Here is a 144,179-nt window from a genome sequence, read left to right on the forward strand (position 1 = left end):
ACGCAGTGTCCAATCAGCGCTCAGACGCAGTGTCCAATCAGCGCTCAGACGCAGTGTCCAATCAGCGCTCAGACGCAGTGTCCAATCAGCGCTCAGACGCAGTGTCCAATCAGCGCTCAGACGCAGTGTCCAATCAGCGCTCAGACGCAGTGTCCAATCAGCTCTCAGCGTTCAGAAACATGATGCTCAGACTTTCACAAATGGATCATTCCTGTTGTAGCCGATCCTGTTCCCATCCATTTTCCATGATCTTATCAACAATAATCCATTTGCCCCTTACCATGGGAAAGTCCAGCTCCTCACCAACACCTCTTGTTCATGCTCTGTAAATTATCAGACTGTTTAACCAACATCCAGAACTGGATGAGCAGAAATTTCTTCCAACTCAATATTGGGAAGATTAAGCCATTGACCCGGGTCTTGCAGTTGGTATGAACTGGAGGCAGACATCACCAACTGTGGGTAAAACTATGTTGGTACTTTTTGAATTGGCTGCAGTGGGAATCTGTTGTCTCCGTTGCAGCTTTGTTCCATGAGGGAATGGACTGCAGAAACGGAGTGATGTTCGCACAGTTACAGCCAGTAGAACCAGCTTCCTCCGGTATCCTGAGGTAAAGATACATCCCCCTGAAATCTGCCTTCAGTTTAGTGACAGCAAAGTGTTTCCTTAGCGAGGGAGATTGAATATAAAAGTAGGGAGGTCTTGCTGCGGCTGTATAGGGCATTGGTGAGGCCGCAGCTGGAGTAGTGTGCGGTTTTGGGCGCCGTACTTACGCAAGGATATTTTGGCCTTGGAGGGAGTGCAGAGGAGGTTTACTAGGCTGATACCGGAGTTGAGGGGGTTGAGCTATGAGGAGAGGCTGAATAAACTAGGCTTGTACTCGTTAGAGTTTAGAAGAATGAGGGGAGATCTCATTGAGACGTATAAGATGATGAATGGGATGGATAGGATAGAGGTGGAGAGACTCTTCCCGCTCAGAAAGGACAGTAGGACTAGGGGGCACAGCCTCAAGATAAAGGGGAGGCGGTTTAGAACGGAGTTGAGGAGGAACTTCTTCACTCAAAGGGTGGTGAATCTCTGGAATTCTCTGCCTGTTGAAGTGGTGGAGGCTGCCTCGCTAAATATTTTTAAGACGCGGGTTGATGGGTTTTTGATAAGCGAGGGGATTAAGGGCTATGGGGAGAGGGCGGGAAAGTGGAACTGAGCAGCGACAGATCAGCCATGATCTTATTGAATGGCGGGGCAGGCTCGAAGGGCTAGATGGCCTACTCCTGCTCCTATTTCTTATGTTCTTATGTTCATTTTCTGTGTTTATAATTGCAGCGCCCCTCCCCCGACTCTCCCCTCCCCCCCACCGACTCTCTGCCACCCCCGGCTCTCCCCAGCCCTTCCAGCCATACCTCACACCTTCAGCACACCATCCAATCCCTGTATCTCCCTCTGTCACAATCCCACCCACAATAATCTTGGCTCCACCTCCTTGCTCCCAGCATTCCTTATTCCTCTCCCCCAACCTCCCATTACCTTCAGCTCCACTCTCTGTCTCCCATCTCCCCCACCTTCCCCGCACCGCCCCCGCTCTTCCCCAGCTCCTCCAGATCTGCTCTGACATCAGTGAGTGTTCGTGTCTTGGATCTACAAGAGTTTACAGTAAACAGGTCAATCATACGCTGTGTGGGTCCATTTGATTTTAGGTTGGTCCACAGGTTCACACAGTTTAATGCAGCCTCTCTCTGATGTTCATGACCCTTTTGGCAGTTTTGTATCATTGAGCCTTCAGCTACCCAGCTTCATTAGAGAATGAGAGAACAATTTAAGTGAAAATATTGAAATTCTAAACGCTGAAGGTTGGAAGTGAAACAGGAACTGGTGAACTGGTAATAAGAAATTTCACTGAACAAATTCAAGTAAAAGATTTGAAGAGTTTACATTCAAAGCAATGCCACAGGTAACTAGACAGTAACATCGCAAAATGGAAAATCTAGGCTTTAGTTATCAAAGAACTGATAAAAAGCCAAGTATTGACAATGAAAGAAAAGGTGATTAAATCAATAGTTCCTCAGTAATTTCACAGTGGTTGTCAATTTGTTTGACAAAGTTAATAGTTTTTATTTGAGGAGTAACTGGTAAGTTAGATAAAGAAATCCAGTAGATCCGGTATAGTTAGATTTTCAGAAGGGATTCGATATGGGGGCCACAGAAATGCTAATACACAAGACAAGAGGGTCATTGGATTGGAGATAATCCATTCACACGGATAGAGGATTGATTAATAGACAGGAAACAGGCTGCCAGTTGGACTCATTAATATACAAAGACATCTGTATTCTCTGGGTTTAGTGCTGGCTGTGTGGTTCCCCTGCACCCAGCCACCCTCACTAACAGCTCCTCTCTGCCTGACCACGGAACCTGGCATCATGAATAACGGTGCCGTTGAAAGCCTAACCCTAATGCCCTCACCTCTGATACCCCTCTCCACCTCCCACAACTCCCATCTCATGATGCCCATCTTGTCATCATGCCCCTGTGACCAGGGTCTTTCTGGGAGTTGGGTTTCTGGTGGTTTCAGTGCCACCCAGCACCAACTGTGCCCTGCCTCTGGTAGCAATGATGACTGTCTCTGATTGGCTGGCAGCTCTCAGTGGGTGGGACTTCTGTGTCATGGGCCTCCATTATGAGGAGGTCCAATGGCGGCTAATTAACTGTCTGAAGGATATTTGATTGTGATGGGCCTTTCCCATTGAACTGGTGGCAGGTTCAGCCTGACAAACTGGCCCAAGTTTCTAAGGCTCAAAAAGAGAAATCAAATAGAATCGTTCTGCACTGAGGGAGGCCATTTGGTCCATTGTGCCTCTGCCAGCTCTTTGTAAGTGATATTAGTGAGAGAAAAACAGTTTCAAGTACGCTGTTTTCATCTGGTAACATGGAACAAAATATTATCTATGGCATTCCCTGTTGTCTGGATTTATTTCTAACACAAACAAATTCATTCATTGACGATGGAACAAGGAGTCTCACAATAAAGAGCACAGCAACTAATCTTTCACAAAATACAATGTTTGACACAAGCCATCTTGGAAACACATTGATATTTCTTTTAACTAATATATCTTCACTTTAAAGTGATTGATATGAATATTTCAGGCTGTGGATATAGAATAATGTATAACCTAGATGAACAAATTTAAAACCATTTCTCCATTTAATTTAGACTCTGTTGAAGTCTAGAAGAAGACCAGAATATCATCAAACTGCACTCAGTATCTAATCATTGTATTATTGTAACCGAGTGTCCTCACTGCTCAACTCTTCAACTATTTTTGCAACAAGTTGATTTACTTTTGTTAAAAACAGTAAGCCAGGATAAAATGAATACTTTCAGCATTTTTCCGGCATCTGCAGTATTTTGCTTTTCGAGTGCTGAAGGCGCTATATAAATTTAATGATGATGATTCTGGCTGGGGTGTGAGCTGAAGTCCAGGCATGGCCATTTCCACAATATAAAGGCCAGCAGTCAGCTGCTGGTTTTGTACTTACGGATAATGATGTCTCTGTTTTCCAGCTTGCAGCTGTAACTGTGCAATCTTTTCACTTGTGTTTTGAGGAGAGCGAATCTCCGGTGCAGCCGAACCGCCTGATTTTCCCGTTCCTGGAATAAGCCGACCGCAAATTTGATCAAATCTCCCAGTTCCAGCAAGAGCGACCCCAGGGCAGCATTCAGATTGTCCCCACTCCCCGGGGAGAGGCCAGTCCGCCTCACCCTCACTGCGGGGAAACTGCGCCTCGGGAACGGCATCTTATTCAGCACCATTCAGCTGCCAATGATTGAATTGAGGTGACAGGGACTGCAGCTTCCTCCAGTCTGGGGTAGGGTTTAATCCTCTCTGCTCATCCACAGCTCTGAGACTGAAGCTCTCAATCCTCCAATTCTCAGAGTAAAATCTGCCGGCAAAGTCCTCAGGGATCCTCGCTCCCATCTGGATAATGAGGCAGCGGGAATTCTTATATAAAAAACACACCTGCAGCGAGTGTGCTGGGATCGAACTGGCAAATCCTTCAAACTGCCCCTGATATAATGTGAAACAAGGTTAGATTATCCGGCTGAAAAATCAGTGTATTTCCACACACTGAGAAAAACAGATTGTAAAATAATGTGTGGTTAACATAAAAATGTCTAAAAACTCCAGTCTAAGGAGATGCTGGATAGACTGGGATTTTTTCACTGAAGCGTAGGAGGCTGAGGGGTGATCTTATAGAGGTCTATAAAATACTGAGGGGCACAGATCAGCTAGATAGTCAATATCTTTTCCCCAAAGGTAGGGGAGTCTAAAACCAGAGGGCATAGGTTTAAGGTGAGAGGGGAGAGATACAAAAGTGTCCAGAGGGGCATTTTTTCACACAGAGGGCGGAGAGTGTCTGGAACGAGCTGCCAGAGGTAGTAATAGAGGCAGGTACAATTTTGTTTTTTAAAAAGTGTTTAGTCAGTTACATGGGTAAGATAGGTATAGAGGGATATGAGCCAAACACAGACAAATGGGACTAGCTTACTGGTTTATAAAAAAAAGGGCAGCACAGACAAGTTGGGCCAAAGGACCTGTTTCCATGTAGTAAACCTCTATGACCCAATGTTTCAGGAAAGTCCCCAAGGTAAGGACTTCAAGGTAGAGAGGCACGGTAGCACAGTGGTTAGCACTGCTGCTTCACAGCTCCAGGGTCCCGGGTTCGATTCCCGACTCCAGTCACTGTCTGTGTGGAGTTTGCACGTTCTCCTCATGTCTGCATGGGTTTCCTCCAGGTGCTCTGGTTTCCTCCCACAGTCCAAACATGTACAGGTTAGGTTAATTGGCCATGCTAAGAAATTGCCCCTTAGTGTCCAGAGATGTGTAGGTTAGTGGGGGTAGGGCCTGGGTGGGATTGTGGTCGGTGCAGACTCGATGGGCCGAAGGGCCTCTTTCTGCACTGTAGGGTTCTATGATTTATTTATTTGTGGGACATGGGCATCGCTGGCTGGCCAGTATTTATTGCCCATCCCTAGTTGTTCTTGAGAAGGTGGTGGTGAGCTGCCTTCTTGAATTGCTGAAGTCCACGTGTCATGGGTTGACCCACAAGCCGTTAGGGAGAGAATTCCAGGATTTTGGCCCAGTGACTGCAAAGGAACGGCGATATATTTCCAAGTCAGGATGGTGAGTGACTTGGAGGGGAATTTGCAAGTGGTGGTGATCCCCATGCACCTGTTGCCCTTGTCCTTCTAGGTGGAAGTGGCCATGGACTTGGAAGGTGCCGTCTAAGGATATTTGGTGAATGGCTACAATGCATCTTGTAAATAAACACACTGCTGCCACTGAGCATCAGGGGTGGAAGGAGCAAATGTTTGTAGGTAGAATGACAATCAAGAGGGCTGCATTGTCCTGGATGGTGTCAAGCTTCTTGAGTGTTGGATAATTTGGGGGAATCTGACTGAGGAGTGGGAACAACTCCCACAGGCAAGTGTTAAATCTCTTGATTCCATTTTTGATGTTGTAAAGTTAAATGTTTTTACTGCAGTGATTGCTCAGAGGAATCTGGACTGTGAAGGTAATTGATCAATTACCTTGGCCATCAATGTGCAAATTTTGAGACACATTCGTTTTCTATTCCCAAAAAGTGCTTTATATATTCAAAATATAGAAATCAGAACTTGGCAACACAATGTACAGAGCACTTTAACTTTGAAATAGAAATCAACTCGTTGCTTTTCAGCAACCTCCTCCAGAACTGCTGTCAATGGAAGGCTATCTGCTGGAGTTGTTCTTTCAGTTTCAAAAGGCCCCATTGTGTGGGGGGTTGTTTTGACAGCTGAGCTCATTATGAATACTTGGCTGAGATTCAAAAGCTGTGAAAGCACTTAGCTCAGTAGGTGGTGTGTACAGTTTGATTGACCATTTTGAAAGGTTATTAAAGGATTACCTGCCTTTTTTATGGTTTCTGAAGAGGAATGTTTGTTTTCAAAACTCTTGACCACTTGAGTGATTTAACTTTTTTTCAATGGATCTAAAGTTTTTGTTTGGCTGAGTTTGAGTGACAGTCATATTAAATTGTGAGGGGTTTATCTTTGTCAAACAATTCCCATTGCTATTACATGGTTTCTGAGGTCTGTTCACAATGAATACTGGGTGAGTGATGATGGAAGTGTGCTGATACTGTGCCTTTAAGAAATGTATTCAAGTCATGCTTCTGTGCAGGATTTGTTTAACAATCAGTTCTGCACCACTTAGTCTGTTACCATCAGCCTCTGTTGTTACTGCAGCAGCATAATTGGTCCTAATTGCTGGACTGTTTGCTTTAATCTGGACTCATGCTGTTCTGTTATTTTAGTATTTTCTCTTGTGGCCTTGTGGAGATGGGCTTGATTAGTTGGAATGGCAGTGAAATCATGTGACTGTGTGGAGCTAAGCTTACACAGAAATCAAGTTCAGTTTGTTGCTTGGGACCTTTAGAGAGAGGTCATTTTCTGTGTGTCTCCTTTTCTCTCTGGATTTCGAGACTGGGACCTCCAGGGAATGAGTCTCTTTCTTTGGGTTTCAGCTTGTTGGCAGTGGGTCTTTCTCTGGAGGCTGCTGTATGACAGTCAGAGATAGATGTCTCTCTTTCTGTATCTGTCCAGAAGGGTTTAAAGGCTGAAAATGTGGCATCCACATGATCCTATCCATTTTGTACTGATCTTGGATACGGATTTATGTCCGAGGATCCTGCTAATGTTGGAACTATAAAGATGGATAGCTGTTATACTTTGTAATATTTAAGTGTTTTAATGGGTAAATGTTACATTAATTCTTTTTGTTACTTTCTAACTGCGTTCTTATATAAAGTTTGTTTTAATAAAAGCTCCTTAGTGGATCAATTGAATCACACCTGAGATGAAACATCTTATGCTCATTCTAATTATTTTCTAAGGAGTTGACAAAGATAATTGATGAGGGAAGGGTTGTGGATGTAGTTTATAAGGACTTCAGTAAGGCATTTGATAAGATCCCACATGGCAGACTATTACAAAAACTAAAATCAATGGGATCAGGGTGGGCTGGCTAGATGGATACAAAACTGGCTTGGTTATGGAATAGTAAGAAGTCTGACAACACCAGGTTTAAGTCCAACCAATTTATTTGATAGTAAACTCACAAGCTTTCGGTGTTTGCCCCTTTGTCAGGTGAATGGAGAGTTCTGGCCTCAGACAGAGCATATAACAGCACAGACAGTTTACAGATTACTGATTAGAATGCGAGTCTTACAACTAACTTGTTATTCAAGTCTTAAAGATACAGGCATTGTGAGTGGAGAGAGTATTAGGTTAAAGAGATGTGTATTGTCTCCAGACAGCACAGTAAGTGAGGTTTTGCAAACCCAGGCAAGTCACGGGGGTTACAGATAGTGCGACATGAACCCAAGATCCCTGTTGAGACCGTCCTCATGTGTGCGGAACTTGGCTATCAGTCTCTGCTCAGTGACTCTGCGCTGTCGTGTGTCGTGAAGGCCGCCTTGGAGAATGCTTACCTGAAGGTCAGAGGCTGAATGCCCGTGACCAGTGAAGTGTTCGCCAACAGGAAGGGAACAGTCTTGCCTGGTGATTGTCGAGCGATGTTCATTCATCCGTTGTCGTAGCTTCTGCATGGCCTCCCCAACGTACCATGCTTCGGGACATCCTTTCCTGCAACGTATCAGGTAGACAATGTTGGCTGAGTTGCAAGAGTATTTACCGTGTACCTGGTGGATGGTGTTCTGGGTTTGCAAAACCTCACTTCCTGTCCTGTCTGGAGACAATACACATCTCTTTAACCTAATGCTGTCTCCACTCACGTTGTCTACATCTTTAAGACTTGAACAGCAGGTTAGGTGTAAAGATTCGCATTCTAATCAGTAATCTGTAAACTGTCTGTGCTTTATATGCTCTGTCTGAGGCCAGAACTCTCCATTCACCTGAAGAAGGGACTAACCCGAAAGCTTGTGAGTTTACTATCAAATAAATCGGCTGGACTTTAACCTAGTATCGTGAGACTTCTTACTGTGTTTACCCCAGTCCAACGCAGGCATCTCCACATATTGGATATGGAAGACAGAGTATCGGTGGAAGGGTGTTTTTCAGAATGGAGATATGTAGCCAGTGGTGTCCTGCTGGGATCAGTGCTGGGACCTCTGTTGTTTGTAGTATATATAAATGATCTGGAAGGAAATGTAGGTGGTCTGATTAGTAAGTTTGTGGGTGATATGAAGATTAGTAGAGTTGCTGATAGCACCGGGGATTGCCAAAGGATACAACAGGATATCGATTGCTTGGAGACTTGGGCACAGAAATGGCAGATGGAGTTTAATCTGAACAAATGTGAGGTGATGTATTTTGGAGGATCAAATTTAGGTGTGAATTATACTGTAAATGGCAGAACCCTTAGGAACATTAATATACAGAGGACTTTGAGCAGTTCCCTAAAAGTGGCAACACAGGAGGCCAAGGTGATTAAGAAGGCATACGGCATGCTTGCCTTCATCAGCCGGGACACTGAGTACTGGAGTTGGGAATTCATGTTACAGCTATATAAAACCTTGATTGGGCCATATTTGGAATATTGCGTGCAGTTCTGGTCGCCACACTACCAGAAGGATGTAGAAGCTTTGGAGAAAGTGCAAAGATGGTTCAGCAGGATTTTGCCTGGTCTCGAGGGTGTCGGATATGAGGAGAGGTTGAATAAACTAGGATTGTTTTTACTGAAAGACAGAGGCTGAGGGGAGACCTGATAGAGTCTACAAAATATGAGAGGTACAGCCAGGATGGATAGTCAGAGGCTTTTTCCAAGGGTGGAAATGTCAATTAGAAGGGGGCACAGGCTCAAGCTGAGAGGGACACATTTGCAACATTTAAGAGGCGTCTGGATGGGTACATGGATAGGGAGGGAATAGAGGGATACATGGTAGAGGGGTACATGGATAGGGAGGGAATAGAGGGATACGGACAGAGTCCAGTTCACCTGATAGAAGTCTGCCAAATTATGAGGGGCATGGACAGAGTGGACAATCAGAAGCTTTATCCCAGAGTGGAAGAGTCAGTTACCAGGGGGCACAGGTTTAAGGTGCGAGGGGCAAGGTTTAAAGGAGATGTCCGAGGCAGATTTTTCACACAGAGGGTAGTGGGTGCCTGGAACTCATTGCTGGGGGAGATAGTGGAAGCGTATACAGTAGTGACTTTTAAGGGGCGTCTTGACAAGTACATGAATAGGGTGGGAATAGAGGGATATGGTCCCTGGAAGGGTAGGGGGTTTTAATTCAGTCAGGCAACATGGTCGGTGCAGCTTGGAGGGCTGAGGGGCCTGTTTCTGTGCTGGAATGTTCTTTGTTCTTTGAGTCAGGACAGAACGCTGTACTTTTCTTTGTTTATGGTTCTCTTTGTGTTTTAATGCCAAAATCCAAAACAAATTGGGGTCCAGACTAACTTCATAAATACCTTGAAATTTCTGATCTGGTCCCTAACAAAAGATACATGGGGGCGGTCGGCATGAGAGGGCAAGGTGGTATAGGAAGATGGAGGCGGCATGGGAGATATAAGGAGGCGTGTGAGGAAGGGGGATTAGGCTGAAGATGCAGAAGAACAATGTGATTAATTTGATTTGATTTATTATTGTTACATGGATTAGCATACACAGAGAAGTATTGTTGTGCACGATACAGACAAAGCATACCATTCATAGAGAAGGAAAGGAGAGAATGCAGAATGTAGTGTTACAGTCACAAATAGGGTGTAGAGAAAGATCAACTTAATGTAAGGTAGGTCCATGTGAAGATCTGATGGTAGCAGGGAAAAAGCTGTTTTTGAGTCAGTTGGTACGGGTCTCAGACTTGAAGATGGAAGAGAGAATATCTGGGGTGTGTGGGGTCCTTAATTACGCTGGCTGCTTTGCTGAGGCAGCAGGAAGTGTAGACAGAGTCAATGGATGGGAGGCTGGTTTGTGTGATGGATTGAGCTACATTCATAACCCTTTGTAGTTTCTTGTGGTCTTGGGCAGAGCAGGAGCCCAGACCAAGCTGTGATACAACCAGAGGGAATGCTTCCTATGGTGCATCTGTAAAAGTTAGTGAGAGTTGTAGCTGATGTGCCAAATTTCCTCAAGTATCTAAGAAGGTAGAGGCGTTGGTGAGACTTCCTTAACTATAGTGTCAGCCTGGAGAGACCAGGACAGGTTTTAGTGATCTGGACACCTAAAAACTTGAAGCTCTCGACCCTTTCTACTTCATCCCTCTTGATGTAAACAGGGACATGTTCTCCTCTACACTTCCTGAAGTCGATGACAATCTCCTTCGTTTTGTTGACATTGAGGGAGAGATTATTGTTGCCGCACCAGTTCACCAGATTCTCTATCTCTTTCCTATACTCCATCTCATCATTGTTTGAGATCTGACCCACCAATGATGGTGTCATCAGCAAACTTGAAAATTGAGTTGGAGGGGAATGTGGCCACACAGTCCCAGGTGTATAAGGAGTATAGTAGGGGGCTGAGAACACAGCCTTGTGGGGCACTGGTGTTGAGGATGATCGTGGAGGAGGTGTTGTTGCCAATCCTTACTGATTGTGGTCTGTGGGTTAGGAATTCAGGATCCAGTCACAGAGGGAGGAGCTAAGCCCAAGGCCACACAGTATGCTGATGAGTTTTGTAGATATAATGGTGTTGAAGACTGAGCTGTGGTGGATAAATAAGCGTCTGATAATGATGTCTTTGTTATCTAGGTGTGGCAGGTTTGAGTGGGTAGCTAAGTTGATGTCCCTGAGAAATGAGGTGGGTTTTCTATCCAGCCCACCTCATCGTTGGCATTGCTTTGACACTGCCTCTGGCCTGTGTACAGACAGACCTGTGTGTCTATCGAAAGCCTTCCGAAAATCCACCACCTCCACTGGTTCCCCCTTATCTATTCTGCTCGTTACATCCTCAAAAACTCCAACCAGTTTGTCAAAACCACTTCCCATTCATAAATCCATGTTGACTCTGCCCAATCTCACCATTATTTTTTAAAAGCCCCATTATCACATCAGGGAAATTATAATGCGGAATAAAGACAAATAGCACAAGAATTGAACATGTACTTTGGTTCTGTCTGCACGAAAGAGGGTAAATAACACCCCAGAAATGTTAATGAACCAATGGTCTAGTGAGAGGGTAGAATTGAAGAAATTCAGTATTAGGAAGGAAATGGTGCTGGGGAAATTATTGAAATTTAAGCTAAATAATCCCCAGGGCCTGATAATCTACATCCCAGAGAACTGAATGGCCCTGGAAATATTGGGTGCTTTGGTGGTCATCTTCCAAAATTCTATAGACTCTAGAACAGTTCTTACAGATTGGAGGGCAGTGAATGTAACCCCCCTACTTAAAAAAGAGCAAGAGAAAGTGGGAGTATTATTGACCATTTAGCCTGCAGTCAGTGCTGAGGAAAATGCTTGATTTAATAACAGAACATTTGTAAAGCACTAACAGGATTTTGGGTTTATGAAAGAAAAATCATGCTTAACAAATCTACTGGATACCTGGTGCGAACCTGCAATGGTCACAGACCAGCAATGGTAGTTTGTGGTTGATGTAATGCGGTGCCTTTACTAGGGAGCTTTTATAGCCACAGGAGGACAGTCGATGGTACCCTTTACCTTTGGGGATCTAGAAATCTCAGTGCCCTGGTCTGCTTGATTTCTATCAATGTTGACGCAATTATGAACTTTGACAAAATGGGCACCTGTGAAAGTATTCCTGCATGGGCGTGGGAGAGATCCCACAGAGATCCCCAGTGGAACCTTGGAAGGTCAGTGCAGCCAATATTTTCAAAACCACCATAATGGCAGCCTTCCCATTCTCCGTGGTACTAATTCCTGGAAAAAATGGAAATGTGAGATAGCAGATCACTGGAGATGCAGGGCAGCCAGCGACACTGTCTCTCGTTCATCTGCAGGTTATGCTTGTGTGGATTGTGCATCCTGGATCCTGACATCAATGTGAGTCTGATGCTCTGTGTCTGAAGGAGACCCTGTTGGCCCTTCGTCTTGAGGGATATGCTCTTCCCATTGGCAAGTTAAGCACATCTTTGCAACCTTCTCTTTCTTCTCACCTGCCTGCAAGTGAATGCAGGGGATGATCAGTCCAACTCCATTTTCCTGGTGGTCTCAGTGAGACACAGACAAGAATCAGCGTTAGTCTCCAAAGGTCTTCTTTCTGTCAGTGACTCATCAGTGATTGCGGGTTCAAGGGTTTTGTTCCCATGTCGGAAATACTAGCCCCTGAAATAGAAACATAGAAACATAGAAGATAGGAACAGGTGGAGGCCATTCGGCCCTTCGAGCCTGTTCTGCCATTCATTACAATCATGGCTAATCATCCAACTCAATAGCTTAGTCTTGCTTTTTCCCCATAATCTCTGGTCCCATTCGCCCAAAGTGCTATATCCAGCCGTCTCTTGAATACATTCAATGTTTTGGCATCAACTACTTCCTGTGGTAATGGCAAGATGCTAAAAATCTGAAATAAAAACAGAAAATGCTGGAAAACCTCAGCAGGTCTGGCAGCACCTGTGGAGAGAAAAAACAGTAAATGTTTCAATTCGGTCTAACTCAGAGCTGAAGAACCGCTTTTCACTTCCGAAGAAGAGTCCACAGAAGCTGCCAAACATTTTTCATTGGTCTTCACTATAGAGAATACGAGCAACATCCCAGAAATCCTGGGAAATAGGAGGGAGGAACTCGGGAAAATTTCAATCACCGGGGAAGTTGGACTGAGTAAATTGATGGAGGTACAGCTGACAAATGCCAAAGTCCAGATTGATTTCACCCTAGAATCTGAAAAAGAAATGGCTTGTGAGATAGTTGATGCGTTGGTTTTAATTTTCCAAAACTCCCAAGATTTGGGAATGTTCCATGCGATTGGAGAACAGTGAATGTAACTCCATTATTCAAAAAGGGAAGAAACCAGAAAGCAGGAAACAGTGGGCCAATTAGCCTAGTATCTATCTGAAGGAAAAGTTAGAAGCTCATTTTAAAGATATTGTTGCAAAGCATTTAGATAAATTCAAGGTGATCAGGAACATGGTTTAGTGAAAGAAAAATTAGCTGGAATTCTCTGACTGTTCACACCAGCGGGGTTCTCCAGTCCCGCCAGTGGGGTTTTCCAGTCCCACCAGCGGTGCACCCTTCCCATCATTTCTTGGGGTTAGGGTTAGGGTGGGGGTGACAACAATTGGGAAATCTCATTGAGCGGAACTAGATAATTCCACGGGCAGCGAACAACACACCGTCTCCTGCCACTGAGAACATGGGAGAGAATCTCACTCATCATGTTTAACCAATTTAATGGAAATCTTTGAAGAAGTAAGAGGTGCTGTAAATAAAGGGGAACAGGTAGATCCAGAAGGCATTTGTTGAGGTGCCTCATCACAGCTTATTGTGGAAAATGGGGGCAACATATTAGAATGGACAAAAGATTGATTAGCCAACAGGAAACAGGGATTAGGCAATAACTGGGCATTGGAAGCAGTTGAGAGAAGATTTACACGATTAATATCAAAGCAAAATACTCTTGATAAGAGGTGGATGCAGGAAGACCTCTGGGGGGTGGGGATTTCCTGCCTGGGACTATAGGTCATGCAGGGGGGTGGGGAGTTCCTGCCTGGAGCTGTAGATCATACATGGTAGTGCTGTTTTCATGGCAGGAGATAGTTAGGACAATCTGGGGGGAGACTCGGTGGTGGGGTGGTGGGGGGTGGGTAGTTGAATGGGTGGGGGAGTACAATAAGTGGGAATGGTCAGGATTAGGGGAAATCTCCTAACAGTTCAGGGGAGTGGGTGGGAGTCACATGGGGGAGGGGTGCGGTGTATAGTGTGGTGGCCTGTATAATAAACTAGCCAGAAATTAGAAGAGGTTTTAAATCTGGGTTACTGTTACTGTAAGACAGTTGAAACCATCTGAAGTTTACGATTTAAATTGCAAACCTTCCCTGGGAATTTCCATGGGGTCTCAGCATGTCCTCGCTGTACCTCTCACTAATGCCCTGGAAATGGGAAGTTATTGGCCAATCATTCAGCTATTCATTCGGTCAAATATTCTATCTGAAACTTTGCACGGAAATTATTTTGAGTTGTGATCTAATGAAAGTTCCAGGATGTGAAGTATCAGGTAGCAGCTGGCAATGGAAACTAATCTGTCTCTGAGGCCGACTTTATTCCCTATTGGCTGTTCTGAGGAAGAGTCAATACTTATTTTTACATTTGCTCAATCCTAAACAAAGTGTGAATGTGGCTGAGACAAGATGGTAAGATCTGGATTTTATTCTTTTCTATAAATGTGTAATAACATGGGATTAAATTCAACTTAAAGTTTAAATTCATCCTTTTCTTATTTACAGTGAATACTTTGCATTATTTTAATAATGAAAGAGTTGACGAAGAATGGTAAATAGCAAAGCAAGCTGCCAGAGTTCAAGACGACTACCTCCCCTTGTACTGTCTATAAACCTGCCAGATTTCAGCAAATTCCCCAAACTACAGCATGATTACAGAATGATAGCAGTTTTACTGCAGTCCCCAAATCAGAACAAATCCACGTTTGAGATTTTGTATTTCTTTTTGTCATATTTAAACAGCATTTGCTTTTGTTAAAAAACTGTAGCTAGATATGTAAGAAATTGAAAAACTTATTCAGTGATAAAGTACTGAATGGTAATCAGTAAAAATGCTACTTAATACGAGTAATAGTTTTATTTTAACCAAAATAGTTTCAGTGTTTGTTTTGGTGCGATCACAATGCTGATTTATTGAAGGAAAAAGAAACTCTCTACAATAAAATCCTACAATCTCGCCCTGCCAATTCCAGCGCTCACATGGACCCGAACCCTAACACCTGATAGGTACCAGTTTGCACACTTCCTCCTGATAGGCCCAGGGGGTCTCATAATCACAAACACCCACCCCTTAAAAGGACCACATCCCTAACCACCCACCCCACTTCAATTATTTTACTAAAATAACAAAACTTTTATGTACTGATATATACATCCAAAATAAAATTCACTAGTGATCAAAGCAGGGCCCCAGGCATCGACCCATCAGTAAGCTGGACGGTGTAAGCCCTATGGTAGCATGGTGGGGGTGTGGTGGGGGGTGTGGGGGTGTGGTGGGGGTAGGGGTAGGGGTGCGGCGTGTGAAAGGGTGCAGGGTTGCTTCCGCAGTGTAAGAAACTGGTCTTTAGTTCTTTGAGAGAGTGATAAGAAAAACTGACCAGGGCAGGGCAGTGGGTGTTGTATACATGGATTTTAGTAAAGCCTTCAATAAGGTTCCCCATGGCAGGCTGATACAGAAGGTGAAATCATATGGGATCCAAAATGAGCTGATAAAATGGATACAAAATTGGTTTGGGCATAGAAAGCAGTGGAAGGGAACTTTTCTAACTGGAGATCTGTAACAAGCCTGTTCCACAAGGATCAGTGCTGGGACCTCTGTTGTTTAACATAGAAACATAAGAACATAAGAAATAGGAGCAGGAGTAAGCCATCTAGCCCTTCGAGCCTGCCCCGCCATTCAATAAGATCATGGCTGATCTGTCGTGTCTCAGTTCCACTTTCCCGCCCTCTCCCCATAACCCTTAATCCCCTCGCTTATCAAAAACCCATCAACCCGTGTCTTAAAAATATTTAGCGAGGCAGCCTCCACCACTTCAACGGGCAGAGAATTCCACAGATTCACCACCCTTTGAGTGAAGAAGTTCCTCCTCAACTCCGTTCTAAACTCTCTCTCCCCACCACCACCACCCACCCCCCCCCCCCACCCCCCACTTATCTTGAGGCTGTGCCCTCTAGTCCTGCTGTCCTTTCTGAGCGGGAAGAATCTCTCTACCTCTACCCTATCCATCCCCTTCATTATCTTATACGTCTCTATAAGATCCCCCCTCATCCTTCTAAACTCCAACAAGTACAGACCCAGTCTATTTAGTCTCTCTTCATAGTCCAACCCCCTCATCTCTGTTATCAGCCTCGCGAACATAAAAGATAGGAACAGAAGGAGGCCATTTGCCCTTTGAACCTGCTCCACAGTGCGCAGGGCGGTACGGGGAGGGTGCGCAGGGCGGTACGGGGAGAGTGCGCAGGGCAGTACGGGGAGGGTGCGCAGGGCGGTACGGGGAGGGTGCGCAGGGCGGTACGGGGAGAGTGCGCAGGGCAGTACGGGGAGGGTGCGCAGGGCGGTACGGGGAGGGTGCGCAGGGCGGTACGGGGACGGTGCGCAGGGCGGTACGGGGACGGTGCGCAGGGCGGTACGGGGACAGTGCGCAGGGCGGTACGGGGAGAGTGCGCAGGGCGGTACGGAGAGAGTGCGCAGGGCGGTACGGGGACGGTGCGCAGGGCGGTACGGGGACGGTGCGCAGGGCGGTACGGGGAGAGTGCGCAGGGCGGTACGGGGACGGTGCGCAGGGCGGTACGGGGACGGTGCGCAGGGCGGTACGGGGACGGTGCGCAGGGCGGTACGGGGGCGGTGCGCAGGGCGGTACGGGGACGGTGCGCAGGGCGGTACGGGGGCGGTGCGCAGGGCGGTACGGGGGCGGTGCGCAGGGCGGTACGGGGACGGTGCGCAGGGCGGTACGGGGGCGGTGCGCAGGGCGGTACGGGGACGGTGCGCAGGGCGGTACGGGGGCGGTGCGCAGGGCGGTACGGGGAGAGTGCGCAGGGCGGTACGGGGAGAGTGCGCAGGGCGGTACGGGGACGGTGCGCAGGGCGGTACGGGGACGGTGCGCAGGGCGGTACGGGGAGGGTGCGCAGGGCGGTACGGGGGCGGTGCGCAGGGCGGTACGGGGACGGTGCTCAGGGCGGTACGGGGAGGGTGCGCAGGGCGGTACGGGGACGGTGCTCAGGGCGGTACGGGGAGGGTGCGCAGGGCGGTACGGGGGCGGTGCGCAGGGCGGTACGGGGAGGGTGCGCAGGGCGGTACGGGGAGAGTGCGCAGGGCGGTACGGGGACGGTGCGCAGGGCGGTACGGGGAGAGTGCGCAGGGCGGTACGGGGAGAGTGCGCAGGGCGGTACGGGGGCGGTGCGCAGGGCGGTACGGGGACGGTGCGCAGGGCGGTACGGGGACGGTGCGCAGGGCGGTACGGGGAGAGTGCGCAGGGCGGTACGGGGGCGGTGCGCAGGGCGGTACGGGGACGGTGCTCAGGGCGGTACGGGGAGAGTGCGCAGGGCGGTACGGGGGCGGTGCGCAGGGCGGTACGGGGACGGTGCGCAGGGCGGTACGGGGAGAGTGCGCAGGGCGGTACGGGGGCGGTGCGCAGGGCGGTACGGGGGCGGTGCGCAGGGCGGTACGGGGACGGTGCGCAGGGCGGTACGGGGACGGTGCGCAGGGCGGTACGGGGACGGTGCGCAGGGCGGTACGGGGGCGGTGCGCAGGGCGGTACGGGGAGGGTGCGCAGGGCGGTACGGGGACGGTGCGCAGGGCGGTACGGGGACGGTGCGCAGGGCGGTACGGGGAGGGTGCGCAGGGCGGTACGGGGAGGGTGCGCAGGGCGGTACGGGGACGGTGCGCAGGGCGGTACGGGCACGGTGCGCAGGGCGGTGGGACGGTGCGCAGGGCGGTCACGGGGAGGAAGGGTTGGGCCCCCCCCCCCCGCAGGGGGGCCCGGTACGGGGGACGGTGCGCAGGGCGGTACGGGGACGGTGCGCAGGGCGGTACGGGGACGGTGCGCAGGGCGGTACGGGGGACGGTGCGCAGGGCGGTACGGGGGCGGTGCGCAGGGCGGTACGGGGAGGGTGCGCAGGGCGGTACGGGGGCGTGCGCAGGGCGGTACGGGGAGGGTGCGCAGGGCGGTACGGGGGCGGTGCGCAGGGCGGTACGGGGAGGGTGCGCAGGGCGGTACGGGGGCGGTGCGCAGGGCGGTACGGGGACGGTGCGCAGGGCGGTACGGGGAGGGTGCGCAGGGCGGTACGGGGGCGGTGCGCAGGGCGGTACGGGGAGGGTGCGCAGGGCGGTACGGGGACGGTGCGCAGGGCGGTACGGGGAGGGTGCGCAGGGCGGTACGGGGGCGGTGCGCAGGGCGGTACGGGGAGGGTGCGCAGGGCGGTACGGGGGCGGTGCGCAGGGCGGTACGGGGAGAGTGGCTCAGGGCGGTACGGGGAGAGTGCGCAGGGCGGTACGGGGAGAGTGCGCAGGGCGGTACGGGGACGGTGGCTCAGGGCGGTACGGGGAGGGTGCGCAGGGCGGTACGGGGGCGGTGCGCAGGGCGGTACGGGGAGAGTGCGCAGGGCGGTACGGGGACGGTGCGCAGGGCGGTACGGGGACGGTGCGCAGGGCGGTACGGGGACGGTGCGCAGGGCGGTACGGGGGGCGGTGCGCAGGGCGGTACGGGGAGAGTGCGCAGGGCGGTACGGGGACGGTGCTCAGGGCGGTACGGGGACGGTGCGCAGGGCGGTACGGGGGAGAGTGCGCAGGGCGGTACGGGGACGGTGCGCAGGGCGGTACGGGGAGAGTGCGCAGGGCGGTACGGGGGCGGTGCGCAGGGCGGTACGGGGAGAGTGCGCAGGGCGGTACGGGGACGGTGCGCAGGGCGGTACGGGGAGAGTGCGCAGGGCGGTACGGGGACGAGTGCGCAGGGCGGTACGGGGGCGGTGCGCAGGGCGGTACGGGGAGAGTGCGCAGGGCGGTACGGGGAGAGTGCGCAGGGCGGTACGGGGACGGTGCTCAGGGCGGTACGGGGAGGGTGCGCAGGGCGGTACGGGGGCGGTGCGCAGGGCGGTACGGGGAGAGTGCGCAGGGCGGTACGGGGACGGTGCGCAGGGCGGTACGGGGACGGTGCGCAGGGCGGTACGGGGACGGTGCGCAGGGCGGTACGGGGGCGGTGCGCAGGGCGGTACGGGGAGAGTGCGCAGGGCGGTACGGGGACGGTGCGCAGGGCGGTACGGGGACGGTGCGCAGGGCGGTACGGGGAGAGTGCGCAGGGCGGTACGGGGAGAGTGCGCAGGGCGGTACGGGGACGGTGCGCAGGGCGGTACGGGGACGGTGCGCAGGGCGGTACGGGGACGGTGCGCAGGGCGGTACGGGGACGGTGCGCAGGGCGGTACGGGGAGAGTGCGCAGGGCGGTACGGGGAGAGTGCGCAGGGCGGTACGGGGGCGGTGCGCAGGGCGGTACGGGGACGGTGCGCAGGGCGGTACGGGGACGGTGCGCAGGGCGGTACGGGGGCGGTGCGCAGGGCGGTACGGGGAGAGTGCGCAGGGCGGTACGGGGAGAGTGCGCAGGGCGGTACGGGGACGGTGCGCAGGGCGGTACGGGGACGGTGCGCAGGGCGGTACGGGGACGGTGCGCAGGGCGGTACGGGGAGAGTGCGCAGGGCGGTACGGGGAGAGTGCGCAGGGCGGTACGGGGGCGGTGCGCAGGGCGGTACGGGGACGGTGCGCAGGGCGGTACGGGGACGGTGCGCAGGGCGGTACGGGGAGAGTGCGCAGGGCGGTACGGGGAGAGTGCGCAGGGCGGTACGGGGACGGTGCGCAGGGCGGTACGGGGAGAGTGCGCAGGGCGGTACGGGGAGAGTGCGCAGGGCGGTACGGGGAGAGTGCGCAGGGCGGTACGGGGACGGTGCGCAGGGCGGTACGGGGAGAGTGCGCAGGGCGGTACGGGGAGAGTGCGCAGGGCGGTACGGGGACGGTGCGCAGGGCGGTACGGGGAGAGTGCGCAGGGCGGTACGGGGACGGTGCGCAGGGCGGTACGGGGAGAGTGCGCAGGGCGGTACGGGGACGGTGCGCAGGGCGGTACGGGGACGGTGCGCAGGGCGGTACGGGGACGGTGCGCAGGGCGGTACGGGGACAGTGCGCAGGGCGGTACGGGGAGAGTGAGGTTATGAAACTCTTCAGCTGTGGAAGGAGTGTCATTGTCAGAAATGAACCCTGGGAATGCTGTAAAGTTCACACATTTACTACAGTCTGCCTACAGTATACAGTATAGAGTATACAGTATATAGTACACAGTGTATACAGTATGCAGTATACAGTGTACAGTATATAGTGTACAGTGTGTAGTATACAGTATATAGTGTACAGTATATAGTGTACAGTATATAGTAAACAATATACAGTGTATAGTATATAGTATGAACTTGCAGCGTGGATCAGTACCTGGGACTTTGATGTTGTGGCCATTTCAGAGACATGGATAGAGCAGGGTCAGGAATGGTTGTTGCAGGTCCCAGGGTTCAAATGCTTTAGTCGGAGTAGAGGAGGAGGTAGAAGCGGGGGAGGGGTAGTATTATTGGTCAAGGACTGTATCACAGTGTCAGAGAGGAAGTTTGATGAGGACTTGTCAGTTGAGGTAGTATGGGCGGAGATTAGAAATAGGAGAGGAGAGGTCACCCTGTTGGGAGTCTTTTATAGACCTCCTAAAAGTTCTAGAGAGGTTGAGGAAAGGATTGCGGAGACGATCCTGGTTAGGAGTGAAAGTAATAGGGGGGACTTTAACTTTACTAATATTGATTGGAATTGCTATAGCTCTAGCTCATTAGAGGGGTCAGTTTTTGTACAAAGCGTGCAGGAAGGTTTTTTGAGTCAGTATGTAGATAGGCCAACTAGAGGTGAGGCTATATTGGATTTGGTGCTGGGAAATGAGCCAGACCAGGTGCTAGACTTGGAGGTTGGTGTGCATTTTGGTGATAGTGACCACAATTCGGTTACGTTCACCTTAGTGATGGAAAGGGATAGGCATGAACCTCGGGCCAGTAGTTTTAGCTGGGGGAAGGGTAATTATGAGGCTATTAGGAGAGAATTAGGAAGCATAGGTTGGGCTAGGAGATTACAGGGGCTGGGAACGTCCGAAATGTGGAGTTTTTTCAAGGAGCAGCTACTGCGAGTCCGTGATAGGTATGTCCCTGTCAGGCAAGGAGGAATTGGTCGAGCTAGGGAACCGTGGTGCACTAAAAAAGTTGATTCGCTGGTTAAAAAGAAAAAGGAGGCTTATGTCAGGATGAGACTTGAGGGCTCAGGTAGTGCACTGGAAAGCTTTAGATTGGCTAGGAGGGAGTTAAAGAGTGAGTTAAGAAGGGCTAAAAGAGGACATGAGAAGACTTTGGCTGATAGGATTAAGGAGAATCCTTAGGCATTCTATAGATATGTTAAGAACAGAAGATTGGTTAGGGCAAGATTAGTGCCAATTAGAGACAGCAGTGGGAAGTTATGTGTGGAACCGGAAGAGATTGGAGAGGCATTGAACCAATATTTATCTTCGGTATTCACGCAGGGAGACATAAATGTAGCTGTGGAGAACACTGGGTTACAGGGTTGTAAACTGGACAGTATTGCAGTTGATAAGGAGGATGTGCTAGATATTCTTGAGGGTTTGAAAATAGATAAGTCCCCTGGGCCGGACGGGATTTACCCTAGGATTCTCTGGGAGGTAAGAGAGGTGATTGCAGAGCCTCTGGCTCTGATCTTCAGGTCGTCGTTGGTCACAGGTATAGTGCCAGAAGATTGGAGGATAGCGAATGTTGTCCCATTGTTTAAGAAGGGGAACAGAGACTTCCCCAGGAATTATAGACCGGTGAGTCTTACTTCTGTTGTGGGCAAGGTTTTAGAAAAAATTATTAGGGATAGGATTTATAGTTATTTAGAGAGTAATGAATTGATTGGAGATAGTCAGCATGGTTTTGTGGAGGGTAGGTCGTGCCTTACTAACCTTATTGAGTTTTTTGAGAAAGTGACCAAAGAGGTGGATGGGGGTAAGGCAGTTGACGTGGTATATATGGATTTTAGTAAGGCATTTGATAAGGTTCACCATGGAAGGCTTCTGCAGAAAATGCAGATGTATGGGATTGAGGGTGAGAGGAAGTTTGATGAGGACTTGTCTGTTGAGGTAGTATAGGCGGAGATTAGAAATAGGAGAGGAGAGGTCACCCTGTTGGGAGTCTTTTATAGACCTCCTAAAAGTTCTAGAGAGGTTGAGGAAAGGATTGCGGAGACGATCCTGGTTAGGAGTGAAAGTAATAGGGTAATTGTTATGGGGGACTTTAATTTTACTAATATTGATTGGAATTGCTATAGCTCTAGCTCGTTAGAGGGGTCAGTTTTTGTACAAAGCGTGCAGGAAGGTTTTTTGAGTCAGTATGTAGATAGGCCAACTAGAGGTGAGGCTATATTGGATTTGGTGCTGGGAAATGAGCCAGACCAGGTGTTAGACTTGGAAGTTGGTGTGCATTTTGGTGATAGTGACCACAATTCGGTTACGTTCACCTTAGTGATGGAAAGGGATAGGCATGAACCTCGGGCCAGTGGTTTTAGCTGGGGGAAGGGTAATTATGAGGCTATTAGGAGAGAATTAGGAAGCATAGGTTGGACTAGGAGATTACAGGGACTGGGAACGTCCGAAATGTGGAGTTTTTTCAAGGAGCAGCTACTGCGAGTCCGTGATAGGTATGTCCCTGTCAGGCAAGGAGGATTTGGTAGGGCTAGGGAACCGTGGTGCACTAAAAAAGTTGATTCGTTGGTTAAAAAGAAAAAGGAGGCTTATGTTCGGATGAGGCTTGAGGGCTCAGGTAGTGCACTAGAAAGCTTTAGATTGGCTAGGAGGGAGTTGAAGAGTGAGTTAAGAAGGGCTAAAAGAGGACATGAGAAGGCTTTGGCTGATAGGGTTAAGGAGAATCCTAAGGCGTTCTATAGGTATGTCAAGAACAGAAGGTTGGTTGGGGCAAGATTAGGGCCAGTTACAGACAGTAGAGGGAAATTGTGTGCGGAACCGGAAGAGATTGGAGAGGCATTGAACCAATATTTCTCTTCGGTGTTCACGCAGGGGGACATGAATATAGCTGAGGAGGACACTGGGTTGCAGGGGTGTAAAATAGACAGTATTGCAGTTGATAAGGGGGATGTGCTGGATATTCTAGCGGGTTTGAAAATAGATAAGTCCCCTGGTCCGGATGGGATTTACCCTAGGATTCTCTGGGAGGCAAGAGAGGTGATTGCAGAGCCTCTGGCTCTGATCTTCAGGTCATCGTTGGTCTCTGGTATAGTACCGGAAGATTGGAGGATAGCGAATGTTGTCCCATTGTTTAAGAAGGGGAACAGAGACTTCCCCGGGAATTATAGACCGGTGAGTCTTACTTCTGTTGTGGGCAAGGTTTTAGAAAAAATTATTAGGGATAGGATTTATAGTTATTTGGAGAGTAATGAATTGATTGGAGATAGTCAGCATGGTTTTGTAGCGGGTAGGTCGTGCCTTACTAACCTTATTGAGTTTTTTGAGAAAGTGACCAAAGAGGTGGATGGGGGTAAGGCAGTTGACGTGGTATATATGGATTTTAGTAAGGCGTTTGATAAGGTTCACCATGGTAGGCTTCTGCAGAAAATGCAGATGTATGGGATTGAGGGTAGTCTAGGAAATTGGATCAGGAATTGGCTAGCAGATTGGAGACAGAGGGTGGTGGTTGATGGTAAGTATTCCGTTTAAGAGATCCGTGGATAGGTTTATGGACGAAAAGGGATTGGTTTAGGTTAGTGGGTCATTGTTTTTTTTTAACTAGTCGGCGCAACATCGTGGGCCGAAGGGCCTGTTCTGCGCTGTAATGTTCTATGTTCTATTTAGTTAATTGGATCAGGAATAGGAGACAGAGGGTGGTGGTTGATGGTAAATATTCGTCATGGAGTTCGGTTACGAGTGGTGTGCCTCGGATCTGTTTTGGGGCCACTGCTGTTTGTAATTTTTATAAACGATCTGGATGAGGGTATAGTTGGGTGGATTAGTAAATTTGCTGATGACACCAAAGTCGGAGGAGTGGTAGATAGTGAAGAGGGGTGTCATAGTTTACAGAGAGACTTGGACAAGCTGCAGAGCTGGGCCGAGAGGTGGCAGATGGAGTTTAATGCGGAAAAGTGTGAGGTAATTCACTTTGGCAGGAATAACAGATGTGTTGAGTATAGGGCTAACGGGAGGACTCTGAATAGTGTGGATGAACAGAGGGATCTAGGTGTATGTGTACATAGATCCCTGAAAGTTGGGAATCAAGTAGATAGGGTTGTTAGGAAGGCATACGGTGTCTTGGCGTTTATTGGTAGGGGGATTGAATTTAGGAGCCACAGCGTCATGTTGCAACTGTACAAAACTCTGGTGCGGCCGCACTTGGAGTATTGTATGCAGTTCTGGTCCCCACATTATAGGAAGGATGTGGAGGCATTGGAGAGGGAGGAGGTTTACCAGGATGTTGCCTCGTATGGAGGGGAGGTCCTATGAGGAGAGACTGAGGGATTTGAGGTTGTTTTCGTTAGAAAGAAGGCGGCTACGAGGGGACCTTATTGAAACATATAAGATGATTAGAGGTTTAGATAGGGTGGACAGTGATAGCCTTTTACCTCTGATGGAGAAAGCTAGCACGAGGGGGCATGGCTTTAAATTAAGGGGTGGTAGTTATAGGATGGATGTCAGGGGTAGGTTCTTTACCCAGAGGGTGGTGAGGGATTGGAATGCCCTGCCTGCTGCAGTTGTAAATGCACCTAGTTTGGGGGCGTTTAAGAGATCCGTGGATAGGTTTATGGACGAAAAGGGATTGGTTTAGGTTAGAGGGTCATTGTTTTTTAACTGGTCGGCGCAACATCGTGGGCCAAAGGGCCTGTTCTGCGCTGTAATGTTCTATGTTCTATAGTATACAGTATACAGTGTATAGTATACAGTGTATAGTATATAGTATACAGTATACAGTATACAGTGTATAGTATATAGTATACAGTATACAGTGTATAGTATATAGTATACAGTATACAGTGTATAGTATACAGTATACAGTGTATAGTATATAGTATACAGTATACAGTGTATAGTATACAGTATACAGTGTATAGTATATAGTATACAGTATATAACCTGTCTACAGTATACAGCGTGGATCACCATCTACTCATATCAATTATACCATCCCCATGAAAGGGCCAATGAGATCAATGCAGAGCCTTATCCCAGGGTGACCAGGTCACTCCCAGGATGACCACACCAGTCCCAGACTGACCGGGCCAGTCCCAGGGGTGTAGGTTTCTTGCAGGGGGGTGGGTGTGCTGAGTTTGCGGGGGGGGTTTATGGACGAAAAGGGATTGGTTTAGGTTAGTGGGTCATTGTTGTTTTTTTTTAACTGGTCGGCGCAACATCGTGGGCCGAAGGGCCTGTTCTGCGCTGTAATGTTCTAAGTTCTCTATGTTCTATGTAATGGTGACAAATTTCCCCGAGTCTTCCTCCAGCTCAGAGTATTAATAACATGACTTCAGTCCAATTTTGTGTACCTAAAACTTCCTGCCAGTTTAATGTAAAAGTTTTCTATCCTTGGCAATCGGTGAATCATGTTAACAGCGAGAGAGGAGGAGGGAAGGGGAGGCTGATAGCTCTACCCAGCCACTCACTGCCAGACCTCCTCCCCCACAAGGGCACTGGGAAAACCCTTCACCTCCCATTGAATTTTAACAGCCGAGCATTGATGGCAGAACTGGGGGTTTGTCACAAGAGTGGAGACACATTATCTATTCTCCAGTCTGTGTGAAGTGGTCAGTGATTATCTCATCAAATAATTAACATGGTTATTGTACATAGACACAACTATTTGTATTGATCTCGCTCTTTCCAAAGCTTTGAACCAGTCAGGAGTGAGGAGGGGGGGGGAATAACACTGGACCCAGGGTCGGACTGAGGGGGGGGGGGGAATAACACTGGACCCAGGGCTGGACTGAGGGGGGGGGGAGTAATGCTGGACCCAGGACTGGACTGAGGGGGGGGGGAATAACACTGGACCCAGGGCTGGACTGAGGGGGGGGGGAATAACACTGGACCCAGGGCTGGACTGAGGGGGGGGGGAATAACACTGGACCCAGGGTCGGACTGAGGTGGGGGGGGAATAACACTGGACCCAGGGCTGGACTGAGGGGGGGGGGAATAACACTGGACCCAGGGCTGGACTGAGGGGGGGGGGAATAACACTGGACCCAGGGCTGGACTGAGGGGGGGGGAATAACACTGGACCCAGGGTCGGACTGAGGGGGGGGGGGAATAACACTGGACCCAGGGCTGGACTGAGGGGGGGGGGAATAACACTGGACCTAGGGCTGGACTGAGGGGGGGGGGAATAACACTGGACCCAGGGCTGGACTGAGGGGGGGGGGGGAGTAACGCTGGACCCAGGGCTGGACTGAGGGGGGGGGGAGTAACGCTGGACCCAGGGCTGGACTGAGGCGGGGGGGAGTAACGCTGGACCCAGGGCTGGACTGAGGGGGGGGGGGAATAACACTGGACCCAGGGCTGGACTGAGGGGGGGGGGGAATAACACTGGACCCAGGGTCGGACTGAGGGGGGGGGGGAATAACACTGGACCCAGGGTCGGACTGAGGGGGGGGGGGCAGTAACGCTGGACCCAGGGTCGGACTGAGGGGGGGGGGGAATAACACTGGACCCAGGGTCGGACTGAGGGGGGGGGGGAATAACACTGGACCCAGGGTCGGACTGAGGGGGGGGTGGAATAACACTGGACCCAGGGTCGGACTGAGGGGGGGGGAATAACACTGGACCCAGGGTCGGACTGAGGGGGGGGGGGAATAACACTGGACCCAGGGTCGGACTGAGGGGGGGGGGGAATAACACTGGACCCAGGGTCGGACTGAGGGGGGGGGGGAATAACACTGGACCCAGGGTCGGACTGAGGGGGGGGGAATAACACTGGACCCAGGGTCGGACTGAGGGGGGGGGGGAATAACACTGGACCCAGGGCTGGACTGAGGGGGGGGGGGAATAACACTGGACCCAGGGTCGGACTGAGGGGGGGGGGGCAGTAACGCTGGACCCAGGGCTGGACTGAGGGGGGGGGGAGTAACGCTGGACCCAGGGCTGGACGGGTGCTTCCTCCCCCTCGCCACTCACTCAACTACCTCCCTCTGCACCAAACTATTTTATCTATTTGGGTAGCAGTGATTGCAGCCAGTCTGTAATCTCCACAATCCCTCACCATGTCGCCTGTTTTTAGCACTGGGACTATCGGCACAGTCCAGTCGGTGAATGTTCATTATCCCCTCCGTCTTTCAATTGCCTCAACTCCACCTCAACCTTTAGATGCAGGGTGTGGGGGACAGGCTGGACTCTGAAAAATATTAGCATCGACCCAGAGTTTACATAAACTTTACCCTTTACTCCCTGCGTGCACCCCAACCCCACGCCAAGAAGGTCTTCTTGCTCCGATATAAGAGTCCTTGGAAACCCCTCTCTGTGATGAGGATTTGCAGCCAATTTAACTTCCATCGTCCTGAGGTTTGGATCATCACAGTCGCAGCTTTAAACTTTCCCCTCCCACATCAGCTGGTGAATTCACTGCTATCTGTTACCGCCTGTCTGTCCCATTTACATTTGAGATGTTGTCTGTACAATCAGCCAAAGGTTAAACTGTCCAATCCAAATTAGTTGGCATTTTCCTTTACAAAGATGTGACATTCCAAAGAATTGTCAGCTTATTTCCTCAAAATGAACGTTCTATTTTTAGCATATTCCCATGGCAACGGTCGACAATGTTTTTATTTTTACCCTGCTATTTACACAGTTGTTATGTTCTCATATTTCAGTAACTATGTAATTGGTTGTAAAGAGCTTTGGGAAGTTCAGCAATCACTTCACACAGAAACTGGAGAGCAGCGAATGTGGCTGCACTATTTAAGAAATGTTTAGAGAGAAACCAGGGAACTAGAGACCAGTGAGTCTCAGGTCAGTGGCAGGAAAATAATTGGAGAAATTCTGAAGGAGAGAATCTATCTCCACTTGGAGAGGCAAAGCTTGATCAAGGATAGTCAGCATGGCTTCATCACAGAGGGGTCATTCAATTTGATTGGATTTTTCGAGGTGGTGACCGGATGTGTAGACGAGGGGAGTACAGTTGATGTAGTTTATGTGGATTTCAGCAAAGCCTTTGACAAGATCTCACATGGGAGATTTGTAAAAAAGGTAAAAACACAGGATAACTTGGTAAGTTGGATCCAAAACTGGCTTAGTGTTAGGAGACAGAGAGCGGTAGTAGATGGCTATTTGAATGACTGGACTCCAGTCTCCAGTGGTGTACCACAGGGATCAGTGCTACTTCCCTGATTGTTTGTGATACAGGCTTTTAGACTAGACGGGATTGAGGTACATAAGGAGGAGGTGTTGGCAATTCTTGAGAGTGTGAAAATAGATAAGTCCCCTGGGCTGGATGGGATTTACCCTAGGATTATCTGGGAGGCTACGGAGGAGATTGCAGAGCCTTTGGCTTTGATCTTCATGTCGTCATTGGCTACAGGTATAATGCCGGAAGACTGGAGGATAGCAAAGGTTGTCCCCTTGTTCAAGAGGGGGAGTAGAGACTGTCCTGGGAATTATAGACCAGTGAGCCTTACTTCTGTTGTGGGCAAAGTTTTGGAAAGAATTATAAGGGATAGGATTTCTAATCATCTAGAGAGAAATAAATTGATTAGGGATAGTCAACATGGTTTTGTGAAGGGTAGGTCGTGCCTCACAAACCTTGTCGAGTTTTTTGAAAAGGTGACCAAAGAGGTGGATAAGGGTAAGGCAGTTGACGTGGTGTATATGGATTTTAGCAAAGCGTTTGATAAGGTTCCCCATGGTAGGCTATTGCAGAAAATGCAGATGCATGGGATTGAGGGTGATTTAGCAGTTTGGATCAGGAATTGGCTAGCTGATAGAAGACAGAGGGTGGTGGTTGATGGGAAATGTTCATCCTGGAGTTCAGTTACAAGTGGTGTATCGCAGGGATCTGTTTTGGGGCCACTGCTGTTTGTCATTTTTATAAATGACTATATATATTTTATAAATGACAATTTTTATAACTCCCTGAAAGTTGGCACCCAGGTTGATAAGGTTGTTAAGGCGTACGGTGCGTTAGCTTTTATTGGTAGAGGGATTGAATTTCGGAGCCATGAGGTCATGTTACAACTGTACAAAACTCTGGTGCGGCCGCACTTGGAGTATTGCGTACAGTTCTGGTCACCGCATTATAAGAAAGAGGAGGCATTGGAAAGGGTGCAGAGGAGGTTTACCAGGATGTTGCCTGGTATGGTGGGAAGGGCTTATGAGGAAAGGCTGCAACTGTACAGGGTACTGGTGAGACCGCAGCTGGAGTACTGTGTGCAGTTTTGGTCGCTGCACTTGCGCAAGGATATTTTGGCCTTGGAGGGAGTGCAGAGGAGGTTCACTAGGCTGATACCAGAGATGAGGGGGTTGGACTATGAAGAGAGACTGAATAGACTGGGTCTGTACTCATTGGAGTTTAGAAGGATGAGGGGGGATCTTATAGAGACGTATAAGATAATGAAAGGGATGGATAGGGTAGAGGTAGAGAGATTCTTCCCGCTTAGAAAGGATAGCAGGACTAGAGGGCACAGCCTCAAGATAAGGGGGGACAGTTTAGAACGGAGTTGAGGAGGAACTTCTTCACTCAAAGGGTGGTGAATCTCTGGAATTCTCTGCCCGTTGAAGTGGTGGAGGCTGCCTCGCTAAATATATTTAAGACGCGGGTAGATAGTTTTCTGATAGACAAGGGAATTAAGGGTTATGGGGAGAAAGCAGGAAAATGGAACTGATCCACTTCAGATCAGCCATGATCTTATTGAATGGCGGGGCAGGCTCGAGGGGCTAGATGGCCGACTCCTGCTCCTATTTCTTATGTTATGTTCCTATAAGGCTGAGGGACTTGAGGTTATTTTCATTAGAGAGAAGAAGGTTACGAGGTGACCTAATTGAGGCAGACAAGATGATCAGAGGGTTAGATAGGGTGGACAGTGAGAGCCTTTTTCCTTGGATGGCGACGGTTAACACAAGGGGACATAGCTTTAAATTAAGGGGTGGTAATTATAGGATGGATGTCAGAGGTAGGTTCTTTACTCAGAGGGTAGTAAGGGTGTGGAATGCCCTGCCTGCGGCAGTGGTGGACTCACCAACTTTAAGGGCGTTCAAATGGTCAGTGGATAGGCATATGGATAACATTGGAATAGTTTAGGTTAGAGGGTCATTAGATTGGTTCCACTGGTCGGCGCAACATCGAGGTAATGTTCTATGTTCTATATAAATGATATAGATGAGAATTTGGGGGGATTAGTAAGTTTGTGGATAACACAGATTGATAGGGTGGTTAAGTGTGAAGAAGAAGGTCTTGGATTACAAGAGAATATCGATGAGTTGGTCAGATGGGCAGAATCCCACCCCAGGCCCTATTCCCACAACCCCACAAATTTACCCCACTGATCACTCTAACCTAAACATCCCAGGACATTAAGGTGCAGTTTAGTGTGCCCAAAGCACCTAACCTGCACACCTTTGGACTGTGAGAGGAAACCGGAGCACCCGGAGGAAACCCACGCAGACACGAGGAGAATGTTCAAATCCTGGAAAGGATCAGATGATACACGTTTGGAAATGATGATGCACAGGACGTGGGAATACTCGATGCTCAGAAGCTTAGAGGAACAGATAGGGTGCTTGTGCACACAACAGTCAGGTAGTTAAGAAAGAATATCAGTCATGGCGTAGAGTAATGTTGGTGAGGCCACAGCTGGAGCACTGTGTGCAGCTCTGGTCACCTGATGAGAGGAAGGATGTGATTGCGCTACAGCAGGTACACGGGGGTCACTTACTGCCCATCTCCCGTTCCCCTTGAAAATGAATGACTTGCTTGGCCATTTCAGAGGCAGTTGAGAGTCAACCACATTCTTGTGGCTCTGGAGTCACATGTAGGCCAGACCAAGTAAGGACGGCAGATTTCCTGCCCTAAAGGACATTAATGAACCAGATGGGTTTTTTCGATAATTGGCAATACGTTCATGGCCATCACTAGATTCTAAATTCCAGATATTTTTAATTGAATTCATCTGCTGTGATGGGATTCGAGCGCAGATCCCCAGGATATTAGCTGATTCTCTGGATTAATAGTTTGGCAGTAACACTACTAGGCCATCGCCTCCCCCCCAGGATTCACCAGGATGTTGCCTGGATGGAATTTTTGAGCCATAACTGGAAAGGTTTGGATTGTTTTCTTTAGAGCAGAGAGGTTGAGGGGGACTTGATTAAGGTGTCTTAGATTATGAGGGGTACATCTATTGTTGAGCTTGTTGAGGGAACTCCTCCCCTCTGCTGAACATGAGCGTAATCATTAGAGGACATCCCAGGTCCCCCAGGAGACAACCCTGCAGGATGCTGGTGAGGAGAGACCTGTTGTAATATCTGAGAGTGAGTGAGGATGTCAGAGTTAGAACAGTTCCTTGGAAGTTCTCTGGCTGTCTTGTTCTCAGCGTTTGTGCTCAATCCTACAATAAGTAGCCTCACAAACACCAGATTAAAGTCCAACAGGTTTATTTGGTAGCACGAGCTTTCGGAGCTCGGTTCCTTCAGGTGAGTGCAGGATTTGTTTCACAAACAGGGCAAATACAGACACAAACTCAATTACAAGATAACAGTTGGAATGCAGGTCTTTGCAGATGCAGACAATGTGAGTGAAGAGAGGGATAACCTCAGGTTAAAGAAGCATGAATAGGGCATTGTATAGGGCATTGGTGAGGCCGCAGCTGGAGTACTGTGTGCAGTTTTGGTCGCCGCACCTGCGCAAGGATATTTTGGCCTTGGAGGGAGTGCAGAGGAGGTTTACTAGGCTGATACCGGAGTTGAGGGGGTTGAGCTATGAGGAGAGGCTGAATAAACTAGGCTTGTACTCGCTAGAGTTTAGAAGAATGAGGGGAGATCTCATTGAGACGTATAAGATGATGAATGGGATGGATAGGATAGAGGTGGAGAGGCTCTTCCCGCTCAAAAAAGACAGTAGGACTAGGGGGCACAGCCTCAAGATAAAAGGGGAGGCGGTTTAGAACGGAGTTGAGGAGGAACTTCTTCACTCAAAGGGTGGTGAATCTCTGGAACTCTCTGCCCGTTGAAGTGGTGGAGGCTGCCTCGCTCAATATTTTTAAGAAGCGGGTTGATGGGTTCTTGATAAGAGAGGGGATTAAGGGTTATGGGGAGAGGGCGGGAAGGTGGAACTGAGCCACGACAGATCAGCCATGATCTTATTGAATGGCGGGGCAGGCTCGAGGGGCTAGATGGCCTACTCCTGCTCCTATTTCTTATGTTCTTATGTTCTTATGAATTGTCAATCCTACAAATTCATTGACTGTTCTGAACAGAACATTGGTAATTTTTCTGATGCAGTTGTGAGTGAAAGACTGAAAGAGACACAAATGTCCCCATCTAGAAGCACAGAAATTTTGTGCTGAGGTGACTCTATTAAAAAACCTACAGGTTTTGGGTTGCTTCCCAATCCATGGGGACATTATTCTTCCTGAGCCAGCTGTGGTAAACCCGGGACATCCTCTGCTAGCTCTGACATTGCAGGCAATTATTCCACTTGTGATATAGACAATTACACAGCAAAGTTGGATATCTTGTTGGCCGCTGGTTGCCTGAGTTTCCTGACTCTTTCCTGCTCGACTGAGTGGCAATGGGTTTCACCATGAGTTGGTGTTGAGTTGATGTTCTGGCTGTTGCTGTGAGTGGCTCTTGGGCACCCTCTGCTGGTTCCTCTGCAGCAGCACCAAAGCAAACAGAAGCAATGGGAGCTCGAGACCCAGTTTGTCCACCTGAGGTGAAGAGTGGACACAAAACAGGCAAAGATCTGGTGGGCACAGTCTTTATGAGCCTCTTTTCTGAACTGACAGCTTTCATCCAATGAGGAACGCAGTGCTTTGCACTGACTACACCCTTGTCTCCACCCACCATCGTATACACCTCCATCTTCAACATATAATCAGGAAACTTCTTCCTGTTGTCACAGTGACACCCCTGGACATACCTACATTGACCCTAAAGCTGGGAAAAATGCATCCTCCTCAGTCACTTTGACTTTCCCTCCATCAGCTTCAATCCTCACTCTATCACTCTTGCTCTATCACTGTTGACCCTATTACCCTTGCTCAACTTTCATTCACCTGAGACTGCTACCCCTCTCATCACCATTAATCTGCTACCTCTTACCCATCATCTATCATCATTGAACATCCCTACATCACCCTTATCCTGTTCCCCCTGACTCACCCCAACCTTCCCTGTATAACCTTGGATCTTTCCTCAGTTTTGCTTGATCTTCCATCTCTAGATGTTGACCTTTGCTGCGTAGTCCAGCTTCATCCCTCTGTCCTTCATGAATCCTTGTAAATCCAGCATGACCCACATTCCCTCCCCCAGACATTGCCAGATCTCACTGCATCAATATCTCCTCTGCCCTGTTTACACAAAGCTCTCTGAAAAAAAAGCAGCTTCCATTCAGTCCCGATCTGGCAGGAGCGTTGTGTCACTGGCTGCCCTTCCTCCCCCAGTGAATCTTCTGGTCTCATTTCAATCCCGACCTCTTCACTCTGAACATGAGTTCCTATCATGTTTTATGTGGTGAACAAGTGAAAATAACAAGTTCTACTTTCTGTTATTCCCTCTCTCTCACATTCTGACAGATTGCCCCCTTCCTGTCAGAATTATTAACATCTTCGAAAACCCTGTGAGCCAATAATACAATGGTTTATAACAGATTTCTCCTGCCTCCCAGCCCATCTCCAATCACACGGCAGCTAACCCTACATCCCTAGCTTCATTCTATCCTAGAATGAAACAGACAGTTTAAAGTATAACTATTTACAAAAGTTGACATTTTAAACACCTCTGTGTGGCTTGGAGGCTCTGACGGGCAGCTTGCTCCTTCTTCACTGTGGTGAATAAATGCACCTTCTTCCCAGGAAGACAACCTGGACCTCCCCCTAACCATTAACAACTGAGCTACAGTTCTACTGTCGGGCAGAATGCAGAGCAATTCACATCATTCTTTCATTCCTCCTCACATCGAGAATTTGATGAACTGGTGCGGCAACAATAATCTCTCCCTCAATGTCAGTAAAATGAAAGAAATTGTCATCGACTTCAGGGAGTGTAGGAGAGAACATGAAGTGGAAATGGTTGAGAGCTTCAGGTTTCTATGTGTTCAGATCACCAACAACCTGTCCTGGTCCCCCCATGCCGACAATATAGTTAAGAAAGCGCCACCAGCACCACTACTTTCTCAAGAGGCTAAGGAAATTTGGCATGTCCACTACAGCTGTCATCAATTTTGACAGATGCACCAGAGAAAGAATCCTTTCCAAATGTATCACAGCTTGGTATGGCTCCTGCTCTGATCAAGACTGTAAGAAAGTACAGAGAGTTGTGAATGAAACCCTGTCCATCAGTCAAACCAGCCTCTCATCCATTGACTCTGTCTACACTTCCCACTGCCTCAGATAAGCAGTTAGCATAATCAGGTACCCCACACGTCTCGGACATTCTCTCTTCCACTTTCTTCCATCGGGAAAAGATGTCTAGAGGGATGTCAGAAGTTGCAGCGTGACATAGATAGGATGCAAGACTGGGCGGAGAAGTGGCAGATGGACTTCAACCTGGATAAATGTGTGGTGGTCCATTTTGGCAGGACCAATGGGATGAAGGAGTACAATATCGAGGATAGGAGTCTTAGCAGTGTAGACGATCAGAAGGATCTTGGGGTCCGGGTCCATAGGACTCTTAAATCAGCCTCACAGGTGGAGGATGTGGTCAAGAAGGAGTATGGTGTACTGGCCTTCATTAATCGAGGGATTGAGTTTAGGAGTCAGGAGGTAATGCTGTAACTTTATAAGACCCTGGTCAGACCCCACTTGGAGTACTGTGCGCAGTTCTGGTTGCCTCACTACAGGAAGGATGTGGAAGCTATTGAGAGGGTGCAGAGGAGATTTACAAGGATGTTGCCTGGATTGGGAGGCATGCCTTATGAAGATAGGTTGAGGGAGCTAGGTCTCTTCTCCCTGGAGAGACGAAGGTTGAGAGGTGACCTGATAGAGGTTTATAAAATGTTGAGAGGAATAGATAGGGTGGATTCTCGGAGGCTATTTCCCAGGGCTGAAATGGTCGCTACGAGAGGACACAGGTTTAAGGTGCTGGGGAGTAGGTACAGAGGAGATGTCAGGGGTAAGTTTTTCACTCAGAGGGTGGTGAGTGAGTGGAATCGGCTGCCGTCAGTGGTGGTGGAGGCGAACTCACTGGGGTCTTTTAAGAGACTTCTGGATGAGTACATGGGATTTAATGGGATTGAGGGTTATTGATAGGCCTGGTAGGTACGGATATGATCGGCGCAACTTGTGGGCCGAAGGGCCTGTTTGTGCTGTAGTGTTCTATGTTCTATGGAAAGGATACAAAAGCCTGAGATCGCATAGGACCAATTCAAGAACAGCTTCTTCCCTGCTGCTGTCAGACTTTTTAATGGATTTACTATATATTAAATTGATCTTTCTCTATATCCTAGCTATGACTGCAGCTCTACATTCTGCACTGTCTCCTTTCCTTCTCCCCTATATACTCTATGAATGGTATGGTTTGTCTGTAGAGCATGCAAGAAAGAATACTTCTCACTGAGTCCCAATACTTGTGACAATAAATCAAATCAAATAAATTAAACAGGCAGTTCCAAAATTTAACCATCTTATAAATTTCAGGGTGCTTCTTCCAACTTGCTGAATGAGGAAATTGTGAAGTGTATGGCCTCAGTTGGCAATAAATCGTTATCTATTTCTCAGAAATTACAATGTTAGTGAGTCATTCAAGTGAAAATGGAAACCAAATCCACAACACTTCATTCAAATACAATCTTAATCCTGATAATTCAAAGTTGTTTATGGTCCAAAATTGTAGATTATCCCAATATTCAAATAAAGCACAAACAACTTTAATTCAAATTAACAGAAATAATTTTACTGAATGTAAACCTGTCTGAATTTGATAAGACGGCTCAGATCCAATCTACTGACGTTAAATGGGCCCAGATGTCAAAACCAGAATAACTTTGATGCCCAACAACTGTTTCATATCCAGTAGTAACAAACCACAACAGACAATCCATTCAACTACAAATCCCATGAAATGTCCATGTTGGTGAGCACTTTAATTACAAAAATAATAGTTGTTCAGATTTGAAAGTGAAAAAATACTTTCCTTATCCAAGTTCAAGAAGTTTTTATTTCATAAACTATGACATCAATTTATTGGTTTGATGTGAGCTGTATGGCAAATAATTTGGTGCTGTGAATGTCCAATATGGTGGGGCCAGGAACTTCTGACTAAATAACAACAAATTATTTAAATGCGAAAAAGAAAAAAAAATTTGATAAATAAATAATTTCCCAGAAGAACTGGAAAGGTTGGGGGTTGGGAATCAAATTGAAGTGGCTGGGAGAGAGGAGGTTAGCTCACAAATAGAGAGAGCTTGTTGACAGTGTGAGAGGGAGGATAGGCAGGTGATAGAGAAGGGGAGCGCTCAGACTGAAGGTTTGAGATGTGTCTATTTTAACGCTAGGAGTGTTGTGAACAAAGTGGATGAGCTTAGAACGTGGATCACTACTTGGAAATGTGATGTGGTGGCCATTACAGAGACTTGGATGAGTCAGGGACAGGACTGGATACTTCAAGTGCCGGGTTTCAGATGTTTCAGAAGGGACAGGGAGGGAGGCAAAAGAGGTGGGGGTCAGAGATAGTGTCACAGCTGCAGAAAAGATGGACGCCATGAAGGGATTGTCTACGGAGTCTCTGTGGGTGGAGGTTAGGAACAGGAAGGGGTCAATAACTTTACTGGGTGTTTTCTATAGGCTGCCCAATAGTAACAGGGATGTTGAGGAGCAGATTGGGAAGCAGATCCTGGAAAGATGAAATAATAACAGAGTTGTCGTGATGGGAGATTTTAATTTTCCAAATATTGATTGGGATCTCCCTAGAGTAAGGTGTTTAGATGGGGAGGAGTTTGTTAGATGCGTTCAGGAGGGTTTCTTGACACAGTATGTGGATAAGCCTACAAGAGGAGAGACTTGATTTGGTATTGGGAAATGAACCTGGTCAGGTGTCAGATCTCTCAGTGGGAGAGCATTTTGGAGATAGTGATCGTAATTCTATCTCCTTTACAATAGCATTGGAGAGAGATAGGATCAGACAAGTTAGAAAAGTGTTTAATTGGAGCAAGGGGAATTATAAGGCTATCAGGCAGGAAATTGGAGGCTTAAATTGGAAAGGGGTTTTCTCAGGGAAATGTACAGAAGAAATGTGGCAAATTTTCATGGAATATTTGTCTGAGTTCTGCATAGCAATGTTCCAATGAGACAGGGAGGTTATGGTGGGTTACAGGAACCGTGGTGTACAAAGGCTGTAATAAATTTAGTCAAGAAGAAAAGAAAAGCTTACAAAAGGTTCAGAGAGCTAGGTAATGTTAGAGATCTAGAAGAGTATACGGCTAATAGGAAAGATCTTAAGAAGGAAATTAGGAGAGCCAGAAGGGGTCATGAGAAGGCCTTGGCAGGCAGGATTAAGGACAACCCCAAGGCATTCTACAAGTATGTGAAGAGCAAGAGGATAAGACGTGAAAGAATAGGACCTATCAAGTGTGACGGTGGGAAAGTTTGTATGGAACCAGAAGAAATAGCAGTGGTATTTAGTGAATACTTTACTTCAGTATTCACTATGGAAAAGGATCTTGGTGGTTGTAGTGCAGACTTGTAGCGGACTGAAAAGCTTGAGCATGTAGACATTAAGAAAGAGGATGTGTTGGAGCTTTTGAAAAGCATCAAGTTAGATAAGTCTCCAGGACCGGATGGGATGTACCCCAGGTCACTGTGGGAGGCGAGGGAAGAGATTGTTGAGCCTCTGGCAATGATCTTTGCATCGTCAATGGAGACGGGAGAGGTTCCGGAGGATTGCAGATGTTGTTCCTTTATTCAAGAAAGGGAGTAGAGATAACCCTGGAAATTATAGACCAGTGAGTCTAACCTCAGTTATTGGTAGGTTGATGGAGAAGATCCTGAGAGGCAGGATTTATGAACATTTGGAGAGGTATAATATGATTAATAGCCAGCATGGCTTTGTCAAAGGCAGATCGTGCCTTACGAGCCTGATTGAATTTTTTGACGATGTGACTAAACACATTGATGAAGGAAGAGCAGTAGATGTAATATATATGGACTTCAACAAGGCATTTGATAAGGTGCCCCATGTAAGGCTTATTGAGAAAGTGAGGGGCCATGGGATCCAAGGGGACATTGCTTTGTGGATCCAGAACTGGCTTGCCCATAGAAAAAAGTCTGACAACACCAGGTTTTAGTCCAACCTATTTATTTGATAATATTCTCACAAGCTTTCGAGGGGTTACCCTCTTCGTCAGGTGAATGGAGAGTTCACCTGACGAAGAGGGTAACCCCTCGAAAGCTTGTGAGAATATTATCAAATAAATAGGTTGGACTAAAACCTGGTGTTGTCAGACTTTTTACTGTGTTTACGCCAGTCCAACGCCGGCATACCCACATCTTGCCCATAGAACGCAGAGAGTGGTTGTAGATGGGCCATATTCTGCATGGAGGTCGGTCACCAGTGGAGTGCCCCAGGGATCTGTTCTGGGGCCCTTGCTGTTTGTGATTTTTACAAATGACCTGGATGAGGAAGTGGAGGGATGGGTTGGTAAGTTTGCTGATGACACAAAGGTTGGAGGTGTTGTGGATAGTGTGGAGGGATGTCAGAAGTTGCAGTGAGACATAGATAGGATGCAAGACTGGGCGGAGAAGTGGCAGATGGACTTCAACCCAGATAAGTGTGAAATGGTTCATTTTGGCAGGTCCAATGGGATGAAGGAATATAATATTAATGGCAGGACTCTTAGCAGTGTGGAAGATCAGAAGGATCTTGGGGTCTGAGTTCATAGGACTCTTAAATTGGCTTCGCAGGTAGAGGATGTGGTTAAGAAGGCGTATGGTGTACTGGCCTTCATCAATCGAGGGATTGAGTTTAGGAGTCGGGAGATAATGCTGCAGCTTTATAAGACCCTTGTCAGACCCCACTTGGAGTACTGTGCGCAGTTCTGGTTGCTTCACTACAGGAAGGATGTGGAAGCTATTGAGAGGGTACAGAGGAGATTTACAAGGATGTTGCCCGGATTAGGGATCATGCCTTATGAGACAGATTGAGGGAGCTCGGCCTTTTCTCCTTGGAGAGACGAAGGATGAGGGGTGACCTGATAGAGGTGTATAAGATGTTGAGAGGTATTGATCAAGTGGATAGTCAGAGGCTTTTTCCCAGGGCTGAAACAGTTGCCACAAGAGGACACGGGTTTAAGGTGCTGGGGAGTAGGTACAGAGGAGATGTCAGGGGTAAGCTTTTCACTCAGAGGGTGGTGGGTGCATGGAATGGGCTGCCAGCAATGGTGGTGGAGGCGGATTCGATAGGGTCTTTTAAGAGACTTTTAAATAAGTACATGGAACTTAGTAAGATTGAGGGTTATAGGTAAGGCTAGTAATCTCTTAAGGTAGGGACATGTTCCACACAACTTTGTGGGCGAAAGGGCCTCTGTTGTGCTGTAGTTTTTCTATGTTTCTGTATCCCTTAATTGCATTACTAATTGCTTTCTTAAGCTCCACCCTGCACTTTCTGTACTTCACTAATGCCTCCACTCATTTGCTTCCCTTGTACCTGCTAAAAGTCTCTCTTTTCCCTCTCATCTTATCTTGAATATCTCTGGTCTTCCACTGTGCACTAGGCTTGTTACTCGTTCCTCTCACCCTGGAAGAAACATGTTGGGCCTGGACCCTTCCCATTTCCTTTGTGAACAACCCCCACTGCTCTGTAGATTTCTCTACAATTGGTTGTTTCCAGTTTATCTTGGCTGTATTGTGCTGTAGTTTTTCTATGTTTCTAATAAAGAAGTTTAATGTACGATTCTCATTCCAAGAGAATAATTTACTTAAAGTCACCATTCCTGTTTGCTTGTTTGTGGAATGTTATCCAAATGTTGAAAGTTTTTGTCTAATATCAATTTTCATTGTAACTTGCAAGAGGACAATTTTCATTGTAACTTGCAATTTTCATTGTAACTTGCAGCAGGACATAGATAGGATGCAGGACTGGGCGGAGAAGTGGCAGATGGACTTCAACGCGGATAAATGTGTAGTCGTCCATTTTGGCAGAACCAACGGGATGAACGAGTACACTATCAAGGGCAGAAGTCTGAGTAGTGTTGAGGAGCAGAAGGATCTTGGGGTCCGGGTCCACAGGACTCTTAAATCGGCCTCGCAGGTGGAGGAGGTGGTCAAGAAGGCGTATGGTGTACTGGCCTTCATTAATCGAGGGATTGAGTTTAGGAGTCGGGAGGTAATGCTGGAACTTTATAAGACCCTTGTCAGGCCTCATTTGGAGTACTGTGCGCAGTTCTGGTCGCCTCACTATAGGAAAGATGTAGAAGCTATTGAAAGGGTACAGAGGAGATTTACAAGGATGTTGCCTGGACTGGGAGGCATGCCTTATGAAGTTAGGTTGAGGGAGCTGGGACTCTTTTCCCTGGAGAGACGAAGGTTGAGAGGCGACCTGATAGAAGTTTACAAAATGTTGAGTGGAATAGATAGGGTGGACTCTCAGAGGCTATTTCCCCGGGTTGAAATGGTCGCTACGAGAGGACACAGATTTAAGGTGCGGGGAGGGAGGTTCAGAAGTGATGTTAGGGGTAAGTTTTTCACTCAGAGGGTGGTGAGTGAATGGAATCGGCTGCCGTCAGTGGTGGTGGAGGCGAACTCGCTGGGGTCTTTTAAAAGACTTCTGGATGAGTATATGGGGTTTAATGAGATTGAGGGTTATAGATAGGTCTGTAGGTTGGTAGGTGATGTGATCGGCGCAACTTGTGGGCCGAAGGGCCTGTTTGTGCTGTAGTGTTCTATGTTCTATGTTCTATGTTCTAAACAAACACCATTGTTGGCAAAAAGCGTGAACTTTTAGCTTTTACAGAACATAATTCTTATTAACATTACTATATATGTGTGATATGCTTTAGAATGTTATATCTGAATGGTAGAGACAGCGCAACCACATCATGAATCTTAATTAATACAGGCATAAATTTTAAATTGCAAACGAGCGCAGATTAAAAACAACAACTTGCATTTATATAGCACCTTGAATGCAGTGAAATATCCCACGGTGCTTCACAGGAGTATTAAAAAACAAACTTTGACACCTGGCTGCTTATTACAGCAGGTGAATAAAAACATGCTCAAAGAGATAGATTTTCAAGAGTATCTGAAAGGAGAAAAGTGAGGTAGAGAGGCAGAGAAGAAGGGAATTCTAGAACTGAAGGCATCTCGACAATGTCCTCTTCCAGTTTCTCTGTCAACTTTCCAGAGTCCCACTGGATGCGGTTCCAATGGTTATTTGGCATTATTCAAATCTCATCCTTTCCTTCTGTGATTTAGTTTCAGTAAGAATCAGTTCCACCCTGTGGAGAGAAAGGAACCACATCTCAATCTTTGACATCATGTACTTGAAAGAAATCCTCGCTAATCTGTCATTTCCACAGTCCTGTTCACTCTACACAATTGCACAGATAAAGAATTGAACCTAAAATCTTGGTGGTCACATGGCTCTACGATCTAGGTTGTTGCATAAGGTTAAAGGATGAGGAAACCAAATGGATACAAAATTGGCTTGATGAAGAAGATAGATAGTGGTTGTAGAGGGTTGTTTTTCAAACTGGAGGCCTGTGACCAGCGGTGTGCCTCAGGGATCAGTGCTGGGTTCTCTGTTATTTGTCATTTATATTAATGATTTGGATGAGAACTTAGGAGGCATCGTTAGTAACTTTGCAGATGACACCAAGATTGGTGGTGCAGTAGACAGTGAGGAAGGTTATCTCGATTGTAACGGGATCTTGATCAATTGGGCTAGTGGGCTGATGAATGGCAGATGGAGTTTAATTTAGATAAATGTGAGGTGATGCATTTTGGTCGATTGAATTGGAACAGGACTTATTCAGTTAATGGTAGAGCATTGGGGAGAGTTACAGAACAAAGAGATCGAGGGTTTAGGTTCATAACTCCTTGAAAGTGGAGTCAGAGAAGGTCAGAATGGTGAAGAAAGCATTCGGCATGTTTGGTTTCATTGTCAGAACATTGAGTACAGGAGTTGGGATGTCCGTTGAAGTTGTACAAAACATTAGAGTGAGAGAATCATAGAGCTTTACAGCAGGGAAACAGGCCCTTTGGCCCAACTTATCAATGCCACCCTTTCTTTTTAAATCCGTAAGCTAATCCCAGTTCCTTCATTTGGTCCATATCCCTCCATACCCCTCTTACCAATGTAATCGTCTAAACACTTTTTAAAAGACAAAATTGTACCTGCCTCTACTACTACCTCTGGCAGCTCGTTCCAGACACTCACCACCCTCTGTGTGAAAAAATTGCCCCTCTGGACCCTTTTGTATCTCTCCCCTCTCACCTTAAACCTCTGCCCTCTAGTTTTAGACTCCCCTACCATTGGGAAAAGATATTGACTATCTAGCTGATCTGTGCCCCTCATTATTTTATAGACCTCTATAAGATCACCCCTCGGCCTCCTACGCTCCAGAGAAAAAAGTCCCAGTCTATCCAGCCTCTCCTTATAACTCAATCCATCAAGTCCCGGTAGCATCCTAGTAAATCTTTTCTGTGCTCTTTCTAGTTTAATAATTATTATTATTATTTCTATAATAGGGTGACCAGAAATGTACACAGTATTCCAACTGCAGCCTTACCAATGTCTTGTACAACTTCAACAAGACGTCCCAACTCCTGTACTCAATGTTTTGACCAATGAAACCAAAGCATGCTGAATGCCTTCTTCACCACTCTGTCCACCTGTGACTCCACTTTCAAGGAGCTATGAACCTGCACCCCGAGATCTCTTTGTTCTGTAACTCTCCCCAACGCCCTACCATTAACTGAGTAAGTCCTGCCCTGGTTCAATCTATCAAAATGCATCACCTCACATTTATCTAAATTAAACTCCATCCGCCATTCGTCAGCCCACTGGCCCAATTGATCAAGATCCCGTTGCAATTGGAGATAACTTTCTTCACTGTCCACTATGCCACCAATCTTGGTGTCATCTGCAAACTTACTAACCATGCCCCCTATATTCTCATCCAAATCATTAATATAAATGACAAACAACAGTGGGCCCAGCACTGATCCCTGAGGCACACCGCTGGTCACAGGCCTCCAGTTTGAAAAACAACCATCTACTACAACCCCCTGTCTTCTGTCGTCAAGCCAATTTTGTATCCATTTAGATATCTCCCCCTGGATCCCATGAGATTTTACCTTATGCAACAACCTACCATTCGGTTGTCCTTGTTAAAGGCCTTGCTAAAGTCCATGTAGACAACATCAACTGCACTGCCCTCATCTACCTTCTTAGTTACCCCTTCAAAAAACTCAATCAAATTTGTGAGACATGATTTTCCACTCACAAAGCCATGCTGACTGTCCCTAATCAGTCCTTGTGTCTCTAAAAGCCTGTAGATCCTGTCTCTCAAAGTACCTTCCAACAATTTACCCACCACAGATGTGAGGCTCACTGCCCTGTAGTTCCCAGGCTTTTCCCTACAGCCCTTTTTAAACAAAGGCCCAACATTTACCACTCTCCAATCTTCAGGCACCTCACCTGTGACTATCGATGATTCAAATATCTCAACTAGGGAACCTGCAATTTCCTTCCTTGCCTCCAACAACATCCTGGGATACATTTCATCAGATCCCAGGGATTTATCTACCTTGATGCGCTTTAAGACTTCCAGCACCACCTTCTCTGTAATATGTACACTCCACAAGACATCACTATTTATTTTCCCAAGTTCCCTAACATTGATGCTTTTCTCAACAGTAAATACTGATGGTAATCATAGAACCCTCCAGTGCAGAAAGAGGCCCTTCGGCCCATCGAGTCTGCACTGAACACAATCCCACTCAGGCCCTACCCCCATATCCCTACATATTATACCCACTAATCCCTCTAACCTACACATCCCTGGACACTAAGGGACAATTTCTTAGCATGGCCAATCAACCTAACCCGCACATCTTTGGACTGTGGGAGGAAACCGGAACACCCGGAGGAAACCCATGCAGACACAAGGAGAATGTGCAAACTCCACACAGACAGTGACCTGAGCTGAGAATCGAACCCAGGACCCTGGAGCTGTGAAGCAGCAGTGCTAACCACTGTGCTACCGTGCCACCCGTAAGACCACGCTTGGAATACTGTGTCCAGTTCTGGTCACCCTGTTATAGAAAGGATATTATTAAACTAGGAAGAGTGCAGAAAAGATTTACTAGGATGCCACCAGGACTTGATGGATTGAGTTATAAGGAGAGGTTGGATAGACTGGGAATTTTTTCTCTGGAGTGTAGGAAGCTGAGGGGTGATCTTATAGAGGTCTATAAAATAATAAGGGGCGCAGATCAGCTAGATAGTCAATATCTTTTCCCAAAGGCAGGGGAGTCTAAAACTAGAGGGCATAGGTTTAAGGTGAGAGGGGAGAGATACAAAAGTGTCCAGAGGGGCAATTTTTTCACACAGAGGGTGGAGAGTGTCTGGAACAAACTGCCAGAGGTCGTAGTAGAGGCGGGTACAATTTTGACTTTTAAAAAGCATTTAGATGGTCAGATGGGTACAATAGGTACAGAGCGATATGGGCCAAATGTGGGCAATTGGGACTAGCTCAGTGGTAAACAAAGGACAGCATGGACAAGTTGGGCGGAAGGGTCCGTTTGTGCTGTAGTGTTCTATGTTCTATGTTCTATGTAAGGGTCGGTTTCCGTGCTGTAAACCTCTATGACTCAACGGGGATGATTTTGGGGGCTGGGAAGTTCTAGCTGAGGACATTTTGTGGGCTCCCTGTAGGTGCCTCTACCTCCCCGTGTCTTCAGCAGCTGAATTTGCAACACCGGAATCAGCTCAGATCTGAATAATTTATGCTAATACTTTATATATTACCTTTACCATATAATTGGCGGGCCGGGGACTGAAGTTCCAGGTCCACAAGCCTCTCTGCACCCCCTCTCCCCCACCAGGAGTATTTCATTCCAGTAGGATTTACTAAAACTCCCCACTTTTGGGAGGCTCATGTCCCAACCCCACTGAGTGAAAGAGTGCAATTACAGCCCCCCCAGAGGGTCAGTGCCAGGGCCTGTCCCTGGGCTTGGGCCCCCTGGCACTGATCAAGGAGCAAAGTGGCAATACCCAGGAGGCATCTTGGCACTGCCCACCAGATATCAGGCAGTGGGCAGTGCCAAGGGGGTGGAAACTAAAGGGGCAGAGCCTCTAACAGACGTTCACTGCAGTTGGGAGTTCCCGCTGCCACTCTGCATTTGGGCTGAATAAGAAGTCCCATAACACCAGGTTAAAGTCCAACAGCATCGCTACCAAGTAAACCTATTGGACTTGAACCTGGTGTTGTGAGACTTCTTACTGTGTTTATTCCAGTCCATCACCGGCATCTCCACACCATTTGGGCTAAGTGGCAGAGGGAGGCAGGCCAGTCTTCGGGACTGGCCATTGGGATGGAGGGGGCTTGCTGGGGGTTCAGGGCTGCAAAGGGGGGGGAATTGGTGGGGGTGGGGGGGTCGGGAGATCAGTGTTGGTGGGGGGGAGCAAAATGGGGGCAGGGTAGTCGAGGCTGGCCTGGGCACATCCGGGGGTCAACAATTGGGCCTGGCGGGTGGGGAGGGGGGCAGGGGGGTGGGTGCATAGCAGCAATGTGGGGATCATGGGGCTGGCCAGTGATTGGTAGGCTGGCAGTGTGGGGCCACTGCACGTGCACTGATTGTGGCACTGACAGCTCAGCACATGCGCAATGGCACACTCAGCACGATGCTGCCGGCCTCTCCAGCGGGAATAGAGCCGCGGGAGTGAGTGATGCTGAGGCTCTCTGCAGGGCACAGAATGAGGGAGGTTCATTCTGAAACTCCAGATTCACTCCAGTTTTTATGTGAATTCAACATTTAGAATTTTTTGGAAGAATTCCTCGCTATGGTTCTTTGGTTCTATGATCTATACTTATCGCTGTATTTCCCACCTGAGACTTCAGACAATCAAATAACATTTTAATTTTCATAATTTTTTCATCCAAATCATTCTTTTCTCCAAAGATCGAATAAAGTTTAAATTCGATAATCTAATAAATGAGAAAAATAAATTTCAATTAAAGTTCCCAATTAAAAAGTTTCATTAAAAATATGTTTAAGCTCATAACAAGTACAAATATATACAAAATTTTATCAATTTACCATTCACCATTATAACGGTGTGCTCAGTTCTGCTCGCCTCACTACAGGAAGGATGTAGAAGCTATTGAGAGGGTGCAGAGGAGATTTATAAGGATGTTGCCTGGATTGGGAGGCATGCCTTATGAAGATAGATTGAGGCAGCTGGGACTCTTCTCCCTGGAGAGATGAAGGTTGAGAGGCAACCTGATAGAGGTTTATGAAATGTTGAGAGGAATAGATAGGGTGGATTCCCGGAGGCTATTTCCCAGGGCTGAAATGATTGCTACGAGAGGACATAGATTTAAGGTGCTGGGGAGTAGGTACAGAGGAGATGTCAGGGGTAAGTTTTTCACTCAGAGGGTGGTGAGTGAGTGGAATCGGCTGCCATCAGTGGTGGTGGAGGCGAACTCACTGGGGTCTTTTAAGAGACTTCTGGATGAGTATATGGGATCTAATGGCATTGAGGGTTATTGATAGGCCTGGTAGGTATGGATATGATCAGCACAACTTGTGGGCCGAAGGGCCTGTTTGTGCTGTAGTGTTCTATGCTCTATAACAAAGTCATTGTAACCTGAGTTTCGATATAATGTAATTTAGGAAACAAGGTGCTTTCTATCCTTCCTGCTTCTGTCAGAAAACGGGTGTGAAACATATTTTAAAAACAACAGCAGCTACAGCAAGAACGTACGTTTATAGAGTCTCCAATGTAGAAAAACATTCCAAAACATGAACAAAAATGAATACAGTGATTAAGGAGTAAATATTAGGGAGAATGACTAAAAATGTCACTAAAGAGATGGGTTTTGAGGCTGAGATTAATTCAGGAGAAGGACGCATGGAGAGTTTTTTGTCCATTGTCCTCAGAGTGCAGAATCTATTGGATGGAAGACAAAGTCCATTCACCGACCTGTTACTGACCTGTTAATGCATAAAAATGCAAGGTGTTAAATTCAATATGAACAAAGAAAATTACAGCACAGGAACAGGCCCTTCGGCCCTCCAAGCCTGCACCGACCAGGCTGCCCAACTGAACTAAAACTCCCTTTCCTTCCGGGGACCGTATCCCTCCATTCCCATCCTATTCATGTACTTATCAAGATGCCCCTTAAAAGTCACTACCGTATCTGCTTCCACTACCTCCCCTGGCAACGAGTTCCAGGCACCCACTACACTCTATATAAAAAATCTGCCTCGTACATCTCCTTTAAACCTTGCCCCTCACACCTGACCTTAACCCTAATCCTATTAATTGACTCTTCCACCCTGGGAAAAAGCTTCTGACTATCCACTCTGTCCGTGCCTCTCATAATCTTGTAGACTTCTATCAGGTCTCGTCTCAACCTCCGTCGCTCCAGTGAGAACAAACCAAGTTTCTCCAACCTCTCCTCATAGCTAATGCCCTCCATATCAGGCAACATCCTGGTAAATCTTTTCTGTATCCTCTCCAAAGCCTCCACATCTTTCTGGTAGTGTGGCGAATTGAACACTATATTCCAAGTGTGGCCTAACTAAGGTTCTATAAAGCTGCAACATGACTTGTCAATTTTTAAACTCAATACCCCGGCCGATGAAGACAAGCATGCCGTATGCCTTCTTGACTACCTTCTCCACCTGCATTGCCACTTTCAGTGACTTGTGTATCTGTACACCCAGATCCCTCTGCCTATCAATACTCTTAAGGGTTCTGCCATTTACTGTATATTTCCTATCTGTATTAGACCTTCCGAAATGCATCACCTCACATTTGTCCGGATTAGACACCATCTGCCATCTCTCCACCCAATTCTCCAAGGATGTTGTCGGGACTTGAGAAGCTGAGTTACAGAGAGATTGAATAGGTTAGGACTTTATTCCCTGGAGTGTAGAAGAATGAGGGGAGATTTGATAGAGATGTATAAGATTTTGATGGGTATAGATAGAGTGAATGCAAGCAGGCTTTTTCCACTGAGGCTAGGGGAGAAAAAAAACCAGAGGGCATGGGTTAAGGATGAAGGGGGGAAAGTTTAAAGGGAATATTAGGAGGGGCTTCTTCACAATGAGAGTGGTGGGAGTGTGGGAGGGTGAGCTGCCAGATGAAGTGGTAAATGCAGGGGTCACTTTTAATATTTAAGAAAAATTTGGACAGGTACATGGATGAGAGGGGTGTGGAGGGATATGGTCCAGGTGCAGGTCAGTGGAACTAGGCAGAAAAATGGTTCGGCACAGACAAGAAGGGCCAAAAGGCCTGTTTCTGAGCTGGAATGTTTTATCGTTCTATGGTTCTATATCCTGCTGTATCCTCTGATGGTCCTCATCACTATCCACAAATCCACCAACCTTTGTGTCGTCCACAAATTTACTAATCAATCCAGTTACATTTTCCTCCAAATCATTTATATATATTACAAACAGCAAAGGTCCCAGCACTGATCCCTGAGGAACACCACTTGTCACAGCCCTCCATTCAGAAACACACCCTTCCACTGCTACCCTCTGTCTCTGTGACTGAGCCAGTTTTGTATCCACCTTGCCAGCTCACCTCTGATCCCATGTGACTTCACCTTCTGCACCAGTCTGCCATGAGGGACCTTGTCAAAGGCCTTACTGAATCCATGTAAACAACATCCACTGCCCTACCCTCGTCAATCATCTTCATCACTTCCTCAAGAAACTCAATCAAGTTTGTGAGACATGTCCTCCCCTTCACAAAACCATATTGTCTCTTTCTAATACATCCATTTATTTCCAAGTTGGAATAAATCCTGTCTCGAAGAATCCTCTCCAATAATTTCCCTACCACTGACGTAAGGCTCACCGGCCTGTAATTACCTGGACTATTCTTGCAACCCTTTTTAAACAAAGAAACAACATTGGCTATTCTCCAATCCTCTGGGACCTCCCCTGTAGCCTGTGAGGATACAAAGATTTCTCTCAAAGCTCCAGCAATTTCCTTCCTTGTCTCTCTCAGTATTCTGGGGAATATCCCCAGTTTGATGGAAACAAACTGCGCTTGTTTCCATCAAACTCAATAATGTTGTACATTGTGGATGAAATACTTTTATTATCAAATTATTATTCCATTGTTAATTGTATAAACTCGAATTAACATCAGCAAATAATTTCAGATCTCTCTAATCCCAGGATACAATGAGCGAATTTCAAGAGGACCCTCCCATGGAGATCATTCGAATTGTTGATTCATTGCAAGGTGTCGGAGAACATTTCCAGGAATGTATACAAAGTGTGGAAGAGCTCCTGGAAGAAAGGGAGAATCTCATCAAAGAGTTAGTCTTCATGAAGGAACCAATGCATAAAGAAATTGAAAGCCTGAGGGAAGAACTCTTGAAGCTTTATCTTACTAAATCAAAGACAGAAATTGAATGTGATAACTTCAAGCAAGAAATAGCGAGTACCAAACAAAACCTGTTTGAGATCATTAAAGCTCAGATGGCTTGTAAATATAAACTGCACGTCACCAAACAAACCCTTCCTCAACTTGCAGCACAACAGGAAGCTCTAAGATCCAAAGCTCAGGTACTTTCTGATGAATTAACTCAACTTAAAAATCACAAGGAGACAAACCAAATAATCCATCAGCTGGAAAATATTAAAAACACAAAGAATATTCAACCCTCATCAAAGAGTCACCAAGCAAACAGAGAATTTCAGAACTTTGCTGGAGAATCTTGGCAATGGCTGGACAAGTATTATGAGCCAAAACTGGGAAAGTTAACAAAATGGAATAAGAGCAGAAGTGAAACACTTCGACTCACACAGCAGCAAATCAAAGCTTTCATTAAACAGCTGCAACCACTGCAGGATGAGGTGATAAGGTTAAATCTCCAGAGGCAACGCCTCGAACAGCAGTTACAGTTTATGCAGAGGAAATGGGCTGAGGACATTCTGCAATATCAGGTAAGGAGATAGAGCTGAATTTCCCAGCTCCATGGCAGCCTAACTAGGGGATACCTCAAAGATGCGCCAGGGAATCCCCCTCCACGTGTGCCCAGATACAGTTTACAACACAATTACCCAGGAAGTGAAACTTCCTCTGGATTCTTGCCCCACACTGAGACCCATTTGGAAATTAGATTTAAATCAGAAACCTCAGATTTTGCGACTCAGAAAAAACTTAGAGGAATTAAAACCACTTCCAGCATCTGTGTAACTATTAGACAGACCCACATTTACCTCCTACAGGATTCCACCCTCTCTTCCCACCTCCCTGGCAATAGAATGAACTCCTGCAGGACTTTCTGGAGGTGAGGAGAAATTTCTTCACCCAGAGGGTGGTGAATGTTTGGAATTCACTATCACAGGATGTAGTTGAGGCCAAAATGTTCTCTGATTTCAAGAAGAAATTAGATATCACTTTTGAAGCTAAAGGGATCAAGTGATCTGGGGGGAAGGGGGGATCAGGATATTGAATTTGATGATCAGCCATGATCGAGATGAATGGCGGAGCAGGCTCAAAGGACCTGTCAGAGATCTTTGGGTAGCAGCAACCTTAGACACACTTAGTCAACTCTTAATATAAACAGGAGCAGACACCATGCATCCAATGCACAGGTTTTAATTTCTTGTGCACAGGGAGAACTTCCTTCCCTCCATCGAAATGGCTGGAGCAGTTCTGAGCTTACAGAGAAACAGCTCAGCATTTATAGTCAACTACAGCAAATCAGGAACAAGAGATTTTTCACATATTTGCCATTTAAATCCTGGCTTTTCGCCCTTTCTCATTCGAAGAAAAATTGACTCCTGCTAATCCTTTATTTGCATAGCATATCCCCATATCTCACCTTTGGTATTTGTTATGGAAAAATCCGAACTTGCTCACCCTCTGACGGCTAATGTTACGCCGTTGTTTAAGAAGGGTGCCAGGCAAAAGGCGGGGAATTATAGGCCGGTTAGTTTAACGTCTGTTGTAGGTAAAATGTTAGAATCCGTCATCAAGGAGGAAATAGCGAGGCATCTTGAGGAGAATTGTTTGATAGAGCAGACGCAGCACGGTTTCGTTAAGGGGAAGTTGTGTCTGACAAATTTACTGGAGTTCTATGAGGATGTGTCTAGGGCGGTGGATAGAGGAGAGCCGGTGGATGTGGTCTTTCTTGATTTTCAGAAGGTGTTTGACAAGGTACCTCACAAGAGGTTATTGCAGAAGGTCAGGGGACATGGAGTTGGGGGTAGGGTGTTAGCGTGGATAGAGGATTGGTTGTCAAATAGGAGGCAGAGAGTGGGGGTCAATAGGTGCTATTCGGATTGGCGGATGGTGACTAGTGGGGTGCCCCAGGGGTCGGTGCTGGGGCCTCAGCTATTTACCATTTATATAGATGATCTGGAGGAGGGAACCGAGTGTATGGTGTCAAAATTTGCTGATGACACCAAGATTGGTGGAACGGCAAATTGTGCGGAGGGTGTGGAGAGTCTGCAGAAGGATCTAGATAGGCTGGGCGAATGGGCCAGGAAATGGCAAATGGAATTTAATGTTGGCAAGTGCGAGGTGGTCCACTTTGGTAGGAATAATGGTAGGAAGGATTATTACTTACGTGGAGAAAAACTGCAGCAGGCGATGGTGCAGAGGGACCTCGGGGTCCTTGTGCATGAGTCGCAAAAACCCAGCTTGCAGGTGCAGCAGGTGGTCAGGAAGGCGAATGGGATGCTGGCCTTCATAGCGAGGGGGATTGAATATAAAAGTAGGGAGGTCTTGCTGCGGCTGTATAGGGCATTGGTGAGGCCGCAGCTGGAGTACTGTGTGCAGTTTTGGGCGCCGTACTTACGCAAGGATATTTTGGCCTTGGAGGGAGTGCAGAGGAGGTTTACTAGGCTGATACCGGAGTTGAGGGGGTTGAGCTATGAGGAGAGGCTGAATAAACTAGGCTTGTACTCGTTAGAGTTTAGAAGAATGAGGGGAGATCTCATTGAGACGTATAAGATGATGAATGGGATGGATAGGATAGAGGTGGAGAGGCTCTTCCCGCTCAGAAAGGACAGTAGGACTAGGGGGCACAGCCTCAAGATAAAGGGGGGGCGGTTTAGAATGGAGTTGAGGAGGAACTTCTTCACTCAAAGGGTGGTGAATCTCTGGAATTCTCTGCCCGTTGAAGTGGTGGAGGCTGCCTCGCTAAATTTTTTAAGACGCGGGTTGATGGGTTTTTGATAAGAGAGGGGATTAAGGGTTATGGGGAGAGGGTGGGAAAGTGGAACTGAGCCACGACAGATCAGCCATGATCTTATTGAATGGCGGGGCAGGCTCGAAGGGCTAGATGGCCTACTCCTGCTCCTATTTCTTATGTTCTTATGTTCTTATGTTCTTATGTTCTCTGGTGAAGGTGACAAAACAGAAATTGGTGGCCCAATCGGAAGCAGATAAGCTCTGTTGAAGGTCTGTAATTGGAACATTCTTACAAGCTGTTACAGAAAAGGTGTGATTTTTAAAATCTGAACATTGTAACTTCCACAGGCCAAATGGCCTACTCCTGCTTCTAGCTTCTATCTTTCTCCAGTCATTTTTTAAAATTGTTTGGACTCTGGACTGGTTCCTCCTGATTGGAGTTAATGTAAGCTCACTATTCAAAAAGGGAGGTAGCGAGAAAGCGGAGAACTGTAGGGCAGTGAGCCTAACGTCAGTACTGGGAAAGTTGCTGGAGTCCATTATCGAGGATTTCATAACTCAGCATTTGGAAGGCAGTGGGATAATCAGACACAGTCAGCACGGATTTACAGCAGGGAAATCATGCTTGACAAAGTTATTGGAATTTTGTGAGGATGTAACCAGTACAGTTGACCAAGGAGAACCAATAGATTTGGTTCATTTAAACTTTCAGAAGGCTTTCAACAAGGTCTCACATAACAGACTACTGTGTAAAGTTAAAGCACACGGGATTACAGGTAATGTCTTGAGATGGATAGAAAGCTGGTTAGCAGTTAGAAGCAAAGAGTGGGCATAAATGGGTCTTTTTCTGATTGGCTGTCAGTGACTAGTGAAGTCCTTCAGGGATCTGTGCTGGGACCCCAACTGTTCACATTATATATGAATGATTTGGAAGAGGGAACTGAATGTATTATCTCCAAATGTGCAGGTGATACAGAGTTGGGTGGGAGGGTGAGCTGTGAGGAGGATGCAGAGATGATTCAGTGTGATTTGGACAGGCTGAGTGTGTGGGTATCTGCATGGCAGATGCAGCACAATGTGGATAAATGTGAGGTTATCCACTTGGGTAGCAATAATAGGAAGATAATTTATTACTGGAATGGGTGTGAATTGAGAGAGGCGGATACTCAGCGAGACCTTGGAGTTCTCATGCATCAGTCACTGAAAGTAAGCGCGCAAGTACAGGAGGAGTAAAGGTGGCAAATGTACGTTGGCCTTCATAACGAGAGGATTTGAATATTCGGGTAGGGATGTTTTGCTGCAATTGTACAGGGTATTGTTGAGGTCACATCTGGAGCATTTATAAATTATTTATTTTTTGGTGTCCTTATCCAAGGAAGGGTGTCTTTGCCATAGAGGGAGTACAGCAAAGGTTTACTAGGCTGATTCCTGGGATGGCAGGTCTGTCATATAAGGAGAGAATAAGTCAGTTAGAATTATATTCACTGGAGTCTAGAGGAATGAGAGAGGATTTCATAGAAATTTATAAAATTCTAACAGGATTAGACAGGGTAGATTCATAAGAACATAAGAACATAAGAAATAGGAGCAGGAGTAGGCCATCTAGCCCTTCGAGCCTGCCCCGCCATTCAATAAGATCATGGCTGATCTGTCAGAAAGAATGTTCCCAATGGTGGGGGAGTCCAGATCTAGGGTCATAGTTTGAGGATAAGGGATTGTTGTGCCTGCTGCACAGTCTGTTTTAACTCTTATACAGTGGACAAAAAGCTGCAAGTAGATATCTGGTTAGTCCAATCAATATTTATTTACGACACACAATCAATAATCACCCACCCAACCAACAATAACTTAATCTTAGTTAAGAGGACACAGGTTTAAGGTGCTGGGGAGCAGGTACAGAGGAGATGTCAGGGGTAAGTTTTTCACTCAGAGGGTGATGGGTGAGTGGAATCAGTGGTAGTGGTGGAGGTGGATTCGATAGGGTCTTTTAAGAGACTTTTGGATAAGTACATGGAACTTAGTAAGATAGAGGGTTATAGATAAGCTTAGCAGGTATGGATATGTTTAGCACAACTTGTGGGCCGAAGGGCCTGATTGTGCTGTAGTTCTTCTATGTTCTATATTCTTACAGAAAGTCCTAGCGGAGTGAGAGGGAAGCAGAGTGAGCTGTAAGGGCTTAGGATCAAAGGGCTTGGGAGAAAAGGGCCAGGTAAGTTTGACTTGTTAACTGTGATCAGTAATTACTAAGGGACAATAATGGAGGGGCATGTGATGTGCTGTTTCTGTATGATGTGGGAGCTGGTGGACCCCAAGGTCCTTCCCAGTGACCATGTCTGCAGTAAGTGTTGGCTGCTGGAGGAGCTCCAGCTCAAAGTCGATAAGCTGGCCTCTGAGCTTCAGACGCTGAGGCTCATCAGGGGGAGGGAGGGTACCAAAGATAATGGGGTGGTAGAGACATCCACCCCCCCTAGACTGGCTCACTCTAAGGGTCAGGAACAAGAGGGTGCTGCTGGGGGGAGGAAGGGTGGGAGGAAGGAGGGTGGGGAGGGGAGGGAGGAGGGTGGGGAGAGGAGGGAGGAGGGTGGGGAGAGGAGAAAGGAGGGTGGGGAGGGGAGGAAGGAGGGTGGGGAGGGGAGGGAGGAGGGTGGGGAGAGGAGGGAGGAGGGTGGGGAGGGGAGGGAGGAGGGTGGGGAGGGGAGGAAGGAGGGTGGGAAGGGGAGGAAGGAGGGTGGGGAGGGGAGGAAGGAGGGTGGGGAGAGGAGGAAGGAGGGTGGGGAGGGGAGGAAGGAGGGTGGGGAGGGGAGGAAGGAGGGTGGGGAGAGGAGGAAGGAGGGTGGGGAGGGGAGGGAGGAGGGTGGGGAGGGGAGGAAGGAGGGGGGGACCCAAATGCCTCAGCCTCTCAATCTGCACAACAGGTTTGAGGTTCTTGCTCCCAGTGTGGACAAGAACGAGGGCTGTGAGGTTGATGAGCAAACGGCCCACAGTACAGTGATGCAGACACAGGACAAAGAGGAAGAAGTAAAGAGGAATGTAGTGGTAATTGGGGATAGTGTGGTTAGGGGTATAGACACTGTCTTTTGTCACAATGACAAAGTCCACAGAAGGGTGTGTTGTCTGCCTGGTGCTCGGGTCCGGGATGTCTCATCTGGGCTGCAGAGGAACCTGGAGTGGGAGGGTGAGAATCCGGTCGTTGTGGTACATGTGGGTGCCAACGACGTAGGCAAAATGCGGACTGAGGATCTGGGGAGGGAGTATGAAAAGCTGGGAATGGAATTAAAAAGCAGAACCGACAAGGTGGTTATCTCTGGATTACTGCCTGAACCGAGTGCAGATGGGCGTAGGGTAGATAAGATTAAAGAGTTGAATGGGTGGCTCAGGGATTGGTGTGGGAGGAATGGGTTTGAATTTATGGGGCATTGGCACCAGTATTGGGGTAGGTGGGACCTGTTCAGGTGGGATGGGGTTGGTCTGAACCGTGCTGGGACCAGAGTCCTGGCGAATCGCGTAAATAGGACTGTAGACAGGGCTTTAAACTAATTGGGGGGGGGGGAGGGTGCGAGGGTAGGTGAAATAAGAACATAAGAACATAAGAAATAGGAGCAGGAGTAGGCCATCTAGCCCTTCGAGCCTGCCCCGCCATTCAGTAAGATCATGGCTGATCTGAAGTGGATCAGTTCCACATTCCCGCCCTCTCCCCATAACCCTTAATCCCCTCGCTTATCAAAAACCCATCAACCCGCGTCCTAAAAATATTTAGCGAGGCAGCCTCCACCACTTCAACGGGCAGAGAATTCCAGAGATTCACCACCCTTTGAGTGAAGAAGTTCTTCCTCAACTCCGTTCTAAACCGCCCCCCCTTTATCCTGAGGCTGTGCCCCCTAGTCCTACTGTCCTTTCTGAGCGGGAAGAGTCTCTCCACCTCTATCCTATCCATCCCATTCATCATCTTATACGTCTCAATGAGATCTCCCCTCATTCTTCTAAACTCTAACGAGTACAAGCCTAGTTTATTCAGCCTCTCCTCATAGCTCAACCCCCTCAACTCCAGCATCAGCCTAGTAAACCTCCTCTGCACTCCCTCCAAGGCCAAAATATCCTTGCGTAAGTACGGCGCCCAAAACTGCACACAGTACTCCAGCTGCGGCCTCACCAATGCCCTATACAGCCGCAGCAAGACCTCCCTACTTTTATATTCAATCCCCCTCGCTATGAAGGCCAGCATCCCATTCGCCTTCCTGACCACCTGCTGCACCTGCAGGCTGGGTTTTTGCGACTCATGCACAAGGACCCCGAGGTCCCTCTGCACCGTCGCCTGCTGCAGTTTTTCTCCACGTAAGTAATAATCCTTCCTACCATTATTCCTACCAAAGTGGACCACCTCGCACTTGCCAACATTAAATTCCATTTGCCAGTTCCTGGCCCATTCGCCCAGCCTATCTAGATCCTTCTGCAGACTCTCCACACCCTCCGCACAATTTGCCGTTCCACCAATCTTGGTGTCATCAGCAAATTTCGACACCCTACACTCGGTTCCCTCCTCCAGATCATCTATATAAATGGTAAATAGCTGAGGCCCCAGCACCGACCCCTGGGGCACCCCACTAGTCACCATCCGCCAATCCGAATAGCACCCGTTGACCCCCACTCTCTGCCTCCTATTTGACAACCAATCCTCTATCCACGCTAACACCCTACCCCCAACTCCATGTCCCCTGACCTTCTGCAATAACCTCTTGTGAGGTACCTTGTCAAACGCCTTCTGAAAATCAAGAAAGACCACATCCACCGGCTCTCCTCTATCCACTGCCCTAGACACATCCTAGGGTCTAAAGTAAAAGAGAGGATACAGGCACAGGAAGAGGCCAAGGATGTCCCAGTAATAGAGGGAGTAGGGGGCGTTAGTATGGTTGGTAGCATTCCTTCAAATAGGGTCCAGGTGAAGGCTGGGATGAAAGCGCTTTATCTGAATGCACGAAGCATTCGGAATAAAGTGGATGAGCTGGTGGCGCAGATCGACACAAATGGATACGATCTGGTGGCCATTACAGAGACGTGGCTGCAAGGTGACAGGGACTGGGAGCTGAATGTCCAGGGGTATCAAGTGTTTAGGAAGGATAGGCGGGAGGAAAAGGGGGGTTGTGCGTAGCTCTGCTGATTAAGGATAGCATCAGGGTGGTAGCAAGGGATGATATTGGAGCCAAGGAGCAGAGGGTGGAATCGTTGTGGGTGGAGATTAGGAGCAGCAAAGGGAGGAAGACGCTGGTGGGTGTCATCTATAGGCCCCCAAATAATGATCTGGAGGTGGGGCGGGCTGTTAACACGCAAATAAGTGCGGCGTGCAGGAATGGAACGGCGATAGTTATGGGGGATTTCAATCTACATATTGATTGGTCGACCCATGTTAGACGTGGTGGGCTTGAGGAGGAGTTCTTGGAATGCTGCCGGGATAGTTTCCGCGAACAGTGTGTGTTGGAGCCGACGAGGGAGCGAGCTATCTTAGATCTGGTGTTATGTAACGAGGCAGGTAGAATTAGGGACCTTGTGGTGAAGGATCCTCTTGGGAAGAGTGATCATTGTATGGTGGAGATGGAGGATGAGAAAATAGGATCCCAGACCTGTGTCCTTTGTTTGAACAGAGGGGAGTACGATAGGATGACAGAGGAATTGGCGAATGTTGATTGGGGGAGTGTGTTGGAAGGTAGGTCTGCTGAGGAACAGTGGAGGATCTTTAAGGAGATCTTTCCTGGTGCTCAGCAGAAATTTATTCCGATGGTTAAAAAGGATCGTAGGGGGAGAAATAATCAGCCGTGGATAACGAAGGAGGTAAAGGAGAGGGAATTATAGGCCAGTTAGTTTAATGTCTGTTGTAGGAAAAATGCTTGACTCCGTCTTCAAAGAGGAAATAGCGAGGCACCTTGCGAAGAATTGTTTGATAGAGCAGACGCAGCACAGATACATTAAGGGGAAGTCGTGTCTGACAAATTTATTGGAATTCTATGAGGATGTGTCTAGTGCGGTAGACAGAGGGGAACTGGTGGATGTGGTGTTTCTCAATTTTTCAGAAGGCGTTTGATAAGGTGCCGCACAAAAGGTTGTTACAGAAAGTCAGGGGGCATGGAGTTGGGGGTAGGGTGTTAGTGTGGATAGGGGATTGGCTGTCAACTAGGAGGCAGAGAGTGAGGGTAAGTGGGTGCTATTCGGATTGGCGGTTGGTGACTAGTGGAGTGCCCCAGGGATCGGTGCTGGGGCCTCAGCTATTTACCATTTATATAGATGATCTGGAGGAGGGAACCGAGTGTAGGATGTCGAAATTTGCTGATGACACCAAGATTGGGGGAAAGGCAAATTGTGCGGAGGGTGTGGAAAGTCTGCAGAGGGACCTGGATAGGATGAGCGAGTGGGCGAGGACCTGGCAGATGGAGTATAATGTTAGCAAGTGTGAAGTTATCCACTTTGGCAGGAATAATAGTAGGAGGGATTATTATTTAAAGGGCGAAAAACTGCAGCAGGCAACGGTGCAGAGGGACCTCGGGGTCCTTGTGCATGAGTCGCAAAAACCCAGCCTGCAGGTGCAGCAGGTGGTCAGGAAGGCGAATGGGATGCTGGCCTTCATAGCGAGGGGGATTGAATATAAAAGTAGGGAGGTTTTGCTGCAGCTGTATAGGGCATTGGTGAGGCCGCAGCTGGAGTACTGTGTGCAGTTTTGGGCGCCGCACTTGCACAAGGGTATTTTGGCCTTGGAGGGAGTGCAGAGGAGGTTTACTAGGCTGATACCAGAGTTGAGGGGGTTGAGCTATGAGGAGAGGCTGAATAAACTAGGCTTGTACTCGTTGGAGTTTAGAAGAATGAGGGGAGATCTCATTGAGACGTATAAGATGATGAATGGGATGGATAGGATAGAGGTGGAGAGACTCTTCCCGCTCAAAAAAGACAGTAGGACTAGGGGGCACAGCCTCAAGATAAAGGGGAGGCGGTTTAGAACGGAGTTGAGGAGGAACTTCTTCACTCAAAGGGTGGTGAATCTCTGGAATTCTCTGCCCGTTGAAGTGGTGGAGGCTGCCTCGCTAAATATATTTAAGTCACGGGTAGATAGGTTTCTGATAGACAGGGGAATTAAGGGTTATGGGGAGAGAGCGGGAAAGTGGAACTGATCCACTTCAGATCAGCCATGATCTTATTGAATGGCGGGGCAGGCTCGAAGGGCTGGATGGCCTACTCCTGCTCCTATTTCTTATGTTCTTATGTTCTTATATTCCTAGAATTCAAGTCCAATACAAGACCTTGACTTAACTTTGTGTGACTGGCCAGAACCCAAGCAGATATTGGCCTTTATCTGTGTGTTGGTCTCGATCGTCCTCTGCAGAGTTTGGTCTTCCCTCCTTCTCAGGTGTGGTGGCTCTCCTCACACTAGTCATCGCTGGCGATGGTCACGGGTGTTGCAGCTCATTTGTGGGGTCAGAGAGAGAGAGAGAGATTCTTGGTTGTGCAGCACCCTTTATTCCCCATTGGGTTTCCCGCTCCTTTTGGCCATTACCAATCAATTGATCAGGACTTGATCACCCTGATCGATAAAGTCCAATCAGGTGCTGCCACACCAATCTCTGGGTGTGTCCCCAACTGCCATGTCTGCAGGGGGTGGGGGCACATAGGGTTCACACCTCCCTCCCAGATAAGGAGTTACGGCACCCCCATGTCTGGTAAACAACCCAGTTTGACCAGAAAGTCCCTTCTGTCCTGGAGGTGACCCACCTCCTGTGTATTCACCCGTCTGGGTCACAGCCTCTCGTTTTAGTTCTTGCCCCATTGACCCAGAGTGCTTTAGAAATAACCTTTTTTTGGCCCAAATGGCCACAGGAAACCTTTTAACTCTGAAATGAGAGAAATTTCTTCACCCAGAGGATGGGGAATGTGTGGACTTCACTCCCACAGAAAGTAGCTGAGGCCAAAACATTGTGTGATTTCAAGAAGAAATGAGATATAGTTTGTGGGGCGACAGGGATAGGGGGAGGAGGGGGGTCAGGAGATTGAATTCAATGATCAGCCATTAACAAAACGATTGGTGGGGTAGGCTCAAAGGGCTGAATGGCCTCATCCTTCTTCTAACTTCTATGTTTCTGAATATCAATGACACAGAGAGAAGTAGAAAATAAGTTTTGTGCTCCAGAATTTGCTGTACCCCTCGCCAAGCGATTTCAGTTCTGTTAAAACACTGGCATCTACCCAGCAATGTGGAAAATTGTCCAGGTACTTCCCGCACATAAAAGGCAGACCAATCTAACCCAGCCAATCACAGCCCAATCAGTCTACTCTCAATCATCAGTACAGTGATGGAAGGGGTTATCGACAGCGCAATCCCCAGCACCCGCTCAGCAATAACCTGCTCTGTCACACCCAGTTTGGGTTTCTCCAGGGGGTCACTCAGCTCCTGACCTCATTCCAGCCTTGGTTCAAACATAGAAAAACTACAGCACAAACAGGCCCTTTGGCCCACAAGTTGCACCAATCATATCTCTACCTATTAGGCTTACCTATAACCTTCTATCTTACTAAATCCCATGTACTCATCCAGAAGTCCCTATTGAATCCGCCTCCACCACCACCACTGACGGCAGCCGATTCCACTCACTCACCACCCTCTGAGTGAAAAGCTTACCCCTGACATCTCCTCTGTACCTACTCCCCAGCACCTTAAACCCGTGTCCTCTTGTGGCAACTGTTTCAGCCCTGGGAAAAAGCCTCTGACTATCCACTCGATCAATACCTCTCAACATCTTATACACCTCTATCAGGTCACCTCTCATCCTTCGTCTCTCCAAGGAGAAAAGGCCGAGCTCCTTCAATCTGTCTCATAAGGCAGCTCCCCAATCCGGGCAACATCCTTGTAAATCTCCTCTGTACCCTCTCAATAGCTTCCACATCCTTCCTGTAATGAGGCGACCAGAACTGAGCACAGTACTCCAAGTGGGGTCTGACCAGGTCTAATACAGCTGCAGCATTACCTCCCGATTCCTAAACTCAGTTCCTCGATTGATGAAGGCCAGTACACCATTCGCTTTCTTAACCACATCCTCAACCTGTGAAGCTGATTTGAGCATCCTATGACCTCAGACCCCAAGATCCTTCTGGTCTTCCACACTGCCAAGAGTCCTGCCATTAATATATTCTGCCATCCTATTTGACCTGCCAAAATGAACCACTTCACATTTATCTGGTTGGAAGTCCATCTGCCACTTCTCCGCCCAGTCTTGCATCCTATCTATGTCTCACTGCAACTTCTGACATCCCTCCACACTATCCACAACACCTCCAACCTTTGTGTCATCAGCAAACTTACCAACCCATCCCTCCATTTCCTCATCCAGGTCATTTGTAAAAATCACAAACAGCAAGGGCCCCAGAACAGATCCCTGGGGCACTCCACTGGTGACCGACCTCCATGCAGAATATGGCCCATCTATAACCACTCTCTGCCTTCTGTGGGCAAGCCAGTTCTGGATCCACAATGCAATGTCCCCTTGGATCCCATGGCCCCTCACTTTCTCAATAAGCCTTACATGGGGCACCTTATCAAATGCCTTGTTGAAGTCCATATATATTACATCTACTGCGCTTCCTTCATCAATGTGTTTAGTCACATCCTCAAAAAATTCAATCAGGCTCTTAAGGCACGATCTGCCTTTGACAAAGCCATGCTGGCTATTAATCATATTATACCTCTCCAAATGTTCATAAATCCTGCCTCTCAGGATCTTCTCCATCAACCTACCAATAACTGAGGTTAGACTCACTGGTCTATAATTTCCAGGGTTATCTCTACTCCCTTTCTTGAATAAAGGAACAACATCTGCAATCCTCCAGAACCTCTCCCGTCTCCATTGACGATGCAAAGATCATTGCCAGAGGCTCAGCAATCTCTTCCCTCGCCTCCCACAGTGACCTGGGGTACATCCCATCTGGTCCCGGCGACTTATCTAACTTGATGCTTTTCAAAAGCTCCAACACATCCTCTTTCTTAATATCTACATGCTCAAGCTTTTCAGTCCGCTGCAAGTCTGCACTACACCCACCAAGATCCTTTTCCATAGTGAATACTGAAGTAAAGTATTCACTAAATACCACTGCTATTTCTTCTGGTTCCATACAAACTTTCCCACCGTCACACTTGATAGGTCCTATTCTTTCACGTCTTATCCTCTTGCTCTTCACATACTTGTAGAATGCCTTGGGGTTGTCCTTAATCCTGCCTGCCAAGGCCTTCTCATGACCCCTTCTGGCTCTCCTAATTTCCTTCTTAAGATCTTTCCTATTAGCCGTATACTCTTCTAGATCTCTAACATTACCTAGCTCTCTGAACCTTTTGTAAGCTTAAACATGGACAAAAGAGCTGAATTCCAGAGGTGAGGTGAGAGTGACAGACCTTGACATCAAGTCTGCATTCGACCAAGCATGGCATCAAGGAGCCCCGACAAAACTGGAATCAATGGGTATCGGGGGAAAACTCTCTGCTGGTTGAGTCATACCTGGTACATAGGAAGATGGTTGTGGAGGGTCAGTCCTCTTGGCTCCAGGACATCTCTGCAAGCGTCCCTCAGAGTGGTGTTCTAGGTCCAACCATCTTCAGCTGTTTCAGCAATGACCTTCCCTCTGTCATAAGGTCAGAAGTGGGGATGTTTGCCAATAATTGCACAATGTTCAGCACCATCTGTGAGTCCTCAGATACTGAAGCAGTCCATGATCAAATGCAGCAAGATGTGGACAATATCCAGACTTGGGCTGACAAGTCACAAGTAACATTCGGAAAATAATATCAGGTAATGACCATCATCAATAAGAGACACTCTAACCACAGCCTCATGACATTCAATGGTGTTACCATCACTGAATTCCCCACTGTCAACATCCTTGGGTTACCATTGACCAGAAACTCAACTGGACTCACAGTGGCTACAAGAACAGGCCAGAGGCTGGGAATCCTGTGGCAAGTAACTCAAAGCCTTTCCACCATCTACAAGGCACAAGTCAGGGGTGTGATGGAATATTCCCAACTTGCCTGGATGGGTGCAGCTCCAACAACACTCAAGAAGCTCGACACCATCCAGGAAAAAGCAGCCCATTTGATTGGCACCACATCTATAAACATCCATTCCTTCCACTACTGATGCTCACTAGCAGCCGTGTGTACTATCTACAAGATGTACTGCAGCAATTCACTAAAGATCCTTAGAGAGCACCTTCTAAACCCTCAACCATTTCTACCTACAAGGTCAAGGGCAGAAGATACACGGGAACACCACCACCTGCAAGTTCCCCTCCAAGCCACTCACCATCTTGACTTGGAAATATTTTATACTTCACTGTCACTGGGTCAAAATCCTGCAATTCCCTCCCTAACAGCATTGTGGATCATCCCACAGAACATGGACTGCAACAATTCAAGAATACAGCTCACCACCACCTTCTCAAGGGCAACTAGGAAGGGCAATGAATGCTGGCCAGCCAGCGATGCCCATGTCCCACGAATGAATAATGGGAGAGTATGTACAGATTGGGGCTACATTAGAAAGCAGAGCTCCAAAGGAATGTTACCTGAGTCACAAACAACTTGGCAAAGGGTAAATAAGATTGGAGAGTTAGAGGCATGGCTTAAAGATTGGTGTCAGGGTAATGGGTTTCAATTCATGGGGAAATGGAACCAATACTGTGGAAAGTGGAAGTTGTTGGAATTGGGTTCACCTGAACTAGGCAGGGACCAAAGTTCTGGTGAGTTGTATAACTGAGATTGTAGAAAGGGAATTAAACTAAATAGTGGGAAGGTGAAATAAGTATAAGCGTAAGTACAAGAAAAGAGAGCACAGTCGTCTGAATGACCATCAAGGACAAAAAGGGGTAAAGATCACAAACTTAAGAGTTTGACAGCAGATAATACCAGTGTTTGCAAAACTAGCTAAAAGGCATAACTAAAAGCTTTATATCTAACAGCCAGCAACATTCAGATAATTGTCAGCTCAAATGGGAATAAATATGTACAATCTGTTAAGTATTACAGAGTCAAAGCTACAAGATGACCTGAATATTCAGGAGAATTTGACAAGAAATTAGAAAAACATGGTGTGGTAGCTCTGTTAATTAAAGATGATGTTTGAACAATAATGAGAAATGACCTTAGGTCTAAAGATCAGGTTGGATAGAGATAAGAAGTGGAAAAGGTCGGAAGTCATGTGTGGAAGTAGTTTCTAGGTCCCCTAACAATAATTAAACGGTAGGGTATACAGGAAGAAAAAATGCAGGTTTTAATAAAATTACAGCAACAATCAGGGGTAAATTTAATCTATAGCTACAATGAATCAGATTGTAAGAGGTAGCCTGGAAAATGAGTTCATGAAGTCTTTTTAGCACAATTTCTTATAGCAGCACGTTCTAGATCCAAGTAGAGAGCAGATTATTCGCCTGTGTGCAATGGGGAAGGTTTAATTCATGACCTTATAGTAACTGAGTCTCCGAGTAGCAGTGACCATAATTTTGCATTCAACTGAAGGAGAAAAAGGTGAGAAATATGGTCTAAAACTAGTATCATAAACTTAAATAAATGCAATTTCAAGGGTATGAGGACAGGGTTGGCAAAAGTAAATGAGGAAAGTAGTGTTGTGGTGCTAACAGGAGTCAGCAGAAGCTTTGGCACAATACAACAATTTTATTTAAGTGTACTAGCAGATCTCCAAATTCCAGGAAGGCAACAGGAACTCTGACTAATTCCACACGCCAATAATGTGAAAGTAGGTGGGAAAATGGAGTTCAGGCAGATTGAACGGCAGAGGGGGAGCACAGGATGTGATATCATCTGTCCTTGCTTATATTTCGGATGTTTTTAGATGGGAAGGTTCCAGGTTCACTTTTGGATCTATACTGATTGATATTTATACCAGTTATTAACCTGTGTCAGCAGGCAAGAGCAAAACATTAAGAATTCAACACCTCCTGTTGACCCAAGCCAGCAGTGAGTATTGAACAGGAACAGGAGAGGATTCAGCCAATTCATTCTCCAAAAGCATCACTTTACGCTGAAGGCTCGCTATCGCCCACTGGATCTCATTCAGTGAGAGTGAGTCTCCAGAATTGGCCTCACCAGGAATTGGGAATGTTCGAGGGAATAGGACTTTTTTATAGAAAATAATCAGATGTCAGTGAAACCAATCAAAGTATAAAACCCGAACAAATTTTAAATGTTAATTATTTGCCTGTAATTACAGAAATCAGTCACCAGAGGGGGCAGCTCCCACCTCGAACAAAGTTTAAAAACTCAACTAAATTTAACCAAAACAAAATTAGGAGGCGGAGGGGGAGGGGGGGGAGGTTAGGGGGATGTGGGGGGTGGGGGAGTGGGGGACTGAAGGGGTGGTGTGGGGTGATGGGGGTGAGGGGGGGTGGTGTGGGGTGATGGGGGTGAGGGGGGGTGGTGTGGGGTGATGGGGGTGGGAGGGGGTGGTGTGGGGTGATGGGGGTGAGAGGGGGTGGTGTGGGGTGATGGGGGTGAGAGGGGGTGGTGTGGGGTGATGGGGGTGAGGGGGGGTGGTGTGGGGTGATGGGGGTGGGAGGGGGGTGGGTAAGGGAGGGATGTGGTGAGTGAGGGAGTGAGAGGGATGGGAATGGGGTGATGGGGGTGAGGGGGAGGTGGTGTGGGGTGATGGGGGTGAGAGGGGGTGGTGTGGGGTGATGGGGGTGAGAGGGGGTGGTGTGGGGTGATGGGGGTGAGAGGGGGTGGGTAAGGGAGGGATGTGGTGAGTGAGGGAGTGAGAGGGATGGGGGTGGGGGAGTGGGGGGGGTGGTGTGGGGTGATGGGGGTGAGAGGGGGTGGTGTGGGGTGATGGGGGTGGGAGGGGGTGGGTAAGGGAGGGATGTGGTGAGTGAGGGAGTGAGAGGGATGGGAATGGGGGGGTGGATGGGTTTCTCCTGTCCTATCTTTATCCTTTTCTGTAATGATGATGAATCTGACGATATTATGGTCCACAATCTCCAGAATTAAAGCTGCTTCATCCACTTTTCCAGCCTCATTTCCTGAGACCAAATCTACGATTGCCCACCCCACCTCTCATTGGGCTTGTTACTTGCCGGATAGAAACATTCCCTCAGGTGCAGTTCAAGAATATTGTGCCCTCTGTGCCCCTCACACTGTTCATAGGGCAGTGGTGGTGTAGCAGTATTGTTGCTGAACTAGTAATTCAGAGACCCAGGGTAATGCTCTAGGAACCCAAGTTCAAATCCCACCATGGCAGATGGTGAAATTTGAATTCGATAAAAACAAACTTGAAATTAAAAGTTTAAAGTGATATTGAAACCATTGCCAATTATCACAAACACATCTGGGTCACTAATGTCCTTCAGGGAAGGAAATCTGCCATCCTTACCCAGCCTGGCCTATATATCACTTCAGACTCACAGTAATGTGGTTGACTCTTAAGTGCCCTCAAGGATGGGCAATAAACGCTGGCTGAGCCAAATCCCATGGGGTGAAACTGCCTCACAGTGCCAGGGACCTGGGTTTGATTCGCCTTAGGTCACTGTCTGTGCAAAGTCCGCACATTCGCCCCATGTCTGCATGGGTTTCTTCTGAGTGTTCCAGTTTCCTCCCACAATCTGAAAGACATGCTGGTCAGGTGCATTGGCTGTGCTAAATTCTCTCAGTGTTACCTGAACATGTGGCAACGAGGGGATTTTCACAGTAACTTCATTGCAGTGTTAATGTAAACTTTAAATAAAAAATATATCCCAATTGGCATCAGAGTAGTTACGGCCTTATTGTTCTTGCACTCAGAAATCTATCTACATTTTGCTTTTCTAACTCCCTCTCACTATTTGGGGTTTTAGCTCCCTGAAGTCAGCTTTCAGGACCTCATCTCCTATCCTACCTAAGTTATTGGTACTAAAGTGGACTAGCTGCTCACCCTCTCCCAAAAGAATGTCCTGCCACCAGTCTGTGACATAGACCCAGACAGGCAATACACCATCCTGGAGTCAGGTCAAAGGCCACAGAAACTCCTGTCTGTTCCCCATTAACGAATCCCCATTACAACTGCTCTTCCCTCTTCTTCCTCTTGTCAAGTACTGCAGAGCTGCCAATGGTGCCACAAACCTGACTCTGATTGCACTCCTCTGAGGAACTGGTGTCCAACCTGGTTAGTGAGTGGGATCCCACTCACTCCATTATCTGCCTAGTTCTCTTGGACTACCTGGAGCATACTGTTTATCAATTACAAAACTTAACATATCACAATATACCTTTAACATAGAACATAGAACATTACAGCGCAGAACAGCCCTTCGGCCCACGATGTTGTGCCGACCAGTTACAAAACAATGACCCTCTAACCTAAACCAATCCCTTTCCATCCATAAACCTATCCACGGATCTCTTTAACGCCCCCAAACTAGGCGCATTTACAACTGCAGCAGGCAGGGCATTCCAATCCCTCACCACCCTCTGGGTAAAGAACCTACCCCTGACATCCGTCCTATAACTACCCCCCCTTACTTTAAAGCTATGCCCCCTCGTGCTAGCTTTCTCCATCCGAGGAAAAAGGCTATCACTGTCCACCCTATCTAAACCTCTAATCATCTTATATGTTTCAATAAGGTCCCCTTGTAGCCGCCTTCTTTCTAACGAAAACAACCCCAAATCCCTCAGTCTCTCCTCATAGGACCTCCCATCCATACCAGGCAACATCCTGGTAAACCTCCTCTGCACCCTCTCCAAAGCCTCCACATCCTTCCTATAATGTGGGGACCAGAACTGCACACAATACTCCAAGTGTGGCCGCACCAGAGTTGTGTACAGTTGCAACATAATGCTGCGACTCCTAAATTCAATCCCCCTACCAATAAACGCCAAGACACCGTATGCCTTCTTAACAACCTTATCTACTTGATTCCCAACTTTCAGGAATCTATGTACACATACACCTAGATTCCTCTGTTCATCCACACTATTCAAAGTCCTCCCATTAGCCCTATACTCGACACATCTGTTATTCCTGCCAAAGTGAATTACCTCACACTTTTCCGCATTAAACTCCATTCGCCACCTCTCGGCCCAGCTCTGCAACTTGTCCAAGTCCCCCTGTAGACTAAGACACCCTTCCTCACTATCTACCACACCTCTGACTTTGGTGTCATCAGCAAATTTACTAATCCACCCAACTATACCCTCATCCAGATCATTTATAAAAATTACAAACAGCCGTGGCCCCAAAACAGATCCCTGAGGCACACCACTCGTAACCGAACTCCATGACGAATACTTACCATCAACCACCACCCTCTGTCTCCTATCTGCTAGCCAATTCCTGATCCAATTTCCTAAATCACCCTCAATCCCATACATCTGCATTTTCTGCAGAAGCCTTCCATGGTGAACCTTATCAAACGCCTTACTAAAATCCATATATACCACGTCCACTGCCTTACCCCCATCCACCTCTTTGGTCACTTTCTCAAAAAACTCAATAAGGTTAGTAAGGCACGACCTACCCGCCACAAAACCATGCTGACTATCTCCAATCAATTCATTGCTCTCCAAATAACTATAAATCCTATCCCTAATGGAAAGGGATAGGCATGAACCTCGGGCTAGTGGTTTTAGCTGGGGGAAGGGTAATTATGAGGCTATTAGGAGAGAATTAGGAAGCATAGGTTGGGCTAGGAGATTACAGGGGTTGGGAACGTCCGAAATGTGGAGTTTTTTCAAGGAGCAGCTACTGCGAGTCCGTGATAGGTATGTCCCTGTCAGGCAAGGAGGATTTGGTAGGGCTAGGGAACCGTGGTGCACTAAAAAAGTTGACTCGTTGGTTAAAAAGAAAAAGGAGGCTTATGTTCGGATGAGACTTGAGGGCTCGGGTAGTGCACTAGAAAACTTTAGATTGGCTAGGAGGGAGTTGAAGAGTGAGCTAAGAAGGGCTAAAAGAGGACATGAGAAGACTTTGGCTGATAGGGTTAAGGAGAATCCTAAGGCGTTCTATAGGTATGTCAAGAACAGAAGGTTGGTTAGGGCAAGATTAGGGCCAGTTATAGACAGCAGAGGGAAGTTATGTGTGGAACCGGAGGAGATTGGAGAGGCATTGAACCAATATTTCTCTTCGGTGTTCACGCAAGGGGACATGGATATAGCTGAGGAGGACACTGGATTGCAGGGGAGTAGAATTGACAGTATTACAGTTGATAAGGAGGATGTGCTAGATATTCTGGAGGGTCTGAAAATAGATAAGTCCCCTGGTCCGGATGGGATTTACCCCAGGATTCTCTGGGAGGCAAGAGAAGTGATTGCAGAGCCTCTGGCTCTGATCTTCAGGTCGTCGTTGGCCTCTGATATAGTACCGGAAGATTGGAGGTTAGCGAATGTTGTCCCATTGTTTAAGAAGGGGAACAGAGACTTCCCCGGGAATTATAGACCGGTGAGTCTCACTTCTGTTGTGGGCAAGGTTTTAGAAAAAATTATTCGGGATAGGATTTATAGTTATTTGGAGAGTAATAAATTGATTGGAGATAGTCAGCATGGTTTTGTGGCGGGTAGGTCGTGCCTTACTAACCTTATTGAGTTTTTTGAGAAAGTGACCAAAGAGGTGGATGGGGGTAAGGCAGTTGACGTGGTATATATGGATTTTAGTAAGGCGTTTGATAAGGTTCACCATGGTAGGCTTCTGCAGAAAATGCAGATGTATGGGATTGAGGGTAGTCTAGGAAATTGGATCAGGAATTGGCTAGCGGATAGGAGACAGAGGGTGGTGGTTGATGGTGAATATTCATCATGGAGTTCGGTTTCGAGTGGTGTGCCTCAGGGATCTGTTTTGGGGCCACTGCTGTTTGTAATTTTTATTAATGATCTGGATGAGGGTATAGTTGGGTGGATTAGTAAATTTGCTGATGACACCAAAGTCGGAGGTGTGGTAGATAGTGATGAAGGGTGTCATAGTTTGCAGGAAGACTTAGACAGGTTGCAGAGCTGGGCCGAGAGGTGGCGGATGGAGTTTAATGCGGAGAAGTGTGAGGTAATTCACTTTGGTAGGAATAACAGATGTGTTGAGTATAGGGCTAACGGGAGGACTTTGAATAGTGTGGATGAACAGAGGGATCTAGGTGTATGTGTACATAGATCCCTGAAAGTTGGGAATCAAGTAGATAAGGTTGTTAAGAAGGCATACGGTGTCTTGGCGTTTATTGGTAGGGGGATTGAATTTAGGAGTCGCAGCGTCATGTTGCAACTGTACACAACTCTGGTGCGGCCGCACTTGGAGTACTGTGTGCAGTTCTGGTCCCCACATTACAGGAAGGATGTGGAGGCTTTGGAGAGGGTGCAGAGGAGGTTTACCAGGATGTTGCCTGGTATGGAGGGGAGGTCCTATGAGGAGAGGCTGAGGGATTTGGGGTTGTTTTCGCTGGAAAGAAGGCGGCTAAGAGGGGATCTTATTGAAACATATAAGATGATTAGAGGTTTAGATAGGGTGGACAGTGATAGCCTTTTTCCTCGGATGGAAAACAACAAAGAACAAAGAACAACACAGCACGGGAAACAGGCCCTTCGGCCCAACGAGCCCGCGCCGCCGTCCCACTGTCTCAGTGACCTATTCATGATTTTAGTCTACGCCTAATGTGCGAGGATCAGGGAGGTCCAATTTAGGGACAATTTAGTACCCAATCAATCAGCCTAAAAGCACATCTTTGGGGATGTGGGAGGAAACCGGAGCACCCAGAGGAAACCCACGCAACCACGGGGAGAACGTGCAAACTCCCACAGACACAGGCCCAAATCCATGTGTCCGCACAGTAACAGAGATAGTCTCTGAGCTGTCATGTTGCCCTCGAGATGGTCCAGTTTAAGCACACTAACGACATGTAGCAATAGGCAACTCCCGAAGCAACGTCCAAGAGCAGCCCACTACAACCTGCCGCATGCATGCCCCTTGCTGGACTTAAATGCCTGTGGAGACAAAAAAATTCATTATTAAACAGGCAAAGACTGTAACATCCCTGAGGCAAAACGTATTCCCAAGCCTACAATGTTTAGTAAGGCCTGCTATATCCCCCTATATGTAGCCCGCTCATGTGGCTGTCTAAGTGACTCTTAAACAACCCTAGCGTGCCTGCTTCCACCACCTTACTCGGCAGTGCATTCCACACCCCCACTACCCTTTGCGTGAAAAACTGCCCTCTAATATTTGTCTTATACCTAGCCCCCCTCACCCTAAGCCCATGACCCCTCGTTCTATCCATTTCTAATAGCGGAAAAAGCTTACCACCATTTACTCTATCTATCCCCTTCATAATCTTATAAACCTCTATTAGATCCCCCCTCAGCCGACGTCTCTCAAGGGAAAACAGCCCAAGTTCGTTCAATCTTTCCTCGTAAGACAGCCCTTCCATACCAGGCAGCATCCTGGTAAATCTCCTCTGCACTCTCTCCAGGATCTCTACATCCTTCCGGTAGTACGGCGACCAGAACTGGACGCAGTACTCCAAGTGAGGCCTAACCAACGTTCTATACAACTGCAACATCAGACTCCTACTCTTATATTCTATACCCCTTCCTATGAAGGCTAACATACCATACGCTTTCCTCATCACATTCTGCACCTGCACCGACACCTTCAGGGACTTGTGCACTTGCACCCCCAGGTCTCTCTGCGTATCTATACTCCGGATAGTTCTACCTTTTATCGTATAACTCCCCTCCACATTATTCCGGCCAAAGTGCATCACCTCGCATTACTCCGGATTAAATTCCATTTGCCATCTATCTGCCCAATCTACCAGCCTGTCTATGTCCTGTTGCATTGCCAGGCACTGCTCCTCAGTACCCGCCAATCCAACCATCTTAGTGTCATCAGCAAATTTGCTGATCACACCACCTACCCCCTCTTCCAAGTCATTAATATATACCACAAATAGAAGAGGTCCTAGTACCGAGCCCTGCGGCACACCACTGGTGACAGACCTCCAATTGGAAAAGGAGCCTTCCACTACTACTCGCTGTCTCCTCCTCCCAAGCCAGTTCTCCACCCATCTACATACCTGGCCTTGTGTCCCATGAGCCTTCACCTTTTCTATCAGCCTACCATGAGGGACCTTGTCAAACGCCTTACTGAAATCCATATAGACGACATCAACGGCTTGTCCTTCGTCAACCGTTTTTGTCACCTCTTCAAAAAATTCCACTAGATTCGTAAGGCACGACCTCCCTGTAACGAAGCCATGCTGCGTATCCCTGATCAGATTGCAGCGCTCCAGATGTTCATACATCCTATCCTTGAGGATCCTCTCCATTAGCTTGCCTATAACTGAAGTCAAGCTCACCGGCCTATAATTCCCTGGGTTATCCCTCTGACCCTTCTTAGACAACGGTACTACATTTGCAATCCGCCAATCCTCTGGGACCTCACCTGTGTCCAAAGAAGAGACAAAGATTTGCGTCAGAGGCCCAGCAATTTCATCCCTCACCTCCCTTAACAGCCTGGGATAGATGCCATCAGGCCCCGGAGATTTATCCGTCTTTATACTGTCTAAAAGTCCCAACACCTCTTCCCTCGTGATGACTATTTCCCTCAACGGATCCTCAAACTCCTCAAGCACAGCACCAGACATCAGGCCCCTCTCCTGCGTGAATACCGACGCAAAGTATTCATTCAGGATCTCCCCCATTCCCCCAGGCTCCAAGCATAGTTCCCCTCCTCTGTCCCTGAGAGGACCAATCTTCCCTCTAACCATCCTTTTATTTCTAACATAGGAGTAAAATGCCTTAGGATTTTCTTTAATCCTACCCGCCAAAGCCATTTCGTGGCCCCTTTTTGCCTTTCTGATGCCCCTTTTAAGTTCTCTCCTACATTCTCTGTATTCTTCTAACGCTATCTCTGTCCTCAAATGCCTAGATCTAATGTACGCCTCCCTCTTCCTCCTGACCAGGTCCTCAATATCCCTAGTTACCCACGGCTCTCTAATCCTACCCTTCCCATCCTTCCTCTTGACCGGCACGTGCCTTTCCTGCAAAGATTTTAGTTTTCCCTTGAGAGACTCCCACATACCCAGCGTCGACCTGCCATCAAACAGCTTACCCCAGTCTGTATCTTTAAGATCCTGCCTACTCCGGTTGTATCTAGCCCTCCCCCAGTTTAACACCCTCCCCTTAGGACAGGCTTCATCTTTATCCATTAATATCTTAAACCAGACAGAGTTGTGGTCACTGTTAGCCACCTGCTCTCCTACTTCAACGTCAACCACCTGCCCAGGCTCATTCCCCAGAACCAAGTCCAGTATAGCCCCCTCTCTGGTCGGGCTATCCACATACTGCTCCAGGGATCCTTCCATTACACACTGTACAAATTCCTCCCCGTCAGTACCCTCTGATCTCGGCACCTTCCAATCTACCCCGGGGAGATTAAAATCTCCCACTACCACCACCCTATTCTTCCTGCACTTATCTAGAATGTCCCTGCTTATCCCTTCTTCCACAGCCCTCGGACTGTTGGGCGGTCTGTAGTACACACCCAACATAGTAACATCTCCCTTCCTATTCCTCAACTCCACCCAAAGCGACTCGATTCCTATATCCTCTATACCTCCCTCCCTCTGCACTGCTATGATGCAATCCTTAACTAACAACGCCACTCCCCCACCTCTCAGCGACCCACCCCTATCACGCCTGAAGCACTTATACCCGGGAACATTCAACTGCCAGTCCTGCCCTTCCTTTAACCAAGTCTCTGTCACCGCCACCACTTCCAACTTCCTTTCGAACATTAATGCCTTCAGTTCATCTGTTTTGCCAGTCACACTCCTAGCATTGAAACACATGCACCGAGGACCCTCAGAAGCAATCCGATCCTTCTTCCTACCCTCCGGGCTTACCCTATCCCCAATCCCAGTTCCGTCCACCTCCCCACCCCCCCTCCATATTAGTTTAAACCCTGCCGAAACACTCCAGCTAACCTTCCAGCTAAGATATGCACACCCTTCCCAGTTAACTGTACCCCATCCCTCTTGTATATTTGCCCCTCTTTCATAAAGACTTCCCAGTGGTCTACGAATCTAAAATCTAGCACAAGGGGGCATGGCTTTAAATTAAGGGGTGGTAGTTATAGGACGGATGTCAGGGGTAGGTTCTTTACCCAGAGGGTGGTGAGGGATTGGAATGCCCTGCCTGCTGCGGTTGTAAATGCGCCTAGTTTGGGGGCGTTTAAGAGATCCGTGGATAGGTTTATGGACGAGAAGGGATTGGTTTAGGTTAGTGGGTCATTGTTTTGTAACTGGTCGGCGCAACATTGTGGGCCGAAGGGCCTGTTCTGCGCTGTAATGTTCTATGTTCTATGTTCTAATAATTTTTTCTAAAACCTTGCCCACAACAGAAGTGAGACTCACCGGTCTATAATTCCCGGGGAAGTCTCTGTTCCCCTTCTTAAACAATGGGACAACATTCGCTATCCTCCAATCTTCTGGCACTATACCGGTGACCAACGACAACCTGAAGATCAGAGCCAGAGGCTCTGCAATCGCCTCCCTTGCCTCCCAGAGAATCCTAGGGTAAATCCCGTCCAGCCCAGGGGACTTATCTATTTTCAAACCCTCAAGAATAACTAGCACATCCTCCTTATCAACTGCAATACTGTCCAGTTTACCTTATCAACTGCAATACTGTCCAGTTAACAGCTAGCTATCACTGTTGTTCCAAATTAAACATCATCCCACAGATTGACACTCTTCTTCAAACTTGGCATAGGAACAAGAACACTCATGTGATGCTGGATTGGCAGCTTTTTAACATCTGCTGTGAATTAGCCCTTTGAATGTTGGATCAACTCTCAGTCCTGGAATTTCCAGCATGACTCTAGAGACAGAGAGAAAGGGAGACAGAGGTACTGCCTTCTTCCAGCAATTTCTAACAGCAACTGAACCAAAACTAAAAACTCTAGCGAGAGGGGAAAAACACTGTTGTTTCTCTTTACTTTAAGCTATTACTGAAAACCGAAACTAAAAACTTGAAATGCTCTATTTAAAAAAAGCTGCCTCCAAGCAGATCACCTGACATGTCAATTATCCCCAAATCAAACTCCACTCAGCAATCCCCAAAGGACTATTAAACACCAGAACACTGCATAAATCCAGAATAAAATCAGTCTGATGTCTATTGTACTACTTCAGTAACAATTAGGGGACACCAGCTGCAGACAACACGGTGCCAACAAAATCCTGCAAAGGAACATAATTAAAATACATTTCTTAAAGACACAGAATCTTCTCATTGTTACTGCCTCAAAAACCTCCAAGTTAGTTAAACATGATTTCCCTGTTAGAAATCCAAGTTGGCTCTTCTGAATCATCGCACATTTTCTTAAGTGACAATTAATTCTCTCCCAAATACTTGTTTCTGGAAGCTTGGCCACCCCTGCTAACCTGTGTTTGCGGGGGCTACCAACCCTTTTTGAATATGGGTGTAAGATTTGTAATCCTCCGTTCCTCTGGCATCTCCCCTCACTTTAGAGAAGATTGGAAGATTATGAACAGCTCTCCAGCAATTTCCATTCTCACTGCCTTCAGTATCCTTGGATGCATCTCATCTGGTCCCAGTGCCTTGTCAACTTTAAGGAGTTGATTTTACCCAAAAAATGCCAAGTGCTGAATGTGTGTAGAAACAGGAGCGTTTCAGACCTGTTTTTTGGTGAGAGAAAAGAATCAAATCTTATGACACTTGGGAATAAAATGAGGCTGTGTGTGTTTCTTGCCAGTTGGGGAGGTGAGCAGAGTCTATTCACATTGGGAAGTTGGCTGTTAGAGAGTGCTGTTGCGCATGTACCCTGAGGGGGAGAGGGGGACCGGTGGTGTTGAGATGGCGGCGCGGGCTCGTTGGGCCGAAGGGCCTGTTTCCTGCGCTGATTTTGCTCTTTGTTCTTTGTTCTATCTCCTAGTGCACTGTATCAAGGATCAGCATTGCACTGGGAGATAATCACTCCACCATTCTTCTGGACATTGCACCACCCCCAGGCCTCCCCCCGCCCAATTGTACCTCCCAATTGCAGCCCTGATTGCCCCTGGTTGATTGCCATCCCCAATCACCGCCCCACACCCCACCCCCCCCAAACCATTGCTCCGATGAGTCCCAATGCAGAATGTACATTCTATGACAACTGTGTCCCAGGCTCACTAATAACATTTAAATTAATGTATGAATATTTAAATCAGCCTAATACCCTTCCTGGCACTCTGGGTGTACCTACACCACAGAGTGCCCACCACCACCTTCTCAAAGGCAATCAGGAATGAACAACAAATGCTGGCACTCACATCCTATTCACAAACAATCATAACAATTGGCAAATCATATAGCAACATAGAAATGAAGAGGAAGAGGCCATTCGGCCCTCCGAGCCTGCTCCATCATTCATTATGGTCATGGCTGAGCATTCAACTCAGCGATCTGATCCCGTGCCCCCTCTCATGACAAGAGCTACGTCTAAATCCTTCTTAAAAGCATAAAGTTGTTTTCTGTGGTAGTGAATTCCACAGGCTAATATTCTCTGGGGAAGAAGATTTTCCTCATTTCAGTCAGATACAAACTAAAGGAAATAAAGAGCTAGATAATCTAAGTAGAATTTGCCTAATGGAAAGCTGACTAAAGTTTGTAATTGACTTCAAAATTCTTGTTCTCATCTTTAGCTGTGTCTGATGTGGATTCCCTGATCTTTGCAAATATTCCCATTTCTACCAACAAATTTCTCTCGCTGCTTTTTTGAATATTTACTTTTTCTGCTTCTTAAATCAGTTTGTCAAGAAATAGCTCTCCTCACTTTTCAGACAAGTTTACAACCTGGTCAAATGTCATGTTGCAAATCTTTCCAAACATGCCACTGGCTGGTGGTAAAAGTGCCAGAGATTCCTGGTCAGCCATCCACGATGCAGAGTGAATCTTCGAAACTACAAACCCCTCGGGACAGACTAGTGAGCTCTTCCCAGAATAACTAAATCTGCAAACATGAAGTTCTACCTGAGCGCGCCACGAGGTGTGAAACAAGAATTGGGATTTTCCTTCTCAAAACCATCTCTGCCTTTAATCACCTCCCTGTATTACATTCACCCTGAAATCCTGAAACAGCTTCAGTTATTGCTACGTTGTTTGTTTAATTGAAAAGACAAAGATTTTCTGAAACTGTACCTTTTAGGAAGGTTCACTCCTGTATCCTGTAGCATTTTACTCTTTAAATATGTTACAAAAATGTTGAAACTTTGTTTTTGACAGAAAGAAAAAAGTGAACTGCAAGAAAAAGTTAGTCTGTTGAAAACTGAGCTGAAACTGCAAAAGCAAAAGAATGAAAACATCAAGCATTTGAAGGAAAGTCTGGCTGATGAATTACTTGTTTACAAGTAAGTTTCAAATCTCAATTTCAAAATAGCCACAGAGGAAGCCACAGCAATGCCTGCTCTCCACAAGATCTTTACCGTGAAGGCAAAGAACTTCACATGGAAGGTGATTCTCAAAGCTTACAACTCCCTGCACAGATTGCGACTGGAGAACTGCACAGATTATCTCAAGCTGCAGGTCATACCATTAATTTAAAGGTTCAATTTGTGGCCAGTTGTCTGCCTTCTATACCCAGAATAAAAGGGATTTTAAGTAGGCTGCTTTCAATAATCTCAGAATGATTGTTATTTTCCAAAGTTCTTTAGACTCTGGAATAGTTCCTACAGATTGGAGGGTAGCTAATTCAAAAAGGGAGGTAGAGAGAAAGCAGAGAACTGTAGACCAGTGAGCCTAACGTCAGTACTGGGGAAGGTGCTAGAATCCATTATCGAGAATTTTATACCTCCACATTTGGAAGGCAGTGGGATAATCAGACACAGTCAGCATGGATTTACAGCAGGGAAATCATGCTTGATGAATCTTTTGGAATTTTTTGAGGATGTAACTAGTAGAGTTGATCAAGGAGAACCAGTGGATGTGGTTTATTTAGACTTTCTGAAGGCTTTTGGCAAGGTCTCACTAAGTAGACTACAATATAAAGTTAAAGCACTTGGGGTTGCAGATAATGTCTTGAGGTGAATAGAAAGCTGGTTAGCAGATAGGAAGGAAAGAGTTAGCGTAAATGGGTCTTTTTCTGATTGGCCGTCAGTGACTAATGGGGTTCTGCAGGGATCTGTCCTTGGACCCCAACTGTTCACATTATGTATTAATGATTTGGAAAAGGGAACTGAACGCATTATCTCCAAATTTGCAGATGATACAAAGTTGGGTGGGAGGGTGAGCTGTGAGGAGGATGCAGAGATTTTTCAGCAGTATTTGGACATTGGGAAGATGCATGGCAGATGCAGCATAATGTGGATAAATGTGAAGTTTTCCACTTTAGTTCTTGATTTTGGGGGAGTCTAGAACTAGGGTTTGAGGATAAAGAGTAAGTCTTTCAGAACAAAAAAAAGTACAGCACAGGATCAGACCCATCTTTCCAATGAAAACAATCCAAGTTTATTCAACGGCGTCTCATCGTCAACACCATCGAGACCAGGCAACACCTTGATGAACCTTCTTTGCACTCTCTCCAAAGCTTCCACATCCTTCTGGTAGTGTGATGACCAGAACTGCATGGAATACTCCAAATGTGGCCTAACCAATGTTCTATATAGCTGCAACATGGTTTCCCAACTCCTATGCTCAAAGCCCTGACCAATGAAGGCAAGCAAGCCATTTGCCTTCTTAAACACCTTGGCCAGATGTGTTGCCACTTCTGGAAAACTGTGGACCTGCACACCCAGATCCCTCTGTATGTTAATGTTCCTAAAGGTTCTGCCATTTACAACATAATTCATACCTAAATTTAATCCTCCAAAATGCATCACTTGGCATTTGATTGGATTAAGGGCGTTACATGGCACAGTGGTTGGCACTGCTGCTTTACAGTGCCAGGGAACTGGGTTCAAATTCAAATTCCTGCTTGGAGAGTGGAGTGGAGTGCACTTGTGTGGAGTCTGCACATTCGCCTCGTGTCTGCGTGGGTTTCCTCTGGGTGCTTTAGTTTCCTCCCAACTCCAAAAGACATGCTGGTTAGGTGCATTGGCCATGCTTGATTCTCCCTCAGTGTACCCGAATAGGCACCAGAGTGTGACAACTAGGGGATTTTCACAGTAACTTCATTACAGTGTTAATGTAAGCCTATTTGTGACACTAATAAATAAAAACTAAACTCCACTGAGGTGAGGGGTAATTTCTTCTCCCACAGGGTGGGAGAAATTCACTCCCACAGAAAGTAGTTGAGGCCAAAATGTTGCGTGATTTCAAGAAAAAATTAGATATAGCTCTTGGAGCGAAAGGGATCAAAGGATATGGGAGGAAGGAGGGAATCAGGATATTGAATGTGATCAGCCATGATTAAGATGAAGGCAGGGCAGGCTTGAAGGACCGAGTGGCCTTTTCCTGCTTTTATTTTTTATGTTCCTATGTTTCTATACCTGGTATCTGCATCCCAGGTGCCTGTGTGCCAGGTGCCTGTGTACCAGGTGCCTGTATACTAACCGGAGTTCTGTATACTGGGTGAATGTATAGATTTATCAAGCATGATTTCCGTTTTGTAAATCCGTGCTGACTGTGTCTGATTATCCCACTGCCTTCCCAGTGCTGAGTTATGAATCCTTGATAATGGACTCTAGCAACTTCCCCAGTACCAACGTTTGGCTCACTGCTCTACAGTTCCCAGCTTTCTCTCTCCTCCCTTTTTGAATAGCGGGCTTTCATTTGCCACCCTCTAGTCTGTAGGAACTATTCTAGAGTCCGTAGAATTTTTGAAAATAACCACAAACGGATTTACTAATTCCAGGGACACTTCCTTAAATATTCTAGGATGAGGATTATCAGGGCCTGGAGATTTATCCATCTTCAATCCTATCAACTTCCCAAAACCATTTCTCTGCTAAAGCTGATTTCCTTCAGCTCCTCACTAAGTTTCTCTAACAACTTTTGGTACATTATTCATGGCTTCCTTTGTGAAGACTGAAGAAATGTACAAATTTAGTTCCTCGGCCATTTCTTTATTTCCCATTAGGAGTTCTCTGATTTCTGATTGTAAGGGGCCTACATTTGTTTTTGTCAATTTTTTTCTCTTTACGTATCTATAGAAACGTTTACAGTCAGTGTTTATGTTCCCCACTAGCTTCCTTTCATACTCTATTTTCCCCTCCTTAGTCAATCCTTTGATCCTCCTTTGCTGAATTTTAAACTGCTCCCATTCATCAGACACCCATTGTACAGGTACCCGGTTTCCTGATTTAAGGCCCTAATGTTATGTTCCGGCCTGCCACCTACCCACACGTCCTGCCTCCACCTCCCCTCCTACCCCATCCCAACCACCCTCCCCAACCTCCACCCCCAATAACCCTTGACGCCCCCTTGATCACCCTCTCATGAATCTCACTGGAAAGTCTTTGTGTGTTGAACTGGGGTGAAACATGAAATCAGGTTACTAAAACTAATTTTGCTACCATCCTATTAGATTCCAGTTTTATTCAGGAGTCAAATGTTTGACTGATTATTAATTTCAACAGCATCACAATTCATCAGAGAGAAGTACAGAGTTAGGATTCCCCAACAGCTGGTGGGGAAATTCCCAGATTGTTACTAAATGGACAGTGGCCCAAAGTCTTTACTTAATCAGCTGTCCTCATCAAAGCAGCAAAAGAGACTTTGCAATTGGAGAGGGAAAAATATCAAACAGGCCCCTCGCTCTTTTACTTAGCAACTAAGATGAAAAACGTCAGGGGTTTGATGTTAAATTGAACTCAGTTGTAAACTAATGTCCTTGAAAGGAATGAGAAAGGAAACAAATAAGATGATTCTATGGAAGTTATTTCAAGTTCTATTTTCCGTTTGAAAAGTTTCTTGACCACGTGTTTTTCTTTACAGGGAAGGTTTAACAGCATGTGGAAATCTTATTGAATCCTCAAACAAGTTAATTTGAAGAATCAGGAGTCAATCCAATGGTTTCCAGACCTTCTTGGTGGCCACTTGCATCTTTTCCTGTTAAAGTGAAAAATGTACATGCTTAAAATCCATCTTCACAAAGTATCTAATCCTTAAAAACAAGGATGTATATTTATACTGCACCTTTATAGTAATAAAAACCCAAGGTACTGCACAGAAGTTTGACACTGCGCTGGGTAAGGAGATGTCAGGTTTGACGACCAAAGGGGTAGGTTTTAAACAGCATCTTAAAGGAGGAAAGGGGGGGAGAGAGGTGGAAAGGCAGAGAGTTTTTGTAACTTATTTTCTTTCAGATTTAAATATAAACGATTTAATTTCAAACAAATACTTGCCATTTGCAGAATGATTGTAAATAGAGAGAGCAGTGGATATTTCAGATTCTCCTTCAGAGAGGATATTACTCTGCAGGACATGTAGCACAGATTTAAATTAGTGAGGACAGATTGGATGCATCGGTTTATATTCTGTTAATGATAGGAGATTAAAGGCTGATCCAATTGAGTCATTTGAGATGATTAAAGGAGTTGACAAGATAAATAAAGAAAATTAATTTTGTCTGGCAAACAGAATCCATAAAACAATGGCATTAAAATGAGAGCTAGGTATTTCAGGGGAGAAGTCAGTAATCAGTCTTTCTGGCAAAAGTTAACGAAAATCCAGAACTTGTTCTCCAAAAACTGAGAAAAGTCAATTGAAAATTTCAAGACTGCAATTGATAAGATTTATGTTAGACAAGATCATACTAAAGGTTCGCATACAGATCACTTACGGTCCAATTGTCTGAATACCTCCTCCTGTACCTAGGAGGAACTCCTAATGTTTGAGTTCTTTATACAACAATTTTAGTTCATTTTGAGAATGTCAGTTGCCGCTTTCAGGTTTGACAAATTTCATTGACGAGATGACATAGTCAGTAGCTGAGGGGAGAGTCGTGACTCTTGTATACTTGGACCTTGGTCAGAAACAATGGGCGATATCTTACCAAAAAATGGCAGGTTGTTATTTTTGGCAAGAAAATTGGCATGTTTCTCTCCAGATATTATGTTTTTCTCCAGATATTATGACACTCTGCCAAAAAAAAATTATGGAGGTGTGTTTCACGCCATCATGCAGGGGGTGTGGCACCTAAACATGTCGGCAAAATGCGGCTGCTAAGAGATTGGGTGCCATTTCTAAAGAAACTTTGTAAACCTCCCCTCAATCCCCACCCATCCCCCGTCCATCCCCCACCACCAGCCAGCCCACCCAAATCTACCCCCAGCCCTGGCCCAATTCCACCCCACCCCCATGTACCCCCATCCCCCCCATTCATCTTGAGACGGTGAACACAGGGTCAAGGTGCCCCCCATTGTTTAACATTGCAGTAAAATGTGTATTTGCCAGTTTAGAATCAGGTGGAAATTTTCTGCAGCAAATTTCTATGAGCTACAGAGTCAAGTATTAGGTGCTTTTGAATTGTTGCATCAATCTAACTTCTCTTCTGAGGTGGCTTTAAAACTTTTAATTTAATTTGGCTTGGATTGATTAATGTAAGGTTTGGAAATTTGTTCCAACTGGATCAGCATTATTCCACCCCTGAGCCTGGGCTCTGGGCCAGCTCCCAAAAACAGCTTGTTTTCAAGAACTTGTTTTCAGCAAACCAGCAGAATTTTCAAAACAACAGGGAGAGAGGGAAAACACTTCTTTTTAGCTTGCTGTCCCTTCTAAAACTAAAACTCAAGCCTGCAGTTCCAAACTGAGAAATGAAACCTTAAACTCACTGGGAAGAAAACCTATCCAAAAATACATGACTGTCCTCCTAACAATGGAGGATTGTAAAACTAATCCCAGAATAAACACAAACAATCCCATTTACCACTTAAGTAGCAATAAAAGGACTCATCACACAAGACATCAGCTAAGACTGTGAGCTGAGATACCCTGACTGTGAGAGCTGCAGAGATAATGATTTTTTTTTTAAATCTCTTAAAGGTACACTAACATCACACTAAGATCACAATCTCTCTTGTCATCCAGGGTTCCCAAATCTTGACATCTTTATCCTTCATTTTTACAGTGACATACTTGTCCTGAATTGTTAAGAACTGACATTGAAAAGACTCCCACATATCGGATGTGGATTTACCCTCAAACAGCCATCGCCAGTCTGCATTCCCGCACTCCTGCTCAATACTGCTGTAGCTCGCCTTCTCCCAGTTTCACTCTAGGACTATTTCTATCCTTTTCAACAAGTATCTTGAAACTTATAGAATTGTGATCACTGTTCCCAAAATGGGTCCCCCACTGAGACATCAATTACCTGTGTGGGCTTGTTTCCCAGATCTAAGATAGCCTCTTCCTGAGTTGGGCTATGTACATATTGCCACAAGAAGAATTCTTGGACACACTGAACAAACTCTGCCCTGTCTAAGCCTCTGGCACTAAAGGAATCCCAGTCTTTGTTGGGAAAGTTAAAATCACCCATCACAACAACCCTGTTGTTTTTTTCACCTTACTATAATCCGCTGACATATCAGTTCCTCCACTTCATGCTGGCGTTGTTAGTTAGGGAGCACATTACAGCAGTACAGAGGGAGGACAATTTAGAGGAGTCAAAGAACAAAGAACAACACAGCACAGGAAACAGGCCCTTCGGCCCAACGAGTCGGGCAATGAGTCGCTGTGGGTGGAGTTCAGAAACAGGAAGGGAGCAATCACTATGCTGGGGGTATACTATAGGCCACCCAATAGCTCACAAGAAGTGGAAGAAAGTAGATGTAAGGAAATTCTGGATAGGTGCAGAAAAAATAGAGTTGTTGTAGTGGGAGACTTTAATTTCCCGAGTGTGGGTTGGGAGATGCCTAGGGCTGGGAGTCTGGATGGGGAGGAATTTGTAAAATGTGTACTGGAAGGTTCTTTGGAGCAGGATGTAGTTAGCCCGACGAGGGAGGGGGCGATACTGAATTTAGTTCTGGGAAATGAGCCTGGTCAGGTGGTCAAGGTTTCAGTAGGGGAACATGTGGCAAATAGTGACCACAATTCTGTCTACTTCATAGAACATAGAACACTACAGCACTTCAGGATACTAATGGAAAAGAATGAGTGTTGTCCGAAGGGGAGAGTGCTAAACTGGGGGAAGGCTAGCTATAGCCGGATTAGGCAGGAATTGTTAGCCACTGATTGGGAGAGGTTGTTTGAGGGTAAGTCCATGTCTGGCATGTGAGAGTCTTTTAAGGGACAACTGATAAGGTTGCAAGACAGACATGTGCCTGTTAAGAGGAAGGATAGGAAAGGTAGGATTAGAGAACCGTGGATAACTAGGGATATTGAGGACTTGATCAGAAAGAAAAGAGAGGTGTATGTTAGGTCCAGGCAACTGGGAACAGAGAGAGCTTTGGAGGAACACAGAGACAGTAGGAGGGAACTCAAACGGGGAGTTAGAAGGGCGAAAAGGGGGAACAAAATGGTCTTGGCAGACATAATTAAGGATAGTGTGTGCCTAAACTGGACCAGATACTGGGCAACACAACAGCTCAGTGACTATCACTGTTTGCTGTGCAGACACATGGATTTGGGCCGGTGTCTGTGGGAGTTTGCGCATTCTCCCCGTGCTTGCGTGGGTTTTCTCCGGGTGCTCCGGTTTCCTCCCACACCCCAAAGATGTGCTGTTAGGCTGATTGGCAGGAATAAATTGTCCCTAAATCAGTTTCCCTCAATCTGGATGGCCATAAAACATTAGACAGGGGTCATGGGTGGAGGGGGGGACTGGTGGTGTTGAGATGGCGGCGCGGGCTTGTTGGGCCGAAGGGCCTGTTTCCCGGGCTGATTTTGTTCTTTGTTCTAATCCAAAGGCATTTTATTCATATGTTAGGAACAAAAGGAGGAGATGTCAGGGGTAAGTTTTTCACTCAGAGGGTGGTGAGTGAGTGGAATCGGCTGCCGTCAGTGGTGGTGGAGGCAAATTCGATAGGGTCTTTTAAGAGACTTCTGGATGAGTACATGGGACTTAATGGGATTGAGAGTTATAGATAGTTCTATGGCCTGGTAGTTTTGGATATGATCAGCGCAACTTGTGGGCTGAAGGGCCTGTTTGTGCTGTAGTGTTCTGTGTTCTATATTCTAAAAGGGTGGTTAGAGAAAAAATCGGTCCCCTTAGGACAAAGGAGGGGAACTGTGTTTAGAGCCCGAGGGAATGGGGGAGATCCTGAATGAATACTTTGCGTCAGTATTCACAAAGGAGAGGGATTTGTTGTCTGGAAGTGTCTAGGAGGGAATTGTCGACCCGTTGGAGAAAATCTCCATTACAAGGGAGAAAGTGTTAGGGTTTTTAGGTAATATTAAAACTGATAAATCTCCCGGGCCTGATGGCATTTATCCTCGGCTGCTCAGGGAGGCGAGAGATGAAATTGCTGGGCCTCTGACGCAAATCTTTGTCTCTTCTTTGGACACAGGGGAGGTCCCAGAGGATTGGAGGATAGCGAATGTGGTACCGTTGTTTAAGAAGGGTAGCAGGGATAACCCGGGTAATTACAGGCCAGTGAGCTTGACGTCCGTGGTAGGGAAGTTGTTAGAGAGGATTCTTAGAGATAGAATGTATACACATTTAGAACATAGCAATCTGATTAGTGATAGGCAGCATGGCTTTGTAAAGGGGAGGTCGTGCCTTACGAATCTGGTAGAATTTTTTGAGGAGGTGACAAAAATGGTTGATGAAGGTCGAGCCGTGGATGTCGTTTATATGGATTTCAGTAAGGCATTTGACAAAGTCCCTCATGGTAGGTTGGTGAAATAGGTTAAGGCTCATGGGATAAAAGATGGATTGAGAACAGGCTTGGCCACAGGAGACAGAGGGTAGAAGTGGAAGGGTCTTTTTCTAGCTGGAGGCCTGTGACTAGTGATGTTCCACAGGGCTCCATACTGGGACCTCTGCTATTTGTAACATATATAAATGATTTGGAAGGGGGACTAACTGGTGTGATCAGCAAGTTTGCAGATGACACGAAGATGGCTAGACTTGCTGATAGCGATGAACATTGTCGGACAATACAGCGGGATATAGATAGGCTGATAAATTGGGCGGAGAAATGACAGATGGAATTTAGAACATAGAACATAGAACATTACAGCGCGGAACAGGCCCTTCAGCCCACGATGTTGCGCCGACCAGTCTTATTTTTAAAAAAAAACATTGACCCACTAATCTAAACCAATCCCTTTTCGTCCATAAACCTATCCACCAATCTCTTAAACGCCCCCAAACTAGGCGCATTTACAACTGCAGCAGGCAGGGCATTCCAATCCCTCACCACCCTCTGGGTAAAGAACCTGCCCCTGACATCCGTCCTATAACTACCCCCCCTTAATTTAAAGCCATGCCCCCTCGTGCTAGCTTTCTCCATCCGAGGAAACAGGCTATCACCATCCACCCTATCTAAACCTCTAATCATCTTATATGTTTCTATAAGATCCCCTCTTAGCCGCCTTCTTTCCAGTGAAAACAACCCCAAATCCCTCAGTCTCTCCTCATAGGACCTCCCCTGCATACCAGGCAACATCCTGGTAAACCTCCTCTGCACCCTCTCCAAAGCCTCCACATCCTTCCTGTAATGTGGGGACCAGAACTGCACACAGTACTCCAAGTGCGGCCGCACCAGAGTTGTGTACAGTTGCAACATGACGCTGCGACTCCTAAATTCAATCCCCCTACCAATAAACGCCAAGACACCGTATGCCTTCTTAACAACCTTATCTACTTGATTCCCAACTTTCAGGGATCTATGTACACATACACCTAGATCCCTCTGCTCCTCCACTCTATTCAAAGTCCTCCCGTTAGCCCTATACTCAACACATCTGTTATTCCTACCGAAATGGATTACCTCACACTTCTCCGCATTAAACTCCATCCGCCACCTCGCGGCCCAGCTCTGCAACCTGTCCAAGTCACCCTGCAAACTTCGACACCCTTCCTCACTATCTACCACACCTCCAACTTTGGTGTCATTAGCAAACTTACTAATCCACCCAACTATACCCTCATCCAGATCATTAATAAAGATTACAAACAGCAGTGGCCCCAAAACAGATCCCTGAGGCACACCACTCGTAACTGAACTCCATGATGAATAATTACCATCAACCACCACCCTCTGTCTCCTATCTGCTAACCAATTCCTGATCCAAGTACCTAAATTACCACCAATCCCATACATCTGCATTTTCTGCAGAAGCATACCATGGTGAACCTTATCAAACGCCTTACTAAAATCCATATATACCACATCTACTGCCTTACCCCTATCCACCTCTTTGGTCACCTTCTCAAAGAACTCAATAAGGTTAGTAAGGCACGACCTTCCCGCTACAAAACCATGCTGACTATCTCTAATCAATTCATTACTCTCCAAATAACTATAAATCCTATCCCTAATAATTCTTTCTAAAACCTTGCCCAGTACAGAAGTAAGACTCACTGGTCTATAATTCCCAGGGAAGTCTCTGTTCCCCTTCTTAAACAATGGGACAACATTCGCTGTCCTCCAATCTTCCGGTACTATACCAGAGACCAACGACGACCTGAAGATCAGAGCCAGTGGCTCTGCAATCACCTCTCTTGCCTCCCATAGAATCCTAGGGTAAATCCCGTCTGGACCAGGGGACTTATCTATTTTCAACCCATCTAGAATATCCAACACATCCTCTGTATCAACTACAATACTTTCTATTTTACACCCCTTCACCCCAGTGACCTCCTCAGCTACATTCATATCGTCCTGCGTGAACACCGAAGAGAAATAATGGTTCAATGCCTCTCCAATCTCTTCCGGTTCCACACACAACTTCCCCCTACTGTCTGTAACTGGCCCTAATCTTGCCCTAACCAACCTTCTGTTCTTGACATACCTATAGAACGCCTTAGGATTCTCCTTAATCCTATCAGCCAAAGTCATCTCATGCCCTCTTCTAGCCCTTCTTAACTCCCTCTTCAACTCCCTCCTAGCCAATCTAAAGCTTTCTACTGCACTACCCGAGCCCTCAAGCCTCATCCGAACATAAGCCTCCTTCTTCTTCCTAACCAACAAATCAACTTTTTTTGTGCACCACGGTTCCCTAGCCCTACCAATTCCTCCTTGCCTGACAGGGACATACCTATCACAGACCCACAGTAGCTGCTCCTTGAAAAAACTCCACATTTCAGACGTTCCTAGTCCCTGTAATCTCCTAGTCCAACCAATGCTTCCTAATTCTCTCCTAATGGCCTCATAATTACCCTTCCCCCAGCTAAAACTACTGACCCGAGGTTCATGCCTATCCCTTTCCATCACTAAGGTGAACGTAACCGAATTGTGGTCACTATCACCAAAAAACACACCAACTTCCAAGTCTAACACCTGGTCTGGCTCATTTCCCAGCACCAAGTCCAATATAGCCTCACCTCTAGTTGGCCTATCTACATACTGAGTCAAAAAACCTTCCTGCACACTTTGAACAAAAACTGACCCCTCTAACGAGCTAGAGCTATAGCAATTCCAATCAATGTTAGTAAAGTTAAAATCCCCCATAACAATTACCCTATTACTTTCACTCCTAACCAGGATCGTCTCTGCAATCCTTTCCTCAACCTCTCTAGAACTTTTAGGAGGTCTATAAAAGACTCCCAACAGGGTGACCTCTCCTCTCCTATTTCTAATTTCTGCCCATACTACCTCAACAGACAAGTCCTCATCAAACTTCCTCTCTGACACTGTGATACAGTCCTTGACCAATAATACTACCCCTCCCCCCCTTCTACCTCCTTCTCTACTCCGACTAAAGCATTTGAACCCCGGGACCTGCAACATCCATTCCTGACCCTGCTCTATCCATGTCTCTGAAATGGCCACAACATCAAAGTCCCAGGTACTGATCCACGCTGCAAGTTCATCCACTTTATTGCGAATACTCCTCGCGTTAAAGTATATACATTTCAAACCTCGCTCCGCCCCACCCCCACAATGCCGTGCAATGCCGTCCCCTTCTATGCCCCCCTCACTTTCACCCCCTCTACCCAGGATCCCACCCCCCCCTCTGAATCAGTTTAAACCACTCCGCATAGCCTTCACAAATTTACCCCCCAGGATATTTGTTCCCCTCTGGTTCAGATGTAAACCATCACTCTTATAGAGGTCCCACCTTCCCCAGAACGAGCCCCAATTGCTCAAGTACTTGAACCCCTCCCTCCTGCACCATCCCCTCAGCCACAAGTTCAAACTTTCCCTCTCTCTATTCCTCTCTAAACTATCCCGTGGCACAGGCAAGAGTCCAGAGATAACCACTCTGTTTGACTTGGCCTTTAGTTTCCATCCCAACTCCATGAAACTCTGCTTAATATCCCCTTCCCTTAGCCTCCCTATGTCATGTGTCCCCACATGAATTATAACTTGGGGTTGATCACCCTCTCCCCTAAGAGTCTTGAATATCCTCTCTGACACATCCCGGACCCCAGCCCCTGGTAGGCAACACACCAGCCCTGAATCCCTACCCTTACTACCAACTCTCCTATCCGTCCCTTTAACTGTAGAGTCCCCAATCACGAGGCCCAATCTCTTGCATCCCCTAGACACCTGAGCTTTTACAATAGGCTCACCCCCAGAGTCCTGCTCCCTTTGGCTATCCCCAGTTGATGCTTCCTCAACTGTAGCCTCCAGGACCGAAAACCTATTTTGGAGGGGAACAGCCCCAGGGGATTCTCCTTCCACATGCTTCTTTCCCCTCCTCTTGACATTGACCCAAGACTGATTACTAGGAGTGACTATTTCCTTAAAACTCCTATCAATGTCTCTCTCTGCCTCACGAATTATGCGGAGCTCATCTAATACCACCTCCAGCTCCTTAACACGCTCCTCCAGAAGCTTCAATCTAAGACACTTCCTACAAGTAAAATCCCCTGAAACACTACTGGAGTCCCTCACCACATACATCCCACAGGAGATGCAGCACACTGCCCGAACTGCCATCCCTGAAACAGGTAACAGCAAAAAAAAAGTAAAAAATATAAAAAAAAACTTCCCCACACTTATAATTAGGTTAGAGGAGGTGGGAGGGTGGGATTCTCTACTAGTGTAGAGAATCAGGTATCCTCTCTGGACTAATTTATAGGGTTAGAGGCCTGAAAAAAAAAACTACAACTACCGGTCGACGCCCTAGTGACGACTTCCGGTTTCTAACTAATTTTAAAAAACCGCCGAAAAAACTCGCAACTGAAACTAGAATTAAACAGTTAAGCAAAATAAACAGAAAAAAAAACGCACCTTTTTACTGCCTCCTTACTCGCACAAAAATCGCTGCCTCTCGACTCTGCTCCAACGGAACAATGAGGAACAATTTAATCCAGATAAATGCGAGATGATGCACTTTGGAAGAAATAATGTAGGGGGAAGTTATACAATAAATGGTAGGACCATTAACAGTATAGAAACCCAGAGGGACCTACGTGTGCAAGTACACAAGTCCTTGAAGGTGGCAGTACAGGTGAAGAAGGTGGTGAAGAAGGCATATTGTATGCTTGCCTTTATAGGACAGGGTATAGAGTATAAAAGCTGGAGTCTAATGTATAGAATGTTGGTTAGGCCACATATGGGAAACTGCATCCAGTTCTGGTCGTCGCACTACCGGAAGGACGTGGAGACCCTGGAGAGAGCGCAGAGGAGGTTTACCAGGATGCTGCCTGGTGTGGAAGGTCTTAGCTATGAGGAGAGATTGGGCAAATTGGGGCTGTTCTCCCTGGAAAGACAGAGAATGAGGGGAGACCTAATAGAGGTGTAAAAGATTATGAAGGGTATAGATAGAGTGAACAGTGGGAAGCTTTTTCTCAGGTTGAATACAAAAATCACGAGGGGCCACGAGCTTAGGGTGAGAGGGGAGAGGTATAATTCAGATGTTAGAGGGAGGTTTTTCACACAGAGGGTTGTGGGGGCCTGGAATGCACTGCCAAGTAGGGTGGTGGAGGCAGGCACGCTAGAGTTGTTTAAGGCTTACCTTGATAGGCACGAGTGGACTACAGATGGAGGGATACAAAAGAATGTTCTAGTTAAGGGTCAAGAGCCTCAGGACGTTCCTGGGAATCAATAGATTCCTATGGGCCGTCCAACATATTTTATGGCTCACCTGTCTCTTACATTTGAGCTTCTGGGGATCTTCCGTGAATGTCTGTATAAGCTGTGGATGTTTATTGATGTCTCTTTTTTTACATCCACAGGCGATTTGGTCCGCCTTGTTGGCCAACAAGGGACATACAGGCGGTGGGTCGTGCGAGGGCTGCTCTTGGATGTTGCTTTGAGAGCTGCCTAGTGCTTCACGTCGTTAGTGTACGCTTAAACTGGACCAACTGACGGGCAACACGACAGCTCAGTGACTATCACTGTTCGCTGTGCAGATACATAGACCTGGGTCGGATCTCTGACTTGGGTCGGTGTCTGAGGGAGTTTGCACATTCTCCCCGTGCTTGCGTGGGTTTTCTCCGGGTGCTCTGGTTTCCTCCCACACCCCAAAAACGTGCTTTTAGGCTGATTGGTGTTAACAAATTGTCCCTAAATTAGACCTCCCTTAATCTGGTGCACATATAATTCTCTAAATCTGCACCCCTTTATTGTGGAGTCCAAGAGGCGTAGGCAAAAGTCGTAGGTAGAAGAAGGATGGGAATGAGGCACTCAGTGAATGTTAAAATGGGCAGCGCGGGCTTGTTGGGCTAAAGGGCCTGTGCTGTGTTGTTCTTTATTCTTTGGCTGTTGGGAGGTCTGTAATAAAACTTTAACAGTGTGAGTGCATCGCTCTTGTTCCTGAGTTCTATCCATATGGCCTCACAGCATGATCCCACCAAGGTGTCCCCCCACCCCCTGTACAGCTGTGACGTTCTTCCTAATCAGTAAAGCAATATTCTTTTGTCACCCACTCTACCTCTCCTGAGATAGAGATAATTTTGGCAGAAGGAATAGATACAGACAATATAAAGGCATCATTCCATGAAGTTGCAGAAACACAGGGATCTGGAGCTGCACATACACGGATCCTGTAAATGGAAGGACTTATTGGGTTGGATTTTCATAGAGTCAGGAGATGTTGCAACCCTTTAAAAGTGGTGGCTGAGTCCTGATTCCAAGATTCCCAGGGTTACCAATATGCAAATGAGCTTCTCTGCTCTGAGCCAAGTATCATTGTGCATTCTGGGCTAAGAGCCCAGATATCCATTAAAAATTTAAAACATCTAAGCATCTGGGAAAGTATTGTTTGATTGACAGCTTTGCTTCTCCGATCTATGCTGTCAATTGAATAATGTTTATTTACACAAGGTATTTCAATTGCTTGCAATTTCTGCTTTTGTTACTTTAAAGGGATGGAAAATACCTTCTATTGGCTTGTAGTAAAAAGTTTTAAAAGAAAATAGAATGTTATGAATGACCTTTTTTACACATTCTATTGTGGCAATGGAATTAATTGGTTCTACATAGTGTATAGTGGATGAATGGACATGGACATGTGTCATCAGAGACGAGGGGCATAGAGTACAAACATTCAAATTAGGAGGAGTAGGCCACTCTGCCACCTGATCCAGCTCGGTCATTCAATTGGATCATGGCTAGTCTGATTGTAATTTCAACTCTACAATCCTGCCCACCCCAATAACCTTTCACCCCATTATTGATCAAGAATGTGTATTGCTTTGCCTTAAAAATATTCAAAATAAAAAGTCTCACAACATCAGGTTAAAGTCTAACAGTTATTTGGTAGCGCGAGCTTTCAAAGCGCTGCCCCTTCATCAGGTGAGTCATTCAATATTCAAAGGCTTTGCTTCCACTGTCTTTTAAGGAAGTGAGCACCAGAGATTCATGACCCTCTGAGACCCTCGTCTCTGTCTTAAATGGGCCACCACTTATTTTTAAACTGTGACTCCTAGTTCTAGATTCTTTGACAAGAGGAAATATCTTCTCCACATCCACTCTGTCAATACCCCTCAGGATCCTAAACATTTCAATCTTCTAAACTAGATACAAACCTAATGTCTCCAACCTTTTCTCATAAGACAGCCCGCTCACTCCCGATATTAGTCTGATTTCACGAACAGGAGGGGGTCAATTTAAATTGCCCTGATTTCCCATAAACAGAATGATGATTTTTATTCTGATTTTCCTGGCTTTTAAGATTCCAGCTGTTGGTGGGTTTGATGACGGGGATAGGATCTGGGTGGGATCATTGATAATGCAAGCTCGATGGGCTGAGAGTCTCCTTCTGCACTGTAGTGATTCTATGAGGGTCAGAGAACTTTCTGTTGCCACTAGCTTGATGTTAGACAGCACAGGCTGTTGCCTGGAGTTCTGTTCACATTGGAGGTCAAACAATAACTGCCAGAATTCAGTTCCAATCGATGATATCATAGTATCGCTTGGGACAATCATATTTCCTCAATGCTGGATACAAGGTGACTGGAATTTTGAAGTTTAATTGGAATTGGGATTCCTTTTGATTTTGATTTTGGAGACACTGGTGTCAAATTAATTAACTAACGCTCTCTTTGTCAAAACTGTTAGGACTGCTAATAAACAAAGAACAGTACAGCACAGGAACAGACTCTTTGGCCCATTAAGCTTGCGCCAATCATGTTGTCCTAACTAAACCAATTGCCTGTATCCCTCTATTCCCCGCCTTTCCAGATAAGTCTTTAATGTCACTCACGTCTGCCTCAACCACCTCACTTGGCAGTGCATTCCAGGCCACCACCTCCCTCTATGTAAAAAACTTCCCCCCCCACCCTCCGCACATCTCCACTGAACCTGTCCCCACTTACCTTGAACTTGTGCCCCCTATAATTGTCATTTCTGCCGTAGGAAGAAGCTTCCAACTGTTCACCTTATACATTCCCCTCATAATGTTATAAATTTAATCAGGTTGCCCCTCAGCCTCTGTCTTTCCAGGGAGAACAATCCTAGTTTATTCAATCTCTCCTCATAACTAATACCCTTCATATCAGTTAACATCCTGGTAAACCTTTTCTGTACTCTCTCCAAAAACTCCATGTCCTTCTGGTAATGTGTCAGACTTTTTACTTCTGGTAATGGGGCAGCCATTAGCACCATTATGGGAGATTACCAAAGAACAAAGAACAAAGGCCTGCAAAGGTTTTCCTTTGTTTGAAGGTGGCTGGAACAGGATCACTGTCATCGAGATATTGTTTGAAATTGCTACGAGGTATTCTGTGACAAGCTGAACTCTTGTGTTCACTCAGCTATTGTCCACTTTGAAAAAGCACAAAACAATTTTATGAAATAGTCCAGCTGGTGAATATATTTATCTTTCACATCTTGACCATGGCACTAATAAACCTTCTCTGAACTGTTCCTAATGCACATACATCTTTCCATAAATAAAACCAATACTCTGCATAATACTCCAGATGTGGTCTCACCATTGCCCTGTACAAATGAAGTAAAATAATCTCCCTATTTTTGAATCAATCCCCCTTATAATAAATGACATTCTATTAGCTTTTCTAATTACTTGCTGTACATGTATACAAGCCATTTGTGATTCATGTTCCAAGACATCCAGATCCCTCTGGTGGAGGCACACCTTGGCATGGGAGTAGAAGAAATATCTTGGCATGGAGGGTACAAAGGGCAATGGAGGAGTGGGTGGCACAGAATGTGTGGGAATGGGGTGGGGAGAAATGAGGTCCTTTCTGCTTTTAGCATAACTTGGACAAAGGCCTTTGAAGCGGCCTAGCTTAGCACCAGCCTCCCTCAAACTCTTTCCCAGGTTGGCTGACACCTGCTAGGGAATGAAAACCACATCTTCTGGACCAAGCCAGTAATTTTTCCAACTCCTGCTTCCTGTCTCAAGATTGAAAATCCTGCCCATTGAGAGAATAGTTAGCTTACACCTGGGATCTTTGATTTGAGTTTCATAAATACAGGCATTGTATACAAAAGCAGAAAGTTGTGCTGAATCTTTGTAAAGCTCTGGCTAGACCACAAGAAAACTGGTTCCTGTTCTGGTCATCAGAAATTAGGGAAGTAGAGGGCACAGAGGTTTACAGTTCCAGAGTTAACATAGAACATAGAACACTACAGCACAAACAGGCCCTTCGGCCCACAAGTCGAGACACTTTAGTTACAAGCTTTGTGGCAAGAGCTAGGGTTGTTCTACCTGTGGAAAGGAGACTGAGTAGATTTAATAGATGTATACTAAATTGTCAGTAAGATAACGAAGACAAAGAAAAGATATTCTCATTTGTTGATAGTAAAAGGACTAGAGGACATAGAATTAGTGAATATAAAGAATTTTCCTTACACGGTGTCTTGGAAATGATCCAGGACGTGCTGCCCATTGGAAGCAGAGATAATGAATGAGTTCAAACAGAAATTGAATAGGCATTTGAGGGGAATAAAGTTGCAGAGCTACAAGGAAAGAACAGGGGAATGGGACTTACAGGATTGCTCTACAGCGAGTCAATATGAAATTGATAAGCTGTCAAATTTCCATCTTAGGGTTTTACAACATGGCTGCAGATAATGGACCAAAATTGCCAGGTTTCCAGAATGATCCCAGCAGATTGCAAGTTAGTGAATGTAACTCTGATATTCAAGTAGGGAAGGAAAACGACTGCTGCAATTCAATAATAGTAAGAACAAAGAACAAAGAAAATCACAGCACAGGAACAGGCCCTTCAGCCCTCCAAACCTGCACCGACCATGGTGCCCGACTGAACTAAAACTTCTTACCCTTCCGGGGACCATATCCCTCTATTCACATCCTATTCATGTACTTGTCAAGACATCCCTTAAAAGTCACTACCGTACCCACTTCCATTACCTCTCTTGGCAATGAGTTCCAGCCATCCACATCCACTACTCTCTAAAACATCTGCCTTGTACATCTCCTTTAAACATTGCCCCTCACACCTTAAACCTGTGCCCCCTAGTAATTGACTCTTCCACCCTGGGAAAAAGCTTCTGACTATCCACTTTGTCCATGCCTCTCATAACCTTGCAGACTTCTATCAGGTCTCCCTTCAACCTCTGTCGCTCCAGTGAGAACAAACCAAATTTCTCCAGCCTCTCCTCATAGCTAATGCCTTCCATGTCAGGCAACATCCTGATAAATCTTTTCTGTACCCTCTCCAAGTGTCCACATCCTTCTGGTAGTATGGCGACCAGAATTGAACTTATATTCCAAGTTCGCCCTAATTAAGGTTCTATAAAGCTGCAACATGACGTGCCAATATTTGGATTTCCAAAAAACATTCGATATTTTTTTTTCACTTAGAGGGTGGTGAGTGAGTGGAATCGGCTGCCAGCGGTGGTGGTGGAGGCGAACTCGCTAGGGTCTTTTAAGACTTCTGGATGACTACGTGGGATTTAATGGGATTGAGAGTTATAGATAGACCTGGTAGGTATGGATATGATCGGTGCAACTTGTGGGCCGAAGGGCCTGTTTGTGCTGTAGTGTGCTATGTTCTGTGGGCTCGTGGGAATGAGAACATGAATGAGAATCGGATCATAGAAGCCCTACAGTGCAGAAGGAGGCCAGTTGGCCCATCGAGTCTGCACTGACCACAATCCTATTCAGGTCTTAACCCCATACATTTACCCTTGCTAGTCCCATGACAAAGGGGCAATTTATCATGGCCAATCCACCTAACACACACATCTTCGAACCATGGGAGAAAACTGGAGCACCCGGAGGAAATGCACACATAGGAGAACATGCAAACTCCACACAGACAGTGACCCAAGCTAGGAATCAAAAAAAAAACAGCACAGCACAGGAAACAGGCCCATCGGCCCTACAAGTCCGCACCGCCCATTTTAACACTGAGTGACTTATTCAAGTCTTTCTTCTACCAATAACGCTTTTGTCTACCTTTAGTGGACTCCACAATAAAAGGAATTATATGTGTGCCAGATTAAGGGAAATCCAATTTAGGGACAATTTATTGACACCAATCAGCCTAAAAAGCACGTTTTTGGGGTGTGAGAGAAAACTCATGCAAGCACGGGGAGAAGGTGCAAACTCCCACAGACGTTGACCCAAGCCAGAGATCCAAGCTGGGTCCCTATAACTGCACAGCAAACAGTGATAGTCACTGAGCTGTTGTGTTGCTCATCATCTGGGAATTGAATCTGGGTCCCTGGCACTGTGGTCAGCAGCAATGGTAACCACCGTGCCACTGTAGATAATCAGAAACCCAAGAAATAAGAAAAAATAGCTCTGCCATTCAACTAGGTCATGGTTGATTTTCCATCTCAGGGCCATTTCCTCACACTATCCATACATCCCTCCATATCTTCAATATCTAGAATTTGGTAATGCTTCAATGTGGTCATCCCTCATTCTTCTAAACTCTAGAGAATAAAGCACAATGTTCTCAATCTTTCCCAATAGGAAAGTCCCAGTGATCTGAATAGTGGACCTTCATTGCACTCCTTCCAACAGTATAGTAGACCAAAACTGTACACAATACACAAGCTCACCAAAGCCCCTTACAATTTCAGCAAGACTTTACTCCTGTACTCAACCTCTTGCAATGAAGAACTGCACGCCATTTGCTTTCCTAATGGCTTGCTGCAGCTGCATGCTAGCTTTCAGTGACTCTTGAGCAAGAACACCTATGTCCCTTTGGACATCACTTTAATTCACTTGTAGGACATGGGTATTGCTGGCTGGCCAGCATTTATTGTCCATCCTGAATTGCTCTTGGAGGACAATGGAAGCCAACTATAAAATAATAAGGGGCATAGATGAGCCAGATAGTCAATATCTTTTCCCAAAGGTTATGGAGTCTAAAACTAGAAGCATAGGTTTAAGGTGAGGGGTACAAAAGGGTCCAGAGATGCAACATTGTTTTCATACAGAGAGTGATGAGTGCCTGAAACAAGCTGCCAGAAGTAGCAGTAGAGGTGGGTAAATTCTTTTTAAAAAATGTTTAGACCATTACATGGGTAAGGTGGGTATAGAGGGATACGGCCAAATGTGGGCAATTGGGACTAGGTTTGTCATTTTAAAAAAAAGGAGCAGCATGGACAAGTTGGGCCGAGGGACCTTTTTCCATGCTATAAACCTCTAACTCTATGATAAAAACAGGTAACCTCACAATGTTAAGCTCTATACACATTTTGCTCCATGCATATAACCTATATCAATTTGTAAAACTATTTTATTGCAACTTACCTTCCCACCTATTTTCATGTCATCTGCAAATTTAGCTATGGTACATCCTTGCAACCAAAACATTAGTATAGATTGGAGGGTGGCAAATGTTGTGCTTTTATTTAAATAGGGCTGCAGGGAAAAGCCTGGGAACTACAGGCTACTGAGCCTCATATCTGTGGTAGGCAAATTGTTGGAAGGTATTTTGAGACACAGGATCTACAGGCATTTAGAGATACAAGTACTAATTAGGGACAGTCAGCGTGGTTTTGCGTGAGTGGAAAATCATGTCTCATGTTGCAACAGGATATTGATCAATTTGGCCAACCAGAATGCATCATCTTATGGCAGAGCAGGTTCCAGAGCTGGCCCCCTCCCTCCTGTTTGCCAATTACCTCAACAATAAATTGGATCAAGTAAATTAGGGGCAGCACAGTAGTTAGCACTGCTGCTTCACAGCTCCAGGGTCCTGGGTTCGATGCCCAGCTCAGGTCACTGTCTGTGTGGAGTTTGCACGTTCTCCTTGTGTCTGTGCGGGTTTCCTCCGGGTACTCTGGTCACAGTCCAAAGATGTACAGGTTAGGTTGATGGGCCATGCTAAGAAATTGCCCCTTACTGTCTGGGGATGCGTAGGTTAGACGGATTAGTGGGTGGGATTGCATTTGGTGCAGACTCGAAAGGCCTCTTTCTGCACTGTAGGGTTCTATGATTTATGATTTAAACTCCATCTGCCATTTGTCAGCCCATTGGCTTGTGCTGCCAAATAAACCTGTTGGATTTTTACCTGATGTTGTGAGACTTCTTACTGAGGTCACAGCCACACAGTAAAAAGCAAAGATTACTGTTCTTCTTTGGGGTTTCACATCAGGTTTTTTCCCCCTCCCCAAAAGGTGGTTGAACGATTTATTCATCAACGATATAAAATTCAAATCCCATTTTACCCACCACAGCAGCTTAATTCAGTTAATACCACATCAAGGCAACTCAAGATATAAAAAAATGCACATTTAACATGGTGTAGAAAAACATCTATTTTATTAGGAATGATGCACTTTTTATTTAGCAAGACCCTCTCATAGAGAATATTCAATTGGTTTAACTGACTCGTATCTCAAAATAAACAAGGAACACAACAGAGCGCAGCATCCAGATAGTTAGGGGTAAGCCTTTAAATATGTATGGTACACAAGGACAATAAACCATTTCACTTCCCATTAGCAAAGTGGAAATGCAGGCATAAAAACAGAAAATACAGAAAATACTCAGCATGTCAGGCAGCATCTGTGGAGTGAAAAACAGCTAATGCCTTAAGTCCCAGAAGAGATTAGAACCACGCTGATGAATTGTCATAGATTGATGTGAAATGTTAACTCTCCCCACAGGTGCTGCCAGATCTGCTGAATATTTCCAGCATTGTGTGTGTTTTTGTTTCAGATTTCCAGCATCCACTGCATTTTGCTTCAGTCAAAATGCAGACACACCAACTCATTTCTGTAATGGGCACATAATGGGACACTGGGTTTGTGGGGTACAGGCAATCATAAAAACTTTACGTCCTTACTGGAGGACATACATTTTATCCAAACTCCCGCAGCTGGAGAAGGTGGTTACACATCAACCGGCTCTCCCAAAACAGCATTAGCAGAATTTCATGTCTATGTAGAAAAGGTACAATTGGAAATTTGAACAGACTATGAGCCTTGACCTTCCGGATCAGGAGCTCCTTCAGGATCTTCATCATTGTAAATATTTTCAGCCTACAGGAAAAACAAAATAGTTAAAAAATTATAAAAACACTGGTACATCTAAGGAAGCTTTGCTTAAAAATGTTGAGTTAGAAGAACAAGCCCTAATCTAACGTGCCTCAAGAATTGAAGCATTAGAAAAGTAACAGGACCCTTAAATAGTCTGACAAACAGTACTGCCAGTGTGTGGTACCAAGCCATATTTGATTCCTGCTTATGTTAACAAATTTCATCCAAGGTTACAGGAAACAACATCCATATTTTTGAGAAAGTGACCAAAGAGGTGGATGGGGGTAAGGCAGTTGACGTGGTATATATGGACTTTCGTAAGGTGTTTGATAAGGTTCACCATGGAAGGCTTCTGCAGAAAATGCAGATGTATGGGATTGAGGGTGATTTAGGTAATTGGATCAGGAATTGGCTGACGGATAGGAGACAGAGGGTGGTGGTTGACGGTAAGTATTCGTCATGGAGTTCCGTTACGAGTGGTGTGCCTCAGGGATCTGTTTTGGGGCCACTGCTGTTGGTAATTTTTATTCATGATCTGGATGAGGGTATAGTTGGGTGGATTAGTAAATTTGCTGATGACACCAAAGTCGGAGGTGTGGTAGATAGTGAGGAAGGGTGTCTTAGTTTACAGGGGGACTTGGACAAGTTGCAGAGCTGGGCCGAGAGGTGGCGGATGGAGTTTAATGTGGAAAAGTGTGAGGTAATTCACTTTGGCAGGAATAACAGATGTGTAGAGTATAGGGCTAACGGTAGGACTCTGAATAGTGTGGATGAACAGAGGGATCTAGGTGTATGTGTACATAGATCCCTGAAAGTTGGGAATCAAGTAGATAGGGTTGTTGGGAAGGCATACAGTGTCTTGGAGTTTATTGGTAGGGGGATTGAATTTAGGAGCCGCAGCGTCATGTTGCAACTGTACAAGACTCTGGTGCGGCCGCACTTGGAGTATTGTGTGCAGTTCTGGTCCCCACATTATAGGAAGGATGGGGAGGCTTTGGAGAGGGTGCAGAGGAGGTTTACCAGGATGTTGCCTGGTATGGAGGGGAGGTCCTATGAGGAGAGACTGAGGGATTTGAGGTTGTTTTCGTTAGAAAGAAGGCGGCTAAGAGGGGACCTTATTGAAACATATAAGATGATTAGAGGTTTAGATAGGGTGGACAGTGATAGCCTTTTTCCTCGGATGGAGAAAGCTAGCACGAGGGGGCATAGCTTTAAATTAAGGGGGGGTAGTTATAGGACGGATGTCAGGGGTAGGTTCTTTACCCAGAGGGTGGTGAGGGACTGGAATGCCCTGCCTGCTGCAGTTGTAAATGCGCCTAGTTTGGGGGCGTTTAAGAGATCCGTGGATAGGTTTATGGATGGAAAGGGTTTGGTTTAGGTTAGAGGGTCATTGCTTTTTAACTGGTCGGCGCAACATCGTGGGCCGAAGGGCCTGTTCTGCGCTGTAATGTTCTATGTTCTAAATTTCACATGGTGGCAGCAGGAATGGTTAGTCATAATAGAAGTCAACTAAGGCAGCAGGCTAAATCTTTCAATCCAGAAATCTAGCCAGTGGAAAAAAACTAGCCAAAAAAAATGAACACATGCAAACTCCCATATTAAATGGATATCTATATGGAATTACCTTCCCAGTTATATTTCAGTCCTCTGCTGACTAGAATAACTCAAACAATAGGAAGGCAAATGTGTTTGGGAAAAGGATACAAATTCTGGCACTTATGCTTTAGTAGCAAAAAGTGGAGTCAGTCTTTGAACTTTGACTATTTCCCATTATGCATTATAAGTTTTAAAAGTATTTTTCATCTGGTTATCAATTCAGGTTGACTCAAAGCGTATACCAAATTTAAAAAGCCTCAATTATAACCTAATGATATTTTGAAAACAGCACTTGTCTGTAAATATTAGTGATCAAACAAATTTTAAATTCTCAGAGCCAAACATATTGCAATGGTTATACATTAAATGCTGTGCATACAAGTATTAAACTGGAGCAATGTAAAGTTACTGTAATAAAACATACTGCAGTGCATGATGAGGATTGTTTTACATTAAGTAAAATTAAGGCACTGAACCACGTGGGAAGATACTAGCTCAACAAACCAAAAATTTTTATCAAAGATAGGTATTAAGGAAGGTAAAAGCAAGGCAGAGGTTTAGGGAGGGAATTCCAGAGCTTAAGGCCCAGATATCTGAAAGCACTACTGCCAATAATGAATCCATTAAAATCTGTGATGCTCAAGAGGACTGAAGAACACAATTATCTGAGGGTTTGGTTGGGGAGCTGGACGGGATTAAATCAAGAAAGAGGGGGTCAAAGTCATGGAGGGATTTGGAAAAAAAGGACAAGTGTTTCAAATCAGGCAAATGAGCTGAGACAGGGTGAAGTTATGGAGGTGATGGCCAAATTGATGGCAGAAAATTCATAGAACATAGAACACTACAGCACAAACAGGACCTTTGGCCCACAAGTTGCGCCGATCATATCCATACCTACCAAGCCTATCTATAACCCTCAATCCCATTAAATCTCATGTACTGATCCAGAAGTCTCTCAAAAGACCCCAATGAGTTCGCCTCCACCACCACCGGCAGCTGGTTCCACTCACTCACCACCCTCAGTGAAAAACTTACCCCTGACATCTCCTCTGTACCTACCCCCCAGCATCTTAAACCTGTGTCCTCTCGTAGCAACCACTTCAGCCCTGGGAAATAGCCTCCGAGAATCCACCCCATCTATACCTCTCAACATCTTATAAACCTCTATCAGGTCACCTCTCATCCTTCGTCTGTCCAGGGAGAAAAGACCTAGCTCCCTCAGCCTATCCTCATAAGGCATGCCTCCCAATCCAGGCAACATCCTTGTAAATCTCCTCTGTACCCTTTCAAGAGCTTCCACATCCTCCTTGTAGTGAGGCGACCAGAACTGTGCACAGTACTCCAACTGGGGTCTGACAAGGGTCTTAAGATAAAGATAAGGGTTCATCGTGGGGTTAAACATAACATCCAAGATTACAAACATCCTGGCTTAATCTCAGGCTATTGCCAAGCAGAAGGACTGAATTGGTAGCATGGTAACAGGCTCGAGTGAAGTTAGAATCATTAGGGATTTACAGCATGGAAACAGGCCCTTCAGCCCAACTTGTCCATGCTGCCCTTTTTAAAACCCCTAAGCTAATCCCAATTGCCTGCATTTGGCCCATATCCCTGTATACCCATCGTACCCAAGTAACTATCTAAATGCTTTTTAAAAGACAAAAAAGTAGCCGCCTCTACTACTACCTCTGGCAGTTTGTTCCAGAGGCATCACCGTGTGAAAAAAATTGCCCCTCTGAACACTTTTGTATCTCCCCCCTTAAACCTATGCCCTCTAGTTTTAGACTCCTCTACCTTTGAAAAAAGATACTGACCACCTACCTTATCTATGCCCCTCATTGTTTTATAGACCTCTAAGGTCACCCCTCAGCCTCCTATTCTCCAGGGAAAGAAGTCCCAGTTTGTCCAGCCTCTTCTTATAACTCAATCCATTAAGTCCTAGTAGCATCCTAGTAAATCTTTCCTGCATGCTTTCTAGCTTAATAATATCCTTTCTATAATAGGGTGACCAGAAATGTACACAATGTTCCAAGTGTGGCCCTACCAATGTCTTGTACAACTTCAACAAGACATTCCAACTCCTGTATTCAATATTCTGACCGATGAAACCAAGCACGCTGAATGCCTTCTTCACCACTCTGTCCACCTGTGACTCCATTTTCAAGGAGCTATGAACATGTACCCCTAGATGTCTTGTTCTGTAATTCTCCCCAACGCCCTACCATTAACTGAGTAAGTCCTGCCATGGTTCAATCTACCAAAATGCATCACCTCGCATTTATCCAAATTAAACTCCATCTGCCATTCATCAGCCCACTGGATCAAGACCCCATTACAATTGGAGATCACTTTCTTCACTGTCCACTATGCCAATCTTAGTGTCATGTGCAAACTTACTAACCATCTCTCCTACATTCTCATCCAAATCATTAATATGAATGACAAATAACAATGGATTCAGCACTGATCACCCCTGAGGCCACTGCTGGTCACAGGCCTCCAGTCTGAAAAACCTGGAGGCCTGTGAAAGCAATGGCTTCAGTCTTCTCAATGTTAAGCACAAGAAATTTGCTTCTCATGCATAAGATGTTATGCATGCAGTCATCCACTTTGGTAGGAATGGCAGCAAAATGGATTATTAATTAAATGGTAAAAAATTGCAGCACTGTAGCTGTGTAGAGGGGCCTGGGGTGTCCTTGTGTAAGAATCACAAGGAGTTGGTTTGCAGGTGCAGCAGGTGATTCAGAAGGCAAATGGAATTTTGCCCTTCAATGCTAGAGGGATGGAGTTTAAAAACAGTGAGGTTACGTTGCAGCTGTATAAGGTGCTGGTAAGGTAACACTGAGTACTGTGTACAGTTTTGGTCTCCTTACTTGAGAAAGGATATACTGGCACTGGAGGGGGTGCAGAGGAGATTCACTAGGTTGATTCCGGAGCTGAGAGAGTTGGCTTATGAGGAGGCTGAGTAGTCTGGGGCTATACTCATTGGAATTCAGAAGAATGAGGGGAGATCTTATAGAAGCACATAAGATTATGAAGGAAGTAGGTAAAATGGAAGCAGGGAAGTTGTTTCCACCGGCAGGTGAAACCAGAACTAGGGGGTATGGCCTCAAAATACATTATAAGAAATGTAATTTCAGGAAGCAGATCTAGGACTGAGTTGAGAAGGAACTTCTTCACACAAAGGGTTATGAATCTGTGCAATTCTCTGCTCAGTGAAACAGTTGAGGCTCCTTCACTGAATGTTTTTAAGGCATGGATAGACAAAGTTTTGAACAGTAAAGGAATTAAGGGTTATGGTGAGCAGGTAGAACATTACAGCGCAGAACAGGCCCTTCGGCCCACGATGTTGCGCCGACCAGTTACAAAACAATGACCCACTAACCTAAACCAATCCCTTTTCGTCCATAAACCTATCCACGGATCTCTTAAACGCCCCCAAACTAGGCGCATTTACAACTGCAGCAGGCAGGGCATTCCAATCCCTCACCACCCTCTGGGTAAAGAACCTACCCCTGACATCTGTCCTATAACTACCACCCCTTAATTTAAAGCCATGCCCCCTCGTGCTAGATTTCTCCATCAGAGGAAAAAGGCTATTACTATCCACCCTATCTAAACCTCTAATCATCTTATATGTTTCAATAAGATCCCCTCTTAGCCACCTTCTTTCCAGCAAAAACAACCCCAAATCCCTCAGCCTCTCCTCATTAGGACCTCCCCTCCATACCAGGCAACATCCTGGTAAACCTCCTCTGCACCCTCTCCAAAGCCTCCACATCTTTTCTGTAATGTGGGGACCAGAACTGCACACAGTACTCCAAGTGCGGCCGCACCAGAGTTGTGTACAGTTGCAACATGACGCTGCGACTCCTAAATTCAATCCCCCTACCAATAAACGCCAAGACACCGTATGCCTTCTTAACAACCTTATCTACTTGACTCCCAACTTTCAGGGATCTATGTACACATACACCTAGATCCCTCTGCTCATCCACACTATTCAAAGTCCTCCCGTTAGCCCTATACTCGACACATCTGTTATTCCTACCGAAGTGAATTACCTCACACTTCTCCGCATTAAACTCCATCCGCCACCTCTCGGCCCAGTTCTGCAACCTGTCTAAGTCTTCCTGCAAACTATGACACCCTTCATCACTATCTACCACACCTCCGACTTTGGTGTCATCAGCAAATTTACTAATCCACCCAACTATACCCTCATCCAGATCATTAATAAAAATTACAAACAGCAGTGGCCCCAAAACAGATCCCTGAGGCACACCACTCGTAACCGAACTCCATGATGAATATTCACCATCAACCACCACCCTCTGTCTCCTATCCGCTAGCCAATTCCTGATCCAATTCCCTAGATCACCCCCAATCCCATACATCTGCATTTTCTGCAGAAGCCTACCATGGTGAACCTTATCAAACGCCTTACTAAAATCCATATACACCACGTCCACTGCCTTACCCCCATCCACCTCTTTGGTCACTTTCTCAAAAAACTCAATAAGGTTAGTAAGGCACGACCTACCCGCCACAAAACCATGCTGACTATCTCCAATCAATTCATTGCTCTCCAAATAACTATAAATCCTATCCCGAATAATTTTTTCTAAAACCTTGCCCACAACAGAAGTGAGACTCACCGGTCTATAATTCCCAGGGAAGTCTCTGTTCCCCTTCTTAAACAATGGGACAACATTCGCTAACCTCCAATCTTCCGCTACTATACCAGAGGCCAACGACGACCTGAAGATCAGAGCCAGAGGCTCTGCAATCACTTCTCTTGCCTCCCAGAGAATCCTGGGGTAAATCCCATCCGGACCAGGGGACTTATCTATTTTCAGACCCTCCAGAATATCTAGCACATCCTCCTTATCAACTGCAACACTGTCAATTCTACTCCCCTGCAATCCAGTGTCCTCCTCAGCTATATCCATGTCCCCCTGCGTGAACACCGAAGAGAAATATTGGTTCAATGCCTCTCCAATCTCTTTCAGTTCCACACAACTTCCCTCTGCTGTCTATAACTGGCCCTAATCTTGCCCTAACCAACCTTCTGTTCTTGACATACCTATAGAACGCCTTAGGATTCTCCTTAACCCTATCAGCCAAAGTCTTCTCATGTCCTCTTGGGTAAGTGGAGCTGAGTCCACGAAAAAAAAATCAGCCATGATCTTATTGAATGGTGATGCAGGCTCAAGGGGCCAGATGGCCTATTCCTGCTTCTTGTTATTAACATAAGCAATTGGGCAAGTATCAAGACAGATGATGATCAGGGAGAGCTGGGTGCCATCAGCATGTGAAAACTAATGCTATGCTTTCGGACTACATATGACGTCAATAATTCCACCACATGAGCAGATTCAAGATAATCAGCATTTGAAGTATATTAGTTGTGCTTCCCAAAGACTATATATGCTAGGTTTGAAAAGAGAAAATATTATGTGGCAATGTGCCTAAACTCACCATCTGCCACACTTGCATGATATTGTCTTCAGATACAGAGCAAATTACCCATGGTTCGTTTGGGTTCCAGGAAAAATCTGAAATCTTCGCTGTGTGACCACCATGGATAAACTGAAACACAAAAGCAAGATTTTGTCACTGTTTCAATGTGAATTAGTACATTTAAGTTAACCACACTTCCTTAACTTTCAAAGACTTTAATTTCTTTCTTCTATAGGGATCAAGCCAAATGGCCTTCTGTGTCATTTACGACTTGGACTGCTTTCTGTAGTTGGTCTGTTTCTCTTGTTTTTACATACAACAGTTCCCTTCCCCATTACCTATAGCACCCCACTGTTGAGGGGAGATTGCAACAATGCAGTGACCACTAAAGTACAATAAAAATGCAGCATTTTCATGTCTTGTGCATTTGAACACGAAGGTGCGTAATTTTGGGATTAGTTCCTTTCACTGAGTTTTATCCAAGTGTAAAGCAAGAAAATTAATTTTGAGTTGTAGAACACCAGGTGAGACAGTCTACCTGTGATCTGAATCTTTCCTGTAATGTACCAAACTAAATAACCCAAAGAACATGTATGTGTGAGGGGGCACCCAAAGGGGGTGCAGTGTGCCTCTTCAGAATGTCAGCACAAACACAAGTGGCCTCTTTTAGTACAACCATGCTCTGATTGTATGAAATTATTCAACTGGACTTCACACACAAAACTGGGTGAACACACAACTTCAAGATTATATGAAGCATATTCCAAGGTATTGGAAAGTTCATATTATAGAATGCTCTCAACCTTTGAGTTGAAAACAATGATATAAATTCTTCACAGAACTCATTTCAACAAAACTAAAATGAATCTTCTACACAAGAACTAATGAGTCCTGCTTTGCACGCCTTGTTCATAATCAGCCATATTGGAATGCTAAGAGAAAGACACAGCATGGATCAGGCTTCTGGCAGCTGTCAGTTGGCTTATTAGGAATCAAAGTTCTGAATACAGACAATGGGCACATTATAGGCAGGGAAGGTCCAAGTCTAGATCCTTCAGTCTGCACCAAGTTAGTGAACTCAGCGAGGAAGAAAATTCAAATGATAACGAGGGAAAAAAAACATTACAATAGCTAATCACTGAAACATTATTATGCACACTGAAGAATAAGACTGAGCTGCAATGCCTGTCCAATTCAGATAGCCACATTATCCAGACTGTCATAAATATGCTCTTTGAGAACCAAATTCTAAAACAAATCATTGTTTAAGGAAAGCCAGAAGGGGGGTGGGGGGTGGATTGTGCATTGTAAGTTTAACCCCTTACCAACAGCTCTGGAGGGCCATCTTCTGCATCTTCAGGTGACTGTTCCTCTCCAATTTTACTAGAAAGAAATTGCAGACATTAATACTGGAGAAAAAAACTACACAGAACTGAAGGGTTTTTATATGTTGATGTGCTGGTGGTTGCAGATACACAGTCTGCCTTCAACCATAGGAGGCAAAATCCATGCTAGCAGAACAGGGGCTGCCAAAAGCAAAACTAGATGCAAGATTTTTTTCTATTTCCAACATAGGCCAGCCATTGCCGTAACAACAAAGAAAAATGCAAAATACTGCAAAATGAAAACTGGAAGTGCTGGAAAACTCAGCAAGCTTGGCAGCATCTGTGGGGAGAGAATAGAGCCAATATTGAGTCCAGAATCAGCAGAGGGTACTAGGAGGGTTAGGGGAAGTGGAATGGAACAAAGGAAATGTAAATGAGAATACAGAAGGCTGAGAAGATGCTAAAAGTATCCAGTGATCAAAATGTGTGAATGGAAGAACAGAGGTACAGATGGTATGGGGCTGCCTGGGGGGTTACGGCAGTTGCTCTGAAAGGTGTGGTGGTGGGTGGCGGCGCAGCGAAGAGAGATGGAATGGAGCAGTGGAAAAGTGAAAGTGAGAAAGAAGGATAATAAAATGGATGAATGACATTAAACAAAATGAAGCAAAATAAATGGAAATGGGGGAAGGGAGGCTTTCACGCTCTGAAGTTGATGAGCTCAATGTTCAGTCCGGAAGGCTGCAAGAATGGTAGGAAGGACTATTACTTATGTGGCGAAAAACTGCAGCAGGAGACGGTGCAGAGGGACCTCGGGGTCCTTGTGCGTGAGTCGCAAAAACCCAGCTTGCAGGTGCAGCAGGTGGTCAGGAAGGCAAATGGGATGCTGGCCTTCATAGCGAGGGGGATTGAATATAAAAGTAGGGAGGTCTTGCTGCAGCTGTATAGGGCATTGGTGAGGCCGCAGCTGGAGTACTGTGTGCAGTTTTGGTCGCCGCACCTGCGCAAGGATATTTTGGCCTTGGAGGGAGTGCAGAGGAGGTTTACTAGGCTGATACCGGAGTTGAGGGGGTTGAGCTATGAGGAGAGGCTGAATAAACTAGGCTTGTACTTGTCAGAGTTTAGAAGAATGAGGGGAGATCTCATTGAGACGTATAAGATGATGAATGGGATGGATAGGATAGAGGTGGAAAGACTCTTCCTGCTCAAAAAAGACAGTAGGACTAGGGGGCACAGCCTCAAGATAAAAGGGGGGCGGTTTAGAATGGAGTTGAGGAGGAACTTCTTCACTCAAAGGGTGGTGAATCTCTGGAATTCTCTGCCCGTTGAAGTGGTGGAGGCTGCCTCGCTAAATATTTTTAAGACGCGGGTTGATGGGTTTTTGATAAGAGAGGGGATTAAGGGTTATGGGGAGAGGGCGGGAAAGTGGAACTGAGCAGCGACAGATCAGCCATGATCTTATTGAATGGCGGGGCAGGCTCAAAGGGCTAGATGGCCTACTCCTGCTCCTATTTCTTATGTTCTTATGAAATGCCCAATTGGAAGATGAGGTGCTGTTCCTCCAGTTTGCACTGGGTTTGGCTACAACATTGCAAAAGGCCCAGGACGGACATGTGGACAGGAGAGCAGGGTGGTGTGTTGAAGTGGCAAGTGACAGGAAGGTCTGGGTCCTGCTTGCAGACGGACCGAAGGCGTTCAGCAAAGCAGTCACCCAGTCTGTGTGTCATCTCCAATATATAATAGGTCACATTGGGAGCAGTGAACGCAATAGACCAGGTTGAAGGGGGTGCGTTACTTCACCTGAAAGGGGTGTTTAGGACCTGGAATAGTGAACAGTGAGGTGAAGGGGCAGGTGTTGCACCTTCTACAATTGTATGGGAAGGTTTGATTTGATTTATTATTGTCACATGTATTAACAATGAAGAGTATTGTTTCTTGCGCACTATACAAAGTGTACTATTCATAGAGAAGGAAACAAGAGTGTGCAAAATGTAGTGTTATAGTCATAGCTAGAGTGTAGAGAAAGATCAACTTAATGTAATTCAAAAGTCTGTTGGCAGCAGGGAAGCTGTTTGAGTCAGCTGGCATGTGATCTCAGACTTCTGTATCTTTTCCTCCAGGAAGGTGGTGGAAAAGAGAATGCCCGGGATGCGTGAGGTCCTTAATTATGCTGGTTGCCTTGTCTACACTTCCTGCTGCCTTAGCAGAGGCACTGGATGGGAGGCTGGTTTGTGTGATGGATTGAGTTGCATTCAGGACCTTTTGTAGTTTCTTACGATCACAGGCAGAGCAGGAGCCACACCAAGCTGTGATACAACCAGAAAGAATGCTTTCATGATGCATCTGTAAAAGCTGGTCAGAGTCGTAACTGACATGCCAAATTTCCTTAGTCTGAGAAAGTAGAGGTGTTGGTGGGCTTTAACTATGGTGTCGGCATGGGGGTGATGGACCAGGACAGGTTGTTGGTGATCTGGACACCTAAAAACTTGAATCTCTCAACCCTTTCTGTTTTATCCCCATTGACGTAGACAGGGACATGTTCACCTCTAGGCTTCCGGAAGTTGATGACAATCTCCTTTGTTTTGCTGACATTGAGGAAGATTATTAGTGCCGCACCAGTTCACTAGCCTCTGCCGCATCTGTTCTGATGCCACTTTCCAAAACAGCACTGCAGATATGTGCATGGTGGCACAGTGATTATCACTGCTGCCTTACAGCACTAGGGACCCAAGTTTAATTCCAACCTTGAGTCACTGTCTGTGCAGAGTCTGCACATTCCATGGTACCATGGGCAGGGGCAAAAAATGAGAACAAAGGGGACCCTATTCTGATTCTAGGAGGGAAGGGAGATGGTGAGAGCAGAAGCCCAGGGGATGGATTGGATGTGGTTGAAAACCCTGCCAACCACTGAGTGGTAAACCACAATTGAGGAAAAAGGAATACTACCATAGGATCTCTACAATGCAGAAGGAGGCCATTTGGCCCAAAGAGTGTGCAGACTCTGCAGTCACGAAAATACCAGAAAGAGTCTCAAAAAGGGCAGGAATAAGGAATGTTCCAGATATCCAAAATGACAGACATAACCAAGATCCTAGTTAATGGCCGGAAGTATGGATTTGTACATGGAAGGTCATGGCTCACCAACTTGATTGTTTTTTTTTTGGAAGGGGTGACAAAGATAATTGATGAGGGACTATGGATGTAGTGTTTGTGAACTTTAGTAAGGCATTTGACAAGGTTCCATATGGCAGACTGGTACAAAAACTCAGATCACATAGGATTTGGGGTGGGCTTGCTAGATGGATACAGAACTCGCTAAGTCAGAGAGTAGCAGTGGAGAAGTGTTTTTTCAGAATGGAGATCTGTAGCTCGTGGTGTTCCACAGGGATCAGTTGTATCCCCTGCACTACCAGAAACTCCACCAACTTTTGTCATCCGCAAACTTCTACAATGACTGGATTTTACTGTTAAACATACTTAACACAACTCCATGTTTATCATCTGTTTCTGCTGATGTTAATAAAATCCTGCCCAAGATGAGCATTAAGAGGATACAGATTGGAGACTTGGGCAAGAAATGGCAGATGGATTTTAATCTGGACAAATGCAAGATGATGCATTTTGGAGGATCAAACTTAGGAGTGAGTGAATTATACTGTAAATGGCAGAACCCTTAGGAACATTAATGTAGAGGGATCAAGGGTGTGCAGGTCCACAGTTCCCTAAACGTGGCAACACAGGTGGCCAAGGTGATTAAGAAGCCATATGGCATGCTTGCCTTCATCAGCCAGAGCACTGAGTACAAGAATTGGGAAATAATGTTACAGCTTTGTCAAAACTTACATAAAAGCATTTGCAGTACTGCTGGTCACCACACTGCCAGAAGGGTGCGGAAGCTTTGGAGAGAGTGCAAAGCTTCACCAGGATGTTGTCTGGTCTCAAGGACATTGATCATGAGGGGTTAACACAAACTAGGATTGTCTTCACTGGAAAGACTGAGGCTGAGGAGAGATCTGATCGAGTTCTACAAAATTGAGGGGGCATAGGTAGGGTGGATAGTCAGAGGCTTATTCCCAGGGTGGAAGTGTCAATTGCATGGGGGCACAGGTTCAAGGTGAGAAAGGGAAGTTTAAGGGAGATGTGCAGGGGAGGTTTTTCCATAAAGAATGGCAGTGGTAGCAACATTTAAGAGACATCTGGATGGATACAGGAATAGGGAGGGAATAGAGGGATGCAGTCTCAGTCACGGCAGGTGGTTTTTAGTTTAGTTAGGGCCTCATGATTGGCATGGGCTTGGAAGCTCAAAGGACCTGTTCCTGTGCTGTACTTGTCTTTGGTGTGGAGGTGCCAGCATTGGACTGGGGTGAGCACAATAAGTAGTCTTACAATACCAGGTTAAAGTCCAACAAGTTTATTTGGAATCACCTGGTGAGACTTGTTACTGCACTTTGTTCTTCTTATCCCATGTGGGTACCCTTAGCAACACAGTTTATTTGGGGCAGGGGAGACAAGTTAAAGGTGAAATTGTTCATTGAGAGGGCAAGTTCAGTCAGAGGGTGGATGGGCACTGGTTGGACCTCCATTCAACAAACTGGACAACTCAGACCATCCCGGATGGAGACTGGCTGTCCATAGTGAGAAAATCAGGGCTAAGAAACTTGAAGTTGTTGAAACGATATTTGGCTAGAAGAATCACAATGCATGTGGGAAGAAGTTTAGTGGGGCAGGTGCAGACCAAAACAGTGGGTCTACCAAAAGTCCTCTTTGTATGCTGGACCAGACCAATGCCACATTGACATGAAAATTGCACTTGGAGATAAATGGGTACTAAAATAAGCATGTCCAAAAGTAAAGATTTGTTAAGGATAATATAATAACTTAAAACTACAAGCCAGTTTAAGAACTTTTTATATTAGTTTGAAACGTGCATTTGCAGGTTGATCTTGGTGGTAAGCTGCCTTCTTGAACTGCTACAGCCTGAGCTGTAGGTACATCCTTAGTACTGTCAGGGATTTCCAGATTTATGAACTAGTGACAGCCATGGATTTAGTATGAATGAAGGGTGGGGGGGTGGATTTCTTTTTTAAACTATTACTCATTCTACTCCCACCCCCTTCAATAGCACTCACATGATCTCTGGAGCAAATCACAGAAGTTGCTGATTTACAAGTTTTGCACAATGGGTCCACACTTAGCAGTGTTTAGATTACTATCCAAAGTCATTGAGAACATAGTTCACCTCTAACCCATCAAAACAGCCACACCCAAGGGCCTGAAATGCTGATTTCCAATCTCTACTCTCTAATTATTACTACGCTCATTGAGGGACTGTCTTAACAGCATAAGAATATAAGAAATAGGAGGAGTAGGCCATCTAGCCTGCCCTGCCATTCAATAAGATCATGGCTGATCTGAAGTGGATCAGTTCCACTTTCCCGCTTTCTCCCCATAACCCTTAATTCCCCTGTCTATCAGAAACCTATCAACCCGTGACTTAAATATATTTAGCGAGGTAGCCTCCATCACTTCAACACTCTAGTCCTGCTATCCTTTCTAAGCGGGAAGAATCTCTCTACCTCTTCCCTATCCATCCCCTTCATTATCTTATACATCTCTATAAGATCCCCCCTCATCCTTCTGAGCTCCAACAAGTACAGACCCAGTCTATTTAGTCTCTCTTCATAGGCCAACCCCCTCATCTCCGGTATCAGCCTAGTGAACCTCCTCTGCACTCCCTCCAAGGCTAATATATCCTTCCACAAGTGCGGTTAGCAAAACTGCACACAGTACTCTAGCTGCGGCCTCACCAGTGCCCTGTACAGTTGCAGCAAGACCTCCCTTTTATATTCTATCCCCCTCGCTATAAAGGCCAACATTCCATTTGCCTTCTTGATCACCTGCTGCACCTGCAGACTGGGTTTTTGCGACTCATGCACGAGGACCCCCAGGCCCCTCGGCACCGGAGCATGCTGCAGCTTTGCCTTTCAAATAATAATCCCTCCTACTATTATTTCTGCCAAAGTGGATAACCTCACACTTGCTAACATTATATTCCAACTACCAGGTCCTCGCCTACTCACTCAGCCTATCCAGATCTCTCTGCAGACTTTCCACACCCTCCACGCAATTTGCTTTTCCACTCATCTTCGTGTCATCAGCAAATTTCGTCACCCTACACGAAGCTCCCTCCTCTAGATCATCTATATAAATGGTAAACAGTTGAGGCCCCAGCACCGATCCCTGCAGCACTCCACTGGTCACCAACCGCCAACCAGAATAGCACCCATTGATACCAACTCTGCTTCCTTTTAGACAGCCAATCCTCTATCCACGCTAACAGCTTACCCCCAATTCTGTGCAGCCTAACCTTCTGTAGCAATCTTTTGTGAGGCACCTTATCAAACGCCTTTTGAAATCTAAAAAAACACCACATCCACTATCGCACTAGTCACATCCTCAGAAATCCAATAAATTCGTCGAACACGACTTCCCCTTAACGAATCCGTGTTGCATCTGCTCGATCAAACCATTCTTTTCTAGGTGCCTTGCTATTTCTTCTTTGATGACGGATTCTAGCATTCTTCCAACTACAGACGTTAAACTAACTGGCCTATAATTCCCTGCCTTTTGTCTGCTACCTTTTTTAAACAGCAGCGTAACATTAGCCGTTTTCCAATTTTCCGGCAATTCCCCAGAGTCCAGTGAATTTTGATAAATAATTACTAAGGCATCCACTATCACCTCTGCCATTTCTTTCAGAACTGTCTTCAAATGGCTAATTAAATAAAACTCTATTAACTTTCAGCAAAGAACATAGAACATTACAGCGCAGTACAGGCCCTTCGGCCCTCGATGTTGCGCCGACCAGTGGAACCAATCTAATGACCCTCTAACCTAAACTATCCCAATATTATCCATATGCCTATCCACTGACCATTTGAACGCCCTTAAAGTTGGCGAGTCCACAACTGCTGCAGGCAGGGCATTCCACACCCTTACTACCCTGAGTAAAGAACCTACCTGACATCCGTCCTATAATTACCATCCTTTAATTTAAAGCGATATACCCTCGTGTTAGCCAACACCATCCGAGGAAAAAGGCTCTCACTGTCCACCCTATCTAACCCTCTGATCATCTTGTATGCCTCAATTAGGTCACCTCTTAACCTTCTCTCTAACGAAAACAACCTCAAGTCCCTCAGCCTTTCCTCATAAGACTTTCCCACCATACCAGGCAACATCCTGGTAAACCTCCTCTGCACCATTTCCAATGCCTCCACATCCTTCTTATAATGCAGCAACCAGAACCGTACGCAATACTACAAGTGCGGCCGCACCAGAGTTTTGTACAGTTGCAACATGATCTCACAGCTCCGAAATTCAATTCCTCTACCAATAAAAGCTAACACACCATACGCCTTCTTAACAACCTTCTCAACCTGGGTGCCAACATTCAGGGATCTATGCACACGAACACCGAGATCCCTCTGCTCATTGACACTACCAAGAGTCCTTCCATTAGCCCTATAATCTGTACTCCTGTTACTCTTACCAAAGTGAATCACTACACTTTTCTGCATTAAACTCCATTTGCCACCTCTCAGCCCAGCTTTGCAGCTTATCTATGTCCCTCTGCAAACTGTAACATCCATCCTCACTGTCTACAACTCCTCCGACTTTGGTGTCGTCAGCAAATGTACTAACCCATCCTTCTACACCCTCATTTAGGTCATTTATAAAAATGACAAACAGCAGTGGCCCCAAAACAGATCCTTGAGGTACACCACTTGTAACTGAACTCCAGGTTGAGTATTTCCCATCAACCACTACCCTCTGTCTTCTATCAGCTAGCCAATGCCTGGTCCAAACTGCTAAATCACCCTCAATCCCATGCATCTGCATTTTCTGCAGTAGCCTACCATGGGAAGATGATACCAAAGGGAATAGATTTCAAGAACAACAACTGTGGATACAAGGGTAGGTCAGTTTCCTTGGAGAAAAGGTGGCAGAGAGAAGTATTTAAGATTGAGAGAGATATGGACAGGGTAAAGTGAGAAAATGTTCTCTCTCAAGGAGTGAGCATGTCAAGAGCTAGAGAGCACAGATGCAAAATAATGGGCAAATGTAGTAGCAGTGATGTAAAGGAAAAAGATTTTTTTCACCCAGAGGATGGTTGGAGTCTAGAATGAACTCCCTTAGGGGCAGTGGAGCCAACTTTGGAGTGAGGTAGTCAAAAAGGGAATTGGATTGCTATTGAAAAGGGAATGAACAAGGTTACAGGGATAAAGGCAGTGGAGTGGGAATAGGTAGAATGCTCTTTCAGAGTCAGCACAAACTCAATGGGCCAAATAGTCTCCTTCTGCATTGTAAAGATTTTGTGAAAAGCAAGCCATGGAGATTGTCACCACAACTCTTGGCAATGCCAGGTGAAAAAAAATTTGCATTTTCTAGGAACTTTAGTTTTCTCTTTCCAACTTGTCCATTCCTCCAGTTGATTAGAGCCCTGATGCAGTACTTTTCCATCCTAAAATCCCATATCCCTTAAGATAAAGCAGAGATTTGAACCGAATGGGATTGTAACTCTGGGATCAGTAATTGTTGTAGGTTACTGTAACTCCTACCTCAAATCCCATACATTCAATCTGCGATCTGTTCCACTTGATGCCAGGATTGTTTCATTATGAGGAGACCATTGAACCTGTCGGTATTAACAGAGATGCCTTATGTGGATATAACTTTGCAAGAGAAAAATAGAACACTACTGCATTCTCATGAAAATTTAAAAAGTCAACTTTTTTGAAATTAGAAGGGGACGTGAAAAGGGAAAATCTAAGATTTTGTCAGTCACTGAATTTTCATAAAACATACTAGTTCACTTATAATCAAACTGAATGTGGAAGAGAATGCACACTTGTATAAAATTAAACCTTTATGGACCTTGTACAAAGAGACCTTGGGCCACATTCTCCAACCTGATCTGCAGCTGGGATTTTCCAGTCCCGCTGCCATGGAGAGATGTGGTAAAATGCCAAATTCTCTGTTCTTGCTGATAGTGGCAGCAGGGTGTGAACAGCCAGGAGAATATAGAATCATTTATCCAGAGAATCTAAATGCTTATTCCAAAAGCCATCATTACATCTGGTAATAATTAAATTTAGACAGTCATTTCAGGGTCATAACAGGCAGACAGTTGAAGACCATCACCCTTGTATTGATTACTAAAATAAAATGCTCGACATCTGAAACTGAAAATATTGGAAATATCAGGTCAGCTACGCAGCCGTGAAGAGCAACAAAACTAACATTTCAGGTCCATTGCCTCTAATGAGACCTGATACAAGGTCACCACCCTGAAAATGGGCTGAATTTTCTCTAAAAGATTCAGAACCTCAATTTCATGACCCATTGGGTGCCCTGATCCTGCACTTGCCAGCAAACTTCCCAGAGGTAAACCCCACCATCCTACTGAATGACAACAGGCAGGGAGGCTCTCAGTGCTGCTGGATCAAAGGACTAGCAGCTCTGGAGAGTCAGGTTCATCTAAGCAGGTTAGGGACTACAATCCAGGAGAAGCATGGGCACACGTACAAATCTAAGGGCCAAAGCTATTAGGCCCCTTTGAGCAAGAGGCAAAGCCCTCTGAATGAATCATTCTTGCCTATGGCCCCCAAAGGGGTGAGGAGCCCTGGCATTTTTTTTACTTAAAAAGGAGAAAAAGTCCAACAAGACTACACTACAAATGGTGCAATTTGGAAAATTCACAGTATTAAAAATTAGATAAAAGATTGATCACATATTAAAAATATCAAAATTACACTGATGAAGTCTAAATCAAAGTCATCTGTGATTAGTTGATAGTACACTTGCCTCTGAATCAATCACAAGGCTCTAGGTTAAAGTTCCACTCCAAGGCTTGACACGCCAATGCTGGTTTGTGGGAGTTTGCTGATTGCAAATTAATTGCCATGTTTCTTACACTACATAGTGACTTGTCTTCAAAAGTACTTATTTGATTGTAAAACCTTGAGATGTCTGATGTTCACAAAAAGCAAAAGAGCTATACAGATGCAAGTATTTATTTGTGCAATCTATGACAACTGGCCATAAGAAGCAATTCTTTGATGAAACATTTCTTATTAAATGTTGGTTAGACAACCAACTGTCTAATTTATTAATTTCATCCCCACTGCGTTCTCAGAACCCAGGGAAAATGGACTAAGGCTTTGATGGATTATGTCCATTTTTCCAGTCTTACCTATCTTTGTAGATTAAGTGTACCAAATACAAGGACATACAGATTATGATGATCAACATAAAACTAGTGTAGTCAAAATTATAATTTTCACGAATTTTAAATAAATCATGAATTTTGATCTGCAACAAAAAAGTCCACAAAAAAAAGACAAAGCTTATTTAAAAAGATGTAACAATTCAAATTAAAAGATAAAAATATATTTTCTTTCAGCCTTACCTCAAGTGGATCTGCTGTGTGCTTGTGAAATATAAAAAACACCAACTGTACGAGGATCCTGAATTCATAGACTAAAATCTTTTGGCCCGTTCTCACTCACCTCTGTCCTGTTAAAGAGACGTTACCTGCCGGCTGGTTGTGTGCTACAGCCGGCTGATAATCCACCACAGGAAACAAGACGAGTTGGAGCTGGGTGCCCATTTCGTGGCCGCAGCTTGAAGGAAAAACATTATTGAGGTCTGAACCTGAAAACTATTCAGGCCTCCTGACTGTCAGGTTTAACACTGCTAACATCTTGTCCGCTGAACTCCAAGAGTAACATCAGCCCCCAACATATCTTACTTAGCACCAATTATAAATACTCTGTATATTGCTCAGTGCAGCAAGATTAATCAGGTGCAACAAGCACAAGTTACATTCCTGGATTTTGCCTAGCTGCTTCTACAGCAGGGTAATTTAGTGGATCAAAGTTAGCACTTTTTTCCTTCCCTACAAAGGGCCCAATAGCTTTGGCCCTCATGATTTCTCTATGATAGCTCCAAGCAGAATATTTCTTCATTTTGACCAATCAGTCCCTTACTGAATTCTGCTGGCGCTTCAATACAAGCTCATTCTACACCTCAGCTCTTGCAACTCATCTGCTATACCATCCTCCAAAACACAGGTAAATTTTTGTACATGTAAGCTTATACTGAAGACAAACAAGGCCAAATAAAATGTTTTCAACTAAGACAGCTAAATGCAATCTATTTCGTAAATGTCACGTTAAAAAAACTCTTTAGTGTGCTTAGCTAAAATGCATTACTTTTAACTAAAATCTGTATTGAAGAAAGGATCTGCTCATTTTATATCACTGCACTGTTTCAATTCAGATTTTACATTCAAAGTGAACACCATGTCAGGTACAGCATTGGTTATGTTTAGGCCACAAATGCCTTTAAAAATGATCTAAAGACAATGAGATTAAGTGCAATGTAAAGTTTAATTTTTCACATCACAGACACTGCAACAATGTCATTTAACACCACTGCACATCCAGCAGCAATATTCGTACTTTCCTAATAAATTCTCTCAGGATCTACCAATTACAGAGCAAAACAAGCAGGTGATTTTAATCCCAGCTGGCCCAAAGATATGGACAGTTGCCTAAATCAGTGTAACCCACAATCATGGCAATTATTATGCAATACATTTTGCAGTTGTGTGTGGGGGAAGGAAGAGTAATGTTTGTACCTGGAAGATCTCATCCTTGTGAGATTCAAAGGAATGCAACTTCAGTTTCAGGTTTCTCAAATCCCACAATGCCACCGTCTGGGGTAAAAAAAAGTCAGTTTTAAACTTTTAATTGTTGATGTATAATGCTGCAGAAAATGATTTACAAAACAAGGATATCTTTGATAGAAAAGAACCATTAAAAACCCGAAAAGCAATTATAAAAAAACTGAAAAATACCGAAACATGAATTTTTCAAGCTGAAAAGCAAGGATCACAGAATCCCTGGCATCACTTTCAGAATTCTTACAAGTACCAAGTGAGTCTGTAGATGAAGAATGTACCCATCACACCATTAAGACTTTCTCTAGACTACTTAAGGGAATAGCTGATGTAATGCAAAAAAAAATCACCAAATAAACGTGTTTGTGCAATCAAGTTAAATCAAGAAAGTTGTTTTATGCCTAATGTCATATTTTAACAAGATAAGCCAAGTCTTCAAGTGCATGTGGATTCTAATTTAGTAACTTTATAGAATTTCAGAATTAATTTTAGTCAGGTTTTGTCAATGTTTAGGGATGTAAAAAAAAAGTAGTGTCAAGCAAAAAATAAAATTCAACGTGATTCACACAACGAAATCACTGTCCGAGCAACATTGCAATCGAGTTCACGCAACAGCTGGCAAAGTGACGATACAACTGCATACTGGGTTCAAACATGGACGTTTGACAATCCAGGACATCCTTATCTGTATATCTGGGTGCGATCTACTATTCTCTGTAATCTTGAACACTCAGCACAGAATGTTTTTGGGTGCAAATGGAGTTGATAGTCAAGTTTGTTTATTAGTCACAAGTATGCTTACATTCACACTGCAATGAAGGTACTGTGAAAATCCCCTCGTCGCCACATTCCAGCACCTGTTCGGGTACACTGAAGGAGAATTTAGCTTGGCAATGCACCTAACCAGCATGTCTCTGGACTGTGGGAGGAAACCCACACAGACATGGGGAAAACATGCAAACTCCACACAGACAGTGACCCAAGCCAGGAATCAAACCTGCCTGATACATTCCATGTGGAAACTGACAAGACCATTCAGTTTTTCATGTATTTGTGAAGTGCCAAAGATTGATCTGTCCTCTGGTGAAATAACAGGAAAAATACTCTGGAACAAGCTCGCAAATGTCTCACCTTGTCAGCAGAACCAGTTGCCAAGATAAATTCACTATAGGGATTGAAGGAAAGGCAGTTCACTTCTGCTGTGTGTGCATCAACAGAGTGGCTCGGCTTAGATGTATTGTTAGATCTGGTATCCCAGCTGGAGAATAAAAAGATTTTGAATTGAAAGCAAAAGGAAGACTTTATGCATTCCTGCAAACATTGCACCATGTAACTACAAATTTTACATAGCATTTTACAGGATTAGCAACAGGAGGCTGCTTATATAAACAGATACTCCAGAGACCCTCGTAGAATGCTAATTACAAGATGAGCATTTTTCAACTATAATACAATCAGAAATCGGTACAATTATTTTGAATGTGTATTTGGTGACATCAGACTGAGACAGCAGATGCTGTGCCCGCCATCATTTAGGAATAACACATTGTACTTGGAATCCACCGAGGAGGAAAGGAGAAAAAAATTGCAGGCAAAAAAAATTAATACAAGAACATAATGGAAGTAGCCCCTCTTTCAATTCAGAATAATCATGGCTCACCTTCTGCCTCAACTCTATTTCAATTTGCTCCCTAAAAAACCTAGTTCAGCCAGGAATATGCTCAAAAGAGTGCTCTCTGGAGGGTAGAGAATTTGAAAGGTTCAAGCCCTAAGATGAGCACAAAATTGAGTTTTTTTTCATGTATATTACTTGGCATAAAAGCACGCTTTTTAGATATGTGCACACTAATAGTTCTAGAGAAAGAAACCAAAAGCCCACAACAAATGTTTGAAATTGTTGATAAATGGGATAAACAGACAGTATGTGCAACAGTCTCTTCAATTACATATTCAGCTTCCTGCTGTTTCATGTTACTACGTCTCAAAACAAAACAGTTTAACCCTCTATTTTCCACTGCTGTAATTAATAGTAATGTCAGCATTTTGATCAGTACCTCCTACGAGTACATATTTGCATTTGAGTTGTGGATAGTGTAGAAGGTTATCAAAGGATATAGATCAACAGATATGGGTGGAGAAATGGCAGATGGAGTTTAATCTGGGCATGTGTGAGGTGCTGCACTTGGGAGATCAAAAGTTAAGGATAAGTACACAGTTAATGGCAGGAACCTGAACAGCATTGATATACAGAAAGATCTTGGGGGTTCAAGTTCATAGCTTCCTGAAAATGGCCACACAAGTAGATGGGGTGGTAAAGGTGGTGTTTGGCATGCTTGCCTCTATTGGTCGGGCCACTGAATACAAGAGTCAGGATGTCATGTTGCAGCTTTATAAAAATTAGGTTGCACTTGGAGTATTTTGTTCAATTCTGGTCGCCACATAACAGGAAAGATGTGGAGGCTTTGAGGAGATGCAGAGGTGTTTGCCAGGGTCCTGCCTGGATTAGAGGCTATGAGTATAAGGAGAGGCTGGACAAACTAAGGAAGTTTATAAAATTATGAAAGGTATAGATAGGGTTGACAGTCAGAATAGTTTCCCCCCCAGAATTGAAATTTCTAATTCCAGGGTTGGGGGGGGGGGGGGGGAGAGAGAGAGAGAGAGAGAGAGAGAGAGAGAGAGAGAGAGAGAGAGAGAGAGAGAGAGAAAAAAGCACTCAAGGTGAAAGGGGGAAGTTCACAGGAGACGCAAAGGACATCTTTTCTTTTTAAGTCGCAGTGGTGTTCGGAACACACTGCCAGACGTGGTGGTGCTGGAGGGATGCGATGAGGGCATTTAGATAAGCATATTAATATGCAAGGAATAGAGGAATATGGAACAAGGGCAAGCAGAAGGAACTAGTTTAATTTGGCATCATGTTTGGCACAAGGGCCTGTTCCCATGCTGTGCTGTTTGATGTACAAAGACTGGCCTAATAAAGCAAGCAACAAAAACACAGCATGAAATGGAAGCAAAGGAGTTGAAATAAACGTTTAGTCAGTCAAAAAGGTTGTGGAGTAGTTAATACCACGAATCCAGTCATTCTGATGCAGCTGGTTGTGCAGAATTATGAAAGCAAGAATAATACCAAAAACATTCACACATCAAAAACACAAGGTTTTCTAGGGAGTTTAAGTTTTGGATTCCTAGCCCATATCTCCAAATAATAATTTGAAAGCCGAGAGGCCCACATGGGGCATTTTAAAATATGTATACTTGCAAATATCCAAATTACGCCCCCCCCCAGCTAGTTTTTGTATGCACTGACAGTTTACTTTAAAAATGGTAAACAAGTTTATTACTTCACAATTTAGATTTTCCATCCAAAAAAACCAAGTCGAATAAATGCCACTGCTCCCTGAAAAGCTATCTCAGCAGTCATTCCCCCATCCGGGATCTCCCACTCTCTATCATAACACTTTCTTCTCAAGTTCCTCCTTCAATATTCACTTATGTTCCATAGACACTATGGCAGATTTTTATGGTCTTATTCGCCTCAAAAAAATTTAAATCCCACCCGAGGTCAATGGAACTTCCCATTACCCATCCCTCACGCACTCTGATACCCATAGCATTGGGGTGGTAAAATTCTAGCCAATGATTCTGTGACCTTCACCTTTGGTTCACAAGAACCATTCCCTCGTCAAAATTTATGGGCACTTTACCCTGCTTAATAATGTTTCATGTAAAGAAATGACTGAACAATTCCCCCTCACTGTTCATAACAGATTTAAGTAAAGAAAGTATCCAATAATCTGAAAAATAATTCGCTCTATTTTCAACTTAAATTGAAACGTATGATCCTTGTCTTGAACCATTATAATCAATTCAGCTGTTCTGGGGAGTGACTAAAATGCAAGTTACAATACAGAAACTAACAAATGCCTCTTTTTATGTAGTGTAGTGGTTATGGTATTGAACTTCAATCCTAGAGGCTGAGTTCAAATGCCAACAAGCATGTTATCATTGCAATAGGTGAGGGTGGCATTCTCTCCTCCTACACTTATGGAAACTTTTAAATATGATACAATATATGTTTATTTCTATCGGTGGCACACGCCTCGCTGATAATATTCATAACAAAATGCATCCTGCAAAGAGATGAAAGGAATGAGGGGGAACACTGCAGATGGTTTGACGTTTTGGCCATTAAAAATCAGTACACTTTTAAACAATTAAAGTATAATTTGAACAGAATTAATCCCAAACTATACAAAAATGATACTTGTATTGGGAGCCGACTTCTGATGGCAATTTTGTGCAGCATGCAGAGAAACACATTGGGCAAGGTCATCATCTATCATCTTGTGTTCATCCAGATGGTAGTAATTGTGCTATTCCTGATGTTTGTTACATTTGAAAGGTTAGCAAGGAGCTTACACTTCGACAAAGAATTACTAATAATGAAGCTGTTAAAACAGTGATGGAACAGAAAGCGATTTCTTTAATCTCAAAGTGGGGAACCCTAATCATATGTGTACGTAATATTTAATCTCATGATCACAGCCACTTTCTATTAGGATGTGAATTTGTACATAACCATGAAAAAATGAAAGTTACATTTTTCATTCCCAGGATACTTTAGGATTTAATGTACCAGTGTTGGTTGTTTTATGTCAAGGCACAAGCAGCACTAGTTGGCAACACTTCATCAATACATCACTGTGACAGTTACTCAGGGTAGTGTCCTAGGCCAATTATCTTCAGTTGATTCACCAATGACCTTCCCTCAAATCATAACTTCAAATGGAGAGGCTCACCTATAATTACCGTGGTCAGTATCATTTAATTTCACAAATGAAGAAGCAGTGTCCACATTCAGCAATATCTGGACAACATTCAGATTTGGGCTGACATCACACAAGTACCAGGCATTGACCATTACCAAAAACAAATTCTAGTTATTATGCATTCAGCAGCCAAACAATCCTACAACCAATGGATCAGATCAAAACTTTACAGCCATACCTCATTTGGTATTGGACAATTAAGCAGCTAATCAAAGGATGAGGCCCCATTCTTGGAGAACCTCAGTACCCTGCAAAAGACAACCTTCAGCAGTGTCAAATGAAGGATCCATCTCTGCCCTCTCCTGATCTTGAAAGCATCACAGGTGTCAGTCTTCAGCCAATTCAGTTCACCTCATGTGATATTAAGAAATGGGTGAAGGCACTGAATACAGGCCCAAACATCCCAGCAGTGGTATTGAAGACTGATGCTCTAGAACTAGCCACGGCCATGCTATTCTAGAATGATTACAACATTGGCATCTACCTGACAATATGGAAAATTGCCCAGGTTTGTTTAATACAAGAAGCAAAACAACCACTGTCCCCTCAGTTTACATTCAACCAGCAAAGCACTGTCAGAAGGTGTAATCAGCGCTATCAAGCAGCCCTTACACAACAAAAACCTGCTCACTGATACTGTTTGGGTTTCTCTGTGGCCATAACCCTCTTTGGTCCAAAGAGCTGAACTCAAGCGGTGAGCTGAGAATGACTGCCCTTGACGTCAAGCAGCCTTAGAAAAACTGAACTCAATGGAAAGAAGGGGAACTCTCTCCAGGAATTGGAGTATACCGAATGCAAAAGGAAGATGTTTGTGGGTATTGCAGGCCAACCATAAAGCCCAGAAGCATCACTGCAGGAGTTCCTGTGGACAGTGTACAGAAATAACCTCTTCAGCTGCTTACCTCCATCAGAAGGGCAAAGTGGGGACTATTGTACAGTAGTATCATTTGCAACTTTAGATACTTAAGCAGTTCATGCCCACATACAGCAAGTCCTTGACAACATTCAAGCTTGGACTGATCAGTAACAGTTATGCTAGCAAGTGTCAGACAATGCCCACCTCAAAATGGGAGAACTTGAACATGTCCCTTTGACACTCAAAGGCATTACCATTGCTAAGTTAACCCCACCAACAGTAAACATCAAAACATAGAAACTGGTATCCCAGGGATAACCTTGTCCAGAAGCTGAACTGGGCCAGGCATATACATACTGTGGCCACAAGATCAGGTCAGAAGAAGGGAATTCTGCAGCAACTCATCTGACTACCCAAAGTCTATCCATCATCTACAAAGCACAAATCAGGAGTGTGATGGAAACCCTACATTTCCCTGGATGTGTGTAACTTCAGTCACTCAAGATTCCTGATACCATCCAGAACAAAGCAGGTCATTTGATCATCTACCACCCACAAGTGACAGCAATGTGTACCATCTACAAGATGCAGTGTAGCAATTTATCAAGGCAGTAACTTCCAAATCCATAACCTAGAAGAACAAGGGTAGCAGATGCAGGGAACAACACAACCTGCAAGCTCCCCTCCAAGCCACACATCATCCTGACTTGGAAATCAGGGACAGCAGGATGGCAGTGGTTAGCACTGCTGCCTCACAGCACCAGAAACCCAGGTTCAATTCCTGGCTTGGGTCACTGTCTATGTGGAGTTTCCTCATTCTACATGTGTCTGCATGGGTTTCCTCCCACAGTCCAAAGATTGCAGGTTAGGTGAATTGGCCATACTAAATTGCCCCTTAGCGCTAGGGTAAATTCATGGGGTTATAGGGGTAGGGCCTGGTTGGGATTGTGATTGGTGCAGACACGATGGGCCAAATAACCTCCTCCTGGATTGTAGGATTTTATGAAGCACAATACCTCCAATTCCTTCAATGTCAAAATCATCCAACCCCCTTCCTAACAGCACTGCAAGTGTATCTACACATGGCCTCAAGTGAGGAAGGAGGCAGCTCACCGCTGCCATCTCAAGGACAATTAGAAAAGTAATAAATGCTGGCCTTAGACTTGCCTGGGTTTGCAAAACCTCACTTACTGTACTGTCTGGAGACAAAACACATCTCTTTAAACTGTGATCAGTGCTCCTTCCACTCACATTATCAGCCATTTCAGGTCTTGAACAGCAGGTTAGGTGTAAGGATTCGCATTTTAATCAGTAATCTCTAAACTGTCTGTGCTTTATATGCTCTGTCTGAGGCCAGAACTCTCCATTCACCTGACGAAGAGGCAGTCCCCTCGAAAGCTTGTGAGTATATCATCAAATAAATAGGTTGGACTAAAACCTGGTGTTGTCAGACTTTTTACTGTGCTTACCAACACCCACATCCCACACACAAAGAACAGTCTTGAGATAGGTAATGGAACAATTAATCAAAGTTAATATCAGGTGCTTTGACAAATTTCTCATTTTTGCTGATTGAACTTTTATAAAACCAACTGCCATAATAAATAAGCTTGTTATTTAGCAATGTGCATGGAGTCATACAGGTTTACAACATAGAAACAGGCCCATCAGCCCAACTTGTTCATGCTGCCATTTTTTAAAACCCCTAAACTAATCCCAATTGTCTGCATTTGGCCCATACACCTCTATGCCCATCGTACCCATGTAACTGTCTAAATGCTTTAACACAAAATTGTACCATGCAATTGTGCAAAGCTGCAGTTTTGATAAAGATCTTCAGCTTTGTTTCACAATTTGTAAAAATTAAAATTGCCTCACGGTTCCATTTCTACTTGGAAAACATGGGATAACTACACTGATTTCTTGGGATTTAAACTCCATTTCGACTGTCTGTCAATATGTGGTTAAACACAAAAGGGCTTAAATTTCAACTATATTGTGTCAGATGCAAATTTGCTTAATCGTCTCCTGGCTTTCAACTAATCATCTCTCTTCCTTCCCCATTTCACATTATGTTGCTCATGGATCTGAAAAGCAAATGCCCCTCATCTAACACAAACAAGAAGCAGGAGGCCAGTCAGCCCTTCAAGCCTGCTCTGGCATTCATTATGATCATGCCTGATCAAATTCAGTACCCTGATTCCCATCTTAGAATGCTGCGAGCATTTTCTGCAGTTAATTTTGCTCTTTGCTTTAAATTTTATTTAGATGGAAAAAAATTAATTAACTTACATCATTAGTTTCTGATCATCTGCCACGGAACCAAAGAGAGACTCATGCAACAAGTGCCATGACACATCTTCCACTACTGCTGTATGACCAGTAAAGATAGTTTTTGCATCAACTACTTTTCCTTCTTTAGGCACAGCACTGATATCCCATAAGCAGATGGTCTGGGGAGAAGGAAAAACAGTTATAGGTTTCTACAACATGTTACATTATACTTGGGTCAGTACTGATTTCTGCTGCACAGATGTGCCAACCTATTCCATAGTAATGTTACATTAAAATTGTGTGGGGCACACTAACCCAGAAAACAAATTCTAGCAAAAAAAAGGTAGATGATACAAAGTCGGGTGGGTGGGTGAGCTGTGAGGAGGATGCTGAGATGCTTCAGCATGATTTGGGCAGGCTGAGTGTGAGGACAAACATGGCAGATGCAGCAACAGTTTATTCCTGTCTGGTATAAAACGCAAGATGGGTAAGAGGGCCAATCCATGGCTTACAAAAGAAAATTAGAGATGGCATCTGATTCAAGGAACAAATATACAGACTGGCCAAGAAAAATAGGTCTGAGGATTGGGACCAGTTTAGAATTCAGCAAAGGAGGACCAAGAAATTCACTAAGAAGGGGAAAGTACTGTATGAAAGTAAGCTTGCAGGGAACATAATGACTGACACTAAAGAGTTTCTATAGGTACGTGAAAAGAGGTTGGTGAAGATAAATGTAGGTCCCCTACACAAACAGGGGAATATGTAACAGGAGACAAAGAATATTTGTGTAGTTTTGACCTCCTTTTGAGGAAGAATGTTCTTGCTCGAGAGAGTGCAGCAAAGGTTTACCAGACCGATTCTAGGGATGGTGGGACTTACTCATGAGGAGAAGAGTTCAGACGAGTGGGGGGGGGTGGGTGGTGGTAAGAATCTCAGACGATAAAATTCTAACAGGACTAATGCAGGGAGGGTGTTCCTGATGGTGGGGGAGTCCAGAACCAGGAATCAGTCTGGGGATTTGGGGTTGACCATTTAGGATGGAGGTGAGGAGACATTTCTTCATCCAAAAAGTGGTGAGCCTGTGGAATTCATTATCAGAGGACGTAGCTGATGCCAAAACATTGAATGTATTTCAAGCGGTAGCTAGACATAGCACTTGGCTGAATGGGATCAAAGGTTATAGGAAAAAGCAGTATTAGGCTATTGAGCTGGATGATCAGCCATGATTGTGATGAATGGTGGGGCAGGCTGGAAGGGCCAATGGCCTCCTCATGTTTCTATCTTTTAAGTTTCTATATTTATGAACGGCTGAGCAACTGAATACATACTTCAGCTCTGCCTTCACAAAAGGAGGTCACAAATCAAATACTAGAAGTGTTGGAGAATGCAAGATTTAGTGAGGGAGAAGAGTTGAGGGAGATCATTAGTAGAGAAATGGTGCTGGGAAAACTGATGAGATTGAAGGCAGATAAATCTCCAGGGCCTGATAATCTACATCCCAGAGTAATTAAAAGAAGTGGCTCTAGAAATAGTGGATGCAATGGTGGTCATCTTCCAGGATTCTAGAGACTCTGGAACAGTCTCTGCAGATTGGAAGACAGTGAATGTCACTCCAATATTCAAAAAGGGAGGTAGAGAGAAAACAGCGTATTATAGACCAGTAAGCTTAAACATCGGTAGTGGGGAAAGTTCTCAAATCCATTGTCAAGGACTTATAGCAGAGCATTTAGAAAGCAGTAGCAGAATCAGAGTCAGCACGGATTCATGAAGCGGAAATCACGTTTGAAAAATCTGTTGGAATTCTTTGAAGACGTAACTGGTAGGGTTGACGAGAGGATGCCAGTCGATGTGATATATTTGGCCTTTCAGAAAGTGTTTGACAAAATCGCGCACAAGAGTTTATCGTGCGAGATTAAAGCGCATGGGATTTGGGGAAGTGTATGAGATGAATAGAAAACTAATTGACAGAGGAAACAAACTAGGAATTAATAGATGCTTTTCAAATGATGTGGCGATGCCACACCACAATGCCAGGTTAAAGTCCAACAGGTTTATTTGGTACCAGAAGCCACTAGCTTTTGAAGCACTCGCTGCTCCTTTGTTAGGTGAGTGAGATTTCAATTCACAAACACGACATATAAAAAGGCACAAACTCAATTTATAAAATAATGGTTGGAATGCGAGTCTTTACAGGCAATCAAGTATTAAAAAAAGTACAGATGACGCAAGCGGAGAGAGGGTTAAGCACAGGTTAAAGAGATGCGTATTGTCTCCAGCCAGGGCAGTTAGTGAGATTTTGCAAGCCCAGGCAAGTCATGGGGGTTACTGATAGTGTCACACGAACCCAAGATCCCGGTTGAGGCCATATGTTTGCAGAACTTGGCTATCAGTCTCTGCTCAGCAACTCTGCGCTGTTGTGTATCATGCAGGCTGCCTTGGAGAACGCTTACCCAAGATTGGAGGCCAAATGTCCATGACCACTGTAGTGTTCCCCAACAGGAGGAGAACAGTCTTGCCTGGTGATTGTCCATTCATCTGTTCTTCACACAAGTGTCTTTATGACACATGACAGCGCAGAATCACTGAGCAGAATCTGATAGCCAAGTTCTGCACAAGGACGGCCTCAACCAGGATCTTAGGTTCATGTCACATTATCTGCAACCCCCACAACTTGCCTGGGCTTGCAAAATCTCTAACTGTCCCAGCTGGAGACAATACACATCTCTAGTCTGTGCTTAACCCTCTCTCCACTCACATCATCTGTACCTTTAAGACTTGCATTCAAACCATTATTTTGTAAATTGAGTTTGTGTCTTTATATGCCCTGTTTGTGAACTGAAATCCTACTCAACTGACAAAGGAGCAGCAAGCACTCCGAAAGCTAGTGGCTTTTGCTACCAAATAAACCTGTTGGACTTTAACCTGGTGTTGAGAGAATTCTTACTGTGTTTTTCAAATTGGCAGGTAGTAGCTAGTAGCTCGCGGGATCAGTGCTGGGACCCTAATGATGCACAATATATATTAATGATCTGGATGAGGGAACAAAATGTAACATCTAAGTTCGCAGATGATACTAAATTGTGTAGGAGGATGAACTGTGACAAGAGACCCTTTCGCAAGATCAGGACAGGTTGGGTGAGTGGACAAATCAATAACAGATGCAGTGTAATTTGGATAAATGTGAGGTTATTCACTTTGGAAGCAAAAAAAAAACAAGGTGACAGATTGTAACCTAATGGTTGTAAATTGGGAGAGGGTGTGTGCAGCAGGACCTGGGTGTCCTTGTGCACCAGTTGCTGAAGGTGAACGTGCAGATGCAGCAGGCAGTAAAGGCAGCAAATGGTATGTTGGCCTTCACTGCAAGAGGTTGACTATAAGAGCAGGGATGTGTTGTTGCAATTATATAGGACCTCGGTGAGGCCACACCTAGAGTATCATGTGCAGTTTTGATCTCCTTTTCTGACGAAGGGTGTTCTTGCTCTCAAGGGAGCACAGCAAAGGTTTACCAGGCTGATTCTGGGGATGGCAGGACGGTGTACGAGAAGAAAATGACAAGATTAGAACTGTTTTCGCTTGAGTTCAGATGAATGAGGGGGTATCTCAGAGGTTTATAAAATTCTAACAGGATTAGACAGGGTGGATGCAGCATGTTCCCAATAGTCGGGGTGTGTAGAACCAGGGATCACAGACTAAGGGTATACACAGACCATTTAGGACAGAAATGGAGATATCTCTTCACCCAAAAAGTGATGAGCTTGTGGAATTCATTACCACAGGAAATAGTTGATGCCAATACAATGTGTAGTCAAAAGGTGACTGATTAGGCAATTGAGTTGGATGATCAGCCATGATCATGATGAATGGTAGAGCAGGCTTAAAGGACAAAATGGCCTCCTCCTGCTATTATCTTCTGTTTCTATGTATAATGTGGATAAATGTGAGGTAGCAATAGGAATATGAATTAAAAGTTTTTTTGAAGATGCACTGCTCATTCAAGGTACATTTTTGCTTTCATTAATCTACAAAACAAGTGTCAAGACAATGCTCACATGATCGTCTGAAGCACTAAGTAGATGGCCACTGAGGTTGGGATTCCATGAAAGCCCATAGCCTTCCTTTTGATGCCCACGTAAACGAAGATCTGGATTGCATTCACCGGAAGGATCTGTATCATTGTGAAGCAATCATTACACGTTTACAAAACTAAACCAGACATTTTTCATAACATTCCACTCAATGGATTAGTCAGCAAGCAGATAAATAACTAAAGCCCTATAGTTAATAAGATTTCTGAACCTTTTAACACTTGAGTTTAAATATCTGTAAGTCAAACATCTATCCAAATTTGGCAATTAGAAAAGTTGGATTTTTAAATATGGTTCATTTGTCTTCACTTACACAAGTGCAACTTACCACTTTTTAAAAACATCCCTGGTTATGAGCAGAAACTTCAGCAAACTGACCATTTAGTCCTAGTTAGCCAAAAGCTGAATACTTGAAGCATTCTAATAAACCTAGTTTTAACTGATCAAAATGGGGAAAAAGTTTGGGCACAGGATTCAGCTGTAAACCAAAGTCGCACACTTAGTCTGTCAAGTGGGAGTCAGGATAAGATGGAGATGTACTCAATGTACGAGTATTTTTAGGAGTTAGAGATTTTTCATTTTGGCAACATTTGGGTTTAATCCTTTGAGAGAGACAGGCAGCTGGGTTTTGCAATAGGGAGGAGGAGGAGAAAGGGAAAGCAGGCTATCAACATACCAGTGGAAGATGGTTCACAGATAATATCACCAAACATCAATAATAAAAAGGTCAAAACAGACAGTATCATCAAAGGTCAAGCAGAGAGAGAAAAAGCCATTTGAGGGAATAGTGTCAACATTGCGACACAAGAATAGCTGCTGCTCTACAAAACAGAAAAAGGTGAAAGCATTTGTTTACTTCAAAGGGAGTAATTTAGTTCTCTGGAGGAAGCTAGTGTAAAACTCAATGTCTGATTCTGGATTTAGCAGATGCCAGATAAAGTCAAAATCTATAATTTGGGGTTCCTGTTAATCCAATTCAAAAATCAGGAACTGCTGATATCATTTAAAGAACAGTATAGCACAGGAACAGGTCCTTTGGCCCACCAAGCCTGCACCAATGTTGTCTTATCTAGACCAACCGCTTGTATCCCTCCATTCCCTATCTGTTCGTGCATATATCCAGACAATTCTTAAAAGTCACTGATGTGTCTGCCTCAACTACCTCACTTGGCAATGCATTCCAGGCCCTCACCATCCTTTAAAAAAAAACTTCCCCCACAATCTCTACTGAACCCATCCCTTCTCATCTTGAACTTATGCCCCCTTGTAATTGTCATTTCTGCCCTGGGAAAAAGCTTCCAACTGTTCACTTTATCTACACCCCTCAATTTTATAAACTTCTATCAGGTCACCCCTCAGCCTGTCTATTCGGGGAGAACAATCCCAGTTTATTTAATCTCTCCTTGTAGCTAATGCCCTCCATACCAGGGCAACATCCTGGTAAACCTTTGCTGTACTCTCTCCAAAGCCTCCACATCCTTATGTTAGTGTGGCGACCAGAATTAGACGGAGTATTCCAAATGCGGCCTAACCAATGTTTTTGATTACAATTTGCCAATTTTTATTCTCGATGTTCCAGCCAATGAAGGCAAGCATGCCACATGCTTTCTTCATTACGTGTGCTGTCACTTTTAAAAAGCTGTACTCCCAGATCATTCTGCCATTTATTTTACAGCTCCCACCAAAATTGGATCTGCCAAAATGCATCACTTTGCATTTGTTCGTGTTAAATTCTATTTGCCATTTCTCCACCCAATTTTCTAGCGTATCAGTATCTTGCTGTGCTCTCTAACAATCTTCATGTTTGACTTGATGTTGAGAATAGGACTAATGAAAATACAGGCCTGAGAGGGAGCAGTCTGTGGATTCAGAGGGAAGACATTAAGCAATTGACTGACAATATTTTATTTTCTCCAAATTGGAAGGAATACCAAGTTAGAGCCATAGAAAAGTTACAGTACAGAAAGAGACCATTCAGCCCATCATGTCTGTGCCAAAGAGAAAAAAAGAAACTAGCCGATAACTTGCAGGTTAGTGCTTCTGGTGCAGATTTCTTTGATAAGCACATTTCAGCTTCTACCACCTCTACCTCTTGGTGAAAGAGGCTTTTCTGTCCACTCTAATCCTTTTACTAATCACCTTAATTTTTTGATTTGATTTGTCACCTCTTAGTATACAGTGAAAAGTATTGTTTCTTGCGTGCTATGCAGACAAAACATACTGTTCATAGAGAACAGGAGAGAGAGTGGAAAATGTAGTGTTATAGTCATAGCTAGGGTGCAGAGAAAGATCAACTTAATGCAAGGTAGCTCCATTCAAAACCCTGGCAGTAGGGAAGAAGCTGTTCTTGAGTCAGTTGGTATGTGACTTCAGACTTTTGAATCTTTCTCACAACGGAAGAAGGTGGAAGAATGTCCAGGGCGCATGGCATCCTTAATTATGCTGGCTGCTTTTCCGAGGCAGTGGAGAGTGTAGATAGAGTCAATGGATGGGAGGCTGGTTTGCATGATGGACTGGGTTTCATTCACGAGCCTTTGTAGTTTCTTGAAGTCTTGGGCAGAGCAGGAGCCATACCAAACTGGGATACAACCAGAAGGAATGCTTTCTATAGTGCATCTTTAAAAGTTGGAGAGACTTGTAGCATACTTGCCAAAATTTTCTTAGTCTTTTGAGAAAGTAGAGGCATTAGCGGACATTCTTAATGACAGCGTCGGCATGGGGGAACCAGAGTTGATGAACTGGACACCCAAAAACGTGAAGCTCTCAACCATTTCTACTTTGTCCTCATTGATATAGGCAGGGACAAGTCCTCCTCTATGCTTCCTGGAGTTGATGACAATCTCCTTCGTGTTGTTGACATTGAGGGAGAGATTGTCATCTCGCCATTTTACCAGATTCTCTACCTCATTCCTGTACTCCGTCTCATCATTAGTGGATCAGATCTCAAACACAGTGATGTCATCAGCAAACTTGAAAATTGAATTGGAGGGAATTTGGCCAGTCATAGGTGTATAAGGAGCGTACTAGGGGGCTGAGGACACTTACCTTAAATCCATGCCCTCTAGCAATTTACATTTCGACCCTTGGAAAAGGCTGACTATCCATGCCTCATTACTTTGTAAATTTTAATCAGGTCACCCCTCAGCCTCCAATGTTCAAATGGAGACAAACAAGTTTGTCCAATCTCTCCTCATTGTTAATATCCTCCAAACTACACAACATCCTGGTAAACTTTTTCTGTACGCTCTCCAAAGCCTCCACATCCTCTGGTAGTGTGGTGACCAGAACTGTACACAATATTGTGTACAGAATGCGTACACAGTGTGGCCCAAGTTCTATACAACTGCAACATGACTTGCCCATTTATATGCTCTATGACCTGAATGATAAAGACAAGCATGCCATACATCATGCAAGCAAGAGAGCAGAGGTCCCAAAGATCAGATTTGCAAGAGCGAGAGAGAAAGTTGAACATTAGGATTGCGGGTAGTAATCTCTGGATTATTTTAGTGAAGCACACTAGCCAGAGTAGAAATAAAAGGAGGATGGATCAATGTATGGCTCAAAGCATGGTGCAAGAGGACTTCACATTCATGGGACACTAGGACCAGTTCACAAACAGGAGACACCTAATCAAAAGGGAACAGTTTGTCCCAGTCTTGTTGAAATGCAATTACCTCAGAGGTTCACTACTGTGGTTGGGGAGGGTTGACACAAAATTGGGAGGGGGCTCCAACATAGAAAACCTACTCTACAAACAGGCCCTTCAGCCCACAAGTTGCACCGAACATATCCCTACCTACTAGGCTTACTATAACCACGGTAGCACAGTGGTTAGCACTGCTGCTTCACAGCTCCAGGGTCCTGGGTTTAATTCCTGGCTCGGGTCACTGTGTGGAGTCTGCACATTCTCTTCATGTCTGTGTGGGTTTCCTTCGGGTACTTTGATTTCCTTCCACAGTCCAAAGATGTACGGGTTAGGTTGGTTGGCCATGCTAAGAAATTGCCCCTTAGTGTCCAGGGATATGTAGGTTAGAGGGATTAGTGGGTATAATATGTAGGGATAAGGGGGTAGGGCTTGGGTGGGATTGTGTTCTGTGCAGACATGGACCGAAGGGCCTCTTTCTGCACTGTAGGGTTTGATGATTCTATACCCCTCTATCTTATTAAGTCCCACGTACTCATCCAAAAGTCTCTAGATACTATCGAATCTGCCTCCATCACCGCCGGCAGCCAATTCCATGCACCCACCATCCTGAGTGGAAAACTTTCCCGACATCTCCTCTGTAACTACTCCCCAGCACCTTAAATTTGTGTCCTTTTGTGGCAGCCATTTCAGTCCTGGGAAAAAGCCTGAGAATCCACTCAATCAATACCTCTCATCTTATACACCTCTATCAGATCACCTCTCATCCTTTGTCTCTCTAAGGAGAAAAAAATCATGCTCTCAGCCTATCCTCATAAGGCATGCCACCTAATCAAGGCAACATCCTTGTAAATCTCCTCTGCACCCTTTCTACAGCTTTCACATCCTTCCTGTAATGAGGCAACCAGAACTGAGCACAGTACTCCAAGTGGAATCTGACCAGGTCTTGTACAGCTGCAGCATTATCTCCCGACTCCTAAACTCAATTCCTCAATTGATGAAGGCCAGTACATCATACGCCTTCTTAACCACATCCTCTACCTGCGAAGCCAATTTGAGAGTCCTGTGAACCCAGACCCCAAGATCCTTCTGATCTTCCACACTGATAAGTCTTACCCTTAATATTATATTCCAACATCCCATTTGACCTGCCAAAATGAACCACCACACACTTGAGTTGAAGTCCATCTACCATCTTTTACCCATGTATAGAGAAGTCCATCTTTTCTATACATAAGTATAGAAAAGAGAAACAAAATGCATAAATTGAATGTTGAACAGTATTACCGTAAGATAAGAATGAAACAGTAAGAAGTCTCAACACAAGGTTAAGTTCAACAGGTTTATTTGGTAGCATGAGCTTTCGGAGCACTGCCCCTTCATCGGGTGACTCACCTGATGGAAGGACCAGTGCTCCAAAAGCTCATGCTACCAAATAAACCCGTTGGGACTTTAACCTGGTATTGCCAGACTTATTATACCCACCCCAGTTCAACATCAGCATCTCCACATCAAGAATGAAATAACAAGTACTGAGGAACACAGTCAGGATTCTGAAGCATTTACGCAAATGCACCAAGTGTGGTTAGTAATGTTGCTGAGCTACATGCACAAACAGAAGCTTGGGAATATTATGTAATGGAAAATACAAATGTGGTTTAAAGATGACGACGACTGTGGGTGCTTAATATAAAAGGGCAGAATGTGTTGAGAACAGATAAAGGAAAAAAGGTGAAGTGGCAGTATAGATAGGGAAAACATTGTAATGTTGGAAAGGGGGAACTGTTCTTCGGGTGGCAAGGTCCATTTGATTTGAGTTGAGACACAACGAAAGATCATGCTACATGGTGTATTCTATAGGCATTCAAATAGCGAGAACAAATCTGCAAGGAAATCGCAGGTATGCGAGAACTATAGAGTGCTGATACTGGTGGACTTTAATTACAAACCCAATCAATGGTAAAAGGCAAAGACAGGAGAAATTTTTGAAACTTGCTCAGAGGCATTCCTGGATCTGGTAATGGGAAATAAGATGGGCAAAGTAATTTCAATGCAATAAGAACGATTCGGTTCTAGCCAGGGTAAATATGGAACCAGAGACGGACAGAGAAAACTGTAATAGAATACAGAATCCCTACAGCGCAGGAGGAGGCCATTTGGCCCATGCACCGACAAGCCATCACACTCAGGTCCTAAAGCCATAACCCCACGTGTTTACCCTGCCAATCCGCCTGAAACTAAGGGACTATGGAAGGAAGTCAGAGCATCCAGGAGAAACTGATGCTGGCACACTGAGAATGTGTAAACTCCACAGTCACCCAAGGTCAGGATTGAACCTGGGTCCCTGGGGCTGAGGCAGCAGTGCTAACCACTGCACCCCACAATGGAGGATCTCTAAGGAAGAGTTGTTTCAGTATGAGGTGGGTAATTCCAATGAAGGTGAAAGGAAAGGAAGCCAAAAACAGGGCTCATTGGATGGCAAGGGAGATAGAAGATGTAGAATTCATTTGACATTTCATCATCTTCCGAGTGAGAAAGAAACATACAAGGTTGAGCGAAGAAAATAACTCCAACAAAGGGTATGAGAATACAATGGCAATTGACATAAAAGCGAACCTCAAAATCTTCTTCCAGTATGTACTGCCCTGTGGCAAGGGGCTACATGGTGGCACAGTGGTTAGCACGGTTGCCTCAGTGACAGGGACCCAGGTTCAATTCCGGCATTGGATCGCTATCTGTGCGGGATTTGCATGTTCTCCCTGTGTGGGTTTCCTCTGGGAGCTCTGGTTTTCTCCCGCAGTCCAAAAGATGTGCTGGTCAGCTGCAGTGGCCGTGCTAAATTCTCCCTCAGTATATCCGAACAGGCATCAGGATTAGGCGACTAATGGATTCTTACAGTAACTTCACTGCAGTGTTTAACGCAAGCCTACCTCTGACATTTACTATTTAAAGTTTATTTATTAATGTGCAGTAAGAGGGGGAGTAGATGCTTTTAGGGTCAAAGAACTGCTAAGTTTTAAATAGCCTAATTAAAAGGTTAAAGAGCAGCTGCTTTGACAAAGGGTCATATGAACTCGAAACGTCAGCTCTTTTCTCTCCTATAGATGCTGCCAGACCTGCTGAGATTTTCCAGCATCTTCTCTTTTGGTTTCAGATTCCAGAATCTGCAGTAATTTGATTTTAAGAAAAAGAGAGTAGCTGACTCAGTTGACTGAATTAACTGTCAATCAACTGAAGATTGAATCGGACCTCAGTAGGTGTTGATTATTGTTGAAGTTAAACTAGTAAGTGACTCATCCCAGCTGTATTTAAGAAAGGGACGTTGGAAGCACATGGTCAGTAAACAGGCACAAGAACGTCAGTGAGAGGCAGTCGGAATATTTGGAGCAAAGTGGGAATTGGGTGCAGAGCATAACGAAGTGCTCTTTTGCTTTCTAACCTTTTCATCATTATTCTTATGAAACTCATCTCCAAACTCCATCGATCCGTGGATAGGTTTATGGATGGAAAGGGTTTGGTTTAGGTTAGAGGGTCATTGTTTTTTAACCGGTCGGCGCAACATCGTGGGCCGAAGGGCCTGTTCTGCGCTGTAATGTTCTATGTTCTATAGCCTGGGGCTTGGCTCCTCCCTCTGTGACTGGATCATAAATTTCCTAACCTACAGGCTGCAAATCGGTAAGGACAGGCAACAACACTTCCACGATCATCCTCAACACCAGTGCCCCACAAGGCTGTGTTCTCAGCCCCCTACCATACTCCTTATACACCTATGACTGTGGCCACATTCCCCTCCAACTCAATTTTCAAGTTTGCTGATGACACCATCATTGGTGGGTCAGATCTCAAATAATGATGGTTCAGCATACAGAAATGAGAGAGAATATGGTGAACTGGTGCGACAGCAATAATCTCTCAATGTCAACAATATGGAGATAGTCATCAACTTCAGGAAGCATAACAGAGAAATGCCCGTCCACATCAATGGGGACAAAGTAGAAATGGTTGAGTGCTTCAAGTTTTTAGGTGTCCAGATCACTAACAACGTATGCTGGTCCCCCCCATGCCAAGACTGTAGTTAAGAAAGCTCACCAACGCCTCTATTTTTTCAGAAGACTAAGGAAATTTGACATGTCAGCTGCGACTCTCACCAACTTGTACAGATGCACCATAGAAAACATTCTTTTTGATTGCAAAGCTGGTGTGGCTCTTGCTTTGCCTAAAACTGCAAGTAACTACAAAGGATCATGAATGAAGCCCAGCTCATCACGTAAACCAGCCTCCCATCACTTCCTGCTGCTTCAAACAAAAATGCAGCCACCATAATTAAGGATCCCATGCACCCTAGAAACACTAATCCATCTTCTTCCATCAGGAAAAAGGTATTAAAGTCTGAGGTCACATACCAACTGACTCAAGGACAGCTGCTTCTTTGTTGCCATCAGACTTTTGAATGCATCTAACCCACCCTAAGTTGATCTTTCTCTATAGCCATCTATAACTGTAACATCACATTCTGTACCCTCTTTTCCTTCTCGATGAACCGTAAGCTTTGTCGGTATAGCATGCAAGAAACAATACTTTTCACTTTATAGTAATACATGTGATAGTAAGTTAAATCTTTGACAGGAGTAGAGCTTAGTAGGGAGAGAGCTGATTGGTTCTATGGTTGATAGAAAACCATAGAAAATTTATAGCTCAGAAACAGCCCTTTTGGCCCTTCTTGTCTGTGCCGAACCATTTTTGCCTACTCCCACTGGCCTGCACCTGGACCATATCCCCCTCCACACCCCTAGAACATAGAACATCACAGCACAGTACAGGCCCTTTGGCCCTCGATGTTGCGCCGACCAGTGGAACCAATCTAATGACCCTCTAACCTAAACTATTCCAATGTTATCCATATGCCTATCCACTGACCATTTGAACTCCCTTAAAGTTGGCGAGTCCACAACTGCCGCAGGCAGGGCATTCCACGACCTTACTACCCTCTGAGTAAAGAACCTACCTCTGACATCCGTCCTATAATTACCACCCCTTAATTTAAAGCTATTTCCCCTTGTGTTAGCCATCACCATCCGAGGTAAAAGGCTCTCACTGTCCACCCTATCCAATCCTTTGATCATCTTGTATGCCTCAATCAGGTCACCTCGTAACCTTCTTCTCTCCAATGAAAACAATCTCAAGTCCCTCAGCCTTTCCTCATAAGCCCTTCCCACTATACCAGGCAACATCCCGGTAAACCTCCTCTGCACCCTTTCCACTGCCTTCACATCTTTCTTATAATGCAGCGACCAGAACTGTACACAATACTCCAAGTGCGGCCGCACCAGAGTTTTGTACAGTTGTAACATGACCTCACAGCTCCGAAATTCAATCCCTCAACCAATAAAAGCTAACACACCGTATGCCTTCTTAACAACCTTATCAACCTGGGTGCCAACTTTCAGGGAGCTACGCACATGTACCCCGAGATCTCTCTGCTCGTCAACACTACTAGAGTCCTTCCATTAGCTCAATATTCTGTACTCCTGTTACTCTTACCAAAGTGAATCACCTCACCACTTTTCCTTATTAAACTCCATTTGCCACCTCTCGGCCCAGCTCTGCAGCTTATCTATGTCCCTCTGCAAACTGCAACATCCATCCTCACTGTCTACAACTCGTCCAACTTTGGTGTCGTCAGCAAATTTCCTAATCGATCCTTCTACACCCTTAACTAGGTCATTTATAAAAACGACCAACAGCAGTGGCCCCAAAACAGATCCCTGCGATACACCACTTGTAACTGAACTCCAGGTTGAATATTTCCCATCAATCACCACCCTCTGTCTTCTATCAGCTAGCCAATTCCTGATCCAAACTGCTAAATCACCCTCAATCCCATGCATCTGCATTTTCTGCAATAGCCTACCATGGGGAACCTTATCAAACGCTTTGCTAAAATCCACATACACCACGTCAACTGCCTTACCCTTATCCACCTCTTTGGTCACCTTTTCAAAAAACTCGATAAGGTTTGAGGCACAACCTACCCTTCACAAAACCATGTCGACTATCCCTAATCAATTTATTTCCCTCTAGATGATTATAAATCCTATCCCTTATAATTCTTTCCAAAACTTTGCCCACAACAGAAGTAAGGCTCACCGGTCTATAATTCCCAGGATGGTCTCTACTCCCCTTCTTGAACAAGGGGACAACATTTGCTATCCTCCAGTCTTCCTGCACTATACCTGAAGCCAATGACGACATGAAGATCAAAGCCAAAGGCTCTGCAATCTCCTCCATAGCCTCCCAGAGAATCCTAGGGTAAATCCCATCCAGTCCAGGGGACTGATCTATTTTCACACCTCTCAAGAATTGCCAACACCTCCTCCTTATGTACCTCAATCCCGTCTAGTCTACTGCTTGGTATTGCAGTATTCTCCTCGACTACACTGACTTTTTCCTGCGTGAATACTGACGAAAAATACTCATTCAGTGCCTCTCCTATCTCTTCAGGCTCTAAGCGCAACTTCCCACTGCTGTCTCTGACTGGCCCTAATCTTGCCCTAACCAATCTTTTATTTTCGATATACTTGTAGAAAGCCTTAGGATCAAGGAAAATCCTATCCGCCAAAGTCTTCTCATGTTCTCTTCTAGCTCTTCTTAACCCTCTCATCCATGTACTTGTCCAAATTTTTCTTAAAATGTTAAAATTGAGCCTGTATTTACCACTTCATCTGACAGCTCATTCCACACTCCTACTACTCTGAAGAAGCCCCTAATACTCTTTTTAAGCATTTCCCCCTTCACCCTTAACCCACGTCTAATTTTTTCTCCCCCAATCTCAGTAGAAAAAGCCTGCGTGCAGTCACTCTATGCCCATCAATTTTTGTGCACCTTTATCAAGTCTCCCCTCATTCTTCTACCCTCCAGAGAATAAAGTCCTAACCTATTCAACCTTTCTGTAACTCAGTTTCTCAAGTCCCAGTCCTTGTAAGCCTTCTCTGCACTTTCAACCTTATTAATATCCTTCCTGTAATTAGGTGACCAAAACTGTACACAATACTCTCAATTCGGCCTCACCAATGTCTTGGACAGCCTCACCATAACATTCCAACTCTTGTACTCAATATTTTGATTTATAAAGGCCAATGTTCCAAAAGCACTCTTTACGACCCTATCTACCTGTGACACCACTTTTAGGGAATTATGTATCTGTATTCCCAGATCCCTCTTCTACTATACTCTTCAGTGTCCTACCAATTACCTTGTATGTTCTACCTTGGTTTGTCCTTCCAAAGCACAATAGCTCACTAGTCTGCATTAAATTCCATCTGCCATTTTTCTAGCTGGTCCAAATCCCTCTGCAAGCTTTGAAAGCCTTCCTCACTGTCCACTACACCTCCAATCTTTGTATCAGCAAATTTTCTGATCCAATTTACCACATTACCATCCAGATCATTGATATAGATGACAAACAATGGACCCAGCAATGATCACTGGCACACCACTAGTCACAGGCCTCCACTCAGAAGCAATCCTCCACTACCACTCACTGGCTTCTTCCATTGAGCCAATGTCTAATCCAATTTACTACCTCCCCATATATACTTAGTGACAAACCTTCCCAACTAACCTCCCACGTGGGACCTTGCCAAAGGTCTTACTGAATTCCATGTAGATAACATCAACTGCCTTCCCTTCATCCACTTTCCTGGTAACCTCCTCAAAAAACTCTAATGGATTGGTTAAACATGACCTGCTACGCACAAAGCCATGTTGACTCTCCCTAATAAGCCCCTATCCATCCAAGTATTTGTAGATCCTATCTCTTAGTAGTCCTTCCAATAATTTACTTACTGACGTCAAAGTTACCAGCCTAAAATTTCCCAGATTACTTTTTTTAAAAACAACAAAACAATATGAGCTATCCTCCAATCATCCGGCACCTCACCCATGGACACCGACATTTTAGATATATCTGCCAGGGCCCCTGCAATTTCAACACTAGTCACCTTCATGGTCCAAGGGAATACTCTGTCCGGTCCTGGGGATTTATCCACTGATTTGCCTCAAGACAGCAAGCACCTCCTCCTCTTTAATCCATGACCTTCCTACTTGTTTGCCTTATTTCCATAGACTCCATGCCAGTTTCCTTAGTAAATACAGATGCAAAAACCCATTTAATTATCTCCCCGAAGTCATGTTTGATTAATTATAT

At 45.4% G+C, this 144,179-nt stretch overlaps 2 protein-coding genes across 4 annotated transcripts in view; one reads left to right on the top strand and one right to left on the bottom strand.

The window, feature by feature from the left end:
• The first annotated feature begins 14,255 nt into the window (after nucleotides 1-14,255).
• Nucleotides 14,256-81,225, top strand: sync (syncoilin, intermediate filament protein). Its single transcript, XM_080211480.1, has 4 exons — nucleotides 14,256-14,308; nucleotides 49,285-50,058; nucleotides 77,523-77,647; nucleotides 81,171-81,225. The coding sequence occupies exons 1-4, from the start codon at nucleotides 14,306-14,308 to the stop codon at nucleotides 81,223-81,225; spliced, it is 957 nt and encodes a 318-aa protein (XP_080067606.1). The 5' UTR covers nucleotides 14,256-14,305.
• An 18,201-nt stretch (nucleotides 81,226-99,426) lies between these two features.
• The window catches only part of rbbp4 (retinoblastoma binding protein 4), a 62,589-nt gene continuing 17,836 nt past the window's right edge, over nucleotides 99,427-144,179 (bottom strand). For all 3 annotated transcript variants that reach the window (XM_080211701.1, XM_080211699.1, XM_080211698.1), the window contains 8 exons: nucleotides 132,292-132,407; nucleotides 128,261-128,421; nucleotides 121,418-121,544; nucleotides 120,245-120,322; nucleotides 117,162-117,238; nucleotides 108,544-108,601; nucleotides 107,237-107,347; nucleotides 99,427-100,165 (listed from right to left, as the gene is read on the bottom strand). In XM_080211701.1, the coding sequence (XP_080067827.1) occupies nucleotides 100,100-100,165; nucleotides 107,237-107,347; nucleotides 108,544-108,601; nucleotides 117,162-117,238; nucleotides 120,245-120,322; nucleotides 121,418-121,544; nucleotides 128,261-128,421; nucleotides 132,292-132,407 (794 nt within the window). In that variant the 3' untranslated portion in view covers nucleotides 99,427-100,099. The remainder of the gene's footprint in view (nucleotides 100,166-107,236; nucleotides 107,348-108,543; nucleotides 108,602-117,161; nucleotides 117,239-120,244; nucleotides 120,323-121,417; nucleotides 121,545-128,260; nucleotides 128,422-132,291; nucleotides 132,408-144,179) is intronic.

This window comes from Carcharhinus amblyrhynchos, chromosome 24 (assembly GCF_965287045.1).
Source record: "Carcharhinus amblyrhynchos chromosome 24, sCarAmb.v2.hapA, whole genome shotgun sequence".
In the NCBI taxonomy this organism is placed as follows: Eukaryota; Metazoa; Chordata; class Chondrichthyes; order Carcharhiniformes; family Carcharhinidae; genus Carcharhinus; species Carcharhinus amblyrhynchos.

What these genes read in the sequence shown, in the direction of transcription:
- sync (XM_080211480.1), top strand. An exon ending in AGGACATTCTGCAATATCAG is followed by an intron (nt 50,059 to 77,522) that starts GTAAGGAGATAG and finishes TGTTTTTGACAG; the next exon opens with AAAGAAAAAAGTGAACTGCA. An exon ending in GATGAATTACTTGTTTACAA is followed by an intron (nt 77,648 to 81,170) that starts GTAAGTTTCAAA and finishes TTTTCTTTACAG; the next exon opens with GGAAGGTTTAACAGCATGTG.